General features: G+C 35.5%; 1 protein-coding gene across 1 annotated transcript; it reads right to left on the bottom strand.

The window, feature by feature from the left end:
* Nucleotides 1-16720: 16720 nt before the first annotated feature.
* LOC138698421 (nose resistant to fluoxetine protein 6-like) lies at nucleotides 16721-115851 on the bottom strand. Its single transcript, XM_069824310.1, has 13 exons — nucleotides 115437-115851; nucleotides 87549-87790; nucleotides 56724-56935; nucleotides 49782-49873; nucleotides 47903-48096; nucleotides 45675-45835; nucleotides 43674-43842; nucleotides 41818-42011; nucleotides 40543-40675; nucleotides 25919-26108; nucleotides 25241-25383; nucleotides 20631-20748; nucleotides 16721-17789 (listed from the first exon to the last, which is right to left on the bottom strand). Exons 1-13 carry the CDS (start codon nucleotides 115657-115659, stop codon nucleotides 17581-17583), a joined length of 2280 nt encoding a protein of 759 aa, XP_069680411.1. The 5' UTR covers nucleotides 115660-115851; the 3' UTR covers nucleotides 16721-17580.
* Nucleotides 115852-144179: the final 28328 nt, after the last annotated feature.

Consider the following 144179-nt stretch of genomic DNA (forward strand, 5'->3'; position numbering starts at 1 on the left):
ACTATTAATAATTGTGTTATCTGCATCAGTAAGATAGATACTACAGGTTAACAAGGACGTTGACATCGCGTCTTGAGGGGCGATAGGGCGTCCGAAAATAAGTGACAACAACAACATGTTAAGAAGGCTGTGTTATGTGAAGGTACCGGGAGTTTGGTCGTTGAATGCATACAGCGGAAACAATATAATCAACAGTAATATCATTGGAGGTTTTGATTTATCTAGAGAAAATCAAAACTCGAGTGGGATTTAATTGACTGTTACACGATTAGAAGAAAGTAGGCTATATAAAGATTAGAAGTAACAAAGTGTACAATAAAATATTAATTGGCTTACGAAAATACAACTGTCTTCAAATGTATTATTGTACCATCTCAACATTACGCTAGATGGCAGTAGTGTTTTATGATTATGTTTTCTTGTTACCGGTATCAGTTGTGCCAACTATGGAATCATCATTGAACTCTGTGGCCTGTTACTAGTCAAGAAGGCTTTGTTGATTCAGTTTCATTTTTATTAAGACAGTTGCATTCCACTTCAATTATCCGAATCCCAGTAATCAACGTCACTTGATAGATGATTTTCAATAAATCTTAATATTAAACAATCTCTGATACGTGACTATCCATAATATCATATAGCAGAAGCTATAACATAACCTTACTAATATACACAAGTGTTAGAAAAGTTTTAATTAACAACGATGACATAAAAAATAAACATGAATAATTTTAAAAGGAATAATTATTGAATGTACAATTTTCAAATTTGAATGTGGTTGGTGGTTCAATTGATGTTATATTGGACGTGCGCGTAATAGAAGTGGAACTCGTTGATTTAGGCCTACATGGTGTATTCATCTTATTCAGGATTTCCGAATGGTGCTCTTCATTTATTTGTAAATCGGATTTCAGAAGATGCATAGGTATGATCAGTGATTTTGATTAATTCTTGTTCTTGAATGCCAATGCGAGTCATATTTGAAACTGCTGTGCATCGACTGGAGTGGTTTGTAATTATATATATAGGCCTATTTTTTTTGACGTCCAGACCAGCGCAGTTTCAAATGTTGGCAAACAAAGAAACAAATGCTAGGAAAGCGATAAAATTAAACAAATGCTAGGGACGCGATAAAATTAAACAAATGCTAGGGACGCGATAAAATTGTGCGATAAGCAGCCATGGTTGGTTGAAATACGCCCTTTCGTACCGTTTTATTGGTCAAAAGTAGTATGACGTAGTAAGAGTGTAATAGTCAACATAAAAGGTGAAAGAAGATCAATGCACCAAAATTTAAGAGGTGATTCTACGTGTTAAATACAACAAAACTTTTATTAGAGTTTTCTTTCGATGAAGCACCGTTAAGTAGGAAAAAATATTCTTTGCCCAGTGTTTACAGCGTTCTGTTGCGGTAACGGTTCGATAGAAATGGCTGATTGTTATACAAGTAGATAGGAAAAAAATAATCTGAATAGTGTCTTGAATTTTTTTTTCAAATTAAACCGTCTAGCCATGAATTTAAATTGAATAACTATTACGAACATTGTTAAAATAAATCTTGCAACGTAGTATAATGTCGTGTGCGTGCATAGGCGGAGAGAGAACCATTTCCTTGGGGGGGGGGGCAAAGCAAAACCATAGAATCCCCATATAACGGGGTTATGGGGGGACATAATTTACCTCCTCCCCCCGTTACAGCTTGATCGTGGTGCAGTATATCGGAATATGATCATTTAATAAAGGTATTTTCGGGGGGCATGTTTCTTATAGTTTTACATCCATATTCGCGATGTTTCGGACTGAGTTGTATTGGGTTTGAACTATAGGTCAACTACAAAATGTAATAGGACATGACTTAAAATAATCTCCCTCTTTTTTTTCTCTCATACAAAAAATATGTAGGGGAGACTGTTGTACCTTTAAACACTTTTCACATTTTATTTTTTTAAATTTTGGGAAATGAAATTATTTAAATGAAAAAATGCTTGAAATAATTACTGAAGATTCCTTTACAACTTCCTGTATGTTTTTTCCTGTTTTACAGATCTATTAAGGATGGAAAAAATAAAATGAAGGGATATGTGATGTGTTCAATGGTACAACAGGATCATGTACCTTGGAACATACCCTCTTGTAAGTTGGAACACATGGAATATAGGTGGGAATATAGTTGTAAAAACTGACAATCATATTTAAAATGTATTTTCAATCATAAACCACAGCAGGCTTCTTTGATTGAGATTTTATTTCCTGGAGGAGCAATAACTGCTTCAACAGCTTTCTTCAAGGCATCCGGATCAATTGGGGACCTCTTAATTCCAGACTTACTTCGTGACATGACCTTAAAATAAAAGAAAAACAAAAACCGATAGTATCGTGTAATTTGGAACATGTTCCATGGCACAAGATGTTTTGTGTTCAAAGGTACAAGAGGGTGCACGTCTAAACAAATATGGCTCCGAAAACTAGAGAGTCAAATAAATCATGGAAATTAAAATATGTTATTACTCACCAGATGATAGGGAACACACTGTACTTGAAAGATATTAACAAATGCAATCTGGTTTTGTGTTAGAAAACATACATCAATGAACGAAATGTTTACTTTTTGTACTAAAAAATTCTTTTGTCCACGGAACTCACACTTTGCAATAAATCAAACTGAAACTACGACCAGAGCTACTTAGCGGCTTTCCCTACAATCTACTTTATTTTGAGTCCTCTAGGTAGCAGCAAACATTAAAAAACAAAAAATGTTCAAAGGTACACAATGCTAAAGGTACAACAGTCTCCCCTATGTATCAATAGAACTACGTAACAGTGCTAACAGAAACATTTTTATATGAAGCTTACCTTCCTGAAGATATCATATGAAATGTGAACTCTAATTATTTTATTTAATCTCGTCTTTAAGTTTACACATATTAATACTGGGATCACTTTTCTTTTTCCTGCATTGTTGTGCAGTATGTTATTCCTACATCTCCAAGTGGCGGCCTGAACACCAGAAGACTTCTAACACATGAGTACAGGCTGTTACAAAAGAAAAATTACAGTGCTTCCATTTCTCAAATGAGGTATAGAAATTCTTATACATTCAGAAATTTAAAATAAATATTATAGTCCAGCCACAGTATCTATTCATAAATTTAAGCACAGAAACTTAGTCATAAACAAAAGCAAAATAGATCTTTTGAATTCAATATTTTCTAAAGTTAATAGAAAAAAAAAAGAGTTCAGATAAGTTTGGGGGGGGGCAGTGCCTCCCATACCCCCCCAAATCCGCCTATGTGTGCGTGTGACCGAGTACAGCAGAGGGGGAAGGGAAGGTAAGGGATGGGTGGCCGTGCTTGCTAGAGTTTTTGCAATAGCCATGATGTTGCCAAATGTTTCACAGAAATCCTATAACGAGAAAAAAAAACTTATTTAGATTTTTCAAATCTCTTATGATCTATTACCAGTTTCATTTTGGTGCAGTGGTTACCTTCGATCCTGTATAATGTATAGATTACGCATTCCATTTGATCAATGTTGTAATTTTTTTAGTTGGTTATTTAACGACGCTCTATCAACTACGAGGTTATTTAGCGTCGATGAGATTGGTGATGGCGAGATGAGGCCGAGGATTCGCCATAGATTACCTGGCATTCACCTTACGGTTGGGAGAAACCTCGGAAAAAACCCAAAGAGGTAATCAGCCCAAGCGGGGATCGAACCCGCGCCCGACCGGCAGGCAAGCGCCTTAACCGACTGAGCCACGCCGGTGGCTCAATGTTGTAATAGAAGCATAACATTAGTCATCAACAGGCTTCGAGACTTCGGACCCAATAGAGCAGTTCAGTGGGAAATCCGCATAACGGCGTACTGAGTATAGTGGTAAAGCAAACAGTGGGTGGGGGTACTGTAGAATAAATGCCAACAAATAGGGGAGACTGTTGTAACTTTAAACACTTTTCACATTTTATTTTTTTTTTTTAATTTTGGGAAATGAAATTTTTTTAATGAAAAAATGCTTGCAATAATTATTGAAGATTCCTTTACAACTTCTTGTATGTATTTTCCTGTTTTACAGATCTATTAAGGATGGAAAAAAATAAAATGAAGGGATATGTAATGTGTTCAAAGGTACAACAGGATCATGTACCTTGGAACATACCCTCTTGAAAGTTGGAACACATGGAATATAAGTGGGAATATAGTTGTAAAAACTGAAAATCATATTTAAAATGTATTTTCAATCATAAACCAGAGCAGGCTTCTCTGATTGAGATTTTATTCCCTGAAGGAGCAATAACAGCTTCAACAGCTTTCTTCAAGGCATCCGAATCAATTGGGGGCCTCTTTAATTCCAGACTTACTTCGTGACATGACCTTAAAATAAAAGAAAAACAAAAACCGATAGTATCGTGTAATGTGGAACATGTTCCATGGTACAAGATGTTTTATGTTCAGAGGTACAAGAGGGTGCACTTTTAAACAAATAAGGCTCTGAAAACTAGAGAGTCAAATAAATCATGGAAATTAAAATATGTTATTACTCACCAGATGATAGGTAACACACTGTACTTGAAAGATATTAACAAATACAATCTGGTTTTGTGTTAGAAAACATACATCAATGAACGAAATGTTTACTTTTGGTACTAAAAAAACTTGTTTTGTCCACAGAACTCACACTTTGCAATAAATCAAACTGAAACTACGACCAGAGCTACTTAGCGGCTTTCTCTACAATCTACTTCATTTTGAGCCCTCTAGGTAGCAGCAAAAATTAAAGAACAAAAAATGTTCAAAGGTACACAATGCTAAAGGTACAACAGTCTCCCCTACGTAAAGGAAAACGCTCTGGATTTGAAGGTTCTGACGAATAATTTGGTTTTCATACAAACTGTGTCTGAAACTATTTCACGGTTAGAAGAGTCAGAGCAAGACATGCCGGAAGCCCTCAAATTAATTTAGAAAATGATGCAGAGAATTAATGAGACATCAAGTACACCGGTTACTGAACGTGTAAAACAGAAGTGGAAATCAATTTTAAGTAAAAATAACGGATATGGAACATTGTGTAACATAAACAGCAAATTAGTAGACATAGAGTCACCCGAGAATAAAGGACTGTCTCTTAGAGACTGCAATGATGTTAGGTTTTTTTCTTTTTGCTCCTATCACGTCATGCGACGTAGAGCGCAGCTTTTCACAGTACAAACTGTTTGGCAGATAACCGAAAAAGATTTACGTTTGAGACACTGAAAATGTATCTTGTAGTAGGTACATTGCAATTCAGTAATGTTACTGCACTTCCTAAAGACGACCAATAGGATAAATGAAACAATTAAAATTGCTACATGCTTATTTCCACCACTAACTGTGTATAATTAAACACAAATGCTTATAAAAGACAGGAGAATAAATGCTTTTCACATTCTTTTGACATTATCATTGTTTAATGTACGAAGGGGATCCAGGAAATAACGACCGTTCGCGCATACCCGCCGCGCAGCTGACTCCCCTTCCTTGTTTGAAGGTCAACTGGCTTCCTTAACATGTGTTCTCATAATGTTGTGAGTACTGGTTGCAACAAGTCGCCATTGTGCATTTTGTATTACTTCAAAATGAACGACGTGATTGATAATCCCGCCGACTGTGAGGTGAGGAGTGTGATTCGATTTTTGAATGCCCGACATTTGAAACCTGCAGAAATTTACCGGCAATTGAAAGAAGTGTATGGCGATACTGTAATGAATGAAAGAAATGTGAGAAAATTGTGCGAGTTTCATCGTGGACATTTGTTCGCCCATTGTTGAACACCATTTTCTCACATTTCTTTCATTCATTACAGTATCACCATACACTTCTTTCAATTGCCGGTAAATTTCTGCAGGTTTCAAATGTCGGGCATTCAAAAATCGAATCACACTCCTCACCTCACAGTCGGCGGGATTATCAATCACGTCGTTCACGTGAAGTAACATAAAATGCACAATGGCGACTTGTTGCAACCAGTACTCACAACATTATGAGAACACATGTTAAGGAAGCCAGTTGACCTTCAAACAAGGAAGGGGAGTCAGCTGCGTGGCGGGTATGCGCGAACGGTCGTTATTTCCTGGATCCCCCTCGTATATTTACTTTCAGAATGTACATATGTGTTTCCCCATACTACCGTACTCTACTCTAAATAGCAACGTTGTTACCTCAACACATCTCTATCTACCTGCAGCGAGTCAACAACCTATAGTGCATGCACAGTAAACTTATTGTATCGGGTCCAAAGTCTCGAAACCTGGTCATGAATAAACAAATGAAGTTCTTTAACTAATGTGGGCGGCATCGACGCATATCTCATACGGGGCATTATTGCAATTTTTGTTACTGTTTTTCTCGAGTGGTGCGCTGTAAAACGTTGCACGTCAAAATAATCTTAAAATTGAAGTTATGTTGTTATAGCGACAGGAGCACACGACCTTGATAGATGGCGTGCGAGGTTTCTGTTCTTGTGTTGATTCCCTGCCACGCTGCCTTGATAATTGGAGAGGCCCAGACAGAGGAGTCGGTTGTCAGCTCATAACTCACGAGAGGAATGAGTGGAATTGGTCGGCTGTCTCTTCCGCGCATTACACGGCACGCGAGGATTGTAATGAGGCGCAGGATCCCCCCACACGACTTCCGTCTTCATCTCAGGAAACTCGCGTCGAATCACATTCTTCGTAGGCCAGTTCTTATGCTATAATTATTGGAGCTATAATTATTGGACATAAGCGTTTAGTTAACTCCCTTAATAACAGTAATCTTTCAGTTGTTACCCTTAACAACACGCTAATCTCTTATTCATCTGTCGTAAAAAAATCTTGGCTTCTTTTTTGATAATAATCTAAGTTGGAATTTTCAAGTTAAAGAAATGATAAAAAAAAAATATATATATGTTCCTCCATTCACTGTTTGAGTCGCTTGAGAAACTTCTTGCCCCAGCAACTGAAACTTACCCTAGTACAAACCCTAGTAATGCCGCACTTCGATTATTGTGACGTTTTGTTAAGTGACCTAAGTTCTGAACTGTCAGTCAAGTTACAGCGAGCTCAGAATATGTGCGTCAGATACGTGTGCAACATCCGACGATATGACCACATATCACCGTCCTTCGCAAGTCTTTCATGGCTCCGACTTAACGCAGAACTTTACACTCTTTGTCTTTACTCTTTCGAATTCTGCACACCTCAACACCAAATTACCTTTCGTCTCGTTTCTCTTATCTATACTCTAACCACGACGTAAATACCAGATCACTTATCTGTGGCACGCTAAGTATACCTCTTCATAGAACATCTTGTTATGCATCATCTTTTACAGTATCCACCTCGCGTCAATGGAATTCCTTGTCACAAAGTATTAGGGGCTGCAAGACAATAAACACCTTTAAGAACAGCTTAAAAGATAACCTTATTAGCATTGCACTCCAATCATACTGATTTAAACTATCACTGACTACATTGTTACTTCTTTCTTTTAGACATAATCCTGATTGTGCTGTATTTTCAAAATTGTCTCATAATAATCTCTTTCTATTATGTAATATTATTTGAAATATATTAACATTCTATGTATTTTAGCTTAATTCTGCTACACAGTTTATTTCAGTGTTTAATTAATAGTTCATAGTATTTTGTTGTTTAATTCGTAAATAACTCTTGTATACATGTAACTCTCATCTAAATCAAATTGTTGAATTCTTTGTAAGTTCATGCATATGTATATACTCTTTTTGCTTGTTGAGTGGAAGAGAAGGCCTTACGGCCTTAACTCTGCCAGCTAAAATAAATCATTATTATTATTATTATTATTATTATTATTATTATTATTATTATTATTATTATTATTATTATTATGCAGGCGAAAGCGGGATATAAATGCACTAGTGGCTTGTGCAGCAAATGCTGCAAATTTAGTTGATTAGAAGTTCATATTTATTTTCCAGAAAAATTACCAGACATTTTGAAAGATATTTGCTTCCATCATAATGCAGATGTAACATTTAAAGCAACGTAATATCTCAATGAAGTGTAATCCTGTCAAAAATATCTGTTTTAAAAAGCTTCCCTCTTAATGTTTTCATGCCAAATACTTTTTTTTGAATACATGCATCTTCAGTTCTTTGAGTTCTCTCTACAACAAAATGTATGCTTGGTAGCGATCACAGATCTAATCGATTAAACCAAAGGAATAATATTAAATTAATTTGATGTAGTTTAAAGACGCAACTAAAATAGGAAGCATGACTTAATTACTTATGCATTTTCCATATTACTGCATTAATCCTAGAAAAATGAGAGAATCACACATGTAAGTATCTACACCGCTCGTCATTAAATATCTGAAAAAGATCCACACCACATCATTAATTTAATAACTGTAAAAATATTTCATTTTTAATAACAATACTGTTATCTTATGTAAGTTCTGTAGTTTTCAGTTACATATATACGAGGCGTGTTCTTAAAGTAAGTTCCATTTTCAATTATAGCTGTCGCATCGCTGCAATCGTTATTTTGCGCATGCATGTTTTCTTCTTCAGTCCTCAGGCAAGCTGTGCATGCAGTTTCAGAGCTTCAGTCCGTATGTGTGGTTAGTTGTGATCAGTTGAAATGTTTAAAGTGATAGAGCACCCTGCCGACTGTGAGATGCGGTCTGTTATCCGTTTTTTGAATGCGAGAAACATCAAACCAGCTGACATTCATCATCAACTTTGTGAGGTGTATGGTGATGATGCCATTAGTGATGGAATGGTCAGGAGATGGGTTAGAAAGTTCAACGAGGGCCTCATCTCTGTGCATGACGAGCAGCATACCGGTCGGCCATCTTTGATCAATGACGATTTGGTGCGTGCTGTCGATGAAAAAATTCATGAGGACAGGAGGTTCACAATTTCTTCGCTTTCCTTGAATTTTCCACAAATGTTGCGGAGTGGTTCGCAGGCGGGTGAATTCTACAATGAGGGGATAGAAAGACTTGTGCCACGACTCGATAAATGCCTCAATAATGGCGGAGATTATGGTGAGAAGTAATTGAAGTGTGGGGAATACAATGCTACAAAAATGGTTTGTAAATATTTTCCCGTTTACTTTCTACACCTTTTGGAACTTACTTTAAGAACACGTCTCGTAGTATACTGTACAGCCGTTACTCAGTAAATTATAGAAATTAAGATCTAATTTAAGATATTCTCTACGTCTACTTACATAAAACCCTAAAAGATTTAACTTTCATATCAATATAGCATTAATGTGTGTAATTAGTGACAAATAGCCTACTCACATAATTGCATTAACTATAATAATATTTCATTTTTAATGTGTAATTATGTCATCAAACATTCTTACGTTTTGTAGTTCTTAATATCCAATACACAGGCTGTACTCAGAAAACTACAGACCAGAGAATGAGACCTGTAAGTCTTCAAGTTTTTATACATTATCAAAAAATTACACAAATGAAGATCGACATATTGGCATTGTGTGTCAGAGAATCTGAGCCATCTGAACTCTGAATATGTCAGGTATCCTGTAGGTCATGGCCTTCATGTAATATTGTTTATTGTAGTGTGTATTGTTTTGTTTTATTCTGAAATGTCATTAAGTTAGTTCTCAAAACTGACAACAGATGGATTTTGGAAAATAAGACAATTATGTAGGAAAATTGACATTTCACTGAAAACTACTATTTTTCTGAAAAACTTTGGATGCCAAGCTTCAAAATGACGGGTCACTCATTAACATCCGTTCAGCCGTTTTCCCATAATTTTCATTACCAGTTCAGATTATATATATAGATTTTATTTGGTCGTTCTCAGTGGTACACTGGTTACCGTGTTTTGCCGCTATCTCCATAGCTATTAAACTACGATTTGTTTGCTGCAATCATCGCCGGACCAAAGTCTACTATATACAGTCACGAAGCTTGAGTTGTAAGGGTGCTAGAAACAAAAGACTGTGCCGGTACTATTTCGCATTGTCTGTAATGAGGCGATATTAGCGATCCTAGTGATGAGCAACTATCTATGGATGCATATTTACTACGTATCGAGCTTCATGATTGTATCTACTAGACTGTGGCCGGACGCACATCACCGGCGATTATAAACGCTGGCGATGATCGCCAGGAAGTGGTTTCAATACCTTACTATAGTAATACCGGACAGCTGTATACTAGCAGCATTGACGTGAGTGCGAAATATCGCGGACCTGACATCTAGCGGAGCGGCGTCGAATTACGTTCACAAATACAGGGACATAATTTTATTTTTACTAACATTTTTAATATTAACTTGCCTATACCTCTGCATCAACGCCGTTTGCTACACCCTTCCACGACTGGAGTTCGTTGATACTGGCGTAATATACAAACAAATCACTTTACTAGGTATAGGAGGGAAGAAAAGTTGTTCATCCATTTACGTAAACTAGGAGATATTGTGCTTTTGAGTTTGATCATTTTCATTAGGTTTTTGTTTAATCAAAATACAGTACAGTATTAACAATGAGTGTTTTACTCACGAACTGAGCTGTTCATGTGGACGTATTCATTATGCAGTGTATATTATACTGTCTACAGCACATTAGCGTACAATATAGAGAATGAAGTTAAATTGAAAAAATAATCATAATATGGATATTTAAACACATTTTTTTTAATGGTGGCCTTTCATTTCGATACAGGCTTCAGTTCTAATGTGCATATTATCACACTATAGACTATTGTACGTAATTCCAATTACCAGGTTCGTACTTCGTATCAGTAACTCATGTTGAAATAATTCTGTACCTACTCTATAAAAGAGTACCTTACGTACTGTAAATTCAATCTTCACTTCTGCCCGATCCGAAAAGATAAAATTACTCAGACATGCTATATACTGTCCATCCAAGTGGTTACGTCGCAGCGTCGTAGAAAGGGAGGAAATCACGTGACAGTCAATTACTTAACGAGGCCCTTTTATTTAAGTTATTTTAAACAGTTGTATAATATTACGTAGACGTCCAGTTCCTAACAGAAATTAATGTACTCAGAAAAGAGCTAAGACAGCCCAGCCATTAGCTGGCGAATAAAAGCTGGTGGGGGAAACCGGGATACGAAGTAGGCAAATGGACGACAGTACCTGTGCGAAAATGATTCAATATTGAAAGCTCTTTCGTCACTGGAAAACGCGAACATATTTTTGGAAAGTACTGTTTACTATGACCATGACTGTATATGCGGTCTTGGATCTGTGTGGAGGACGGTTGAACTTTATTAGTAGAAGGGGTGGGAGTGAAGTACATTAAAAAACTCAGGTACAATAAAAATTGAAGTAAAAATAAAATGATGCCCCTGTACAAATATTAACATAGTGGGATTCGGACTATTGTTTAAAACGTGAGTTACTAATGTCGAATAATATATGAAACACTTAAGAAATGTTGAATAATATTTAATGTAAAATTGTTATCTTATATCAAATGACCAATATTGCATACTTCATATTACTTTCCTTAATTGTTACATACTTTTTCTTTGGTTTAATGAGACAAAATCAATTCTGACATTAAGAATGAATTTACAGTAATGCTTTATATACGCATTGCTGACAACTGCAAAGATAAAATTGATAGTAATCTGATGCTTGTAATAATTAGTAAAGTCATGTGGACAACAATAAAACTTAATTTCATAAAACCTTAAAATTTCCAATACATTTTAACTTCTATTCATTTAGTAGGTCTAAATAAAAAAAGCTAATTTGTATTTATTTATCAACACAAAGACGAAGCCATTAGGCCTACTAAAGAATGTTGTTGACTCACATTTTATGATCCCTCGGAAATCGAAAGTACGATTTGGTGCAGTTCGTAATGCTGTAATTGTAGCAATTATAAACAGCACATATACACCCTGAGACTTTAACACAGCACTAATTAATAAAACTAATAACTAGCCCAGCAACAATATACATTGCAGTTGATTGCAGCTTGTTTCGCGAGTATCGCCACACCGGCCGCCTAGGTAGCAGCATCAGCGTCGTTCGCGCGCAGAACTGCTAGCTGTCCGTTATTATTATACTAGGCCTAAGGTATTTGGTGGTTTTTTTATCAGCGTACATCGCTGTCAATTCTCATTTGTTTTGTTTCATCCTTTTCATCTACTACAGATGGTCATGCAAAATAGTTAACATAGGTCAAAACTTTACAGAAAAATTAATAGGAATGGATCCAAGATTCTGAAGATACGATTTATTATAGAAGGGGACGATATCTGTATTCAGCATGCCTATTATAAAGGGAAGAAGCTGTAACGGGACAGTCCTCTTTTTGGCCTAGATGTCCGATATCCCCGTAATTTTTTTTCGGGACTCGCAAAAATATCACATTTTAATCAAACTTTATTTCAGAATGTAAAAATCAATCATTTCTCTAGTTGATGTTTATTTCATGAATTAGTGTTGAAATTATTGGTTTGATATGTATAAATGTTTAAAAAGTGCAGTGCAAAGTACTGTCAAGAGACGTAAATAGTCATGAACAAACATTGTTTAAAGGCAATATAATAGTGTTCATTCTTTTGTTAATTCCCTTGATTCAAACTTTAATAGGCCTACATTTTTCAGTAACTTCTAACTTAAATTTCCTTACAAATCGTCGATAATAAATGTGTCCCGTATTTAACTGCTACAGACTAAAAAAAAAGTCTTGATTTGTTTTGCTGCCGTAACTCGATTCAATATTTCTACATGGCCTTCTCTAAATATCGATTATTGAACATGTTTGCGGCGATGTGCTTTCTGAATTTGCTTCAGAAGCAACCTCCAGTGACCTTCGTCGCGTCCAACGATCTATGTTGGCGATCATCGTTGTAAAGAAACCGTGCGCATTCCTTTTTACTGCTATAAACTCCAGGCGACAATCGCCAGCGATGTGCGCCCGACGATGATCGCCGTAAACAAACTGCAGCTTAATAGACGTGTTTAAAATTGATTCCCGAGCATCATGTTGCCAGTTGGCTAAAACTACACTGTTTGGCTCTTTGATGCGTTTGTAGCCAATGCTTTGCGGTATATACTTGTCACTCACCTGATGCCATAATTTCTTCCGAACTTTTTAGAAATATCTTCGGCAATCCACGTGTCAAAAACCTAACAATAATCCCCCTCCCACAACTTCACACGAATTACCGTGTTTTTGTTCATATTCTCATTTCACCTTAGTGTTCTTACGTCACAAATTTTTGAGTTGATGCTGTGTGTTTTACAGTCGTACGATCTCACTTGCTCCGAGACGTGAAACACACTCAACGTCAAGTATTGGCTACTTGGAAATGACTAGTTTACATGGACCTCACATGAAATGGGGAATTGCATTGCAATAGGATTCATATATGTCCACTTATATATTATAATTATAAATCACATTTTTATTAGGAACTTTCAATTGTACATTAAAATCACATAATAATTAAGGAACTTAAGAAAATGTAGGTTAAGTCTTCTTAGTTTCAGACTCATGCCATTGATAAATATATAATAGGATGCGAAACTGCGGTCAGCACCATCTGACGGCAGGGGGGGTCAAATAAGATGATCAGCACCCGACGTCGTAGGTGGCGAACATTAGAACTACGTGTTGGGTACGTTACCCAGAGGTCTCTATTTATCCGTTCGTTCGAGACGTTGCTCAAGAAGACAACCAAAAACTTGCTAATAAGTGCAGATAAAGTGATACTATGTGTGTGTATAAGCAGTGTATGTTAAACAGTGATGTTTATGGACATTATAAAAATAGTGTTGTTGAATGTATTTTAAAGTAATAGTTATATAATAAATTGTACTATCTAAGTACTTTTCGCAGACTTTTCCATTGCTCTGTACACTAAATACCCAAAGAATGCAATCCCAATTATCTAACCTTTTACTTTATTTTCTGTCCCTGTCTGGTTATATTTTAATTGGGTAGTGTAAAATAGATCGTCTCTTTTATCTTCCTGTTGGCTCCGGTAAGAATTTTCAGTGGAAGATGCTGTGAGGAATAAAAATGTAAATGTCTTCTTTTAAATTGGGTTAGTTGAGAATAGGGACGAGGGTGGGAAGGAGGGAGAGAATGCTTTCTGTATGGCTTAACATTTTCGTCACCAGGTGCGCTGCTAAATGCCTGGAGTAATTAGTTTTTATTTTCGCTACTTGGTGCGCTGCTAGATGTAAGTTCTCCTCCGCCCAACAGGTCGCAGCAAGATCAATTTCTACATTAGCGCCTCTAGCATGTGTTACGTGAAACTCAGTAAGTTTCGCATCCTATTATATATTTATCTATGCTCATGAAAATGACAAACAACGAAAAAATATACAAGTAAAATGCATTTTGAAATAAGAAAATCACATAAACAATTGTCAACATAAAGAAATTTTGGTAAAATAATGTAACAAATAACTTGTAAAAATTTGTCATGCAACCTTAAAATCTGGTGGCTGTTTTCAAAATAGTAGTATCTATGTTATGAGATATACGTATGTATATTCATAGAACACAATTTTAATTATATTAATGTTATACGAAAATCATAAAATTCATTACGCTATCTACCATGATACATTAAGAGCACCTTTATGTTTATGATTAAATTTCATGTAGAATTTGACATAGTATCATATACCTAAGATATTTACGCAACAGACTGCGAATCTTTAAAAAATAGTATATCAAACAAATCTTATGCTTTTCTCATCTAAGTAAAGGTATCCAAAATAAATAAAATATTACATTTTATATTACATACTATATTTAATAAAACATTTTCGGATTAAAGGAAGTTAGAAGCTTCAGGTACTGATCTAAAGTACTTTATACAATGAGCTCCTATGCTGACCGGTCCCAGGTAGTAATGCTCCGTCGGCCTAATGACGGTACTGCCACAGTCTAGTATAATATACAGTCACGAAGCTTGAGTTGTTGAGGTTGTTAGGAACAATAGACTGTGCCGGTACTATTTCGCATTGTCTGTAATGAGACGATAGTAGCGATCCAAGTGGTTAGCAACTATCCATGGATGCATATTTACTACGTATTGAGCTTCGTGACTGTATATACTATACTGTGGTATTGCGGAGTGCCTGTTCCGAAGAAGCTAAGCGGTGTAGTGGGACCGGTCTGCGTAGGGAAGTGTGCACCCACCTGTCCACATGCCGGCATGCAACCGCTCGCCTCCCGACATCAGATTTTGTTAGGCAGAGATTTAAGTGGAACCTCTCTGCATAGGAACTCTCTGTACTTGCATATAATAGACTATTATTACATTACTTTATTTTAAGCTGCAAGTTCTTGGCACTAAACTGAAACTTAATACACGTGACACAGTAGGACAGTTCTGTTCGAAATTAACTCTATTTGATGAACATGTGTATGGAATGATGGAAATCTTAAGGAGTGTACACCAAGCTTGATGAAGAACAATTTTCTACATATAAATTCATTTCCTGCAGAGTTCTTTAGCACCATATTTATTATTAACCACTTCGTGGACTTGGTAATGATTTTACAGGTCTGAAATATCTTCTTTCCTTTGTTCATAATTTATTATTTATGCAATACTAGCATTAAAACAGCTTGTTATGACGCTATAAATCGTACACAATTGACCAAATTCTGGCACTGGTGCCAGAAAAGGTTACCTAGCAACTAGTATTCCATGATGTCATCACCGCCTTCACTACACAATTTTATACAACATACCTGTAAGAAAAAGCTTCAAAACAACAACAAAATAACATTGTCTTAGAAACGGTTACTTAGCAACCATGCCATATATTACATCATGTCCAGTACTCATGTCTCTACTACGTCATAACATTACATTTTGTAAATTTATTTTTAGTTTTCTTTTTTACATATTTTAATGTTAGTAGAGTATAAAACGTTGTAGGTAACACGTGTATAATCTTCATTATAAATAATCGTGAATATTAGAACGCCTGCTTACGTTCACGTGCTAAACATTCACTCATGCCATAATTACCAAGATTATAATACTAGTTACATAAAGTACTATTGTTATGCATAAGCTATTAGTAGATGTGTAATCGTTAGGGCTTAAGTATTCACAAAGGCCGTAGCATCGCAGGTAGAATAGGTCAGACATTAGTTATCATAAGTTGTTCTATACAGAACCCTATGTACATTTCCCGAAGTTCTGAATAAATCTTTGAAACGGTTCTCTAGAATTTCTCCCTATAATACAGAGTGAGTACAAAAAATAGACATTTTCAGTGTTGTATAAAACAAAAATTATGTGTGATCTCGACATGCACTTTGCGCTGTTATGTTGAACTGCCTCAACTGCATAGGGAAGGAGGAACTTCTTCTTCCAACAGGATGACTGGCACTAGGGTGTTATAAATTATCTAGACGAAACACTTCTACAGCGCTGGATTGGCCATGCAACAAACGACAACCACGCTCTCGCACGGTGGCCACCAAGGAGCCCCGATTTCACACCGTGCGACTTTTTTCTTTGGGGATTTATGAAAAACAAGTTGAAGTCTGACTAGTGTAATATGTAGCTAGTAGGCGATGTGTGCAACGGAGGGTGGGAAGAAACTGGCCACCCAACCCCATTATCTCCTGGTCTAGTTGCCTTACTTTCTTGTTATCACTTGTGAGGTTCAGACCTGTCTTCGGTCTGTTCACTAAACAACAATGTTTATATCCCCTAATGATTTAGAGGATTTGAAACAACACAACACGATTGTGGCTAGTGTAGATGCAGGTATGTTACACCGGCTTTGAGATGAACTATACTATCTCCTTGATGTGTGCCGTATGACAGATGGAGCAAAGTTCCCAAAGTAAAGTTGAATAACTTTATAAAACAGAGTAAACTGATTCCTAATAACTTTAATAGTTTTTTATTTATAAAACATTGAAAGTGTCTATTTCTTTTGCGCTAACCCTGTATTTTAATTAAGGCAAATTTATATGCCTGTGAAAGTGACAGTAAAAGTAAATCGTTTTGACACTATAAAATATTACATAATTTAGGTGTACACGCTTTTAAATTTTTAAATTTATTTCGTAGTTGAAATGCGGAATTTTCTTATAAAAACCATATATTTTCTAAAATATTGGGTTGATTTATATTCTGTAAAACTATTTTGTTGTCTCTGTAAACTAATCTACCACCTTACAAATAGTAAATACAAACAATTTAACATAACATCAGGTACACGAATTTCACACAAATTTCTAAAAAAAAAAGCGCAAAACTTTTATGGTAAGCATTCCAATTGCTCTAAAATTGATTCAACAACTTTACAATAATACACATTAGGGAAGACTAATAATTCTACTGTCATGGTAAAATGAACACTTTATGGTGATGTATTTCGTCTTCCTGGCTGACGGTTCAGTTTTTTCTATCCATTGCATTTTATTTGCGATGGACAATACTTGGAAAGACATTATTGCTGCAATCTCGTGGTTGCAGCGTCGTGTTGGCAACGCTTTGCTACAATTGCCGCTAAGTACTATGCAATAGGAACATGCACCGTTGATTCCGTGTAATTACTTCTCACCGCTGATCCTCGAACCCGGCATTTTCGTAGCTCCTCAGCTCCATTCGGACATGAGCGCTTTCTGGCGAGTTGAGCTCCTGGATGTTCTCCGAAATGATGTACACTGTGGCCCGTGTCTCTTCAATGCTGTCGTTCTCGCTGTTGGGAGGAGAAAGAGGTCCCTCCATGGAATATTTCCTACCTCCGTTTTCCTTGGGTTCGATGACTGTAATGTAAACAAATTATTTATCTTTTACAGTAGAAAATACAGAATTTTTTCTAAAAAAAATATATAAATGTAAGTGTTCGTAATTGATCTTTAATTCTCATTCTTGCTGAAAAAATCTTACTGGTTCATATAGGCCTATAGGTAAAAAATTTACCTGAAATAGCAAAGAAATCTATATCCTAGCGTTGTGTACTTTAGTGACAAAAAAAACCGGACCGACCCTTGTAGCTGATTTCAGAGCCTTGTTCACTCCAGAGCACGATAGACTGGTAACTAAGACTTTCGTGGTTCGAATCCTGCCTGGGAAGGAAAATTTTTTTTGTTCCTTATTCAAATTTATTCCCAATACTTTTCGATTGCTGGTAAAATTCATGTTCTGGGAATAATAAGTCAACTAAGTAGTAAAATATTGCTGTTTGTATGTTGTCAATGCGTGTGGCACATATCAAGGTTTTCAACTGTCCCTATAATCAAAACTTCAAAGAATGAGATCAGGTGATCGGGGAGAACATACTACTGGACATCCTCGACCAATTCATCGGTTATTAAATGTCTGGATTAGGTATTGTACGATGAGTCGAAAATGGGCTGGTGGCCCATTGTGCATGAACCATTCTCGTTAGTACAGTAGAGAAGTAAATACACTCAACAGAAAAATGTCAGTTAGCTCAGAGAGGAAAAAAGCCTACACTGTTAGGTTCTATACATAAGATGTCTTGAAAGATAGTGTATTAAATTTAGGGCCCATGTTTACTACACTCTGTTTACTTACGTTGAGGAATACTAATCACTTTCAAAACATAAGAATCTTTGGTATTTTTAAACAACTGACGATAAAGTCCACAATAAAAAAATGACTCATATCTCATCAGGTATTTTTTTCTGGAAATATGTTCACGGGAACTTTTTTTTATCATGTCTTAAGCAATACAATCTACTGTGAAAATATATCATACTTTTTAAACACAAGGTACAGTAGTGGAGTGAAGATCACAGTGATTTTGTGGACGGAGCACTCCGAGCTATATGGGTTCCAGTTTATAATGTTGACTGTGAACGTTTTTTTTTTTTTTTTCACAGTTCTCGTGTGTGCTAACAAATAGAAGAACAAACCTTACAATGACAAACTTAGAACTGTTGTCTGCGTACAACTTTGAATGTTAAATAATGGTAAATTTCCTAGAATTATTGTCAACGTAAAACTTTGAATATATAATTATAATAATCAATTTTAACCTAAGCAATATAATAATTAATATCACTCAATAAAATAATTGTATTCCAATGGATACCATCCCATTGTGGAATCCTGGGAAACGAGAATGTGGATGCTTTAGCAAAGAAGGGCAGCACTGCTACTTACAGACCTGTTACTAAATCTACGTATTACTCTGTGAAGAGATTTATTAAATCTACATACTTAGACTTCAACAAATAAAATTTGATAACTCAATCCCAAGGGAAAAAATGGAACTCTCTGCATCAAAATCCACAGTTAATTCCTGATTCACCACGAAAATCTTCTGTAGCTGCATTTAGATTGGCAACAGGCCATGATTGTTTGGCCAAACACCTGCATAGAATTGGAATATATCAGTCCCCTAACTGCCCATTGTGCAACTAAAACCAAGAAATGGATTCGGAACACCTCAAAATCTGTGCTTCAGTGGCTGGTCTTGATAATATCTTTGGAAAATATTGGAGTGAAGAGGTCAAATGACTTTATTGTCAAACGCCTGGCATTAGAAAATAACAACATAATAATTTAATAAAAAAAAACAGGGTGAAAATTCCAGGTTTACTCAAGAAATTTTCGTTTCCACTCAAGAATTTTTATCCTTTTCAACCAAGAATTTTAGCCCCTTTTATTCAAGAATTTTGACTGTCTCTAGCTATGATATACCTGATAAAAACTGTTAATGCTAACCAAAATTTGAATGCATTCACATTCAAGAAATATATCTTCCTATTTTTAAGATGAAATATTTATAATTTAATAAAAAATATAACTTTGCATAATAATTAAATTAATTAAATAATAAGTTTTTAAATAAATATATTTTAGATACATTTGTAGACAGAATTCGGACTTGAAATTTTGGGAATATACTCTCAACATAAACTAAATTATGAACCTATTTTTGAAAAATCGGTTTTATGACACTTCTCCCTCCCATCTCTTAATGTTCTCGGGAATGTCACTCGAGCTACTAGTCACTCAGAAATAATTGACTGCGGACGCGAAGAAAATACCTCACTGTGTAAGTTAAATGAAATGGAGTCGTGTGAAAGTTCCAAGACACAAAATACTAGCAAAATGGAGACATATGGAATAGTTCGTCTGTAAAGGTTACAAATATTTTCTGAGTTTGAAATAGTGGGAAAATGTTTTCCAATCTAGCATAATAGAGAAAGCAAATGTAACAGTTTTCTGCAGCTGTCCGTCAACTTCGTTTATTCGCTCTTTCCTAAAAATCTCATTACTGCATTTATTAAAATAATAGTTAAGCTTAAAAGCTAAGGTTGTCCCCCTTTTACACAAGCAAGATGGTAGATAAAGTACTGTAGTTAGCATCACACTCCGATCGCTTTTTCCTTCGGGAAAGATCCTGTACCCCATAATGAGGAGAATGAGTGGATCCAGGGCCGTTCTGAAGTTTAGTAACGGGAAAATTTTCGCTACCCCCGGGATTTAATCAAGGACTTGCCAGTCTGAAGCCAGTTACTCTACGAACTGAGCTATTCGACCATCGGAGTCAAATTTATAGGAGAACAAAATAATTTAATGAGCTGTCCATATGTTTGCGTGCCACTTGGTGACATACTATTTTTTCTTACCTTTCCTTGTGCGCTTGACGAAGAGATTGTTCAGATTCAGAAAAGGCATCTCATAGGCGAGACAAAGAACTGTAGACAACACCATGACGATCAGCAAATTGCCAGCGAATTCATGGATCTACGAAAAACAGTACACATGTAAATTAAAATGAGTTCTCTTAATGTCATCTTAGAAAAGTGGATAATGTAGGATGGGTGGGGTGGAGAAAAATTCTCTTCGGTACCGGGGCTCGAACCCGGGTTTTCAGCTCTATCTAGAGAAAATCAAAACTCGACTGGGATTTGACTATTACACGATTAGAAGAAAGTATATAGAGATTAGAAGTAACAAAGTACTCCAATACAATAAAATATTAATTGACTTACGAAAATACAAGTGTCTTCAAATGTATTATTGTACCAACTCAACATTGCAAATATTACGCTAGATGGCAGTAGTTTGTTATGATTAACTGTTTTTTATTATCAGTTGTGCCAACTATGGAATCTTCATTGAACTCTGTGGACGGTTGCTAATCAAGAAGGCTTTGTTGATTCAGTTTCATTTTTATTAAAACAGTTGCATTCCACGTCAATTATCCGGATCCCAGTAATCAACGCCACTTGACAGATGATCTTCAATAAATCTTAGAACTAAGCAATCTCTGATACGTGACTATCCATAATATCATATAACAGAAGCTATAACATAACCTAAATAATATAAACATGTGTTACAAAAGTTTTAATTAGGGATGATGAAATAAACAAGAAAAGTTTTAATTAACGATGATGAAATAAAAAATAAATATGAATAATTTTATAAGGAACAATTTGTTGAAAGTACAATTTTCAAATTTGAATGTTTTAGTGGTTGGTGTTTCAGTTGATGTTATACTGGACGTGTGCGTAAAAGAAGTGGAACTCGTTGAGGTACATGGTGTATTCCTCAACTTATTCAGGACTTCCGAATGGTGTTCTTCATTTATTTGTAAACTAGCCGTACCCGTGCGCTCCGCTGCACCCGTTAGAAATAAATATAAAGTAATTACGTAATTAAAATAGGACATTTAATCCAGGGAACATTCGTGTTTGATAGAAGGATAAATCGTTTAATATGTTTCTTAATTTAAATTGCATCCAAATAATTAAAATGCGATCATTTTGGTCCAGAGACACTCATTTGGTGCAATGACAATTCCTTTAACATGTTTCTTAATTTTTATTACATGCAACCATAGTTTAATGAAGATTGACATCATTTAGATTTAATGTGTATATTTTATTTTACTTGTTATAGGTTTCCATTGAATTATGGTAATAACTTAATTTTAACCCTTGTTTTCTACGTATTCAGTAAATGGCGCTTGGCCCACTATGGTTCTGAACCCTTCAAATAACTTAAATTATATTATATTATATTATATTATATTATATTATATTATATTATATTATATTATATTATATTATATCATATCAGAAGTTACTGTAATAACATTATAGCATTATGTCCATCTAGAGAAACTTACACTTTCCAATGGTGAAATAATAATTAATTATACAAATCGATTAATTTAGCTTTCGATATTACTTCATACAAACACAAAAACATTCTCTGTAGGCTATCTTTCATAGCTTTCGATTGTTGCTGTCCAAGGCCCCTTATAGACGAAGTCATTTGTTTTTTAATTCATTACACGGCCTTAGATGGCAGTTATTTTAATTTTAAAACTCATTTATCCCATTAAATATCAGTCCTATCAAAATTGTTCAAGGAATAAAACTTATCGCAAATTATTTTTAAAGAAACCTTTGTTATGTAACATTTTTCACAAAAATCAATAATAAGCGAGATATTTCGATTTATTTAATTCAGGCCCCCTTATAACCCCCCTTTTAAATAATGTATTTTGAATGCCATATAGCCTAAAATCTAAGTTACAACGAACTTAATTTATATTCCAATTTTCATCGAAATCGGTTCAGCCATTATCGCGTGAAAAGGTAACAAACATACATACAGACAGACAGACATACAAACAAAAATGTCAAAAAAGCTATTTTCGGTTTCAGGGTGGTTAATTATATATGTTAGGACCAATTATTTTTGGAAAATCGAAAATTACCAGACAAATTTCGGCTACAGATTTATTATTAGTATAGATATGATTTCAGGGAAGATGCATAGCTATGACCAGTGATCTTTATTAATTCTTGTTCTTGAATGCCAATGCGAGTCATATTTGAAACTGCTGTGCATCGACTGGAGTGGTTTGTAATTTTCTGCTTTTTTTTATGTCCAGACCAGTGCAGTTTGAAATGTTGTAAAATTAAACAAATGCTAGGAACGCGATAAAATTGTGCGATAAGCAACTTTCGTACCGTTTTGTTGGTCAAAGTAGCCTAGTATGACGTTGTAAAAGTGTAATAGTCAGAGGAAAACGCCTGTCCAGTGTAGCTATACTAACCCGCAGTACACAAGTGAAAGAGAAGTTGCCGTATAGAGCCGGCGAATATCTCAGCAAATTCAACTGTACGAACAGTAACAAACTTTATCGCTGCGAAACACGTAGAATGTACCTATAATGAGAAATAAAGTGTTGTCTTCTTGGCATTCGTTTTTGTATTTCTGAACCGTTCGTTCTATGATGTATACAATCGTTTCCAGTATTTCAAGTTAAAATTTAGTACTCTGATATTAATGCCACGGTAGTCTAGTGGACTTATAATGCTGTGGATTCGGGTTCGATCCCCGGCGTACCCCCGATTTATAACTTGTGTTGGGCAAGCTGTGATTTAGATAACACAGATGTTTTCTCCTGGAGCTCCAGTTCTCCTGTGACAACAGAACAAATCTCCATCATCATCTCAGCTCCTCGCTCGTGTAGCGTAGACCATTCTCCTATGGCGCACCTGGGCAACGATTCTGTCGATAAATTGGTCTACACAACTGGCTTCATATCAGTGAATGACGAAAAGTCAAGTACCGGCTATTATTTAAAAAAAAGTTCTATTCAAGAAATCCAATTGTTAAAAATACTTCAATTTTTTTATTAGTAGTTATAATGAGAGTTTGTAGAAAGAAACTGACAGTAATACTGCTGAGGAGTCATATAGCCTTTGCGCGCACCATTCCTTCTGAGAGAGGAGGATGTATTAAGAGATATTTAACGAATATATTATTTCCGACCCCATAGACACCATTAGGATGATACAGTTCTCCAACTGTCACAGATCTACAGACCAACCTTCGGAGAAATGACTGATTATACATATAGGCGTTCGAAACGTGGTTCTAAGGCTATAATGACATTGCGATGGCATGATATTTGTACTAAGGTTTACATTTGCTATTCTGATAAGTTAAGGCTAAAATCCACAATTTTTTAACTCGAAAGTTGACATTTTTACGGAATATGCAAATCATTGTCATAATCACACATATAAATTTAAATATTTTCTCATAAACACTAAAAAAAATTAAACGTTTTTTGTTTTCTGCTTTTTGTGTGTTTTTTTAATTTCCTTAGTGAAAGTCCTGTTTCTAAAAAAAAATATCTTTTTAAACGTCTAAATTTTTCTTAAAGTAACACTGCATGTTGCGTAATGGAGCATTAGTAATGCACTACTCTAATTTATTCATGTGCAAAAAAAAATTCTTCAATGTTGAAACATTAATATAAAAATAATACTACTTTACGTATAATTCTCTAGCAATGAAACAATGATGAATATAACCAATCAAATGCTGCATTTAACAACAGAGATAAATAAATAAGTATGCCACGTCTTATCTCACTAGCTTCAATCACTGAGAATTAAAATGAATAGACCTACTTATCGTTGAAAACGTAGAAAATTTATTTTTTGAAATACCATTAAATTTAAACTTACTAATGGAAAAAAATTCGTTCCGGCACCGGGAATCGAACCCAAGACCCTCACCTTGAAACGCGCTGAATTCTCTTAACATCTGAGTTACACCGAGATATGATCCATATTGCCGCCCGAATTCCCCTCCTTTGTATCGTCAATGGAGGAAAGTTTGGCCGGCACTGTGGATCGGGTCTCGGCATAGCTCAGATGGTAAGAGCAGTCAACGTGGCAAGTTAGGGTCCTGGGTTCGATTTCCGGTGTTGGAACGAATTTTTCTCCATTAATAAGTATTTACGTGATGACTACTTGAAGTCATTGATGACACAATATTCAATAGAGAACGGAGAGGTCTTTTAATAAGAATATATAAAATTTTAAGTTTTGGTTACACGTAACTCGTGCATTAACACATCGTCTACCAAATTATATAAAAATACACATTAAGATATTGAGATAAAATATTCACGAAAATACTTCCAATGAAACAGTACATTTTTAGCGCTAAAATAAAAAAAATAATAAAATGTGTCAAAATTCAACTATTTTGAGTGGCGCATCGTTTTAATATATTTAGCTTGAAAAGTATTTAAGGATTTTTACCTTTGTCATTAAATTATTTATTTACTTATTTACTTGTTTGTTTTAGGAATTAGAATTCATTAATTTTTATTATTAATTAAGGTGTAACAATTTAAGTATGAAGTTAATACAAGACTTGAACTTCTTTGTAAGCAAGAGATATTGGGTCTACTTACCACAGAGTACTGCGTGAGGTAGGCAGGCGCCCTCGTACTTCCAATGTTGACCAACAGAACGATGTAGTGGCATAGATACGCGCTGTAAGTAAGGCGGCTCAGGGGCGTAAACAGCTTCCACGACAGAAGCGAATCTACGAAACCTGTACAAACAAGATTGCATTCATTGTAATAATGACTATAGTTACTACAGAAGCTGTCGTTGTATATATATGTACATGAATACTACTTGTCAAATGGGTTTATCACAAGTAACTAAGTAACACCATATGGAAAGGACATTTTTCTTATTCTTTTCGATTCAATATTGTGAATTTAATTAATCTACGCAATATAGTGCCACAAGAACCAAGTGTAAATGTGCCGACATTTGCGTGGCTATCAGGTTTCTTAAAATGGCGGCTGATATAATTTACAGTGTACAGAAGTAGATTTCAACACTTACTTGATGAGAGAGATCTCAAATTAGGAGAGGGTCTAATATTACGGTCCCTTACCCTACTGTACTATATACTGTAGTTTTTTTATATTGTGTAGTATGATCCTAAGCTTTTCTGAATAGCTCACACTTCTTAATAGCAGACATTTTAACGTTTCCCATAGTTATAGAGAACTTTTATTGTAAGAGAATAGACTCGTCATATTTGGCTGGATTGTACTCCCACTCAGCACACTTACCACCGTAGCCCTTGATGCAAGCGAAGGCGATCCATCCGATACCAATAGCCCATACGGACCGATGTAGACCGGCGTACAGGCTGGATTCAACGGCATTGTAAGAATGTCCATCGTCGTAGAATATAGCGGCGCTCAACACAACCGTCACACAAGAGCCCACGGCAACTATCCAGCCTAGAGTCACCCAAACCTATGGGAAAAGAAAAGAAACCATTCTTCTCATCATCAACATTAACAACAGTTACAGCTACTACCATCACCATCACTACAATTTATTTCAAACTATCTTTGTTTGTTTTTTTTTATTAATGGAGAAAAATTTGCTCCACCGGCGAGAATCGAACCCGGAACCTCAAGTTCTACGCACTGGGTGCTCTAACCCACTGAGCTGCGCCTAAGTCCAACCCACTACATCGTATCGAATCTTTCTCTTTTGGTTCTTTTTCCATTACATAGATTCTTGATCTTACTTACACTTTCTTGCGTATAGCCAGCCGAAAGACTACTGTTCTCCAATTAGGAGATTAACCGTGAAACGAATGTGTTTACTATTGCGTCATCTATTGGAACGAAGTAGATAAATAATATTACCGTTATAACGTCAGTTTAAAAAACATGCGCTCCCCTGCATATGTTATTTGCTGTATGGAGGGATTAAAATATCAGGAGATTAACCGTGATCTAATTTTGTAACTAGGGTAGTATAAGTATGTGTGTATCAATGTTATCGCTTGTGCTTTGAGAGCTAGCCAATGGATATGCGTGTACCCACATGTGTGACCTTATGATATCTTATGACATCAACATTCATTCATAGCATTACTCCGCTGCGTCTCATTCCCCTGAGACTTTCTCCTGGTGGAGTACAGTAGAGCGTCGGTTTTCCACGCGAATAATCCGGGTTCGAATTCCGGTGAATCCAAGGGGAATTTGTGGTGGACAAAAATGGTGCATGATGGGAGGATTTCGCGGTGTACTCCTGTTTCCTTTACAGTAATTTTACAATCGTTTAATTAATAATAGGCCTATAAGTAAACACTTTCTGTGGTGCACCAAGAGCAATACTTCGGCGGAAATTCTGGAGGATGAAGCTTGAGTGTATGACGCAAAGTTATGTACCAACCATTGAAAAAAAATTGACAGGGAATTTAATGAAATCTCAATGATTGCGTCTGGGTGCCGCTGTAGGTGTTGTCTTCGGTGCACATTCAACATAGAATTTTGTCTTCATCCACCTTTATATTTAAAAAAGGTATCATTAATATGCATCGGCTGGGAAATTATAATGATTATTATGATGATAATATGTTCCAAGTTTTATTATCTGTTATTCTGTTTGAGTTACATACCAAGTATAGAAAATAATAAAACGGACATCAAAATCTCAAAAATATCTTATTCGAATAATTTCAAGGGAAAAATTGTTCCGGGCCGGGTATCGATCCCGGGACCTCTGGTTGAACGTACCAGCGCTCTTTCCAACTGAGCTACTCGGGAACTCCACCCGACACTCCCGGGTAGCTCAGTTGGAAAGAGCGCTGGTACGTTCAACCAGAGGTCCCGGGATCGATACCCGGCCCCGGAACAATTTTTCCCTTAAAATTATTCAAATCTGCTTTGCAGGGAACCTTACCTGAAAGACTAGATTTGCATAATATCTTATTCATTAAATTTTTGTAGATACAGTCTATTCGTCGCCCATCATCAAAATCACAATATCACTGTCATTCTTATCACCATCAATTCATCCTATTTCTTCCTTTAAGCCTTTCGACTAATGTGCGCTTTTTACTAGTATTTTTCTATAAACCTTTTAAAGTGAGGATTGTCCAATGTTTTGAATGGAATATTGCAACTTATCATCATTAGACTCAAATCCTGGCAAAAGTCATATTTCATATTTGAGGCGGAATTGGAACTTGAATCCTTATTTTCTTCTAACATACGAGCCACATTTTTCATTTGTTCCTGTGTATCACATTGATGTTCTATCGATTGTTTTGTTATCTTTTTTAATGCACACATACATGACCGACATTTAATTGTTTCACTAACATCACTACTAAAAATGTTAACATCATATTTTTGTATTAAAGAATACACCCTATGTTTTTAACATCTGTCTCCGGCATTATGATCACTTCACTGAACACAAATGAACAATATGTTACGTATCTCAGTGTTCTCTGTTCACGTACGGACGAGGACTGACTGAAAACAGAGTGGCAGTTGTTTTCGGTGTTCGCGTGGTGCTCTCTGCGGACGGTACCGTGTTGTAGCTACCTACTTGGGAAGCGTGCACACCTCATGCCATACTGGGTGTTCATTTCAAAGTGTGTCATGACGTCATTGTTATGAGTCAGCTATTTGAAGCGAGTTTCAGCTTTTATGTCAGAGAAGTTGCCTATATTCAAGGCGTTCAATCTGAACTTGAGAACGTGTATGGTATAACTTGAACGTCGTAGCAACAGATGGCGGTCTGTACGGTCTGTGAGCTACCATAACCTCTTTCGAACTGTGTTTTGCGCGGGCAAGTCGTACGCAGGGTATTTGTTATCATCGGTTGCGTACGGCAACATTCCACAACACAAATCAAATGCTCCGTGTCCATGTTGACCTCGAAGTTAATGTCAGTGAATACGTAAGTAATCGTCTTGACTCTCTCCCCATATCCCGACAGTAAGAAAAAAAACTCACCTCAGTAGACCACGTGTTTCTAAACAGTTCACATTCCTGCCACTACCGGCGTTACCGCACGTATCGGTAAGTACTCTTCGGAATGAACGCCGTACTTGATAGGCAACTTCTCTGCCACATAGGTAATTCGCCTTTGCGGAAGTGTAGGAAGATTGAATTCTCTAGGCTCATCGGCTAGCCACATGACGGCATACAGCGAGCCATGACACACTTTGAACTGAACACCCAGTGGTCTATGCGTACAGTACTTGTAAATCGTAAACATGACTTTTATTTGACTTTCTTTCCGCTGTCTAATCACAACCTTATTTCTTTGCTGTGGTCGTACCAAAGAAGCAGTCCTATTCCGAGCGTATGTTGGGGTTTCGTCTAAGTCATTAAATTTGCAAAGCTGTGTGGTTATGGCTGCAGCATGTATCTGCATCTTGTTCCCAATTTTCAAAGGCCTGAGTCCGGTCTAGATGACCTAATTCTCTATTTACTTTGATAGCACAGAAACAAAAACAAACGTTTCTATAAAGGCTTCCACTCTCTCGTGGGCACCACCACACCACTCGTTCGATGTCACGTGGTGCCCAGTCACCGACTTTTCCTACAGACTAAGAACGCCGATGGCTGTGCGGGCCCCGCAATTTAACGGGATCGCTGCTAAATTAAGTTGTAGACGTTTCACCGACACTGTTAGCCAACAAACAAAACTAGCAAGGCTTGTTCCATTAACCACATATTCATTTTATATTTTTTAACACTCGTGTTGCGAAATCTCGGGTGGGCCATCGCCTGAAGAGGCTGCTTGTTTTGCAATTAGAGCCGCTTGCAGGCAAACACTAGTGCCACTTGTCTCCCAGACGTGTCAGACGCAGAGCGACTTAAGTTCAGAGATATTGCTCAGGGACCAAGTGATGTAGTCTAAGAAACAGCAACTATCTTCTTAGCTACTTTTTTACTACCTCTGTTCCCTATTCTGTCTTTCCCTGCCTCTTTCTTCCATCTTTTATTCCTCCATTCCCTTTTTCCTTTCCTACTTTTTATTCTTTGCCCCGTCTCTTTCCTATTTTCTCTCTTTCGTTTCGTTTCATTTGTTTCTTTCATCAATAAATCAAACTAATAAACAAAAAATTAATTTAAAAATTGCAACAAAATAACATAATCTATAGCCTATCTATACTAATAACAAATCTGTAGCCGAAATTTTTCTGGTAATTTTCGATTTTCCAAAAATAATTGGTGTTAACATGTATAATTAACCATCCTGAAACCGAAAATCGCTTTTTTGACATTTTTGTTTGTATGTCTGTCTGTCTTTCTGGATGTTTGTTATCCTTTCACGCGATAATGGCTGAACCGATTTATATGAAAATTGGAATGTAAATTAAGTTCGTTGTAACTTAAATTTTAGGCTATATGGCATTCACAATACGTTATTTAAAAGGAGGGTTATAAGGGGGCTTGAATTAAATAAATCGAAATATCTCCCTTATTATTAATATTCATGAAAAATGTTGCATAAGAAAAGTTTCTTTAAAAATAATTTCCGATAAGTTTTATTCTATACAAAATTTAATGATATTTAACGAGATAAATGAGTTTTAAAATTACAACGCCTTTTTTTTTAAATATAAATCCCTAATTTACAAAATAAATGCTTTTTTTGCCTTTATTTGATTATTTATCTATTATTTATTAATTTATTTCTATAACCGCTACAATGAAAGTGACTTCACCGAATGTATATTATTGTCTTTCAGTCAGTTCATATTCTCTTTGCAACAATGAGTGCCGCCGTGCAAAAAAGTATGACAGTAAGCGTTTTAATTATCGCTTGTGTTTATTTGACAAGGCAACAATGAATGCGGGTCTATCGTTATTTTTAACGGTTATTTTTCAATGGTTTGCTGAATTTAGGCATTCTAGGTAACCGATCTTATACCTTCTGTCACCCGACAATAACTGACTGTTCCTCACTCAAATTTCTTTCTCCTACAATAATAAACACGTGTAGCACAAAATTGTAACAGTAAAATTTGAAAATATGAAAGCAAACAATTGGAAATGCTACGTGACAACTTCTATGAGAACGAGCTTAATATTTAAAATTATAAAGCTGATTGTTGGTACCGTGAAGGCATGACATTATACTTGTAACTGAGGATTATCGATCATTATTCATAATTATTACTCCAATAGTATTAAAGCAGTATTATTAGCAGATTAAGCACCGAAATAAATTACTTTTATTTACTATTGTTAATAAAGTAAGTCATTTTTTCATTTCATACACATTACATTACAATTAATTAGAAAATTCAAATAAACAAGAAATATTGCTTTAAAACGACAAAAAAGGCATTTATTATTGAATTAGTAAGAAATACCGTAAAAAAGGCAAAATAAAAATCGGCCCTATCACTTTGATTTACCCCAAATCACGTTTATATCAATGAAAATAATGATTTACTTCCACCCAGTAAAAAAGACATTTTGCCAAACATCCGGGCTCTAGTAATGACTTTGCAACTATTTATCACGTGAGCCTCTTACGTGTTTCAAGGTCCTTACGGGCTACGCAAAGAATTATACTACCAATTGTAATTAAAGCCACAAATATTGTAGTCGATGAGCAGACTTCCGTAGTTTGAAGTGCCGTATTTAATTTAAAAATTAGCTGTGAGTCAGGAGCTAGGTGCATGTCAATAAGCAAATGTGTTTTAGTTCTTATGGTTATAAACCAGATGTCATAAGAGCGAAATTCGTCTTAAACATCTACTTTGATGAACAGGGTATTTGCCACATTAATAAATGAATTTCTATTACTTATATATACTCAGCAATTGGATGTAGGCCTACTGTTATGCAACAGCTACATTTGTTTTAAATTTGCTGTTTTCAGAAACTGGGTTTTACATTTTTATTTTTAGAAAGTAGGTGTAGATCTATTAATAGTTAAAATTATTTTGAAATTGTTCCTTTTAAAAACCAGGCGTTACATTTTTATTTTCAGAAGATGTATTAAAAGATAAATTCATGTTTAAATTTGTTCATTTTATTTTCTGTGTGTAACACTGTTATTTTTAGAAACTAGTTTTATTGAAAGTCTTTATTTATATGAATTTTTATTCTTAATTAATAATGTACAGGATTAGTAGCTAAATTTATTTAAAATTTGATCTCTTTAGAAACTATGTTAATTGTGTAAGTGTATATACAATTAAGTTCGTTTGTTTGTTTGAGTTTTTAGAAACTAGGTAGCCTATTACAATTTTTATTTTTATACAGAATATGTAGTAAGAGCTATATTTATGCACAATTTTCTTTACAAACGAGCTCTGTGTTTACATCTAAATTTCTTTCAAACTTCTATTTCTATGGACTAGATGTATGTTAACAACCCAAATTCTCTAAGGAACTATTTGTATATTTATAGTTATATTTATTTGAAATGTTTGTTTGTGATCTAGATGTGTATTGATAGCTAAATTTCCCTAAATATTTATTTTAGGAACGAGATGAATGCACTAACAGCTTCTATAATAACTATAGGCCTACTTTTATTTTTATTTTGGGAACTAGATGTGTGTTAATAGAACTCGGTGTTATGACTTTATTCTTAGAAACTATACGTTAAGCGTTAAAAGCACAATATCATAGGCTCAGAAAGACAGATGGATTTCTGGCGGAGGTCTGCAAGAGTATCAAGAAAGGACAGATTTAGAAATACTGTTATAAGAGAAAAAATGAAAGTGCAAAGATCACTGTCTTGTAGACTATATCAAAACAAAATAATTAGATGGTGGTTGTTTAGTCAACTGTCCGAAGACAGATCTAAACCTCGCAAGTGATACCAAGAAGGCATCACTTATGAGGCAACTAGACCAGGAGATAATGGGTAGGATGGCCAGTTTCCCTCTCTATTGCATACATCGCCGACTAGCTACATATTACACTAGTCTGACTTTAGATGCATACAAACAATTATTGTTCTTCCTCTGACACATATCGTCAAGTGAAATGTACTGCCTTTTAGTAGATATGCATATCACACAGAACCTCAATCAGAGGTTAAATTAGATGATTTGATCATATAAAGGAGATGGCAGAAGATAAATTATCAAAGAAGGTGTATGAATGCAAATGAATTCCAACGGGAAAAAGGAAGAGAGGAAGATCAAAACTGACATGAACACAAGGAATAATTAGAACTAGGAGAGAAAGTGTATTGGAAGGTGGGCATGGGAGGATAGAGAAGAATGGACAAAGGCTATAGAATCCTGAAAATGGCTAGAGGAAGATGTCTTACGACATTGTGTGTGTCTAATGCCTGCCACTTCACTTTGCGTGATTCAGGTTCCGCATACTGCGGATAGATGGCAGAATTGTGACCTATTTTCCTGCCATTTTCAAGTTACACACCATTTCGGCGGGCCACGTTATGCATGATTTGTGTATGTGAAGAGTTAATGTCGTGTACTAGGGTGAGTGTATGTTAAGTGTTCGTGTAAGTGTATTATAGGGAATGGGTGAGAATGAGGATGGTGAGGAAGGGAGAAGGGGAAATCCGGTGCCGGCACGTAGCCTACTCCTGTCGAATAGCACCAAGGGGGCCGCCAGGCTTAACGTCCCCATCCGACGAACCAATCACTATCAACAGTGACATATGCCTTCCCTTCATATGCACTGCGAAAAGATTTGGGATTTAACCCAGGCATATTGGTGCACAATTTAGTGATTAGAAGTTGTGCACCGTCATCTCTCCTAGTACTGATTTCTGACCCCGCCAGGAATAGAACCCGGGCCGGCTAATCTGAAGGCAGACACGCTACCACAGAGCTAACTCGGTGGACTTCTTACGACATTGTAAAACCTGATAATAATAAAAAAAAAGTCTACATGCTAAATGACACAAGTTGTATAGTGAATGTGTGTTTCGTTTTATATTAACAAAATAATAATTATGTCTGTCATATTTATATATATAATTTGAACTGGTAATGGAAATTACGGGAAAACGGCTGAACGGATTTTAATAAATGGCCCCTCATTTTGAAGCTTGGAACTCAAAGTTTTTCGGAAAATAGTAGTTTTCAGTGAAATGTGAATTTTCCTACATAATTTTCCTATTTTCCAAAATCCATCTGTCGTCAGTTTTGAAAAACTAGCTAATTGCATTCAGGAGAAGCGAAGCGAGCATCAAGTCGGCCGTGTTGCATTTCAGAATAAAACAAAACACACACTACAGTAAACAATATTACACGAAGGTCATGATCTGCAAGAATGCTGACATATTTAGAGCTCAAATTAAATTGGTTATTAAAAACTTAACTTACTAAAAATAATTTAGAGGTTCGATTCTGTAGTGTATAATTTTCTGGGTACAGCTGTGTATTGGATATTAAAAACTACAAAAGTTGAGGTGATTTGATGACATTATTACTATTAGAAATGAAATATTATTGTAATTAATGCCGTGATGTGACTATTTTTCATTAATTATACATATTAATGCTATACTGATGTTATGAAAGTGAAACGTTTTGGGGTTATATAAGTAGATGTAGAGAATAACTTAAATTAGATTTTGATTTCTATATTTTACTGAGTGGCGGTTATATAGTATATGTTACTGAAAGCTATAAATCTTACGTAAGATAATATTATTAAAAATAAAATATTTTTATAGTTATTAATCAAGTGGGGTTGGGTATTTTTCATATATTTAATGGCGATGTGGTGTAGATATTTATATGCGTGGTTCTCTTCAGTATTGGCTCGAGAGAAAGTATCTTTCATTATTATGGAAGCGAATAACTTTCCGAATGTCTGGTATTCTTCATTGAAAATGAATCTGAAAAATGTTTATTTGAACGTCTAATGAACTTAATTTGCAACATTTGCTGCACAAGCCAATAGTTCTTATATAAAACGAAATGTACTATCCGTGAAAACCAAATAACTCATGAGGTGAATTCGGACTGCCACTCCAACTTCCTCACCTTCTATATAAAAAGGAAGAAGATCATGTCTTCGACCACCAGAAATGTCATAGAAATTTTCCAAAATTTGATACGGTCTACGGCGTGAAAGGACAGCGTTATTAGGATGAATTTCACTGAATGTATCTGTTAAGACATTAGATAACGTGAGAATAAAACAAGTGAAGTTACTAAAGAAATAAAAATGTTATGACGCAGTAAAATTTGTAATACGTGTAACTAAATCAAACAAAATCCATCCCATTCTATCCAGCGAAAATGATATTCAGTTCATTAAGTTGTGATATGAAAAATGTTTCTGAAAACCAGGCAAAACATTCCCACCGGACATGTTGTACAGGGACATCATTTTATTTTTACTTCAATTTTTATTGTACCTGAGTTTTTGAATGTACTTCACTCCCACCCCTTCTACTAAGGAAGTTCCAACTCCACACAGAACCAAGACCGCAGATAGTAAGCACTACTGAGTTACTGAGTATAGTACGTTCCAGAAATATGTTCGCGTTTTCCAGTGAAGAAAGAGCTTTCAATATTGAATCATATTTTCGCACAGGTACTGTCCGTTTGCCTACGTCGCATCCCGATTTCCCCCACCTGCTTCTGCTCGCCCCTCTGTAATAGCTGGGCTGTCTTAGCTCTTTTCTGAAAACATTAATTTCTCTTAGGAATTGGAAGTTTACGTAATATTATACAGCTGTTTAATTTAACTTAAATAAAAGGGCCTCGTTAAGTAATTAACTGTCACGTGATTTCCTCCCTTTCTACAATCCTGCGGCATAACCACTTGGACGGACAGTAGATAGCATGTCTGAGTAATTTTATATTTTCGGGTCGGGCAGAAGAGAAGATTGAATTTACAGTACGTAGAGTAGGTACAGAATTATTTCAACATGAGTTACTAGTACGAAGGACGAAACTGGCAATTGGAATTAGATGCAATAGTCTACAGTGCGATAATATGTACAAAAGAACTGAAGCCTGTATCGAAATGAACGGCCACCATTTTCAAAATTGTGTTTAAATATTCATAATATTATGATTATTTTTCAATTTAACTTCTTTCTCTATATTGTACGCTAATGTGCTGTAGACAGTATAATATACACTGCATAATGAATGCGTTCGCATGGATAACTCACTTCGTGAGTAAAAACACTTATTCTTAATACAGAACTGTAAAGAAAAACCTAATGAAAATTATCAAATTAAAAATCGCGATATTTCCTACTTTACGTAAATGGATGAACTACTTTTCTTCCTTCTTATACCTAGTAGAGTGATTTGTGTTTTACGCCAGTATCATCGAACTCCAGTCTTGGAGGGGGGAGCAAGCGGTGTTTCCGGTTCTCTAAAGGTATAGACAGGTTAATATTAAAAATGTTAGTAAAAATAAAATGATGTCCCTGTATAACGAATAAGGTCAACAGAACAGGGTAGAGATGTGTTCCAGGAACTGTTCTCTTCTTGAAACGGGATTTTCTTTTCCAGTCTCGGACACTTGTGTCAGTCTTCCTCTAAGACAATCTTGTTTACATATTAGTGTAGTGATGGCACTCTCACTTTTACGTACTACTCACTGTACGTTTCCTATACGATTCTGAACTTGAATGACAATCATTTTACAGACGGAGATTCTTTCTGTCGACCGTGGAACAGCAAGTAGGCCTAGCCGTTTTACATATAAACTTAATCCTTTTTTTTTTAAGATGGAACTTCAAAACAATGAATTGGGCACGTTAACTGTACAGTCCATGCCCGATACACCAAATGGAATTCGCTGAAAATAACATACGAGAGTGGGTTTCCTGGAAGTATTATTCTTTCCATGTCATCACTCTATCCATTCATCATCATCATAATCATCGTCGTCGTCTTCGTCGTCGTATTAATTTTGATCATAATAGCAAACACCTCGTCATTATGTGTAGGCTAAGGTTGCCTAATTCCGTGACATATTTAATAAAGTCTATATTTATGCCAAATTTGTACTAAAATTTTTCAAATAACACCTAAATGACGTTATTTGGACCTTTAGCTACAGTTTTTACAACATTCAGTGTCAACAATTTCACAAGTTTGATGTATAATATATGATTCTTCATTGTTATACAGTGGCTCCTAAATCCGTGACAGGGATCCAAATTCCGTGATAGTGATATCCTAATTCCGTGATATTAAAATAATCCTCATTAACTGCTCAGAAAACAAGCGTGTATTTGGAAAAACGCTTTAAAGTCATGGTATATTGTTTTAATATGTATTAAGCAAGAAATTACAACATAAAAAAGGGTCTAAGTGACAGATTTCATAGAAAATACTTATATAACTACAGGAATACATATTACATATTAATATATTATAAACAAAATAAACTGAAAGTTAAATTCAATACAAGATTGAATTTGAATAAATTGAATTATAACAATTATTTCTCATTATTTATATTCCTAACAACAGCAGTAATTAAGTTAAATATATACCTTATTATTTTATTATAATTATAATTGATGTTTTCTATAACTTATTTCTATTATTATTTCCAAGAACTATTTTCTTTCATAGACATTAATTTTCACAATTTAGCGTTGACACCACTGGTCGAGTGAGTCAGGAAGGAGAAATATGAAAATAAATCCGAAAATGGGAAAGCTCCTTTAGCATTGTTATTGTCTCATAATGTTTAAATAATCATACACATTGATTCAGCTTACTATAATCTACAGTAATATATCATTTTTATAACACTATATTAATTCTTACCTCAAATATAAAATGTTTCTTCAAGAGCGGTCACAAGAGAAAGAAGAAACACTTACTGGTCAATCACCTTTCACTGAACAAAAGCTTCTGCAGTCGACTGTTTCTATTCAAAAGGCGGGTAGTCAATAGAATTGAAAAGAAGACAACTCCATGGCAGCCAATTGAAATCTTATCACTTTGATTAGGGGTATCACGGAATTAGGCATCTTTACCCTACAACAACTATCACAACTAGTACAATACATTCAAATAAAATTATTTAAAGCAAAATAATTTGTAGGTTGGCTTCGATTGGCTTTTCCAGGATCTGATTAGAGACGGATGCACTAGATTTTCTTTGACATATAATACCCTTTAAAAATTCCAACTTTCAGTTTTTTTTTTTTTTAACCAAAGTGGATGGCAAAAGCTTCTCAATCGAATAATAGCAGGCATTTCCCACATTTATTTTGCGTTTAATTTCCTCTCAAAATCTGGATAACAATATTCACTGTTGAAGAGCTGAAAGCTTTGAAATTAACTCAAGTGCTGCATGCTCCAGCGAATTCCAAAACAGAAGGCGATGTAAGGGAGTTATTCCAATTTCTCGATGATAGACCCTACAGTGTTTCATGGACTGAAGATACTGTATCTTTGATTAAAGTCATGAGGGTGTTGATTAGAAAACTAAGTAACGATGATTGGTACATTATTTAGTGATCCATAAAGTAATATTGTTGCGCTGCTGTGTCAACGTCACATATTCATTGCCATTTATCACTTTTAATAAGTAAATGATTTACTAAATTGCCTGTTTTTTAATATACAGGGACATCATTTTATTTTTACTAACATTTTTAATATTAACCTGTCTATACCTTTAGAGAACCGGAAACACCGCTTGCTCCCCCCTCCAAGACTGGAGTTCGATGATACTGGCGTAAAACACAAATCACTCTACTAGGTATAGGAAGGAAGAAAAGTAGTTCATCCATTTACGTAAAGTAGGAAATATCGCGATTTTTAATTTGATAATTTTCATTAGGTTTTTCTTTACAGTACTGTATTAAGAATACGTGTTTTTACTCACGAAGTGAGTTATCCATGCGAACGTATTCATTATGCAGTGTATATTATACTGTCTACAGCACATTAGCGTACAATATAGAGAAAGAAGTTAAATTGAAAAATAATCATAATATTATGAATATTTAAACACAATTTTGAAAATGGTGGCCGTTCATTTCGATACAGGCTTCAGTTCTTTTGTGCATATTATCGCACTATAGACTATTGCATCTAATTCCAATTGCCAGTTTCGTCCTTCGTACTAGTAACTCATGTTGAAATAATTCTGTACCTACTCTACGTACTGTAAATTCAATCTTCACTTCTGCCCGACCCGAAAATATAAAATTACTCAGACATGCTATCTACTGTCCGTCCAAGTGGTTATGCCGCAGGATTGTAGAAAGGGAGGAAATCACGTGACAGTTAATTACTTAACGAGGCCCTTTTATTTAAGTTAAATTAAACAGCTGTATAATATTACGTAAACTTCCAATTCCTAAGGGAAATTAATGTTTTCAGAAAAGAGCTAAGACAGCCTAGATATTACAGAGGAGCGAGCAGAAGCAGGTGGGGGAAATCGGGATGCGACGTAGGCAAACGGACAGTACCTGTGCGAAAATATGATTCAATATTGAAAGCTCTTTCGTCACTGGAAAACGCGAACATATTTCTGGAACGTACTATACTCAGTAACTCAGTAGTGCTTACTATCTGCGGTCTTGGTTCTGTGTGGAGTTGGAACTTCCTTAGTAGAAGGGGTGGGAGTGAAGTACATTCAAAAACTCAGGTACAATAAAAATTGAAGTAAAAATAAAATTATGTCCCTGTATATGAACACCCAGAGCCCAAGGACCCTTCCTGTGAACATGTACAAGACGAAGCCTGGCTGGTTACCGAGCTCGTCGCTCAGCTGGTCTCTGGGTAGAAAGTCAGGGTGATCAAAATGAAGCTTGTTTGTATTTGTCAGCCAATGTAGCTGAACTCACTCTGCTCTTCAAAATTGTTTTTAAAAACAATAACAATTTGTAAAAGTGCCAGAAAGAACTGTATTTATCTCCAAGATCTTCTGAATGTACTTTAGATATATTCTTTTCTGGAAAGCGTCTTCTATCATAATAAAACTCTTTCATTAAATTCCATATAGTTCATTCTAATGCAAATATAACATTGTTAAAATAATATATATTAATTACCAAAAGGTCAGTACCGATAATCATCTCAAGTTTCTAAAATCGTCACTTATTGCAAACATTAATTTTCTATTTAGAAATTTACTTGTCATCGGTATCCATTTCACACCTCCTCATTCTAGTGCAGAGGTCAAGAAAGCATGGGACTATCTCTATGCTCCCAAGAGCCTTTATGATATGTGCAGGGTTACCTTTATCTTTATTGGTATCCATTTCAACTCCTACTTCATCTCACAATTTCACAATAAGATAATAGGCTTTGGTGGTTGGAATGAGTCTGATTCCAAATATTGTAAATATTTGAAATTAATCTTTCACAGTTCATTATACGTGTCGAAATGAACAGCAGTAGGCGTTTAGCACGTGGGGTAGTGTGTACAGACTCTCAGAACGCATGCGCTGTAAAGGCATTTAGGTCACTGGTAGCTGAAGGGTTCCATTCTACCAGCTACAAGCGAGCTAACAGGCTAGGTAGCAATCGACCGAACAATCTTCGTCTTGCACGACTCCATTGTGTAACGTTTAGGAATTCCTTCCAGCAAGGTAACCAACTAGTCAAGCTACCAGCAAGGCTTCGTATTTTACGTACCCTATATCAGCAACGGAAACCCGTAGGCTACTATCCTCAAAAAATCACTCCAGCCTTATCTTAACTACTGCAGATGATAGATGAAATGAGGACAATATGGAGGGTGCTGGTGAAATGATAGAGAGAAGCAGGAATACCCCGAGAAAGACCCTCTGCAACGTGTGCTTTGTCCACCAAAATTCCATCATGACTCGGCCGGGTATCGAACCCAGGCTGTCTGGGTTGAAGACCGGTGCGCTAGAGTTTGAGCCACAGACGCGACAAATTTTATGTTAGAGGTCCACGTCTAAATAAAGAAATGGTTATTTTATTTTGAACTTTATGAGCAGTATACTGATAACTTACCGCGTGTATCTTGATGGACTTGTTCTTCAGCTTGTACAGCAGATATCCCAGCGCTATGCCGATCAAGTAGGGACCTGCTCTGGCGTAAGTCCTTGTATACACTTGGACATACACAACGCCCACAATTATCGGGCTGAAAGAAAGGACGATGATTACAGTTTAAGTAAATTTTATGGCAAGTGAAATAACAATTAATTAAATAAGTAACTAGCTTGAGACAGATAGTATTATAGGCATCCGACAAGGAAAACTCAGTGCGCAGACACCAACGAGCGTGATTGTCTCGCGCAGATGACGTATGCTCCCGTTTCCAGCATGCTCTCGAGCCTACTGCAGGGGAGTAAGAGGGGTATAGCATGCGCGCCGCGAAGAGTCCCAGCTGAGTTTTGCTTGTAGGATACCTATAGTGAGAAAGACGGTGTATGTGATATTTATACAGGTTAGATGGTAACCTCTGCACCAAAATGAAACTGGCAACAGATCATGAGGAGAGATTTGAAAATCTAAATAAGTTTTTTCTCTAACATTCACCGTTTTAGAGGAAATAGTTACGTTCCTGTGAAAACATCACAGCTGCTGCAATAACTCTACCAAGTGCGACCTGCACTCCTTAGCTTCCCCTCCCTTCTGTTGTACTCAGTCAGTGACGCGCAACAGTGCGATGCGTTGCAAATTTTTTGTTAACGATTTTCGCAATTATTGGAAGGAAGGAGAGGAGAAGATGTAGGGGGATGGAAGAAAGGGAAGGAGGGAGATAGAGAGAAGTAAGTCCCATTCGCTCTGTGGATTGCGAATATACTTCCCATTAAAGGGATCTGTGGTTCGATTCCAGTGTGAGCAGTGGAAGAGATTTGTCTTCCGTCCATGGGACTGAGGGTTTGTCCCTTGTCATGTGTTGTCTCAGCGGTGGCCCTGTGCCTTACTGATCACACAACCAGAAACGCCCGCAATGTGTGCTTGTCTAGTGTTGGTCCATAGATGTATACTCTTCACTACATCGCGTAAACAGTCAAATAGATTAGATATGCAGCCAGTCATTGATGGGCGGAATGGCAAGGCTGCAATATGGATGGATGGATGACTGGATGGATGGATGGATGGATGGATGGATGGATGGATGGATGGATGGATGGATGGATGGATGGATGGATGGATGGATGGATGGATTGATTGATTGATTTGGTCGGTAGGTGGAAAGTGCGTGGGCAGTGTACAAATGGATAGATGCTCATTAACGGAATTAACTGAAAATCAAGGTACATATAAATAACTTACTCTTTAGTGTACAACATCGCCGCTGTTAGGTTTTGTGCGAAAGTGATGGCGAACGGGATGACCACCGAAACGAATGTGAGCGTTGCTAGGAGACCTTTTCCAAAGCGTGGCCATCTAGCCAAGGGATACAGGATCAATGGTGACACCCAGAAGAGTTGCATGTCCACCGCCAGGTACCACGTCTGATTCAAACACTGTAACAGTAAATCTGCAATGTTACAAATGACTAGGAGGCGGATGTTGATAAAAAGTCATTTTTTTTTATTTTTTACATTAGCACGATGCCTATTAATATAGAAATCCTTTCTGTGTTAATATCAACGTAAAAAAGTAATTTCTTATATTGCATTTGTTTACGTTTCTGAACTAATAAGTCATTTTTATATTTTTTTTCGGTATTTTTTGGTCATTTTTAATACTTTTTGAAGAACTTTTAGGTCATTTAGAATGCTTTTTACTTTCTTCTTTACCGATAGGTCTGTTAAATCATTTTCTAACCAAATAGGTCAGTAGTAATTACCTACTGAATAAGTGAATAACAGTGAAGTTTGAGTTTTATAGTTTGGAACAGACTCTAAAGTCCATCCCTCATTCCACTGAAGGCTTCACTTCACACAACGGAAGTAATATAAAATGCTTGACAGCAGCTTAGTCCTCACTTTGACCGCTACTGTTCTTTTGTCGGTACGAGGATGTCTTTAGAATTTATGTTTGGAAGGGGAAAAACTTTCACCGTGATCTGGACAGAACGTTGTGTCCTCAACATGGTTCGGAAGAGATATCTATTGTATTAAAGAGAATTGCAAGAATGCACGCTGCGCCCACAATTTGTTTTGTCATTCACACTCCCTCATCTGGAAGATCTGGTAACAAAAGTGAAGCGCGGAAGGAGGAGGAGACGGAGAATGGAGGCACTGACATGGACCACCCCTGATTGAAACACATTGTAAACCCTCATTAAAATCTATAGTTTTCCCTTTAAATCTTCATCTTTTTGCATGTTCTTTTCCTTTATCTTAGTCAAATTCCAGGAAGTTGCCTCCTCTCTACGAGATTTGCAGGGCAGTCACTGAAACAAGGTGACTAATTTTTAAGAAGTTGTGGTGCGAGTACGGTAAATAATATTTAAATGTCATTTTCTTTTAATCTCATGTCATTTTTCCATTAGTTTAAGGACATTTTAATGATCATTTTAAGTAGATTTTTAGGTCTTCAACATCCGCCCCTACAAATGACTATTTACGCCCTCTAGGCAAAGAACTTTTTAACTCTTTCAATGAACTTTAAATTCGTAGATCGATGATTGGAACTATGAATTACATTTCAAATTAAAAATAGTAAAGAGGTCAGTTTACCAACCGACCAGAGTATGTAGCCTACCTGACAACTTTATGATTACCTATAGATCATTCGTTATCTCGTGAAACCGTAGCTTATAGTAAGAATCTTCTGGTGGGGGTAAGCGAGCTAGCTAGCTACAAGTAGAAGCGTAGCGTGGAAGGGAAATTCCTTTGTACACTTTTCCTTCCCCTGACGCACAGATAGGTTTCACGAGATAACAAATGGCCTATACAGGCGTAAGTCCTTAACTTCTTTCCAACTTAAATGAGCGGAACGATGTCATTTATAAAACTCTAGGCAACAATTTACTGATAAATAGCTTTAATTTTAACACATTGCCAAATTTCCACAAAGACTATATCAGACTGCATTAAAAGTATCTGCCAATGTCTCACAAAACAACAATCAGACCCATATGTGTGATCTAACAAAAGATACCACAGTGCTAAGTAATTCAAGAAGGGAGGTCATGCAAGAAATCAAGAACTTGGCCAATTTCTTGTAGCGGTCCTTACCATTTCCCCCACGTTGACGTAGTTGTTGATGTAGAGCAGGTTTGTCCACCAGTTGGCCAAACAGTAGTCTCGGTTCACGCCCACCCATTGGTTCCACATGGGGCCGGATCCCAGGTGATACATCAGCGAGGCGTAGAAGAAGATGACGAAGGCGTACGGTGGTGTCAGTCTGATAACATTAAACATAATAATTGCGAATGTGTCATTACTAAGCAACAGATTTCTAATTCCGTACCTGTTTTGTTTCTTACGTCCTATGCGTATAATGTTCAGATATCTCTACGTTTCATGTACAAAGGATCTCCCTATTAAAATTCTATAGGACCTAAAACGTCTAAAATGAACCATAAACTCCTACAAATGCCTAAAAGCCATGTTTGTGCCTGAAAAGCTTCTTTTTATTATTTTGTGTATATTTAAGAAAAAATACCGGTACTGAAACTTAAAAATACCCTAAAAATTCTACAACAATAATTTTCCAATTCATTTTGAATAATTTTTCAGAAAAGTCTATGATATACGATACAAAGATTTATTTTCAGGCAATGACTTTACTTTATATATGTGTAAGGTACAAGTCCTCATATTACATAATTTAATACTGTATTAACGTTTTCGTCAGTCATGCCGACATCATCAGATACAACTTTTTATGCTGCAATATCATCCCTTAAATAAATACATGTGCCTCTGTGATCAAAAATACAATATACATTGATAAACATAAAACATATTAAAATCAACATGGTCTGGGAACATCAATATTTTTTTTTCTCATGTAAATGTGCCCTTATTGTCGATTTGTTAAAAACACAAATGTGTAATTACAATACATATACTCGTATATAAAATTTTGCAGGTCTTCACTAAATAGAAATCTAAAACTGAAGAAATTCATGTAAAATACTATGTGAAGAGATATTTACAATTGTAGTATTTTACATGACTTTCTTCAGTTTTAGGTTTTTATATAGTGAAGACCTGCACAATTTTATATATTTTCTACTTTATTTTATGGATGATAATGCTTTAAGAAATGCGGCATGATGGAAAGCAGAAAGAGAAATTCTGAGAAACTCTTTACTTACTTACTTACTGGCTTTTAAGGAACCTGGAAGTTCATTGCCGCCCTCACATAAACCCGCCATTGGTCCCTATACTGAGCAAGATTAATCCAGTCCCTATCATCATATCCCACCTCCCTCAAATCCATTTTAATATTATCTTCCCATCTACGTCTCGGCCTCCCAACTAACACTCTATATGCATTTCAGGATTCGCCCATACGTGCTACATACCCTCCCCATCTCAAACGTCTGGATTTAATGTTCCTAATTATGTCAGGTGAAGAATACAATGTGTGCAGTTCTGTGTTGTGTAACTTTTTCCATTCTCCTGTAACTTCATCTCAAATATTTTCCTAAGCACCTTATCCTCAAACACCCTTAACCTATGTTGCCCTCTCAAAGTGAGAGTCCACGTTTCACAACTATAAAGAACAACCGGTAATATAACTGTTTTATAAATTCTAATTTTCAGATTTTTGACAGCAGACTGGATAATAAAAGATTCTCAACCGAATAATAACAGGCATTTCCCATATTTATTGTGTGTTTAATTTCCTCCCGAGTGTCATTTATATTTGTTACTGTTGCTCCCAGGTATTTGAATTTTTCCACCTCTTCGAAGGATAAATTTCCAGTTTTTATATTTCCATTTCGTACAATATTCTGGTCACGAGACATAATCATATACTTTGTCTTTTCGGGATTTACTTCCAAACCTATCTCTTTACTTTCTTCAAGTAAAATTCTTCTCAGAAACTCTTTATTCACATAAATTTAATTTCAATCGAATTATCCACAATGTGATTTAGGTTTCTGGCATCAAAAGCTAGGAATCTAGCCGTTTAGCTGAAGATGTGCATTTTGATAACAGCTAAAACTAAAAATTATAGCATATCCATTTACTTCATATTGAAGGCAGCAGAGCGGAACTCACCTGATGTATCTCTGGAGGTAGAATGAGATGGCATTGAATGAAGGGTTCTTCTCCCAGTAACGCATAAAAGTGTAGCACAGTAACAATCCTCCGAGTAGAAAGAACGTGTCAGTTGTCAACGTGCCGTTCATGATCAGCATCATGCTCACGTTCTGGTCGTACTGCAAGATTAGTTCAAAATACATTCTTGGGGTTATCTTGTTACCATTTACAATGTAAATATTCAAATCACATGGTTAAATATTGAACAAATTAATTTTTGGTAAAGCACACAGATAAATTAAACAATTAATATATACTGCATTATAAAGAAGAAGTTATATCTCTGAACTAACAGCTCCCATACACTCTAGAATAAACGTGCTCACGGCGGGCATTTCGCCCAGTGGGCGCCCAGAACAGTAGCGGGCGGGCGCATGAAACCTGTTGTAAATGTAAACAGGCAATGTCGTGCACTCAAATCTATCGTAATCAAGCAGTAACATTGCTGGCGGTTTGTAACATGGATACTTCTCTGATATTTTGGAATAAAATATTGTAAATACTGCGGATAGGTACTGATATGGTAGAGAACAGAACAAGTACCGGCACTACGTTTAAAGTGACTCAAAATTCCTAATGGGAGAGACAGTTCCTTATTGTTCGAACTGGCGAACGTGCCAAAAGCTTAATATGTGGACACACTGTTATAGATAAAAATACAACGTTGATCGAGATTGCAAGCTCAAACATATAGATCCCCTAATGGAGATGAGCGCATGCAACTAATAGAACATTAAAAGCAATCCGTCGTCAATGAGGTAAGTTTTTTTTTTTTTTTTTTTTTTTTTTTTTTTTTTTTTTTTTTTTTTTTTAGAAAAGTGAAGTATTTACTGATCACACACGTTGCCGTTTTCTCCTTTTTTTTTTCTTACCGCGTCATCTAAATTTACGAAACCGCCCACAGTCGCCACTATCGTTTGGAGATCCATCACGAGGTGAGAAACGTGAGGAAGAGATTCAAACGAATGTGGTCTGGACGTGCATGAGGACCGAGCTTGCTTGGTTTAATATTGGGTTCGAGATACAGTCAACTCTGGATATAGTGAACTCGGGTATAGTGAACATTCGGCTACACTGAACCTAAATCGTTGGTCTCGACCCGCATACATTAAAAGTACATTAATATTTCCGTTTATAGTGAACCCTCGCTTCGATTATAGTGAACCTTAAAAATTGAAGTTACAGGAGTTGTTATCCTGACAAATTCTTATTTGAAGTCATACCCTCTTGTATAAACTTGAAAGAATGTGTTGAGAACAACATTCTAAGTTTCTTACTCCTTTAGTCAAAGGACAAAAGTAGGATTAATGATTCCTAGACAATGAACTGTACTGTAAATCCAGGCAACGCGTGACACTTTCCTCACTCCACCGTCGAAGGGTTGCCATTCTGTTCTCAGGCACACTACTCTACTGTTATTTCTAATCCTCCACCATCAAAGGATTGCCTTTTGTTCTCAGAAACATTTCTATTATGAAGGATAGCATCGAAACAACGAAAAATGAAATTGTCTTCTTCTATTAAAAGGGGATGGCCATTATGTCCAGAGCATAAATGAAGGTAAGATTCCGATTACTTTCAAACTCCATCAACCCCCTCCAGTTTCCATTAAGTGACACGGGAAATTCCAAGGCTGAGTATGCTGTCACACTATAACAGCGTTTGTCATTTTTACTTGATCAGTCTGTTTTTAGTGTTCGAACAGTGAATGTACTGTATAAAAATGTCGAAGCGTAAAGTGTTTTCTTTGGAAGATAAGGCGAATATTATAAGTGACATTGAATGTGATCTTTCGCAAGCGGATGTGGATCGACATCATAGTTTAAGTAAATCAACTATGAGTAACAGTATACAGCATACAGTGTAATCCATTAAAAAAATAAATAGTTTAATCACTGTATAGTATTTTATTTTCTTCATTCCTGTCGTTTAAGGTTAGGAGAGAGAGACTTCGGATTCAGTGAACCTCGGATATAGTGAACAAAATATGCAAAGTCCGCAGAGGTTCACTATAACCAGAGTTGACAGTACTTTCTCCCGAGGCGAGTATACTCGAGCGTGTATGGTGGCTCTAAGTAGCCTATCGAACTACTTGCAACTTCCGCCAACAGGACCAGCTCCAATAATGCAACTGACTACCGTTCTAGGTAGGTACGTTAATATAAACACCGTGTCTGTGTACTTACGTCCTTCACGGCGATCTGGTTGACGGAGGGGCTGATAGACTTCATGTAGAAGGTGTGTCCGAGCATGATCCAGAAGATGGAGAGGAAGCGCAGTCCGTTCAGGCAATGCATCGTGTCTCCTCCAGACGCAGTGCTGAACAGTTTCCTGCAGTTCTCACGCACAGAGAAGCTCATCAGCACCTCGTGCCTCGTACCTGTTCAGAAGCACTCGCTCAATGAAGGGTAGTAAAACAACTTTCTTTGTCCTATCATCAGTTTTGTTGTCTTCTGATGCCCCCAGAAATAGTTAACCAAGATCTTTCTGTAATTTTACTGATCTGACATAATTAAATGCTGAAGAACGAGGAAATTCTAATTCGTAATTCGTTATTCCAAATGGTTACTCTATTTGTTTTTGTTTTCTGTTGCCTTCATAAATGATTAACTAAGATATTTCTGGGATTTTCCTACCCAGACACTGCTAAAATGTTGAAGAGGGGGAAATTATAATAATGCATTTAGAGCCCGGATGTTAGGCAAAATGCCTTTTTTAATCTGAGTGTATGTATGAAAGATCTATTAGAAATAAACACGTTTCCACACATTTGGGGTTGACAGGCCCAATTTTTATTTTGCCTTCATTGCCTATTTTATCTCCCGTTGCCTATTTTAAGGTTAAATGCCTTTCTTAACCTTTTTACGTTGATACTGTACATTTTCTATATTTTTAATGCATTTAAAATAAACCACACATAAATTATATCAAAAAACAAAAAAGAACGGTTGTACAAATTAAAAAAATATATTTCACCTCACACAAATATTTGCTGAGAATCTTATTTTCCAGCAATACATATGTTTCCAAAAAGTTGTAAACTTTTCTCCCCTACCGATTCCATCTTTTATGTCACTTAACAAAGATGTTTGAACAGTATAACCCTCAGTGCTCAGGTCACTTCGGGGTTTACCAGCGAAAGAATAGGGTTGAGGGAAGTATGTATATAAGTATATGTAATACGCTTTGTCAAACATGGCAACCTTTTCATAAGGGAAGCTTAATTTATTATTATATAATCTAGTCTCCAGGTCCCGTTACTGTTGTCGCTTGCACGCACAAGTCATGCGTACTTTAAAGTCTCTAATTCCTTCTCATACCCCTCTTTTTGAGACAATACACAGTCGGTTTTTCCCGATCTCTGAAAGAAAGTAGAGACAGTCCTTCTGAAATAAGTTGTTTTAAGTTTCCTCCAATCGCTTCAGTAGAAGTAGAAAGTTCTTTTCCACCATGAAGAACGTTCTCTCTGACAGACGGCTCACTATGACAGTTGACAACTTAAAAAAGCATCTTGTGACATGTAACCAAGGAAAGTGAGTTCCGTAATGGATAGTTTATTAAGTACAATATTTGTTTATTTTTTTTGTCTGTTTCCATGAATAATAAATGCCTATTTCACTGCCTATTTCTACTATTTTAGTGCCTATATGCCTACCTATTTTAACCAAAATAAATGCCTAAACATCCGGGCTCTATTCATTACCTTTTACTCAGATTATTATATTACTCATTCTGTTCTGCAATGCTTCCATAGTCAACTAAAATCTTTCTGAAATTTTATTATTCTGGAAGAGTTACATTATGAGAAGAACGCTGTAAGACATATTCATTAGGCCTACTATTAACTCTAGTGATTACTCTCACCTCTTTTGTAATCCCTCCGTAAAGTAGTAGAGGGCTTCAGGCAAATGTTACCGGCAAGTTTTCGCCCAAGCACAAATTTGAAGGTATAACAACTCAGACTCGTATCAGTGCTTAAATACACATTGTCTTGTTTCACCCACCATTGCTAATGTAAACATACAATACCGTACTAAAGAACATAGTTTCATGTGCCGAACTTACTTTTTTTCTTGGTTTCCGGCTTGTTCCAGTGTACGATTATATCGTAACACGTGCTACCTATGAGCAGTACAGCGGTCACAGCTAGCAGAATTCTGAAAAAACGAAAGTGAAACAAAGTTAGATTTACACACTTCGTATTTTATACTTGCATAATAGTTAAAAATAATTTATTAACTTCGAAATACTGTATGTCTTGTACTTTCCGCGGTCAAAAATTTAAATAGGATCGTTTCAGTAATTATCATTTTCACAATCTATGAATTAAATAATTTGAAGTAAAATTATTTTATATTAAATCTTAAACTGATCTCGTAACATTTCTAAGCTCCCAATAGGATTCGAGGAAATCCCTCCGATTGAGTGTAATGTCTACATAGGAATTACTGTAATGGAATTGATAAATACAATATTCTACAAAATTTAAGTGTGTCTAATGAAGTGAATACATCTACATGGGATTAGGCCTATTACAAGCTTATACTTATTAACTTTCTATAATTACGTATAAAAAAGGTAAAGGTAAAGGTATCCCCGTAACATGCCATGAAGGCACTTGGGGGAGCATGGAGGTAGAGCCCCATGCTTTTCATGACCTCGGCACTAGAATGAGGTGGTGTGGTCGGCACTACGCTCTGACCGCCTTTTACCTCCAGGAAAGACCCGGTAGAGCCCGGACGAGAAGTTATGGCACCAGCGCGAGGGACGAATTTTAGTTCGTATGCTTGGACTCTCCCTCACACTCAACTGAAGGGGTGTTGGGTTAGTTGGTTACTAGCATTCCGAGTGTTCAGATCGTTCTGCTACTACCGCTATTGCTAATACTGAAAACATTGTCCTTCTGAGCGCCCTCATTATGGCATTGTCTAAGGTGTGAAATCATAGAGTAGTTCATAGTCAAGGACATGAAATAGCAAACAATGTATGGAAATTCATGTCAGAAGAGGTTATAAATGGAATATCAATTCCATTGAAAAGCGTGTGGTGTATGCAAGAATACTGGCTGCCACTGGTATTTCAAAGCGAACCTTGGAAAGAATCAGGAAATAAGGGAAAAATATTGATGCTGGAACAGCAGGTTTTTTCTCCAGTCCGGAAAAATCACAGCCGAAGAAGAAGATTGTTGCAGCTGTAGACAGTTTTGATGAGGAAGTCATAAGACTCATTTATAATTTCTACGCTACGCATAAGCGGAGGCCAACTCTGCAATCGCTTCTTCCAAGAATGGAATATTAGTAGGTTATTTTACGACGCTTTATCAACAGCTTTGGTTATTTAGCGTCTGAATGAGATGAAGGTGATAATGCCGGTGAAATGAGTCCGGGGTCCAACACCGAAAGTTACCCAGCATTTGCTCATATTGGGTTGAGGGAAAACCCCGGAAAAAACCTCAACCAGGTAACTTGCCCCGACCGGGAATCGAACCCGGGCCACCTGGTTTCGCGGCTAGACGTGATAACCGTTACTCCACAGGTGTGGACCCAAGAATGGATATCAGTGTATGATTATGTGAAGAAAGTAGAGAACAATTACATTGAAAGTGAGCACATGATGGACAGTATTTTGGAGAACATCTCCATAAACTGAGGGATATCGGATTCCAGCACAGATCAAGCGTCTGATTCAGACTGAGAATAAGAATATAAAAATGGAATAGCGGGCGTAATTCCATTAGGTATCTTCGGACTCTTGAGTAGGAAAGTGGTGATACTAAGGTAATACGAATGTTTTTAGAAAGAGATTAAACGGATATGCCTGCCGTTCTGAGCTTGATAACCATAACCCAAACAACCCCCACTCCTCTTCCCTGCTGGGCGGCAATTTAAAACTTGGCGCAGGTTGATGCCATAACATCTCGTCTCAGCTCTACTCAATTTTATAGGAGGCTGAGTGAACCTCGGGGCCGTTCTCAAAGTTTGGCAACGAGAAAAAATCCTGTCACCACCTGGGATCGAACCCCAGACCTTCCAGTCCGTGGCCATCTGCTCTACCAACTGAGCTACTCGGCCGCCTCTATAGTTACGTATACCGGGTGGAAGTGAAATAATCCTGCAGATTGAAAGGGACGATAGAGTACACTTAAATGAATAGAAAACCTATATTACGTTTTGTGATTAAATGCAGGGTTAATTAGTAAATTAAATTGAATTTTCAGCAGTCCGGCAACATCGCCGCTAATACACTCTACTCGTGAGACAGATGTAAGAGGTCAACGAACTCTGTAACTCGGTGTTTCTCGCTAGATAAGCTGTTCTCTGGCGCTGTGTTGCAACCAAATCGCTTCGTTTCCATACCTGTGGAGTAACGGCTAGCGCGTCTGGCCTCGAAACGAGGTGGCCCGGGTTCGATTTCCGGTTGGGACAAGTTACCGGGTTGAGGTTTTTTCCGGGGTTTTCCCTCAACCCAATATGAGCAAATGCTGGGCAATTTTTGGTGCTGGACCCCGGACTCATTTCACCGTCATTATCACCTTCATATCATTCAGACGCTAAATAACCTGAGATGTTGATACAGCGTCGTAAAATAACTCAATAAAATCCATTATAAAATAGCCATGTCTACAGTGTGTTCAAGTGAGAGCGTAACTACCTTCTTCTCTTTCTAAAATCTGGTAATTCGATTACAATAGGGGCCAGTCTTCTGTTTCGACCGCTATACTTTTGCAGTTGCAGTTTCTGCCCTGAGTTTATACACGTATATGAACGTTGTGTGTTTAGTTTGATAAAGAAAAAAAAATCAGTTTTCTGTGGTTTGTGGAAACTTCATTATGTCACATGAGAATTTGAGAGGTAAACTCGGTGAAACGTTTGGATTCAAATTGAACGATCGTGGAGAAGCACTTGACAGAAAAAACGTTTTTTCGTGCTTAGTGATGCAAGAAAAATTGTTACTAAACGTAGAGCGGCACCTAATTCGGAGCATGTAAATGCACTCACATGTTTAAAATCGTGGATGAAGCAGTATTAACTAGGTGAGTCTTCATTCTTTTCGTTATTAATGTTTGTCTCAAAAATCCCCGGAAAAATTGACACAATAAATTATAAGCCTCATAATAAATATGTTATTAGGTAATTAAAATAGTTGTTTTGTAATATAAGGATACAATATGTACAGATATACAACACGTAATACTTATGCTTATCACCGAACACAAGTTAAATTTAAAAATAATTGTGTATTACAGTATATTAAAACCTTTTTTTAACTCTATCAAAACTCGATTAATCTATCGATTAATCGATTAATTATTTTGATCGGTCAACAAAATAACTTATTTATCTTTTAATTCTTTTGTTTGGCAGTAAGATACGTGAAGACCTAAATATTTTAGATTTGATATCTGTTGTGATATCTTGCTGTTTAACATTATAATAAGCTGAAGCGATGTTTTGCTGTAAAGGCCATTGCCTTTGTTTTTATTCGATTTTTTAGGTTATCTTTCATTATTTTCTTGAGATAAAAAGTCATCTACCTGAACCTTATCTTTTGAGTGATAAAGACAGCCGGTTTATCCACAATATTATTGTAGTCAGCTTAACTTATTATTGTGTCGATGAAGACGTTTCAGAGGGTCTTTCTCTGGGTACTCCCGTTTCCTTCCATCATTACACCAACGCTCTCCGCCTTCTCCTTATTTTATCTCTCATCCGCACTAGTCAAAATAGGCAGGAAGACAGTCTTGGAGGTAGTACGGGTTTCCGATGCTCATAAAGGAAGAGCTTGGGGCTCCGGGCTCGTGGGGCTCATCAGGTTATTCGTATGCGAACAGGATCCGATTGAAAAATCGAACTGAAACCCTGACCGAGTTACTACGTGAGCGCTGGCTGTCTTGGGGAGGAGCAAGTGAGAAAGCGCGGGGGGGGGGGATAGAGCATTATGCACTATGTACTTGCAGGTCCACTCACAGTTTGTCAAACCTGCTAACAAAAGCATTAAAAGGTTGACTAGTTGCCTGCAATGCTAGCATAATGGAACCTTCCCAGCCGACAGTCGAGGCAAAAATGAAGAATCCGTTATTGTGGTAATACTGGAGAGTGGTTCTTCTATTGGTCGCGATGCCCACACACACCCTCTCAGATATTTACGTGGTGATTGGTGACTGAATGACGAGGAACGAGGGAGAGAGAAGGAAGAAAGAGAGAGATTGCAGAAGTTGTCAAACTATAGCTGTATCAGGGGCTGAGGCAGGATGGCCCACCTGTCACCGGATTCACGAATGCTACCCAGGTCACCTGTCGGATTTGGACAATCATCGCATGTAAGATGCACAATGGGCTAAAAGCATGGCTACAGACCCGTCCCGGATCCAGTCCACGTAAAAATCAGGCCAAGTGAAGCCAACGGTAGTGATGACACGCTATTAGCTCGGACTCACTGGAGGAGCTCGACCTTGATGACGTGCGCATAGCGTATGCAGTACATAGCGTCCCAACGTAGTCATCAGAGATGTACGTATACAGGGTGTTAAAAAAAGTATTCAATATTTTAAGTGGTGATAGTATGCATAAAAACAAAAAAAAAATGTCTAATAAAAATGGATCCTATAACGCATACTTTCTGAGATCTGAACACTTGTTCACAGGAGGCCAGGTGGCCCGGGTTCGAATCCCGGTCGGGACGAGTTACCTGGTTGAGGTTTTTTCCGGGGTTTTCCCTCAACCCAGTACGAGCAAATGCTGGGTAACTTTCGGTCCTGGACTCCGGACTCATTTCACCGGCATTATCACCTTCATTTCATTCAGACGCTAAATAACCTAGATGTTGATGCAGCGTCGTAAAATAACCCAATAAAATAAAAATCATAGGAGGTGCTCAATGTGACGTCCATTCATGGCAATGCATTTCTCTGCCTTACAATACAGCGCACTCCAGATAATCATACTGTAGCTGACACCCCTGGCATGGAATAATGATACGTCGCAAGGAATACTGAAAACAAAAGTTTGGTAGCGGATACGAGCGGGGGTTAAGCAGAGATGGTGTTGTGAATTTCGTAATCAGCATGTGTAGGCTGATGAAAATTGCCATGCAGTCGAAGAAACAAGGCATCAGCACCGATTTTCAATCAACGTATGGGCAGGCGTTCTTGGCGATAGATTAATAGGGCCATACGTGCTACACAGAGATTAACTGGGGCTCGTAATCAGGACTTTCTTATTAACGTATTAACAACAAATTTCAAAGAGTGCGTGATTCCTTACTGCCAAAGGGCAGAGGAATGCATTGCCAAGAATGGACGTGAAATTGAGCACCTCCTATGAACAAGTGTTCAGATCTCAGAAGGTATGTATTGTAGAACCCATGTTTATTAGGCATTATTTTCTTGTTTTGATACATATTAGCACCTCTTAAAACATTAGATACTTTTTCTTAACTCTCTGTATACAACATATTAGCACCTCTTAAAACATTAGATACCTTTTCTTAACTCTCTGTGTACATACATACATCGAATAAAGGCAGTAATAAATTACTATTATTGTTATTGTTATACAATAATTTTAGTTATTAAATTTCTGAATATATATACTAACTCTTTAATATGCAAATACATGTAAACAGATAGCAAATATAACATAATAGTTATAATATAAAAGTTAATTATGTGTAAACTAATTATTTTTTCATTAAAAATAAACTTTCTTTTCATATACTGTAGATACAATAAGCATAAAATTAATATCTATTACATCACAACTTTGATACTTTCACGTATCCCTCCAAGAAAACTCAGAACACCTAATGCAAAAAAGAAAATCTTTAAATTGAAAGGTCCAGAGCCATAGTGGGCCAAGCGCCATTTATTAAAAACGGGGAAATCAAGGGTTAAAGTTAAGTGAATACCATAGTTTAATGAAGATTGACATATCATTTAGTTTTAATGTATACTTTATATTATTACTTGCTATATATTTCCATTGAATTATGGTAATAACTTCATTTTAACCCTGGTTTTCTATGGTTTTAGTAAATGGCGCTTGGCCCACTATGGTTCTGAACCCTTCAATAGTGTGCCGCAAATGATCAGTTGATGTGCCGCTGGAAAATGAAAATATTAAAGGTTGTCGTAGCAAAAATTTGGAAAATAAAGGTGAAAAAAATAGTAACGTAAGTCAACATTCAGCGAACGGAGAACAAGTCAACATTCCCTCCTAAAACCCTAAAAACCCTAAAAATTCCCCACTAGTTGGGAAACACTAGTTTAGACTATATGAATGTGCCGCGCTATTTTAAATTACACCTTTAGTGTGCCACGTGTTGATAAAGGTTGAAAAACGCTGCTTTAGAAACACCATCGCCAGAATTTTTTTTTATTTTCGTCGAAACTATTTTTTCAATATTCGGAATTATTGCATTCGTATTCAAGTCTCAAAACTGAAGTCAAATTGCCATCCGACAGTCATTTTCTCGGCCTGTACCAACGAAGAAATTTTCGAAACTGTATGAGCTGCTAAACATTGAAACTTAAACTTCATTAAATGTGGATAATTCGACAGATATAATATATTATAGAATGATACTATATCTACTTTATTATACACTTGTTTTAGTCACCAGTTACTCGTATTTTATGTTAAAGTTGAAAATGTACTGATCTCAAATTCTGAACTGTACCTACCATTTTAAATATAAGTTTAAATTATAAATTATTGAAAAGAAGAAATATAATTCATACAGTAATTTAAATTGTACCTGGGAAGTCTAGTTTGAGATGAATTGATTTCCCCTCCTTCCCGAATAATATATACAGGGTGTCTCAGAAGGAATGCAAAATACGTCAGAATAATGTAGTTTGGATTAATCTGCATCGATTTAACCTGATATACCTATGTCCGAAATGTAACGGTTGGGAAGTTATTGATGAGCGAACTTTTAAATGGAGAGAGGCATTATAGACGTATTTCTACGTTTTTATGATACATTATTTGCCTAACGAATACTCACATCATACCAATGTCGACGCCTGTGATCTCTGCCGAGGTCTCGCCGTGGCAGTCTGCGTCCCCCACGTTCACCATGACTTCGATGCGATCCGGCTGGTTGAGCGGTGCGAGGGCGTTGTTCAGGGCGCTCTCTACGTCAGACGCCGAGCAGCTGGATGGTACGCAAAATGCCCAGGTGTAGAGGGCGCTGCGAGGACTGGTCCACGACACTCCCTGGAGAACAAACCAGGCTTGAGTCACAAGTGCAATATAAATCCACGTCGCGAAACTGGGCATGAGTAGAACTCTTCAGACCGCCCAATTTCAAGTTAAGTGTGGAATGAGACCTCTGCCATTGGTTGAATAGCAATTATACTGCTCTCCTCTTCTGTCGGTAATATTTACAGTACATCTTCTGTCAGACATTACAGACATTATGGAACGAAGTATAGTAGCTGGTACCACGTCTTTAAATACGGCGACTAAAGATATAAAAGTCTACAAAGAATGAGTAAGGGCAGGTTTAAATAATTCGCATGCATTTATAGATCTCGGGATGGGGCATATTCTGGAAGGCAAAAAACTGATTGTCAAACAGGAGCAGGAAAATAAATTTACTGTGCCAAGTTGATATTTTATTATTAAACGGCCCCGAGGTTCACTCAGCCTCCTATAAAATTGAGTACCGGGGGTAAAGGCGGTCAGAGCGTGGTGCCGACCACACCACCTCATTCTAGTGCCGAGGTCATGGAAAGCGTGGAGCTCTACCTCCATGTCCCCCCAAGTGCCTTCATGGCATGTTACGGGGATACCTTTACCTTACCTTTTTTTCTATTATTATTATTATTATTATTATTATTATTATTATTATTATTATTATTATTATTATTATTATTATTATTATTAAGGGGGCGGTTTCTATGACATGCCATATTTTTTCCTATGGGATTGTTAGGGTTTTGAGACTGATTTAAACTTAATTCCAAGCATTCTGAAGAAAATGGAAGGGTTTTTATTGGACATACATGCTCCAAATGCATATTTTTGGACTGTTTTTAATTTTGTAGCATATTTTGTACCAAACTGCATATTAAGGTTTTATTTTGGGAATAACTGTATATATATTTAGTAGTGTTGTGGGGTTTGATCGATTAATTTTTGTTGTAAGATTAATCGATCAAAAATATTTAATCGAATAATCGAGTCGATTAAAATTAATCGGTTGTAGTTGATATTAATTATTATTTTGTTAATACAAACTCATACTAAAAATTCCGACAATATTTCTCTCTCGGAAATTGCTTACCTAAAAGCACAATAGTACTGTTATTTTCTAACTGTAAACTAGGTAGAGTAGGGAAAATCTTTGCACAAACACTTCAGAAAGAGATGGAGATATGAGGACAGTGACCTCGTCTACCTCTATTGAAAGTTGAAACACAATGCGAAATCCTTATTAAGCTTTATGGTTTTCCAAGAAAACTTCCACCTTGTTGTCAACTCACCTTCCTAGCATATGAAATACATACTTTTCTGGGATTCGTCCCCCTCATCCAATATAAAATAGCCATGTCTACACTGTGTGCAAGTGATCGTAACAAGTGATCTCTTTCTTAAATCTGGTAATTCGATTACAATAGGGGCCAGTCTTCTGTTTCGACCGCTGTACTTTGCAGTTGCAGTTTCTGTACTGAATTTGTAGTTGTGTCTTTAGTTTGATAAAGAAAAAGAATCAGTTTTCTGTGGTTTGTGAAAAGTGTAAACTTCATTATGTCGTATGAGAATTTGAGAGGTAAACTCGGTGAAACGTTTGAATTTAAATTGAACGATCGTGGAGAAGTGCCTGACAGAAAAAAAGTTTTTCGTGTTTAGTAATGCAGGAAACATTATTACTAAACGTAGAGCGGCACTTAATTCGGAGCATGTGAATGCACATTAACTTGGTGAGTCTTCATACTTTTTGTTATTTATGTTTGTCTCAAAATTTCCGAAGAAATTGACACAAATTATAAACCTCACAATAAATATGTTGGTAAGTAATTAAAATAATTGTTTTGTAATATAACGATACAATATAATAAATATACAACATTTAATACTTATGCTTATCACCGAACACAAGTTAAATTTAACTCTAATTTTGTGTTACAGTATATTAAAACATTTTTTCAAATCAATCAAAACTCGATTACTGTATCGATTAATCGATTAAATTCAAATAGTTAATCGATTAAATATTTTGATCGATCGACAAAACTAATATTTAGACATGTTTTAAGTTTTATAGCATATTTAGTAAAAATTCGCGTCATAATGTTATATTTTGTGCATTTCTCATATTTAATGCATTCATTCAAACCATAACGAGCCGTGGTAAAATGTAATACTATGAAAGTTTTTCAGAATAGCTCTAAAATACCTACATATATTTTCGGAGAAATGTAAAACTAAGAAAGTTGATGTGGAAAGAAGTTTCTCTCGCTATAAGACAATATTCAGTGTCAACAGGAGAGGGTTTTCATTTGACAACCTTAAAATGCATGTTGCCATCAATTGCAACAATCCAGCTGGTTATGCACAATGTCGTATAATTTTGAAAATACTTTCGTATGCTTAATGTAAATTAATTCTTAAATGTCTGCGAGGCCGTGTTTTCAGCAAATGGAATAATTAAAATGTCCCCCTTTTACAGGGTCCATGCTATTTTGCAGAATCCTGTTGAAGAAACTGAAAGTTGTATTGTGTTCCTATTCTATAGACAGGGGACATTTGAAGTAATTTGCTTAAATATAACATCCAATTGGTTGGAAATTGTATTTTAATCAATGTATAATGCAGAGAATTAAAAAAAATCTAACATACGGGCTATTCCAAATGAAATCGATCAGTAAAAAACCTCGCATTTTTTAATACCCTAATTTTTTCCCTATTTGCACATGGTGATGAGGAGAGTGCATTTGCAAAAATATACTATCGAAAGTCAAACGGTTTTCGTATTGTTGAGCGGCAAATTTAGCGTATTTTATAAAAACAAGCCTCTTTCAGCGCTCAGAACTCTGGAACCATTTACTGCAGAACATTGAACGAGAGCTCATTTTGAAGCTGACATTTGGTAGGTTATGATAAGAAGTAATCCTTATTTTTATTGTATACAGAGAGAGAGATAATCTGATTTTACTTACTTTTAGATTTTTTGCCCATTTGTAAAAATGTAAAAAAATATTGAGAAAAAAACCTTGCATTATTAAGAGGGATTCGGCATTGTTTGCTTAGTGGCTCGGCAATAAGTTTCGAAGGTATTGAATAAATTATTTTCACACGCCTGGACTTTAACGACTCAGTACCGCACGCACTGGCCGAGAGTGAAGATAAGCGAGCATTGGGCGTCATTTTACTCCTGTGTTTATGAAAACATGTGATAAAGCTAGCCTAGCTATGCGCTACTAGACGCAACATCACGTGTTTATGTCTCCTGGGCTTGCATCCCTCGGCTAGCTCCCGCCTCACAGTCAGCTGGTTAGCTCACGCGCGTACTATTTATTTTCTTTATTTGATATTTTCAATACTTTCTTATCAACGTTGCACCAGTAAAAAATATGTGTTTATTTGTACTTTCAATGCGGAATCTAACCATATATTTTAAAAATATTTTTTTCGTGGGCAAAGACGTCTAAGTGAAGAAAAATATAAATTTCTTCATTTCCATAAAAAGTAAGAAAAACTGTTTATATGTCAATATAAACTTTAACTTTTCAGCATCAAAATAAACCATGATTTTGGTCATTGTGTGAAAGGGTTTCGGAGCCACAACAGTTTAAAGTTGCTAATTTTATGAAAATACGATACATTTAAATATTTTAAATTTAAACACTATGAAGTTCTGATGCCTCAAACTTTGCACAAAGCATTGTATCACAGTTGTCTACAGACAGAAAAAGTTTCATTGTATTTAAAAATTGCAAGGTCAATTTTCTCTATATTTTGGTCGATTTGAGATGGAACAGCCCATACATGTATTACTGATAAAGTCATATTTCGAATTTTATTGGTCATATTTTTATGTTTTTAGGTCATAAATCCATGCATATATCTTATTATTTTAGGTCATAGAAATCTGCCACCTAATTATCATCATCATCACCAACATAATAATAGAATAACCTTCTCAATTATCTGTAAGGTAACTGTACCGTACGTTTTTTAAATTATGTACACATAATTTAAATATACAGCTTAGTACAGAAAGACTTGCCGATGAGCCATTCCACGTAAAATCGCACAAAATTATACAAATTTTGACCTTCATATTTCTGATTGCGTTTATATATTTTTTTTACCAACTCTAGGGTCTAATAAACCAACAAGTGTATTTTTATTTCCTCCTAAGTCCACATGTTTTTAAAATATTGCATGTTAAAATTCGTTAAAAATGTCGCACAATGCAACATTTAAAGCGTCATATTTCTGAGGATATTGATGTTCGAATTTTTTTGAAAAAATGCATTTAAAAGCTTAAAGTACCGTCTTTTGTTAAATATTTACTAACTAATTTTAATATAATTATTACACATATTATTTTATGATTCAGTTCTTAAAAGTCAGATATCAATGTGAAATAGCCCTATTAAAAATCTAAAAAAATGCATACTAGGTGCACTGAAGTATTCTTAATAATTCCAGAAAAAATCAGAATGGGATCTCCAATAGTTTAATGGAAATTTAATTACTTACGACGCAATGTGTAGCGGTCGGTGCAGCAGCAGTGGACGGGAAGCGTTGAAGCGCGCTGGGAGGTTTATCGGCGCTGGATGATCGAGTGAACGTTGCAACATTTACATCCAGTACGGATCAGGTCACTCGAGGAAACACTGCTAATTTACTTATTATGATATCTTCAAATATTTGTACATTATGCTTTTTAAACGTTTGTTATCATTCACACTACACTTTAAATTTTCATTCTTTCTCGAAAGAAAACTGTTTTACTAAATCTTCAGTTTTTGACAACGGAATGAAAGAATGTAATTTTAATGTACCACTTATTGGTTTTCGATTGTGGTATCTGGCCTGCAAATTTTCTGTGTGGTTTTTGTGCTTATTCAATGGACAAAATATAATTGACACGTTAGAAATGTTTTTTGTGACCAATTAAACAGTTTTTTTTTTGTGTGTGGTTGTAGGATTTTGTATCGATGGAACAAATTTTATCTTGTAATCGGAATATTTCTGCTAGGTAAGCATGATTCACATTATAGGTACCCTACAAGGAAAACTCAACTCGGTCTCCTCGCGCATGCTATACCCCCTCTTACCCGCCTGCAGTAAGCGTGAGATCATGCTGGAAACGGCAGCATACGTCATCTGCGCGAGACAGTCACGCTCGCTGGTTTCTGCATACTGAGTTTTCCTTGTCGGATGCATATAGTCATCTGCTTTTACCGTACCGGAATACATAATGTATGTCTAACGAGAACAGATAAAATGTACTCGTGACAGCAATTTTACAACTATTCACATGGCGCAAGTGATTAGAAAACCGATGTGATAGTTAACATGAAACAAAACGTGAAGTGTTCGAATCTCAGCAGCTCCTCTCTGTCCCTCCTTCTCTCTCATCTCCTTAATAAAAACGGCAAATATGACCTTGTTTTAAATAATTTTTAAAATATCGTGAAAATACTTCGTGACTATCTTGGGGTTTATATCTTTATTTAAAAACGGGAAATATTACCCTATTTTAATTTGTTTCTAATACACAAATTGGATGGTAACCTATGCACCAAAATGAAACTTGTAATAGATCATGACGTGAGATTTGTAAAATCTAAATAAGTTTATGCTCGACCATGCCGAAATGTAGTAATTATACACCTGGTAGTAGCCCTTTAATGCACCTCATTAAAGTACACCTATTCATTATAATTCAGTTGTTCAGCCAATGAGAAATAATCATTGTACCATTATGAAACCGCAAGTATCGATTATTCTCGGATATGCAATCGAAAGACAATTAGCGAAAAGTCACGGAGGCTGGAAATCCAATACTGTCGCAGAAGGTTATGTTCTGTTACTATAATAATTAGCGTTAATTGTAAATAATATTCAAAAAAATTCAATTTGTCATCTCGTTTTTCAATTCTAAATCAATTTCCAGGTTATATCAAGCCTAATGTTCATGTTATTCTCTATATTATATCAAGGTCAATGACATTCGTGCCTCGGAAAAAATCAAGACTTTCGCGTCTGCGCACATCTCACAATTCAGGTCAGTTCCGCTCCTCACTTACATAACCATAACATGAGTACTTATGAATAATTTCAAGTTAGAAATATGGTCGAGCATAAAAAGTCGTATGAAACTTGCCTATAATGGTAATTAAGACGCTCTTAATTACTACCATTATAGGCTCGTTACATAATATACTATTTTTCTCTACCATTCACCGTTTTAGAGGAAATCGTTATGTTTCTATGAAGCATTTGGCAATATCACGGCTACAGCAAATAACTATAACAAACGCGGCCTGCATTCCATACCTTCCCCTTCCCCTCTGCTGTAATCGGTCGATGACGCGGAACAATGCACTGCGTTGTAAGATTAAATTTATTTAAATGATTTTCGCCATTATTCAATTTAAATTTATGGCTAAACGGTTTGATATGCAAAAAAAAAAAAAAAAAATATTCGAGACATTAACGGCCAGATTATTTTTCCCTATCAGCTTGTATAGCAATCAGTCATTTCTCTCGGACCATTACCGCAATAGAGCGCTGCAAACATTGGCCAAAGACTATTTTTTTTTTTTCCTGCCTAACGGTGCTTCATTGAAGAAAAAGTGTAATAAAAGTTTTGTTAGGTATACTGAACATGTAGAATCACCTATTAAATGTAGGTGCATCGGTCCCATTCCACTCTGTATCTTCTTATAAATGTATGGTGTCTACTCTTTTCACGAAATCAATACATCGAAGTATTAAATCGCCTGCTTTATGGGACAAAATACGACGAGATAAGGACATAATGTCTTGTTTTTGCAAGTTACAGTACGATAATGTTATAATATTGAGTTATGCGTATTACTCGTATATTTCAGAAATGAATGACCAAAGGCTACATAATTAACGTATTAGAAAAGAAGAGTAAACCTTAAATAAATAAATAAATAAATAAATAAATAATGAATAATACATGAATGAATAGCCTAAATAAATAAATTAATTAATTCATTAATTAATTTTATAAATGAATGAATGAATGAATAAATAAATAAATTAATTAATTAATTAATTAATTAATTAATACCAATAGCTTTTAGAGAACCCGGAGATTCAATGCCTCCCTCACATAAGCCCACCATCGATTCCTATCCTGAGCAAGATTAATCCAGACCCTACCATCATATCACACATCCTTCAAAACTATTTTAATTCAATTATTATCCTCCCATCTAAGTCTCGGCCTTCCCCAAAGCCTTTTTTCCTTCCGGCCTCCCAATTAACACTCTATATGCCTTTCTGGATTCACCCATACGTGCTACATGTCCTGCCCATCTTAAACATCTGCATTTAATGTTCCTAACGGAGAATAAAATGCTTGCAGTTCTACGTTGAGTAACTTACTCCATTCTCCTGTAACTTCATTCCTCTTAGCCCCAAATATTTTCCTAAGCATCTTATTCCCAAACACCCTTAACCTATAAATAAACAAATAAATAAATAAGTAAGTAAATATATAAATAAATAGTGGTTAGTCATTAGGATTCGAACCATTATCAGTAGCCTATTACCTTGAACGTTGAAAGCTTTCAACTTCCATGTTTAGCTTTTTTGTTATGAGCTACGGCAATGTTTATGGCAACTGCCTCATTGAGTGATACAGTACTAAAAAAAAAAAAAAGGTAACGGTAAGAGTAACATATTAGTCCAAGAGATGAGACCAATTTTCCCACGGAAACGCTCACATGTAAACCCGCTGGAAACGAAGTGAGCAGAAGTTGGTGATTGACAACTTTCTCAAGTACAAGACAGCAGCAAGTTTTTTTTTTTTGTCCTAAGCTGTACAATCAATTAGAATGACATGGCTAAGGTTTGAGCGTATTCCGAACCTCAGCGCTGAGCAATCTGATGGCATCACAGTGTTCCGAATTTCAACGATGACGTCACTGATGCTCCACCGGTGTCGCACCGGTTTCATCAGCTTGCAGAGGTGGTGGAAATCTGAATCAGCCGCCATCAGTGAATCTGATTGGTTCTTATATAGGGCGGGAATTAGCAGACGAATGACATCGTTCATTGTTGTGTCATGGCGGTGTGTTCTGCTTTGGTTCTGCTGTAGCCTATTATTTGTAATGAGCACAACGTAAAAACAATATGTTAATGGCTCATGAGCGAACATGTCAACGGACCAGTTACTGTCTTCCTCCGACGAGTTTAGTGCTGGGACCTGAGGTATTCTTGCCATCGGTGCGGGGTTGGATTGCAGGTAGATTCTTTTGTTGCTACAGCCAAGCCGAGCCGAGCGGAGTGGGAAGTATTAATCGTCCAAAAATATGCAGTCTTCACTTTGTAGTAGTGTGTGAATATTTCATATACCGGTACATATTGTTTACCTAGGCCTATGTGATCTTGTTATAAATATATTAAATATATTTGCAATTTTTGCTCAAACATCTCCCTGATGTTAGCTATGTTAATATTATATGAATGACTCATATTAAATATTTCACCGTTACAAGTCATTTTTAAGGAAACATGCTGTGAAAAATGGGTCAACGAGACGAGTAGATATTTTAGCGTACAATGCTGACACTAAACAGGGCATCATTGTGGACCCCACGATACGTTTTGAAGTAGAATGTCATCAGTTAGTCGAGGTCCACCTTGAGAAGAAGTCAATCTATGAGCCTACAATCAACTATTTCAAGCTGAAATATGCCTTAATTCACGTTGAGGTATGCGGCTTGCTCATAGGTGCTCGAGGGACTACACCAGCTTTTTTCGAAGAATTTCGACGGCAGTTTGCTCTGCCAACATCTCTGAGGGATGACATTATGATAATTGTGTTAAAAAAATCCTGCCAAATCCTAATTAATCACATGGTGCCACAATAATAGTAATTGTAATTTTTCACGCCCTTTTCTTTGTTTCCCTTTTTTTTAAACTTAATATCTATGTTTACATATGTATAATAATTTTTTGAGGATATAGGCCTACTGTGTCCGTAAGGGTTACCATCAATGGGGTGCAGTTTAATATTATTATTATTTTTTTTTAAATTGATTACTTTACAAATTTAATTCAATTCTACTAATCACTAAATTTTATAGTATGATTCTTCTTTTAATTTATATTATTGTAGTTTTATTATGATTTTTATGTTTATTTATTTTATTGTATTTGTATTTCTGATGGTGTGATGGCCTTAACTTCACCATAATAAATAAATAATAGACTAAATAAATAAATAAGTAAATAAATAAATAAAATATTCTACAATACTTTCCTTCTCTGAACACGTAAGTACGAATGGTTGTATCTCTATCTCGCCAAAAATACGTTAGAAAACTAATAGGCATACTGCTCTCGTAAATTGGGCGAATGTTTTCAGTACGATTGTACTTTCTTCCAGACTGCCGCTGTCACTGTTCCCTCCCACTCCAGTACCGCGCTAGACTAGTCGGAACCGCATTCCTCTCAGCACTAAACTCCTCAGAGGATGACAGTATTACTACTGGTTCGAGAAATAAATTGTTTATGCTCTCTTTTCTTTGAACGAGAGTACGGAAATTTCGCAAAATCTTGCTAGCGTAGAACAGACAACAACCGTGCATCGGAAACTGCACACCAAAATTTTCTACCTGGATTTCGGTCATATAGGAACTGCACACCAACATTTTCTACCTGGATTACGGCCATATAGAAACTGCACTCCAAAATATTTTCTACCTGCTTTGCCAATACTGTAGATAGTTTTAATTTACCAAACTGTTTAAATTTTGTTCGAAATGGAGCGTCTGTTTACATCTGAAAGTGAACGGGGTAATTTAGTACTGGTATATGACGACTGTAAATTTGATAAAACCAAGGAATTGAAAAACTATGAAGTAATGTGGAGGTGTTGTGTTAGAAAACGCAATGCGAAAATTTATAGCTTGCTGAAAAATGTGGAAGTTATTAGATAACGCGGTAGGCATAACATGTGGTGGGCATTAGTATATTAAATCGCCAAATAATTAATGCAGCTATGAAAAGAAAAGCCATCGATATTGTTGAAGTCACCAAAAATATTTCACGCTGTTTGTCAAATCTTGCCTACAGAAAACCTAAAAGTGCGTGACATATCTCGAATAAAAGATAACATGAAAATCGTGGAGGGACCTTCAACCTATTCTACCTAAATCGCAACCCGAAGTTCATGACAGACTGAGTCATTTAAACTTTATTACTCAACGAAGCGAAGATTTCGTTCTTTTCAATAACAAGAAGTGGGGATTTCTTCGCTGTGGAACTGGTTGAGGTAAAACCGATAGGTACTAGACTTGAGAAATTTGCAGATTGTTTAGCCTACTAGAAACGTACATCTCCGAAGATAAAATTTTCTCTCCTACTGTATGTGTAGCCCTGACTGCATCGACCTCTCGCACAACAAATGGCTGTGAATCATTTCACAAGCATTTTAATTTCTGTTTTTACAGTAGTAATCTTTCATTGTATAAATTCGTGAATCAACTTTTGGACATACAAACTGAGACTTATATTATTAAACTGGAAAGCACTGAAGGAAGTAACTGAAGTTTAAATGTAAAGTCAGCCAAATGCAAAAGAAACATATTTTGTAAATTGTGCAGTTTCCGGGTAAGATTAGTAAAACCCTCGTGAATCAGTGTGCAGTATCCGGGTAGGATTAGTGGGTCCCTCGAAAAGCGGTGTGCAGTTTCCACTTACCCGACAACAACTTGTACAGCCGCCATGTGACCTATTGAACCTTCCAGCAGTTTTGTTCCTATTTTGCTGCAGCATGACGTCATTGTTGTCCACCGGTCCGGTGAGATTCGGAATACGCCGTAAGGCTTACAATGCAACAGTCTGACGCTCTTACAGACAAAGCACATTATCTGTTTTCTTAATATGGAACAGGTACCGATAAATCATCATTCCTCGGTTATAAGTATATTATCGTTTGACATCACATGCCTGTTGTAATTAATATTTTGTAAACATACTGAATTCCTTGGTTCGGGTTACGTTAGACCTTTAAATAGTTCTTAATGTTTTTATGCACGTTTTATTTGAACCCGGATGTGGTCATACTTGTGTTTCGGTATTTATACGTCATTCACTCCGCATATCGAAAATAGACATTAATGAAATGCATTACAAATACATGTAATAATAATAATAATAATAATAATAATAATAATAATAATAATAATAATAATAATAATAATATACATTTTCGCTATTTTTCGCGTAACTTTCCTCACAAAAACGAAATTACAAGGCTAACCTAACCTAGTTATGTTTCAGTTTGATGAGAAAGTGCGCCCTTTTTCTTGAAAATTAACCTAATGTTATTGTTGGTAGGCTTTTTGATATTTCGTTAGTCCTCAGTACTGACACATTTTAAAAATAAAGTCGCCGGATTATTATGTTTATTGTTAGAACAGTTTTACATGAATTGTTTTGAACTACACAATGAAATGAGATTAGCCGTCACGTTAACAATATAATATTTATAAGAAGAGTAATAATTTTACGTTTGAACAAACAGATATTTTATGGTTTATCGGTAAGTAATTACAGTGTGATTTTTCTTTATTTATGTTATTTTTTTAAACACATTTCTTTCAGTTATTTTTGGAAATATAACATAATGTTTCTACATGTTTATATACAGTATTACTTAACATGACAATACAGACAATATTCGTTAGTACTTACTTGTATGGACAATCAAAATATTTCAAATAGAAACGCACTGTAAATTTAAAATACAGTACGGGTAACTCTGTATCGCGAAGCTGGCAGCAACAGCAGTCAATCGTGATCTTTCTTATCAGAGACTTCCTAAAGAAACACCAACACTGTTACAGTGATAAAGAACAAATGCCTACTGTGGCAGTGGTTCGTGTACTGGGCACTAGGTTTTTCTTCGTAGGTTAATGACTCTGCCACGCATGAGGTATGAATGATCATGAACAGGTTTTGAGCAAATCGTGGTATGAGGAAAGTGCACCATGCATTTCTTGAAGTCATGGCCGTGGGTTGAATTTCCTCCTATGACAAATTATCATATTTTATACATCTGCAGACCGGAGAGAGAGATTTAGAATTTCTATTGTAAAACATTTTATAAAATCTTAAACCCTTAGAAGGAATACGAAGACTGATATTGCTTAGGAAAGATTCACAATCAATATCACCCTTAAGGCTTTACAAAAAAATAAATAATCAAGATCTTGACGTCTGGCAAATAAACTACAGCAATTAAAATATTTGCAGTTAACCTTATATTTATAATCATCAGAATTAGGTAAAAATCTATAAGAACACAAGGAAATAAATTTTCTTTGAATATTCTCCGTCCCGCGCCGTGGCGTCGCGGTCTAAGGCATCCTGCCTAGGACTCGCGTTACGGAATGCGCGCTGGTTCGAGTCCTCATGGGGGAAGAAATTTTCTCATGAAATTTCGGCCAGTGTATGGGACCGGTGCCCACCCAGTATCGTGATGCACTTGGGGAGCTACGATAGGTAGCAAAATCCGGTTGCGAATACCAGCTATAACGGCTGGGGGGATCATCGTGCTAACCACACGATACCTCCATTCTGGTTGGATGATCGTCCACCTCTGCTTCGACATGTGGGCGTGAGGCCAGCAGGAGTTCCATACAACAGATGCATATTCAAGCTTGGATCTGACCAATGTATAGTGAAAAAATTAATAAACACATAGGAAAAGAAATAGAATAAGTTATAGATCTAATTAGACCAAGCATTCTTAATGAATGGGTATAAATATATTGCACATGATCATGGAAATATAATTTAGAATCAAGTAAGACACCAAGATCTCTAATACTATCTTTCCTAGTAATTATGACATTACTAAGAGAATAATTAAATTTTTGGGAGGTAGTTTTTCGTGAGAAGAAAATAGCTAAAGTTTTGGACTGATTAATTTTCATTCCATTTTCAATTGAATTAATGTCATTTTGAAGAATTTGACAATCAGCCAAACTACTACAGCACTACGCAATATATAAAATAACTACTGTGTATTAATATTAATATTGATTTTAATTAATTATTAGTATCTTCAATTTTCACTAACTTCCAGTAATCGGCTAATAAATCTAGAACAACTAGGCAACTATGGTATCAACTAGACGGTGCTTCAGCATATTTCAGACTTCCAGTACGCCAATGGTTAGATCATAATTTTCCAGGTAGATGAATTGGAAGGGGCGGTCCCATTGCCTGGCCAGCCTGGTCCCCAGACCTAACACCATTTAACTTCTTTCTCTGGGGCTGCATGAAGGAGAAAGTATATCAAACGGAGATAGCAAGGGGAGAAGAGCTCGTTGCAAAGATTAACACGGCTGCAATGGAGATACACCAGCACGGATTGGATAATGTGCAGCGAGAGGTCAGACGGCGTGCTGAAGCGGGTGTTCGTGCGAGAGGGGGACATTTTGAACATCTGCTCTAGGCAACTGACAATTAGCCTACCTTCTCTCAAGCAGACAGGTCCATTAGGTGTGGAATCAAACGGGGATAGATACGGTACGTGATTTTCGTGTATGAATGATGAATATTGAAAAAGTGTATTAGGACTTTTTGTTGCAAATAAGGTCCTGAATCACCTCCTTAAGGTTTGACCTGATCTTTTGATGCACCCCGTATATAGTATACAGAGTGTCCCATTTATCTTGTGCACCTATTATAACTTTTTTGTTTGGATAGGTATTGGAATTTTTGTTTTTGAGCGTTATGTTAGAACGAGGGGCTAATATGAGTGTGGAAAATTGGTGTGTGTAACTACATTATGGTACAAGATACACGTGACGTCATCAATTTTAAAATAGCACTACATACTTTAATCATGTTACATTGATTACACACATTAAGACGAGTTCAAAAATGTATCACAATGTCACCATCCTAATCAATAACAGCAACAAAACGAAAAAAAATGTACTTCCAATGTGATAATGTTATGCTTTGAGAGTCACAGAACATGTTCCAAATGGTGATCGTTCACATTAATGCACATTCGAAGGCGTTCCCCGAAAGACCGTATGACTGCCCGGGATGTTGCTAGCTGAATGGACACACAAGCTTGTCGAATTCGTTGCTGAATGTCATCTGGTGTTGTCAGAATGTTCTGGTACACACTGTCCTTTACATTTCCCCACAGGAAGAAGTCGAGTGGCGACAGGTCCGGAGAACATGCAGGCCACTGTAAGTGGATTGTCGCGTCGACAGTCGTTGTGGTTTGTTTACATGTTAGACAGCAAACACACAACACACAACGTGTACGGACGTCAGTTGTCTTTAGTTTTGTGTAAGTTAATGCACAAGTTGAATGAGGCACCACAACAAACGGCACATTCTGATGGCATTCATTTTGCATTTTGTTGTTGTTATTGGGAAGGCGACATTGTGATACATTTTTGAACCCGTCTTAATGTGTGTAATCAATGTAACATGATTAAAGTAGTCCACACCTGTGGAGTAGCGGTCAGCGCGTCTGGCCGCGAAACCAGGTGGCCCGGGTTCGAATCCCTGTCGGGGCAAGTTACCTGGTCGAGGTTTTTTCCGGGGTTTTCCCTCAACCCAATACGAGCAAATGCTGGGTAACTTTCGGTGCTGGATGCCGGACTCATATCATCGGCGTTATCACCTTCATGTCATTCAGACGCTAAATAACCTAGATGTTGATACAGCGTCGTAAAATAACCCAATAAAAAAATTAAAGTATGTAGTGCTATTGAAAAAATTGATGACGTCACGTGTATCTTGTACCATAATGTAGTTACATGCACCAAATCTCTACACTCATGTTAGCCCCTCGTTCTAACATAACTCTCAAAAACAAAAATTCCAATACCTATCCAAACAAGAAAGTTATAATAGGTGCAGAAGATAAATGGAACATTCTGGATATTTAACATTTTGAATAGCATTTTTGTAGTTTTCTTGGCTTTTTTTTTTTTTTTTTTTTTTTTTTTTCAGCGCCGGTATTTTTATTATAAATATACACAAAATACTAAAACGGCACTTTTCAGGCACAGACATAGGCTTTAGGCATCTATATTCGTTTATGGTTCATTTAGGCGTTTTTATTATTCTGAATTTTATTCAGCTTCCTCCAAGTGAAGGCTGCCTAGAAGACAACGCTTACCAAAAAATTGTTGTTTTTTTTAGTAAATGGTAGGTACACAATTATAATGAAAAAAAAAAAACAATGGAGAAGGAAAAGAAAAAGAAATAACACAATTATAAATAATTGAAGACGACTAAACAAAAGATCATTAATTCCAGAAGAAACATAAAATTTCCTAGTACGGTAAATTTTAATAGGGGGATACTTTTTTTTTTAATATCAGCATGCTCCATTACATTGGAGTAATACTACATGCTTTACATAAAATATTACAATAATTAGTTACATAATTTATGACATGAGAACAAGATATTTACAATTTTGATTGAGATCTTGAAATTCTGATAGATACAAGTGTTGCCTAATTGTAATACTATGTACATGAAACACAGTTATCTGAATAATATATCTCTAGGACGCAGGGTTGCCAGATGAGTGAAACACAATCGTCGTACCAACTTATGAAAAATGTCGTACTTTAGCATAAAATTGTCGTACATTCATCATTTTACTATTTTATAGACAGTGCGCACAAATATATTTCATGTAACACCCAAAAAAGTAGTTCCTAGGCCAATAAATTTATATTCATTCATTCATAGTGCTCTATCTAAGGGCAGATCTTTCACTGCAAACCCAGAATTCTCCAGTCTTTCCTATTCCAGCATCCATTTCTTCATCCAGTCAAGAATTTTAGTAATTATAGTTGATATCCACAATGACATTTAGCATTCAAATTACCATTTCTTCATCAAAACTGCCATTTTCGGTAAAGCATGCACGATGACGCTTGGTCGGAAACAAATTGAAAGCCAGCAGAAACTTTATCTTTGATCGGCGCAACGGCAGATATTTAATATCAACATTGCGGCAGCTGATGATTACATCAAATTAATCCACCTGCAGTCGACTCAAATCCGACACCGCTAAAATGTCAGCGCGTCTAGATTTCTTATTCCTAGTGCGGTACTATTTCATTCATAAAAAAACTTCCATTGCTGAACATACAATGAAGTTAGCAGATCTCTGATCTCGTGTTACTTTGATATAACCGCACCGTATATGAAACCTGGAGCTCAAGATGACGAATTTATGATTTGCATGGCAAGTGTAGTCACAATATTGATTTTCAAAGCATCTTTTATCCTTAGGGATCATGTGTGATCATGGATATTAGTCAATGACATACTGAATGAAGAAAAGTTGTCTAGAAAAGGGGCAAATTACCTTTTTCTTTAATTATAGTCCGACATTGTGAGTTCCAAAATAATTTTGTCCCTTCAGTAAAATAGTCGTACAAAATTGCGTACGACTTAGAGTTCGGTCATACCTTGTACAATTAGTCAAAATAGTCGTAAGCGTACGACTATAGTCGTAAGTATGGCAACCCTGCTAGGACGTAGCAAGCAAAATATGTGCGTAACTAGAAATCCGTTCCCTAATCATCACATCTCATATCATTCCACCTTATTTCCACAATCGACATTCATCCTTATGGCCCCAGCAACCACGCGGAATTGCTGTACTGAACCATCTTCTCAAGACAGAAATTCCATGAAACCCTTTGGAAATCCCTGCATTTGGCAGCAGGACCAGACAAGAAACATCGCATATTTGCCGCTCTTTAACGGTAGACACATTAACTTGACACTGGTATTCTATACTTTCACGTTTCTATAATCTTAAATAGCTTTGTATCTCGAAAGTTGGACATTCCTTTTGTCATTAGCTGGAAAGGTTCCCAGCTTGATTTCTGTGGTTGCTATTAGCTTTTGTTCGAAATTACTCCTACCTGTGGGATTACCATGTACTCATGAGTGCTGTGAAGGTCAGTGAACTCATCTAATTTGAGAAAGAAGAGTGTATATGAAGTTTTTCGCTTAATTTGAGAATTACATTCTCTAATGGATATTTTTACCTGAGACGAACAGGATCCATGAACACCTTCTAATTCTGATGGAATACTGTTAATGAGTTTACGTTGCCTAGTCCAGTGTTCGTCGTCGTCGTCATCGTCATCGTCATCATCATCATCATCATCATCATCATCGTGTGTTTTACGGGTTTAGGTCTTTGGCCTATTCTGTCTTCAGGCGAATCTTGCCACCTTATTCTATGTCGTCCATTATCTCGGTATCCTTGCGGTTTCTAATTTAGTACTGTGTTCGGTAGCAAAATTGTATTACACTTTTTGGGTTGAAATATCTCAAAGAATAACCCCCTGAAATTAATGACATTACTTACGGTTCAACGACAAACAATTGAACAAGAAACAGTTGGTAGTTCTGTTAATGAGCTATAGTCTGAGACAACAATTTTCCACAACAACAAACAGCGATTTAACTATCATCATAGTCTAGCAAGGCAACACAGCGGTTACTATGGATATACGATTTACTTACTTACTTACTTAATTACTGGCTTTTAAGGAACCCGGAGATTCATTGCCGCCCTCACATAAGCCCGCCATTGGTCCCTATCCTGAGCAAGTTAATCCAGTCTCTACCATCATATCCACATCCCTCAAATCCATTTTAATATTATCTTCCCATCTACATCTCGGCCTCCCCAAAGGTCTTTTTTCCTCTGGCCTCCCAACTAACACTCTAGATGCATTTCTAGATTCGCCCATACGTGCTACATGCCCTGCCCAGCTCAAACGTCTGGATTTAATGTTCCTAATTATGTCGGGTGAAGAATACAAAGCGTGCAGTTCTGCGTTGTGTAACTTCCTCCATTCTCTTGTAACTTCAACCCTCTTAGCCCCAAATATTTTCCTAAGAACCTTATTCTCAAACACCCTTAATCTCTGTTTCTCTCTCAACGTGAGAGTCAAGTTTCACAACCGTACAGAACAACCGGTAATATAACTGTTTTATAAATTCTAACTTTCAGATTTTTTGACAGCAGACTAGATGACAAAAGCCTCTCAACCGAATAATAACAGGCATTTCGCATATTTATTCTGCGTTTAATTTCCTCCCGAGTGTCATTTATATTTGTTACTGTTGCTCCAAGATATCTGAATTTTTCTACCTCTTCGAAGGATAAATCTCCAATTTTTATATTTCCCGTTTCGTACAATATTCTGGTCACGAGACATAATCATATACTTAGTCTTTTCGGGATTTACTTCCAACCCTATCGTTTTACTTGCTTCAAGTAGAGGATATACGATTTATAAGTGAAAAAAGAAACAATTACTTTTAGTGAACAATGTTCAATTATTTCGACATATAACCAAATCTAATATTTGTACGTGGCGTTGTGTATAGAAAACATCTCGAGCTAAAGTTTATACATAAGATGAAACATTAAAAATATGTGATTTGAACAAGGTGAGTTTAACCATAAACACAAAGAAGAAAGCACAATCAATCGACAAATACAGTCGAAACCTCGATGTCTGGAATCGTTAGGGGATGTCAAAATAAATTCGTCTTATCGAAAATTTGAGTTATCGAGATACGTAGGGAAAATGTTAAATTTGTGAAAAAAGTGCCTACTGGTCGCAAAATACTGTATGTAAGCTTACAACATTTAGTTATCTAAATTTATGTAATAAAATGGATGTTCATAATGATGAAAGAGTTATTACATTATCTAAGTTAAATTTAACAATACAAAATGCAAACGGGACTTTGTCTACCTTTTCACGACTTGAAGAAATCCATCATGTTCTTCTACTTCATTTTCTCCGCTCTGACTTTCGGCAATGGTAAACTTTAGCGGTCCCCGCACGGATGCCAGTACAACGGGATTCAAAAGCACTACCATAATAAAAGAAGGCTAACGGTTTTATGTATGTACTTGACGGCGTAGTTTACAAAGCCGACACTAGAGTCGCATAAAAACCATAATTATATTTATTTGTCTATGATTATAATACACAATGAACGTCTCATCTCACGTCAACCTCTCCTTTAAATCTCAGTCGATGGTTCAAACCCCGAAATTTAATTATTCTGTATTATTGGTATGATACAATTGCTCGAAAATTCTAAAAACATGTATACACAATGAACCTCTCCTTTTAAATCTCACTTTACAGTTTGAACCCAGTGACGACTATATTTCTCGAGTTCGGGCCCCGAAAATTAATTACTTTTATTGGGAGTATAATACAATGGCTGTAAAAATCTAAAAACTTGTATACACAATGAACTTCTCCCTTTTAAATCTCGGTTTACAGTTTGAACCCAGTGACGGCTATATTTCCTGAGTTCGGGCCCCGAAAATTAATTACTTTTATTGGGGGTATAATGCAATTGCTGTAAAAATCTAAAAACTTGTATACACAATGAACCTCGCCCTTTAAATCTCACGGTCTTATTAATAAAAACTCTATATACAGACGTTTAACTGTCTTATACTTATACAATGAGTAGTTCGTTTATAAGTCATGTGTAAATTCCTTACTAATAATCACAACATACATCGTGTATAACAGTATAACTGTTAACGCACCTACGTCATAGTTTCGTCATTACTTCATTACAAAAGGTAATAGAATATCTGAGATTCTCTATTGCATCCGGTAGAGCGCTCTAGTGTGTCGAGTGAAGTATCGATAGTGCAACTGGCTCTGATCGATTACACACTATATTTTGGTCAAAGAGTACAAGTTACAGCAATATTATTCTATTTATTCTGTGCTCTTTGGTGTGTTCTTCTGTGGTTACAAGGCATCTATCATCATAAAATGACAGTCGATACGAACAGCTGTTAGAGAGGCGACCATTTTTTTTCTCTATATACAACGTTTAAACAAGGGGTTTCGTGTATATAACTACTGCAAAGCAATTCCCATTGTATAGTTGCAGACTGTTTATACATCCATCGCTTCTGCATGGTTTATTAGTAACGTTTTCTGTCTCAACTCCGCATAAGTCTCGTATAAAAACTGTACACTGTTTATTAGTAAGACCGTGAGTCTACAATTTGTACCCAGTGACGGCATTATTTCCTGAGTTGGAGCCCCGAAATTTGAAGTTGTAATCTATTAATAGCAGTATGAACGATTTGCAAGAGAAATGTCAAAAATAGCATACACAACGAGTCTGTAACACAATATCATTACACACTTCTCATCCTCTGCTCTTTAATATTATATGTTGTTAGAAATTTGGAATTTGATCCAGTTCTGGTGATTTTGGAAGTGAAAACCGTTTAATTTATTTTTTGAGGAGATGCATTTTATCCTATAAGCAAGGCATAATAAAAGCCTAAACTAATCAAACTAATTCGTATATGCAAGGAGTATGAGCGCTAGTTTAGCGCTAGCAACATATTAAACTAATAAGACTTCAGATTGGAGTACTGTATGAAAAGAATAAATGCAATTGAAGTATAGACAAATTGCCTTTATATACAAGTTGTCATACGTAACGTTATGCATAATTATATTGTATAATTACGAATGTAGAAATAAAGTAAGTAGTGATGCAGTAAACATAACCTATAATTTTAACACATTAATATATGCCTGCGATGCAACTGAAAATTATTGAATTGTGGATAAATGAATAATAATAATAATAACAATAATAATAATAGTGATAATAATAATAGTGATTTATTTAACCTGGCAGAGTTAAAGCCATACGGCCTTCTCTAACACTCAACCAGGAGTAAAACTGCGTTACAAAAAACACTACAAATTTACAAAGTACACTACAATTTTACACGCAAAACTGAATGTGCAAGAATTTCGTAATGAAGCATGCTCTATTTCAATTAATTACAATATTAGGTACTGTAACAGTAATGAAAACTGTACGGTATAATTTTTGGTAATATACTACCATATCTCGTTTTTAGTTCTAATTGTGTATATTATCAAACATGCATTATTTTCAATGCGAATGAAACTCTGGTGTAGCCAAAAAATGATAATAATTAAATGTCGGGGATCGAACTCGGTAAATATTGCCCTGACTGGGTTCAAACTGAAGACATATTCCGCGAATGCGACTCTGGTGTAGCCTTTGTGAACTACGCCCATAATTCCATACATGAAATCGTAAGCCTTCTGTTATTCCCGTCATCCTTTTGAGTCACGTAGTACTTGTCTGCCAAAGATAGTAAATTACATTGTTTAAGAAATGCATGCAAGAACGACCTAAGCAGGGACCGCTTTAGTGATGTAAACAGACTCACTCACTGATGATTGTCCCTGAATAAACATTCTTATAGTATACAGTACTGTACATTACATAACAAGACTGGCGCGAGAACATAGGAGGAGTTATGGTGGGGGGGCATGGAGGGGCCAAACTTGTCTGACCTCTTTTTTTTCTATTCTATTGTATTCAAAAGATAGTTTTTGCTTTTGTTTATGATTAAGTTTCTGTGCTTAAATTGATGAATTAATGTCTTCATATCATGTGTCTGAACTATAATACTGTATTTATTTTAAATTTCTGAATGTATAAGAATTCCTATACCTCATTTGAGGAATGGAAGCACTGTAATGTTTCTTTTGTAACAGCCTGTACTCATGTGTTAGAAGTCTGCAGGTGTTCAGGCCGCCATACTGCACAACAATGCAGAAAAAAGAAAAGTTATCCCAATATAGGCTAATGTGTAAACTTAAAAGATGAGATTAAATAAAATAATTAGAATTTACATTTCATATATCTTCGTAAGGTAAGCTTCATATATTTTTTTAAATTTATTTTAGTTGGTTATTTAACGACGCTGTATCAACTAATAGGTTATTTAGCGTCGATGAGATAGGGAGATGATATTTGGCGAGATGAGGCCGAGGATTCGACATAAATTACCTTGCATTCACATTACGGTTGGGGATTGGGGAAAACCTCGGAAAAACCCAACTAGGTAATCAGCCCAAGCGGGGATCGAACCCGCGCCCGAATAACTTCAGACCGGCAGGCAAGCGCCTTAACCGACTGAGCCACGTCGGTGGCTAGCTTCATATAAAAAAGTTTTTGTTAGCACTGCTACCAAACTACCTTACTATAATAATACTGGACAGCTGTATACTAGCAGCATTGAAGTGAGTGCGAAATATCGCGGACTTGACATCTAGCGGTGCGGCGTGGAATTACGTCCACAAATAAAAATATTAATTGAATAGTACCGTGTATGTTATATCAAAGCTGCATATTATGAGAAATATTGCATGCTTCATGTTATTTTCCGTAATTAATTGTTGTATGTTTTTTCTTTGCTTTAGTGAGACAATAGTACATTATGCAACGAGCCTATAATGATAGTAATTAAGAAGCGAGAATGGATGTTTATGAAACGAGCGCAAGCGAGTTTCATAATTTTCATACGAGCTTCTTAATTACCATTATAGGCGAGTTTCATACGACTTTTTATGCTCGACCATATTTCTAACTTGAAATTACCGGTATTCAGATGTATACATTTTATTTGTATCTGACAAGATCGGAAGTGGCCTTGTTCTAGGTCGTGAATTGTGAGATGTGCGCAGTCGCGAAAGTATTGATTTTTTCCGAGGAACAATAATGTCATTGACCTTGTGTAATCCCGTTAAACTTGATAATATTATACTATTACGACCTTGATTATTGAATTCGACATTGAAAAACGAGATGACAAATTGAATTTATTTGAATATTATTTACAATTAACGTTAATTATTATAGTAACAGAACATAACCTTCTGCGACAGTATTGGATTTCCAGCCTCCGCAAATTTTCGCTAATTCTCTTTCGATTGCATATCCGAGAATAATCGATACTTGCGGTTTTATAACGGTACAAAGCTGACTTGTCATTGGCTGAACACATGTAAGCTGTGTTATCATTGGCTGAAGACCTGTACTTTAATGAGTAGGTGTACTTTAATGACATGCATTAAAGGACTGCTATCAGGTGTATAATTACTACATTTCGGCATGGTCGAGCATAAAATTAATTCTGACATTAAGAATGAATTTACAATATTGCTTTATATACCCATTGCTGACAACTGCAGAGATAAAAATGGTAGTAATCTGATGCTTGTAATAATTAGTAAAGGCATGTGGACAACAATAAAACTTAATTTGCTAAAACCTTAAAATTTTCCATATATTTTAACTTCTATTCGTTTATTAGGCCTAAATAAAAAAGCTGACTTTTATTGTTTTATCAACACAGAGACAAAGGCATTAGGCCTAATAAAGAATTTTGTTGACTCACGTTTTATGAACTCTCGGAAATCTAAAGTACCAATTGGAGCAGTTTGTAATGCTGTAATTGTAGTAGTTATAAACGGCACATATACACCCTGACATTTTAACACAGCACCAATTAATAAAACTATTAACTAGCCCAGCAACAATATACATTGGAGTTGATTACAGTTTGTTTCCCGAGTATCTCCACATCGGCCGCCTAGGTAGCAGCACCAGCGTCGTTCGCGCGCAGAACTGCTATACTAAAAGCCAGGTTATGAACCGACGAAACAGGAAGTAGTTGGATGGGCGAGAGGAAAGTGCGGGTTAGAGGGGTAGCCTGTGCAGTGATGACACGTTGAGTGTGGGGGTTGGAGGGGAGACCGAGAACTGAGCTTTTCATTGGACCTCGCGTGAAAATGTCGTCTGCTAACGAAAATCTGGCAACGGAATCACGGAGACAGTGTAGCCAGTTCATTTGCAGTACCACGTGCATTACGAGTCGTATTTCGTACCAGCGTCATTAGCTCGTGCTTTCTTAAAAACTGTAATTTTAATTACTAATATTGTGGATAGTGTTATCGAGAACTATATACAGTAGTTATTTTAAACATATCGGTGACAAACGCTGAACACGCTTTGAATCTCGCGCCACTATGTGGCAACAGAGCTCAGAAAGAGAGCAACAGAACGTTGCTTCCGGTTTAGTCGGTTCATAACCTGGCTTTTAGTAATAGCTGTCCGGTATTATTATAGTAAGGTAGTTGCTGCTACTTAGTTTTATTGATGTATGCATGTGTTTCTGTACGAGAGAGAAAAAGAGGGAGATTGTTTTAAGTTATGCCCTATTATAACTTGTAGTAACCTACAGTTCAAGCCCTATACAACTCGGTCCGAAACATCGCGGATATGGATGTAACACTGTAGGAAACATCCCCCCCCCCGAAAATATCTTTATTAAATGATCATACTCCGATATACTGTACCACGGTCAAGCTATAACGGAAGGAGGAGGTAAATGATGTCCCCCATTACCCCATTATATGGGGATTCTATGGTTTTTCTCCCCCCCCCCCCAAGGAAATGGTTCTCTCTCCGCCTATGCTCGAAAATGTGCTGTCTGCAATTAAACTGACGCGACTTTTAAACGCGACAATGTGCTCTCTGTAATGAAACTGGCGGTTAGACAGATAGCGGCAATATTTGGAAGAAAGTGCTGTGAACTCAACTACAGTAATCGATGGAAAATTAGAATTGAAACCGACTGAGACAAGTTGCATTGTATATAGAAATTCGACTTAAAAAGAGAAAAAAAAGACATGTTATAAATAATTATAGGAAGTTTGTTCGGGAAATGTAAATTGTTACGAGTTATCGAAAATGCGAGTAACAGAAGTTCGAGATATCGAAGTTCAACTGTAGTAAGTAATGCATGCAAACGAAAAACTGTGGAAAATTTATGTGAACGGCCTTAAAAAATCTTACGTTTGGAGGTTAGCAAATACGAAAATGAAAATGAAATTACAGCGATGGACATTGCATTGCACGCATTAGACGTAGTGCACAAATTGGAATTCAGCCCAGAGGAGACAGACACTCACAAAATAAACTGAAACACATCTAGAAATGTATAGACTACACAGAGGGCTGAATATTCCGATTTTATTATGTAAAAGCAATTTCATATAAGAACATAATTCTTCATTGAAAGACGACGTTGACACAAATGAACGAATGCAAATGCATGAAATCACTTCATGACAAAATTTGTAACTACACCAAACAGATTATTTTGTTGGCAGTTCCCAGTCTGCATAAAGTGGGAGGTAAAATTTTGTCTGTCGATTTTTCTTGTCGTGGAAGAACTTACGCATCATCTTTTAGGTCAATCCTGTCCTAGGAATTTGCACATCCGAGAAGAGTTAGACACTGACCGTGTAGGAACTTACAAACTTATTTGGCGAGATGAGGCCGAGGATTCGCCATAGATTACCTTGCATTCACATTACGGTTGGGGAAAACCTCGGAAAAAACCCAACCAGGTAATCAGCCCAAGCGGAGATCGAACCCGCACCCGAATGTAACTTCAGACCTGCAGGCAAGCGCCTTAACCGACTGAGCCACGAACATTCCATAAATTTTTGTTATAATTCCTTAGACTTTATCATGTCTAAATCTCAGCTGCCCATCAGTCAAGTGGGTTTAACCATTTGTACACTAATGGCGTTATACCAGTGTCTCTTTCCGACCTTTATTCTTGGAATTCGTGACAGTTGACATTTGTACACCAGTCAAAATCGTCAATTTAATGTCTCCTGGAAGTTTGTCAGCACAAGTTTGTTTGTGGATTGTAATTTTTGCACACCACAAATATGTTTTAACTATGTAGTGAGCTTTTATGGGCAAATAGCTTAAATTGTTAACCTGAACTTTGGTATTTGATTTTGTATACACTTATACAAAAGCATTACGTCTTTATTTAAGATCAAATATAACTATCAATTTTTTAATTTGACGGTGGTTAAATCTACTTTAGCAGAATATAAATTATTCATTATCAACAGTAATCTCACTAGAGGTTTTGATTTTTCTAGAGAAAATCAAAACTCGAGTGGGATTTAATTGACTATTACACGATTAGAAGAAAGCATATAAAGATTAGAAGTAACGAAGTATTCCAATACAATAAAATATTGACTTACGAAAATACAACTGTCATCAAATGTATTATTGTACCGTCTAAACATAACAAATATTACTCTAGATGCATGCTAGATGGCACTAGTGTGTTATGATTAGCTGTTTTCTTGTTATCAGTTGTATCAACTATGGAATCTTCATTGAACTCTGTAGACGGTTACTAGTCAAGAAGGCTTTGTTGATTCAGTTTCATTTTTATTAAAACAGTTGCATTCTACTTCAATTATCCGGATTCCAGTAATCAGGTCACTTGACAGATGATTTTCAATAAATCTTAGTATTAAACAATCTCTGATACGTGACTATCCATAATATCATACAGCAGAAGCTATAACATAACCTAAATAATATAAACAAATGTTAGAAAAGTTTTAATTTGGGATGATGGAATAAACAAGAAAAGTTTTAATTAACGATGATGACATAAAAAATAAGCATGAATAATTTTAAAAGGAATAATTATTGAAAGTACAAATTTCAAATTTGAATATTTTAGTGGTTGGTGGTTCAGTTGATGTTATATTGGACTTGTGCGTAAAAGAAGTGGAACTCGTTGATGTACATGGTGTATTCCTCAACTTATTCAGGATTTCCGAATGATGCTCTTCATTTATTTGTAAATAGGGATTCAGGGAAGATGCATAGCTGTAACGAGTGATCTTTATTAATTCTTGTTCTTGAATGCCAATGCGAGTCATATTTGAAACTGCTGTGCATCGACTGGAGTGGTTCGTAATTTTTTTTTTTTTTTTTTTTTTTTTTTACGTTCAGACCAGTGTAGTTTGAAATGTTGGCGAACAAAGAAACAAATGCTAGGGTAGTGATAAAAATAAAAAAAAAAACTTCTAGGGAAGTGATGAAGTTAAACAAATGCTAGGGACGCGATAAAATCGTGCGATAAACAGCCATGATTGGTTGAAAGACATCTTTCGTACTGTTTTATTGGTCAAAAGTATTATGATGTAGTAAAAGTGTAATAGTCAAAATAAAAAGAATAAAATAGCCTATACGTTCAAGTAAAATTTTAAGTGGTTTATTTTAATTTCATGTCGACAGAGGAAGGTCTGAATTAATATTTCACGTGTAATGTCATTTGTGTGGATGTTGATGTCCAATATCCTCAACGATCTGTTTTCATTCAGGTGAAGCCTTTCTAGATTTAAAGGCTACTGTTCGTTTACACTAATGAAAATAAAACTTGACAAAATTCTAGATTATACAACTAACACACAAGAACACAGAACACGAATTAACTTCTCACCAAGACAGAAAGTGAATTTCAAAACATTATATTTACATAATTACCCAGCCCCGGAAAAAAAAATTCTCTTGAAATTATTTAACTTTACCTGAAAGCTATATTTGAATTGTATATACGTTACTGTAGGTACTTTAACAAAAAACCACAATTTCAAGTCATACAGAATTTGTGCGTGCACTCGATGTGGGCTTCTGGCGTCTTATCAGCCCACTCGAATTATGTGAACATAAAGGGTAAAGATGAGACGGTGTCGGGTGAAGTTCCTGGGTAGCTCAGTTGGTAAGAGCGTTGGTGCTTTCAGCCAAAAGTCCCGCGATCAATACCGGGCTCCGGTACAATTTTTCCCTTCAAATTATTCAAGTCTGCTTCACAGGGAGCTTTACCTGATAGCTAGATTTGTATAATATATATTTACAGTTGAACTTGCTTTATACATAACTCTATTCTGCGTAATTCGTATTTATACGTAAATTTTTTTTAGGTTCCTGCAAGAAAACGTGTTAATTAAAGTTATTTATACGTAATTCTCTGTTATACGTAATAATTTTCAGTAAAATACAATTGAGTTCTGTGAGATTGTAATAAGCTTATGCTGTTTTAAAAGAAACTCTGGGCGATTTTTAAGCTCCAATTAGAAGATAATTCTAACAGCTCTCTTTTTATCAGCTTGCTGGAGTATTTTTTCCTTATCTGAGACGTCTGCGACAAAGAGCTTAATAGGAATCAGTCGCTTAAGGAATTTCTCTTGGCTTTTAAATCTTGCGCACCTACCAGATATTTAACAGGATTATTACACTTTTACTACGTCATACTACTTTTGACCAATAAAATGGTACAAAAGGACGTCTTTCAACCAATTATGGCTGCTTATCGTACAATTTTATCGCTTCCCTAGCATTTGTTTAATTTTATCGCTTCCCTAGCATTTGTTTGTTTTTATCAGTACTTTAACATTTGAAGAGTTAGCGGGAAAAACGATGAATGTCACAATTTTGTTACGGTTGATGTCATTATCTAATTCAACGGATCACTACGAAATTTAATGTTGTTCTTATGAAAAACGGTAAAAAGGAGAATTATCACCACTAATACAGTAATCCTTTCCTTTATTTTCTATAGGAACAGCACTGCATCTTGCAGTTATAGACTCAATTAGATCATTATCTACAGTAATCCTTAACAGAAATGTGACATTCATCGTTTTTCCCGCGAACTCTTCATTTGTTTCTTTGTTTGGCAACATTTCAAACTGAAAACTCTTTACGGTACCATAAAACATGCTTTGCGATTGTAATTTGTTTCCCGCATAGATAATCGATTGAAAATGGCGGCTCCGTTCAAACATTTTGGTGAAGGTAACATTAGTGAAGTAGAGTTTCAGTAAGTCACTTAATATGTATTTTAGTGTATTAGAGTACTTTATTTCTTCTAATCTTTATATACTTTCTTCTGTTTTTATTACCTCATTACCATTTGTTTCTTTATTTGCCAACATTTCAAACTGCAAATTCTTTATGGTAGTATAAAACATGCTTTGCGACCGTCATTTGTTTACAACACTGACAGTCAACTGAAAATGGCGACTCCGTTCAAACGTTTTGGTGCAGCTAACATCAGTGAAATAGAAATTCAGTAAGTTAATTAATATTTTATGGTATTAGAGTAATTTATTTCTTCTAATCTTTATGTACTACTTTCTTCTAATCGTGTAATAGTCAATTAAACTCCACTCGAGTTTTGATTTTCTCTAGATAAATCAAAACCTCTAGGGAGATTAGGGCCTACTGTTGGTAACATCGAAGCAACGGCAAAAAATTAAACTTGTGGTCTCGTTGAGTTATCAATCGAGAATCTGTTTCTTTTTCACTCTCAATGATTTTCTAGCAATAGGCCTATATGATTAATTCTCGTGCGATATTTTTGGAAACATTAGTTGGTGTTAAAATTAAAGGATCATTACCATTTCTACTATGAAAAAAACTTTCGTATGAAAAATCTCTTCTTGGTTACAAGCAATAGTTTTTCCATCAAGAAAGAGGAGGCCCGTTAGAATTAGCATCTGATTCGATCTTAAAAATCGTGTTTCATACATAGTCCGTGTTCAAATCTTGGTTGTTTTCTCCATCCATATATTCCGATGTTACTCTATACATCATTTAACGACATTCGTATGATCATATTTGTATGGCTATATTTCTTGCTCTGGTCTTCTTGATGAACAAATCTGTGGCAATTGAGTCAGACTTTACAAAGCGACATGAATCATCCCACTGCTAAACTTATGTCAAGTCTAAAAAAAACTGGTTTAATATTTCACAGCAAAGATATCAACCATCCCATTGATAACCTTATGCTAAGTGCAAAAAGCTGTCTTCATTTATCACAGCAAAAACATGATATAAAATAAAATAACTTTGTAGTTATAGGGGAAACTCGGCTAATTCCGCAGTACGGGTAATTCCACAGTAGTGCATATATGATTTTAATACGGCTTTACAATAGCGTGAACGTAAGTTTTGAGAGGCTGTCAACAGAAGGCATGTCTTCTGCAGTGCTATAGAAATCAAGGGTATTGGTCGACACCTCTATCGGCAATACAGTGAAACATCGAAAGTTGACTATTTTTCGTGTTTTGCTACACAACTGTGAAGACAGTGAGCATTGTTACATATAAATTGTTCCTTTTATGTTACTTTCATAATGTATTTCATTTATTATTTACTATTGCGGAATTAGCCAAGTCCTATTGCGGATTTTTCCGCACTGTTGCGGAATTACCCGAGTTCTTTTTCAACTGTAATGTATGTACAACTAAATATATTTGCATTCTAATAGGTCTCTTTATCTTATTTGGTAATTAAAGGTTTCGTCCATGTCTACATATCTTGATAATATTTTTCAATAAACATTTTGATAAAAATGTGATAGATTTACTTCTTAATATTGCGGAATTAGCCGAATCTCCCCTATATTTTCAGATTATAAACCTATCCAAACCTTAAAACTGAAATTTAACATTGTTGTTAGTTTATTAAAGATGTTTAATTCGCTACATTATGCACAAGTTTAAGGAATAGAGCATGACTACCAGCCTAAATCATTTAAGAGTAGGTCTATACCATAATTAAATAAGAGCTTCTAGGTGTTCGTTATTGGAAAGGCTGGAAAATTTGCCTGAGAGAACATCTGAGAACTCCACAAAAGTATTCGAATACTGAAAAGGTTATCATTCGAGATTTCGATAGCGATAAGAATCGAATTCTTCGAAAATGTACACTCTATTATTCCTATCACCATTATGACATTGAATGTGAACTCTAAAATTTCAGTAAGGCCTAATGACATACTTACCGCAGCGTCGGCTACTGCATAGAACAGATCGCTCATGCCGAGTTGCTTCTGTACATCGTTGGTCAAGAGATTTGTATACTTGGAGAACTTGGAGAAGCCCCCTATGGCGAACTGGAAGGTGGCTCTGCACTGTTTACCCCTGAAGAAAGCCGTCTCGATACCGAGACATTGGTCGAAGTTTCCCAACTGCTGGATATTGCCCATCACCATTGAGGATGGAATGTGCGTCGACGAGTCATACACTGAAACAAAGAGATAACAAATTATGAGCTACAAACAATAAATACGTTCTTGAAATCCGGCATATGTATGCTTGAGTCTTCTCTTCTAACTCTACAGTTTTGTGTGAATTACATTAAATTATCCCGTTTGGTTGCCATGAGTTCTTCTTTTTTTAGTTTACGATTCTTTATCAATTATACAAATCTGGCTTTCAGGTAGTAGCTCCCTGTAAAGCAGGTTTGAATAATTTCAAGGAAAAATTGTTTCGGAGCCGGGTATCGATCCCGGGACCCTTCGTTTAGCGCGCGAACGCTCTACCGACTGAGCTATCCCAGGAACTCTACTACCGTACCTGAAAGCCAGATTTGTATAATACATTCGTTACTGGAGGTACGTTAACAGAAAGCCACAAATCAAGTCACACAGTATTGTGTGCACTCATAGTTGAGTTCTGGCGTCTTGTCAGATCATTTGAGTTGTGTGGATATAAAAGGAAAAATTGTGACGGTGTCGTGTAGAGTTCCTGGGGTAGCTCAGTCTTTATCAATTACTAGGCCTATGGTTGAAAGATGAATGGAACAGAGAAACATTTTCTCCAGCACCGAGATTTGAACCCCTGTTTTCAACTCTACGTACTGATGCTCTATGCACTAAGCCACATCGGATTCCCATCCCGATGTCGGATCGAATCCTCTCAGATTAAGTTCCACCTCTTGGGTTCCCTCACGCACTGCGTCAGAGATGTATGACAGTGGCACAATGTCCACATATGTGCAGAGATGCACTCGTTATGAGTGACAAATGACAAGTTCATGAGTTGTGAGGGAAACGCTTCATCACTGCACAGCGAACTGCCACCGTTTTGAATAAAAAAAAAAAAATAAATAAATCGTAAAGATATTTCATATAGCAGAAGAACAGTGTTTTACACATACCAATTTTCATCATTGTACAAGATACAGAAATGGAGAAAAAAAATGTTCAATATTTCCAAAAAATTTACTGCTGTAAGCTGTACCAACCCCTAAAGCTGAAATTAATGATGGCGAAATAAGTACTAGGTCCAACGCCGAAAGTTACCCAACAATTCTGCTTCAAGTTGTAGAAGGGGAAAACCTCGGAAAATGTCAGAAAGGTAACTTATCCCAACCAGGATTTGAATCACGACCCGCTCATTTCACGGTTGGACATGTTAACCGTTACGCCACAGCGGTGGACCTTTCCAAGAGTTAAAGAAGTAGCTCTTTATAGAAATATTATAATGTAACATACATCATCACTGCATACATAATTCTATGACTTCCCATAGAAATTATCTGCAAAAAGAAATGTAACACTTTCGACTTAATTATTTTTAATGTCTAGGCCACTCTAGGCTGTGAACTATTCAGCCAACCCTCATATTATTGTTTTTATAAGAGATGTCCCTACCACTTTCTCAATGTTTCACATCTTTAACGGATCGGCCTACTGTTGACACTTAAGATAACCAGAGCCTTGAACAATAGTGAAAATTTTCATTTTTGATTTCTTACTGAATTATATACTCTGAAATTTCCTCTTTCCAACGGTAGGATTATATGAAATTTATACACAAAACTTATACTACGCTAAAAAAATATGTTGTAACAATCTGTCATATGCAGCTGGAATGCGCTAAAAAATGTTCAAGGTCACCTTGAAAATAGTAAAAATCTTCACTTTTCATTTATTATTGCATCATATTCACTGAAATTTCCTCTTTCCAACGGTATATCAATCATATACAGTACTCACTTATTAAGACTAAAAATTTTGTTTTGTACAGTCTTACTGATGCAGCTGGAATGTAATAAAATTTTGGAAATCTTTTTCCGTAAATGTACTGTAAATATTCTGCACTAAATGTATCTTTTCTCAGTTTCTACTCGTCAGAATTACTTCAGACTTTCATGGAACATTCATTATAGCTTAGTGCAGTGATAACTGATGCCCATAGGATCAAGCGCGCGCTTTAGAGCCCAGGAGAGCCTGAACGCTTTACAGCGGAAAGGAAAGAGACAGACGAAAGAGATAGTATATGCCGCTTGGTCGAGCTATATACAGGGATGGCCAGCACTGATTCAGTGGATAAAGGGAAGAGAACTTATTAAAACTGTATCCATGTTAATTTTTAGATTTGTCTGAGAACTATAAGTGCATTATAAGAATGTAGGCTAAGTTTTAATTTTAATGCTCATTTTTCACAAGTTTGCTTTTTTATTCAAAAGGAATATATTCTCAACTTTTTTTTACAGAAAAGTGAAATTTTCAGATATGTTTGTTTAGTAGCCTTACAGGTACTTAAACAATGTTTTCATAAATCTAATATATCGTAAATACATATTACTGAAGATAGTGTATTAAAACGTTTGAAAATATTCGCATGGAAAATGTTTGTAAGGAAATTAATTAACAAAGCAAATACTGTTACATCACAAACAAAAGATATGTACCTATGTGTTGGTAAAACGTCAGCTCTGTAGCTTCAGCAGATTTCAAGATAATTTAATATTCTGATAACAGAAAGTTTCGCACCAATACCACCTAAAAGCGTAATGCGATAAGAGTTTTATAATGTAATATTAGTTACAGTTAAAACATATAGGCTACCTAGACAACTTTGCTTTGTACTATAATATTGTTTTGATTACTTTTATAAGGCTAAAGATATCATCAATATCAATTTCAACTTATCATGTCATACTCAGTGTCTTTCTTTGGGATAACACTTTCTTTATGTTTAATTCACTTAGTACATTATAGTTGTAGTTATGGAATTTGTGTGAATATTCCTTCTTTACTCTTTACTATGTTATTAACGTTTAAAATACAACTGCAATATTAGGCTAAGAAATTAGTGTTAGTACTTTTGTTTTACAGACAATATAGAAAATAACAAACAGAAAGAAGCCATATAAAAATAACGACATAAAATGTCACGTTCCGTTTGAAGTTTGTGCACCACTGTTTTCTTAATCCAACAGACTGCTTATTCCTCCTAGCATACCTAGCGCTTAATGCCCGCGCACGACGTCAAGGTCAGAAAAATGCGCTTGCTTTGACATCACTGGCTTAGTGCATGAGTTAACACAGGTATTTTATGAAATTTAAATTTACAAAGTAGGCCAATTAACCTTAAATTGTAGAAAAAATATTCAAATTTTAATTATCTGAAAAAATTCATAACTTGGGGTTAAATTACATTCCAAAAATTCCTTCTAAATTAACTCTTAAAAGTGCCAGGAATAATCTGTACAAATTTCTTTACTATAATTTCTGAAAAAAGCCATTAATTTAACATGGGTTAAGATAGGAGAGTCCGGTTCCCTTAGCCTTAACAAATAACGAAGCAATGATGCTACTTTCTTAATAAGGAGATCTCAGGGTCTGTGTTGAGACGTACCAAGGAAGTGCATCGTAGCCTTGACCTGCTGCACTGCACAAATGCATGAAGACTTGAACTACTTTCAACTGCATATCAATAATAATGCACACGCATGATAATGACCTTTGAGCTGCGTTCTCTTTCAACGCTGGGTTTATAGCTCTCACGTTCCGCTACTGAACTGTGAAGCTGTGCTAGGAAGAATGATGCTGAAACTGATCAGGAAGAGAAAAAGGAATTGGCTGGGCCACTGGCAGAAAGAAACTGCCTACTGAAGGATGCACTGGAAGGAATGGTGAACGGGAGAAGAGTTCGGGGCAGAAGAAGATATCAGATGACAGACGACATTAAGATATATAGATCATATGAGGAGACAAAGAGGAAGGCAGAAAATAGGGAAGACTGGAGAATGCTGGGTTTGCAATGAAAGATCTGCCCTTGGCCAGAACACTATGAATGAATGAACAATTAATAAAACTGCCAAAAATCATACACCTGCAAATAAAATGTAACATTCTGGCTGTTTTTTTTCAACATTTTGTATGAACTGGCCAAGGAATCGTTTGGAAATGGATATCTCATTTGCGGCATTCATGGAGAAATTGATTTGGGTCTGTCGACAGAGCGAAGGAAATGATCTCTTGTAGAATCTCGGGTGGACACAAGATTTCTCATTGTGCCATAACTTTTAGAAGGACTTAGTCTCTTCTCGAACTCTAAGAAATTTATCACCTTGTCGTTACGGGAGTAGAAAACGAATTGGGAATGGAATTTCGGAAGGTGGGCACTATGACCCAGCACTACGACCTTTCAAGATCTAACTTTCAAGCTAGACTCATTACCAAACCCACATCGGCTGACTTAGACTAAGTTCCCTTACGTATCCAGGTTTCGAGCAAGCCATCCCACTCGTCCCTAGGCCAGCCCCCTCCGTGCGTCGCCAGCCGGCGTTCGGGAATGCTATGGAATGATGACGAAATGTTGACGGATTTATGTAAATGCTTAATATGGGGCAAGAGGAGAATCTTGAGAAAAAGCACAACTGCCACCTTGTCTGCCACAAGTGCATCTATGGATTTTTCCCAGGCCTGACGGGGCTCGAACTCGGAACCCTGTGTGACAGCCACAGCCTGGGTAAACAAATGAGGACTAAGTAATGTTGACATTATATCACCTCCCATTCATGTTTAAGCTACCGTACTTTCCTGTTATCATGAATCGATAACCGAATAGCGTTATCGATACAGTTAAATTTTGTTGTTGTAAATGAGCTTGTATAATGGCAAATGATAACATTGTGCGCTGTCATCAGCCAGAAACAGCTGACATGCATATGCCATCTAGTGTAAGAATTTGGAATTAAGTACAAACAGTAATTTAATTAATTATTGTAAGGTGTGTTGTTACTTGGGAAGCCGGAGGGGAAAATACCTTTGGGGAGGCCGAGACATAGAGGGAAGATAATATTAAAATGAATTTGAGGAAGGTGGGATATAATGGTAGAAACTTGATTAATCTTGCTCAGGATAGGGACCGATGACGGGCTTGTGTGAAGGCGGCAATGAACTTCCGGGTTCTCTTAAAGCCGTAAGTACTGTGCTCCAACCACGAGAAAGTCTCTGCCGGATGAGACGAAGGGGGATAATGCTGTGAATGAATGTTGATGTCATAAGATGTCATAAGGTCACACACGTGGGTACTCTTATCTCTATTGGCTAGCTCTCACAGCACAAACCATAACACTGATACAGACATATTACACTAGTTACAAAATTAGATCACAGTTAATCTCCTGGTCTTTTAATCTCTTCATACAGGAAATGACATATGCAGGAGAGCGCATGGTTTTTAAACTGGCGTTATAACGGTATTATTATTTATCTACTTCGTTCCAATAGATGAGGCAATAGTAAGCACATTCTTTTCACGGTTGATCTCCTGGTTGGAGAACAGTAAGTATATTATAAGGCGTCTTCATGATAGTTCTCCACAGACGACTAAGCACGTGCTTCTGTTTGTAGAAATGAGACAACGCTGTGGCGTAGCCATGGCAACGTAAACAAAACCTAGTAACGGGATAGGCAGGTCAAGTTCTGAAACCCTCTCCCTTCAACCCGCAAAGGTGTTATCAAAATCGTTCTCTTACCGACGCAGGTATAGTACAACCTTCAAATTCATGGAATCCTATGACGGAGAAAATGACTGAACTGTTTAGCTTAGAGATGTTCACGTTAAGAAGATTTGTTTTTCTTTTGTAACCCAAACTAATCCTACCCTCCTTTTTCTGGACTCTTTAGGAAGCAATGTTGTAGCGGTATTGTCCGCGCTATGTTATGACATGACGACCTCTCCCCATACCATCGGTTTCTGCAGCATGACACAATTACATTCTTCACTTGTTCCGAAAATCTGAACTGACAATGGAAGAAGGATAAGGATAGTCACGTGCGTTTACCGATGTTGCCGCTTCCTCACCCATTGTATTCTTATTGTGTGCACTTTTAAAACTGGAACTAAAAGATGCAATTATTCCAAATGTTTTCAAAGTAATGAATCAGTTTGACCAGAGCCCTTGTTTAAAATATTACGCTCTTTCTTTTTTATAGCTTCAGGTACAGTAACTGACCTGTCTTTACTCGTGAAATATACTATAACAGTAAAGTTATTTATTCCACACATACACACATATTAAATTGTTTCATTTTTATACATTTCCTCATTCTCAAAACGTTAAGTCGTAGAAAATACGTCTTTTTTTTTTTTTTAATATTGTGGAGAATGTATAAATAACAACGTAATATGTAGATGTCGGATTTTAGGCTAAGGGTCGAATTCATAGTCGTCACTTATAAAATGAGGAAACACTTAAGTAATGAGCGTTTCCTTACCACTTATTTCAGATCGTATTGCAGAGACGCTACTCTTTCATATGCCCTGAGCATTCCCTTGACATCGAAAGAAATATGGCAACATGGCTAGACGTGAGCGCTTTCCTACATTCAATTGTTTTCCAGCGCCTTCAAATTGTTAAATCGGCGTTATTGATATACACAAACACAGAAGTAAATATTATAGAGCTAAAAATTATACAAGATGTCCAGAAAGCATTTTACAGAAAAGAAAGAAGTGCGCTAAGATAACTAGTTATGAAATATGGAGATATCGTCGAAAGTAAAAAAATGATAATTGTTCTCTCCAAAAGAAGAAATTGATATGGAATAAATCTGCAGTTGAGTTTAATGCAAACTCCGGAAATATTCCTGTAAGTAAATCATTTTAATTTATTTTCCAGTTATTTTTATGCTAAACAAAGTGGAAGTGGTATAATTACGCAAATTTTAACAGCTTATTCCTTGGGTAGAATACAAACAAAAATGCAAATGACACTTTGTTGGGACGTGAATACTTTCGAAAAATAAATGCCACTTAAAATCTACCTGAAATGCTGCTGTATCATAAAATCTCAAAGCAACCAGTACTTTCAGCAGTGGCGAAATCGGTAAGCCTCATGGTTGTATTGTGAATTGAAATGAGAGACACCAGAATATTCACAACAGTGTTCTTGTCGAAACGGTATCTCCTCTTAAATTGTTGATCATTATACATCTCTAAAGGGTTTTCCATATCTCTGATATATCTTTTGCTTGCCAAAACTCATTTTCATTTTAATTACAGAACTCAACAAATTAAATTAAATCATAATCATCATCTATTGTATACTGAATCAGCTGATCACAATGCATATGAGGAAACACTTGAGTAAGCTGACAAGCTACCTTATTTGAATAAGTGTTCACTTCAGTGGGATTTATGAATTGGAAATTATTATAAGCAACTGCTTAAGTGTTTCCTTACGATAAGTGTTGGCTATGAATTCGGCCCTTAATGTCTATTTTTGCGATACGGGTGAACTAAAACTAATTAAATATCTTCACGTTTTATATACCGTAAAATATGAACTTTTGGAATATGGTGCCTAAAATGCCTATTTTGCATATTGTGGCATATTTCACGGTATTTGAGCCTAAAAATACATACCCTGTTTTGATGTGTTTTATTTATTTATTTATTTATTTATTTACTTAGTTGCTTATTTACTTATTTATTTGTTTATTTATTTATGTATTTATTTATTTACTTACTTATTTATTTATTTATTTATTTATGTATTTACTTACTTACTTAGTTACTTACTTATTTACTTACTTATTTACTTATTTATTTATTTATTTATATATATATTAATTTATTTATTTATTTATTTTCGTGTAGCAATGAAATAGAAAGTGGAGTGAGTTTCGTTCATAGTTTGGTTGTAGGGATGAAGAAATTCCTGGAAAGTGACTGGTTTTGTTGACCACTTGCGCAGGCAGTAGGAATGTGATGAATCGGGAGGATATACTTCTCCCTAAAAAAATCAGCTAGATTTATATATGCACATATATATTCCTTATCATTGGAACGATTTTTTCCGTTTATAAAATGGTTCTGTCTAAGAAAAGGCGAAGTTTCACAACAGCAAATTTAGAGAAAACCCTTGTTATGTATTGCAATGCCAATTTATTGTTAATAATGTGTTAAATGTAAATTCATTGGCCAATTAATTGTTTTAACTTTAATATTAACACTTACGTATCAGCAGCCATAGAGCAATGTGGTCGATGAATTCATTAATAATTATTCATAATTTAAGACATAAGGAAAATAAACTTTTTGTCACTGTATACCATAATACTTTATTCATTCAAAGTTCTGCCCAAGGGCAGGTCTTTCACTGCAAATCCAGCTTTCTCCAATCTTTCCTATTTTCTGCCTTTCTCTTTGTCTCCACATATAATCCACATATCTTAACGTCTTCTATAATCTGATATCTTCTCCCGTTCACCATTCTTTCCAGTGCATCCTTCAGTATGCAGTTTCTTCTCAGCCAGTGACCCAACCAATTCCTTACTTTTCCCCTTCCTGATCAGTTTCAGCATCATTCTTCCTTCATCCACTCTTTCCAACACAGCTTCATGTTTTATTCTGTCTGTCTACTTCACACGTTCCATTCTTCTCCATATCCACATTCGTAATACTTAATACTAAATAATCCTCTGATTGAGGTACTGGCTGGTATGTACATCTCACTTCACAATATGTGTCAAAGGAAGAACAATTGTTTGTATGCATCTGAAATCTGAATAGTGGAATATGTAGCTAGTCGGCGATGTATGCTATGGAGGGGAAAACAAACTAGCCACCCTACCCCATTATCTTCTGGCCTAGTTGCCTCATAATTGGGTCTTCTTGCTATCACTTGTGAGGTTCAGACCTGTCTTCGGACTGTTGACTAAACAACAACACTAATTAATTTCATTTATATTGTTATTGTACTTTGAGTGTAAACAAACGCATTTTAGGTGCATAAATCATATTTTAGATACCTAAATATTATGGTTTATTCAACGACGCTTCGAAACTGCCGAGGTTATATCAGCGTCACCGGTGAGCCGGAATTTTGTCCCGCAGAAGTTCTTTTACATGCCAGTAAATCTACTGACATGAGCTGTCGCATTTAACCACACTTAAATGCCATCGACCGGGGCCGGGATCGAACCCGTAACTTCGAGCACAGAAGGCCAGCTTTATACCGACTACGCTACCCAGGTCTTAGGTGCCTGAAATTGTATTTTAATGCCTATTTTAGTGCCAAATTTAGATGACTGAAAGTGGTTTTAAGGGCTTAAAAATCCGAGATCTAGTAATCTGGATGAGTGAGACAATAGATAGTCCTATGGGAATGCTCACACCATTGTGTTGGTTGAAGACATTGTTGAAAATGTCATCTCAAATTTCATTGAGAGCTATGAAAATATTCTTACTCTCTTCACACAACGTAACGTCATGATTGTATCAGATTAGCCACAATGATCACGTGAGCAATTGTTTACTCTTCAGTACACGATCCAACCTCTCAGTTAACATGGGCGATAAGGTGTTAGTCAGGTACGTTTCGTTACATAACACCGTTATATCAAATAACTCGACTATCTGCTTTCCTCGATCTGACCTAGCTATGAGTACGTACTCAACTCTGTTGTGAATTATTATTAATATGTCTGAACTTGACCCAGTTCCAAGGAAAACAAAGATAATGTAATTGTAGTAGCTAACTTCTGTATCGGCGATGGTAAACATTCATGACGTATTATTTCGAGTATATGTAGCGAATTTATCACCTGGCTTATCAACAAAAAACAAACAGTAGATATATTCATTTCCTTATACTTTTTACGACTGCTAGGTTTAATGATAACGCGAATTTAAAATTAACAACACCAACTGCAAACAGGTTTTTTCTACGCAGTACGTAAAGTTGCAATTTATCCACTGTTATAAGTGCCTGAAGTGAGCCTTTAAAACACTAGTGCGTAAAAAAAGCAAATAGGTCTAATCACTTTAGGCACTGTTATTCATTTTACGCACTGCCAAAGAAAATGTAATATTCCATGTACAGACTTCATTTAGTTAAGAAATTAATGCATTACCTCCATCTTTTATTACTTAAATATTACACGTAACACAAATAAGTAACAAATTTAATATTCATATCTACATTTTAGCCCTTATTATTCTGAAGTTACATGTAGTAGGCCTATTGAACGTAACAAGATTTTATCATTCAACTGTTCCTGACTGCTTTGTTGATTATATGGCCAGTTCATAAGGCCATGGAATAGTGAACATGAGTAAAACAAGCTACCATTTCATGGGTACTTATTTTTTATTTATTCTGAGTTTAGACGGCCATGACATTGTGATTTTATAACCTCTCCAATTTGAAATATTTATTTAATGTAAATTTGTGCTATTGTAGAAAAAACGTTGTATGGCACTCGTGCCAAAAAGGGAACCTTTACGAACTTGTCCCATAAATAAGCATTTTTTATGCATTGAATTGTTGTGAAATAAAGGAATATGGAGTGCATTAAATGTTTGTTTCTGGCCGCTGTCTCCTTGGATTCAAAGAGCAGTTAATGACGACAGCGAACAAAATAATAATAATAATAATAATAATAATAATAATAATGATAATGATAATGATGATAATAATAATACTAATAATAAAGGTAAAGGTATCCCCGTAACATACCATGAAGGCACTTGGGCATGGAGGTAGAGCCCCATGCTTTCCATGACCTCGGCACTAGAATGAGGTGGTGTGGTCGGCACCACGCTCTGACCACCTTTTGCCCCCGGGAAAGACCCGGTACTCAATTTTACAGAGGCTGAGTGAACTTCGGGGCTGTTCTGAAAGTTTGGCAACGAGAAAAAACTCTGTCACCACCTGGGATCGAACCTCAGACCTTCTAGTCCGTAGCCAGCTGCTCTACCAACTGAGCTACCCGGCCGTCAATAATAATAATAATAATAATAATAATAATAATAATAATAATAATTTAGATTCAAGTTCAAACATCCAACATTGCAACCACGCACTGATAGACATGTTTAAATAATTCAGAAGTAATTACAGGTATCACCACAGCCTAGTCTATACAGTCACGAAGCTTGAGTTGTGAAGGTGCTAGGGACAATAGACTGTGCAGATACTATTTCGCGTTGTCTGTGATGAGGCGTTAGAAGCGATCCTAGTGGTTAGCAACTATCTATGGATGCATTTACTACGTATTGAGTGACTGTATATACTAGACTATGATATCACACTGAATACATTTTTGAAATCACGTTTTCTTATTGCCTATATTCCCTAATAAGTATTATGATTGTGTTAGCATGTAAATGGTCATTAACCTAGAGTCCTAGACTAATTTAATATTGTTTAATTATTTGTATGATTAACGATTTAAAATAGATTAGAAATTATTTCAGATCTGCATTCATTACCAGTATTCTCCTAATCAGGGTGCGAATTAAGATTTCTGATGTGGGGGGGGGGGGTAGAATCTTACATAGAGAATACCATACATAAAATTAATATTATCCTCATTCGATACAGCTCAACGCTTGGTCGCACTGAGTTGCTTGTCTTGCATCTTTATCATAATAATAATTTTATCCATGAGCAGGCTTAAAGTAAGATGTGTAATTCCTAAGTTATTGATTGTTGTCAGCTTGCCGGTTATGATAATACATCAATATATTTTCTTTGCTTACTTTATACTTTATAAAGTATATATACTTGTAATAAAACAATTATAGTTTGTGAGGGGGGATAGAAGTCATCCCTGGCAGGGGCGTTAATATGAATTTACGAGAGGGGGATAACTTTCCAACAGGGGGGGGAAATCCCCCATCCCCGTCGCTATTTCGCACCCTGCTCCTAATGATCTATGTCTAATCCGTTTAGATAATTGTAATATTTTTAAATATACCAAATGTCTTATTACTGTGTTCTACATTCTACATCTTAAGCCAGGGGCCGCACTGAAATAATGTGACGGAAAGAGCGATATCAACATCAAAAAGGTTGCGAAAATCTGTTCTAGATTGTCAACTATTTCATTAATATGTGCTGAATTTATGTCCAAGTTGATCTTGTTCCGTAATAAGATATTTTGATAGTATTTTGTTATTTTTAGTTGGATTATAACCAACCCCGGGCCATAAGCTTGAAACGGTGGAACCAAAAAGGTGTACTAGTATGGCCGTCAAATTACCCATAGTTCATCTCTTTTTCCGGTGTGTTTATCAGCTGTTTTGTTCATATTATTACGATTACAAATTGTTTCGTGTTGTTATGAATATTTCAAAAGTGTAGTCAAGTTCAGAAGGAGTTTTTTTTATAAATAAGCTAATATTCTGTAGAATATGTCCGCTGATATGTCCCCCTATGCTTATATATATATATATATAATATATTATTATTATTATTATTATTATTATTATTTATTAATAGTTCAAAAGTACATAGACTTAATCTTAAAACTGATACATTCAAAAATAATGATAATACAAAATATTTACACAATTTAATAACAAATTTTCTATCATATAATTATTCAACTTATGTTGGTTTAACTTACACTTACTTCTGGTTTTAGTGCAAGTTTTCACCCTATCGCATTTATTTTTTACACATTCAAAACTTGTTTACATGCTAAGATAGAAGTTCTCTTTTTTTTTTTCTATAATAAACAAGTGTATATAAATCGTCCTTGCTGCTATATTCATCTAATTATCTTTTACCACAGTCATATTTATTATATATATAATATAGTGAAACATACATTGATTGATATAATAATCTGCTAGTAGTCCTGTTATCTCCAGACCCATTCCAATCCGTTTACATATGACCAAAACCGATAGTAGCAATTTAATATTTGGCAATTGGCGGTATTTCGCGGTGGATTATGGGGCGTAAAAGGTATAGTTTGACATTATATCCGTCGCACCGATTTCAAGCATATCTGGCTTGAAGTACTCCCTCCTTTCCTTTTATCCTCTCAGATTATAACTTAATTTCTTGTATTATGTTACTATTATTGTGATTGTTATTTTGATAATATTTTGTTGTTCTTAGTCGGATTATAATTTAATTTCACTTTTTATGTTATTTTTACTGTTGTAAGATTGTATTTTGTTTGCCCAATTTTTATGTCTAATTTTTACTGCTTTCGAGGCCGTACAATTCGTATGAGTTTGATTTTAAAAAGAGAGGAAAAACCATAGTGCTAGAGAATCGAAATTAGCAGTATAGTGACGTCACTACATGGAATTCCCCCACAGTATTAAAACAATGTCATGGCTGTGGATGTTGCAGCAAGTTCAGTTTAAACAACTAGAATGAGCTTGTGTAATGTAAACAACCAGTTCTGGGAAGGTGTAATGACTCCCACATACCTTTAAATGCTATCGCTATTAATAAGCATGCAACCTGGTAATCTGTTTCTTAACTATTTCTCAAAAACTTTAACTACAACCAGGAGTTCATCGTGCACAGTTGTGCAATACCGGTAGTTATCAACTTACTATGCTTGCCATTTCACGAGATGTACCCAGAATCGATGAGCAGTTCGTTTTGTCGAGGAACTCTTAGCTGAATGAATTTCGGCAGAAACCTAGCTATATCTTAATACGTTGGAAAGTTATTTCCTTAGGTAAGCGACGATAGTCATATAGAAACTTCACAGAGAATATGAATTATTGAACTGAAATTTATTACATTACCTTAAAGCTTAAGGGAATTATTATCTCTAGGGACCGTATTTTGTCCCAGGAGGATACAAGAATAAGTATTACTGGAGTTTTTACTGCAGCATGCATCCAGCAAGGGAAGTACTTCTGTCTGCTCACGCGACACTTGTTGGTAAAATTGTGCGAAACAAAACCTAAACCACTTTAACAATTACACTGATATTTACAATAATTTATGTCAGCGTTTCTCAAACTATTTTGAAGTGGGGACCATTTTTTTCAAGTCAGAACTGTTCCGCGGACCACCTTACTCTTGTTCCCTTCGGAAGAAAATTTAACATTTTTTAAAAATAGAATTAATTAATAATATTTTTGTAATTATATTTTTTGTAGCCGATCACAAGTAACTTATAACAAATTCTGTGCATTGTTGAATCATCGCTTGCTTGTTAGCAGTTAGTTGTTTGAAATCCTTCTTATGTGGTACACGCTAGTAGTTGTCCATGTCTCTGTTAAATAATGCCCATTATAAATTATGGAAAACTGGCTTCGATCCGGATCTTTGAAAAGAAAGGAACATGATGATACGCTTCATTTAAGCAGTGCTAATAGTTCAGAAGCTGTGTGTGAAGAAATATATTAATTATAGTGCCATTAAAGAAATAACTAGTCCTAGTGGTAGCTATTAAAAAAAATACTTTCGTAAATATTACAAGAGTTATTTGGAACTTGGATTTACTTGGTGTGGCAATGAGAGTGAACCAAAACCTTGGTGCGTTGTTTTTCACGAAGTGCTTTCAAACGAGTGTATGAAATTGAAACGGCACTTACAGACGACACACGCAAGTGTAAAAAGTGAATCTCTCAGATTTTAAAATAGGCGGAGTCGAAAATTTCTTATATCGTCATCTGGAAAAACAAATGAAAAAATTAATACAGAAACATGCCCGATTTTCAACAAGTAAAGATGCAATTTGACACGTTCTATTATTGGTGTACGACGTACTGTACGTGACCATTTCAATGTGCAGACTGGGTGTCGGCAAAACTATTAAGAAAATCATAAATACATGAAAAGGTTCGGTACTTTGGTCCTCTGTTATGAATTCGGGTGGTCCCTGGCTGGGTTATAGACTCGGCACTAGATATGCAGAAAAAAGATGGCGAAAAACACCACGTTCATAGTGCTTTAAATCTCTCTTTTGTTGTAGACGGGTAGGGTAAGAAATTTCATAAAATATTAGTACTAGGAGAAAAATTGAAAGGCGATTGCCATGTGTCATTTCCAAAGTCTGAGATTTTCAGCTATAGTGTGATAGGCAATTCGTTTGAATTTTATTTTTTCTTCTGTCTTTTTTGAAGGACCACAGGACAGAACTCGAGGACCACAAGTGGTCCGCGGACCATAGTTTGAGAAACGCTGATTTATGTTATTTATATTATGTATACTAGAATACGTAATTTTTACTGTTTACACTATGATAAAGAATGAAGCCTACATTGATCTAACATTATTTACACTATTATGTACAGTGTTGTTTATTGTAATGCATGGTATTTTATTTCATAATGTTCAAATACTTGGGGTGTACTATAAGCAGTAACATGAGCTGCTGCCAGGAAGTCAAAAGGAGATAGCAATGGCCAAGGAAGCTTTTAATAGAAAAAGGAGCATCTTCTGCGGACCTCTGGAAAAAGAACTAAGGAAGAGACTAGTGCAGTGTTTTGTATGGAGTGTAGTATTGTATAGAAACATGGAGATTACGACGAAGTGAAGAGAAACGACTGGGAGCATTTGAAATGTGGATATGGAGAAGAATGGAACGTGTGAAGTGGACAGACAGACTAAGAAATAAAGCTGTGTTGGAAAGAGTGGGTAAAGAAAGAATGATGCTGAAACTGATGAGGAAAAGGAAAAGGATTTGGTTGGGTCACTGACTGAGAAGAAACTGCCTACTGAAGAATGCACTGAAAGGAATGGTGAAAGGGAGAAGAGTTCGGGGCAGAAGAAGATATCAGATGATAGACGACATATTAAGATATATGGATCATATGAGGAAACAAAGAGGAAGGCAGAAAATAGGAAAGATTGGAGAAAGGTGGGTTTGCAGTGAAAGACCTGCCCTTGGACAGAACACTAAATGAATGTATTAATTTATGTTATAGCCTACTTATTTTGTAAATAGTGTATAATAATGTATAAAGGGGCTGTCAGACAACGGCTACTTTCAAAAGTCGTTTGTTAAGAAGACTGCTTTTCGTCTCTATAATAAGATCTTTCAATGATTAACTCTTAAGTTATTTAAATTAATAATAACTTTTTAAATAGTGATATTATTGTATCTGATTGTCTAGTTTCGATGTTATTTTCATCATCTGCTGAATCTGAATTGACTCTCATCCCGTCGGATCCCGGCCACTTAGTCACTCGTAATGAGTGCACCTCTGCACATAGTGTGTTGGACATTGTGCCACTGTCACACATCTGTGACACAGTGCATGAGGGTTGGCCACTAAAGAGAAACTAAGAGGTGGAATTTAAATTGAAAGGATTTAATCCGGCATTGAAACTGGAATCCGGTGTGGCTTAGTGGATAAAGTGTCAGCACGTAGAGCTGAAAACCCGGGTTCGAGTCCCGGTGCCAGAGAGAATTTTTCTCCCCTCCAACCATCCTTCATCATATTATAATGCAGAATTCTTGGACGGAAATAATATCATATGTACTTCGGTACATCACAATAACATCAAAATGTATTTACATCTATTTAACTTTACATTATGTCAGTCCAGTAATAAAATGAATTTTATGCTCGACCATGCCGAAATGTAGTAATTATACACCTGGTAGCAGACCTTTAATGCATGTCATTAAAGTACACCTACTCATTAAAGGTCAGGTCTTTCAGCCAATGACGACTCAGGTTACAACTCTTCAGCCAATGACAGGTCAGCTTTCTACCGTTATAAAACCGCAAGTATCGATTTTTCTCGGATATGCAATCGAAAGAGAATTAGCGAAAAGTCACGGAGGCTGGAAATCCAATACTGTCGCAGAAGGTTATGTTCTGTTACTATAATAATTAGCGTTAATTGTAAATAATATTCAAATAAATTCAATTTTTCATCTCGTTTTTCAATGTCGAATTCAATAATCAAGGTTATAATATTATAATATTATCAAGTTTAACGGGACTACGTCAAGGTCAATGACATTATTGTTCCTCGGAAAAAATCAATATTTTCGCGTCTGCGCACATCTCACAATTCACGACCTAGAACAAGGTCACTTCCGATCTTGTCAGTTACAAATAAAATGTATACATCTAATTTCAAGTTAGAAATATGGTCGAGCATAAAAAGTCGTATGAAACTCGCCTATAATGGTAATTAAGAAGCTCGTATGAAAATTATGAAACTCGCTTGCGCTCGTTTCATAAATATCCATACTCGATTCTTAATTACCATCATTATAGGCTCGTTGCATAATGTACTATTACCAAACTAATAACATACTGCTAAACTTATAAAATGGAATGAAATGGACTTTTCGGGAGGGGGCACTATGATCCAGCACTGCGACATTTTACGATCTATTGCGTTAACCCTCAATCTAGGTGCATTCTCAAAAACCTTTGCTAACTAAGCTAAGGCTCGTTGCATATCCAAGTTTCGAGCAGGCAACCCCCCCCTCGTACCTAGGCCAGCCCCCTCCTTGCGTCGTCAGCCGGGGTTCGAGGAATGCTGTGGAATGATGACGTAATGGAGAGATGTTGCTTGATGGAATAATATAGACGCCTAATAGGCTATGGGGAAACGGGATAACCCCGATAAAAACTTTAACTGCGACCTTGTCCATCATATTGACTGTGTGTTTTTCAACAATAACCTCACTAGAGGTTTTGATTTATCTAGAGAAAATCAAAACTCGAGTGGAATTTAATTGACTATTACACGATTAGAAAAAAGTATATGAAGATTAGAAGAAATAAAGTACTCTAATACAATAAAATATTAATTGGTCTACTAAAATTATATTTCACTATTGTTACAGCACCAAAACGTTCGAATGGAGCCGCCATTTTCAGTTGATTATCTATGCGGTAAACAAATGACGATCGCAAAGCATGTTTTATAGTGCCGTAAAGAATTTGCAGTTTGAAATGTTGGCAAACAAAGAAACAAATGTTAGGGAAGAAAGTATATACAGATTAGAAGAAATAAAGTACTCTAATACTATTAAATAGGTATTAATTGACTGACTAAAATTATATTTCACTAATGTTAGCTTCACCAAAACGTTTTCAGTTGACTATCTATGCGGAAAACAAATGACGATCGCAAAACATATTTTATAGTATCGTAAAGAATTTGCAGTTTGAGATGTTGGCAAACAAAGAAACAAATGCTAGGGAGGTGATAAAAACAACAAATGCCATGGAAGTGATAAAATTGTGCACTAAATAGCCATGATTGGTTGAAAGACGTTCTTTCGTACCGTTTTATTGGCCAAAAGTAGTATGACGTCGCAAAAGTGTAATAGTCAATGAAAAATCCCAGGCCTGACCGGGACTCGAACCTGGATCGCCTGCGTGACAAGCTGAATGTTTGACCACTCAGCCACTGGAGGGGAGCTAAACTTATAAAATTTTGCTTCTTCTGTCTCCTGAGGTGCCAACAGCACAATTTGATTTTCGTCCTTTACCTGTTTGTCACTCTCTTTTAGTATGCTAAAAACTGTATGAGGTTACCTTTGGTTCCGGGTAATAGTCAGTACTCAATTTGATAATACTTATGAATGACAAAGTTTTGCCTCTATCTTGTCTTGAACTCTGACTCCTTCAGCTCGTAATCTGCAACTCTATCAACAGAGCCGAGTCAGCTTAAGAGAGATGAAACGATTCTGTATTTTTCTTTTATGAAGAACAAAGTTTAAATTGCATACCCTTGAACAAGATATTTCGAGCGAATGTCTGTTTGATAACAAAGCAGAAAGTTGCTGAATTTTTCTGACGAGTGCCCTATTCCCCTCGACCGTAGCATTCACGCTCTGTTTATCCAATCGCCTGTAATTAAAGCTCATAATCACAAAGTATTCAGGGATTCTTCGAATGATATTACATTTCTACTAGCTGCTGTAATGTTTTCAACATTTCCTTGACATGTACAGAAAACAAGTCTACAAACCAATGTAGTGTTATTTTTAGAGAATTATTGACGTCATTCAAATAATTTTTTCCGCACCGTAGCTGCGTGGTCTAAGGCTCCATATCTTAGACTGGCGATACGGAATGAGAGCTGCTCCGAATCCTCATGGAGAAAACATTTTTCTCATAAAATTTCGTCCAATGTATGGGGCCGGTGCGCACCCAACATCGTGATGAATTTAGAGAGCTACAGCGAACACAGAGGAAACGGCTTTTCGTAAGCTGCTATAACGACAAGGGATATCACACGTTAACCCTTGCATTATTTGGATGATCGTTCACCTCTGCTCAGACATGTAGATGTGAGGTCAGCAGTAAACTGGCAATCCTTGGCTCTCCATGGGATATAACACCATGGATTTAATTTATTATTTGCTTATATTTTAAAGCAGTATTTAAAATAGCGCACTCTTATCCGAGAGACTGAAGCATCGGCACATGAACTCTCTCCTAACGAGCATGACATCTCATTGTGTAACCATGAGTTCTGTCCCGTGTTGTTCGTGAACTCACTACCGCAGAAAGTTATTTACCTGCTTTGATCTGTATCGTGATGTTTGCTTTGTCAGGGTCCGCAGTTCGAGTTCACATACCAGTAGTAGATGAGTGTGATAAACATAACTTAAGGGAAATTGGGACTAATTTTTCAAACTTATAAAGTTTCTGATTAATTTATTTCAAATTCGACGGGTTTGTTGTGTCTGTACATTTAAATAACAGTACCTAATTTCATCAAGTTTCATTCATTAGTTCCTTAGATATTAATTTTCATTTATTTTAATGATATTAAATTATGCGTAAATTCAAAATATCCCTGAATTGTTTTTGCTTTTAAAATTTTTCTGTGAAGGACTTACATTTCATGTTTAAGAAAACTGCGCATGGATTATTAAATTTGAGAAATGGTTCTTGAGATAAAATTTTTCTTACGAATCATAAATTTTGCTTGATAATTTTCTTTAATTTTTAAAAGTAAAAAAATTCATATAATAAAAAGTTTTCAGTGAAGAGCCGATTCCATGTACTGCTTTATGTATTGAAGTATGCTGAGTATTTTTGCAAAGTTTCATGTAAATCGGAGCAAATGGAAACCGCTGGGAACTCTATTGACGAAAAGCGTAGTTTTGAGAAAACGCAATTTTTAGTAGGTGTGGTAGGTTTAAAATTTATCCTTCCAAGGGGTGGAAAAATTCAAATATCATGGAGTAACAGTAACAAATATAAATGACACTCGAGAGGAAATTAAACGCAGAATAAATATGGGAAATGCGTGTTATTATTCGGTTGAGAAGCTTTTGTCATCTAGTCTGCTGTCAAAAAATCTGAAAGTTAGAATTTATAAAACAGTTATATTACCGGTTGTTCTGTATGGTTGTGAAACTTGGACTCTTACATTGAGAGAGCAACAGAGATTAAGGATGTTTGAGAATAAGGTTCTTAGGAAAATATTTGGGGCTAAGAGGATTGAAGTTACAGGAAAATGGAGAAAGTTACACAACGCAGAACTTCACGCATTGCATTCTTCACCTGACATAATTAGGAACATTAAATCCAGACGTTTGAGATGGGCAGGGCATGTAGCACGTATGGGTGAATCCAGAAATGCATATAGAGTGTTTGTTGGGAGGCCGGAGGGAAAAAGACCTTTGGGGAGGCCGAGACGTAGATGGTAGGGTAATATTAAAATTGATTTGAGGAAGGTGGGATATGATGATAGGGAGTGGATTAATCTTGCACAGGATAGGGATCGATGGCGGGCTTATGTGAGGGCGGCAATGAACCTTCGGGTTCCTTAAAAGCCATTTGTAAGTAAGTAAGTAAGTAAGTAAGTAAGTAAGTAAGTAAGTAAGTAAGTAAGGTAGGTTTAAAAGAGCTGTGCGTAGCATTTTACAAATGGTCACCAGACCTTTAAAAGTAGTAGTTGGGGGCTAAATATAGGATAGAATGTTAAGCAAATGTATAAGATAATTATTTATGTAATATATATGCCATTTTCTCCAAAAATTCAGGCCTAGTGTCCTTTAAAGCTATTGTGCATTTTGTGACTCTGAACAAACCATCCATGTTCGAGATTGCAATGTTTTTCTTTCCATTATTATTATTAAAAGATGTCATTTTCATTTATCCCAGAACTGTTGGAAAAATTTCAGGATCATAACCAATGAATACAAAGATAATCAATCACAAATCGACAATTTCCTAAAGTGCTTCCTTGGGCTACCACTGTTGAAACTGGAAAAAGTTGGTGAGTCATTTGCAGAAGACTTCGTTTCTGTGGTGCCAAGTGATATTCTTGTTGAAGTTTTCTGCGATTATATGCTCGAAAACTACAGGGACATCATTTTATTTTTACTAACATTTTTAATATTAACCTGATTATACCTTTAGAGAACCGGAAACACAGTTTGCTACCCCCTTCCACGACTGTAGTTCGATGATACTGGCGTAAAACACGAACGAAATCACTTTACTAGGTGTAGGAGGGAAGAAAAGTACTTCATCCATTTACGTAAACTAGGAAACATCGCGATTTTGAATTCGATAATTTTCATTAGGTTTTTGTTTAATCAAAATACAGTACGGTATTAAGAATAAGTGCTTTTACTCACGAACTGAGTTATCCATGCGAAGATATTCATTATGCAGTGTATATTATACTGTCTATAGCACATTAGCGTACAATACACAGAAAGAAGTTAAATTGAAAAATAATCATAATATGAATATTTAAACACATTTTTGAAAATGGTGGCCGTTTATTTCGATAGAGGTTTCAATTCTTTTGTGCATATTATAGCACTATAGACTATTGCGTCCAATTCAAATTGCCAGTTTCGTCCTTCGTACTAGTAACTCATGTTGAAATAATTCTGTACCTACTCTATACAAGAGTACCTTACGTACTGTAAATTTAATCTTCACCTCTGCCCGACCCGCACAGATAAAATTACTCAGACATACTATCTACTGTCCGTCCAAGTGGTTATGCCGCAGGATCGTAGAGAGGGGGGAAATCACGTGACAATTAATTACTTAACGAGGCCCTTTTATTTAAGTTATTTTAAACAGTTGTATAATATTACGTAAACGTCCAATTCCTAACAGAAATTAATGTTTTCAGAAAAGAGCTAAGACAGCCCAGCTTTTACAGAGTGGCGAGCAGAAGCAGGTGGGGGAAATCGGGATGCGACGTAGGCAAACGGACGACAGTACCTGTGCGAAAATATGACTCAATATTGGAAGCTCTTTCGTCACTGGAAAACGCGAACATATTTCTGGAACGTACTATACTCACTAACTCAGTACTGCTTACTATATGCGGCCTTGGTTCTGTGTGGAGGACAGTTGGAACTTCATTAGTAGAAGGGGTGGGAGTGAAGTACATTCAAAAACTCAAGTACAATAAAAATTGAAGTAAAAATAAAATGATGTCCCTGTACATATGAAAGAGGAGCAGCCCTTTTTCACCTACATTGTGGGCCGATATCACAGAAACCTCCGTTCGAACTACCAACAACTGCGATTCTTTCTATTCAAAATTAAATGTATTGTTTTACTCACTCCATTCTCACATATTCGAACTGAATCCAAACCTGCTTCCACTGTGAAATTATATCTTGACGGAGTAATTTAGATGCCTAATATGAGAAAACGGAAGAACTTGGAGAAAAAACCTTAATTACGATCTTGTTCACGAACAGTGTCACTATGGATTTTTCAATGAAAAGTTCCAGACCTAACCTAGACTCGAACCGGAATCGCCTACGTAAAAAGACTCACCACTCAGTCACTTCAGGGGTCCGAGATAGGGGGAAATACGAACTATAGTTCCTGCGGTAAGAGTAAGTAAGCCTGTCTGACGTTTAACACGTGCGCTGAGAACAGCGTTGCCATTTTCGTCTGCATCTTCCTCACACTCATTTCTGTAACCGATAAATACGCGTTTCCACGTAAACCTAAAAGAATGCAGTGAGGATATTGATTCTAAGGAATGTAACACTTGCATTTGCTGTTGTTGACCTTGAAAAAGTGTGCAGCAAGACAGAGTGGGGTGGAATTAGTGTTAAGCAGCTGTCGGGCGCATTCTTTCCCTGCATGAACTGTAAACGCCTGCCTGGGGGATTGGTCATATGAATGGTCGTAGTCTGAGCCATACTCCCCAGTAACAAAACAATAAGTTGTAGAATAAACTTAAACTTTCTGGAACTGGAAGAGTCCATATTTTAGCGATGTAAGTATAGTAGTGTCTGTATTATGAAATCGTCTCTATTCAGTGAGGTTTTCCGTGATGTTCTACAGTATTTCTCTCCATACAAGTTGGGACTCCGGAACGCCCTGCCTCGAAAATGTCGAATTTGATCATTTCTGGGGAAACATTTTAATGAAATTCTGAGTAAAATCAGCTATTACTTCAGTAACGTTTTCAGCATTTTAGCATAAGAGCTATTAGTAAAAGCATTGTTTTAATTTTAACAGTGTTTTGAAGCTTAAACATTAACTTTACATATATCCCTATTCTTTCTGTCACATCTTTCAAAACGTTTCCTGGCAGAAAAACTAGGCTACATAATACTTTTATTTAAAAGACTATGTTGAACATACATAAGTGTTTTGCCCATGGACAAATCTTTCACTGCAAACCCAGTATTCTCTAAAATGTGTAATAGCCTACATATTATGATTTTTTTTTCTTTAATTTGGAACTATTATCTTCCTTAGAAATTTAAAAAACGTTTCTTATGTTGAGGGTTATGATCCGAAATTCTTAAAAAATTTGAATTTTTATAAATTTTGTAGTTTTATAATCTGGGTTTAAAAATAACATATAACATGTCATGTTTTTAATGTTATAAATACTCATAAAATTAAATTAAATGTTATGCTGTCAGCCAACATTTCCTAAAATATGAGAATGTAAGGAATTTTTAATGCATTTTTTTTTTCAAAACTTTTTTTTTTTTTGCAGTAATGTGCCTTTTTCTTTAAAACTTATGGGCATCATTTTATGATACTTTTACCATATATTTTACTAGCCAGTTTCTAAAGTTTTATAATATGAATTTTTTGAACAGTAAATTATACTTTAGAAGAAAAATAAAAATTAGAAAAAAAATTAAGCAAATTTAGGGTATTTAGGCCTATATAAAAAATTGTGTCTTCAAAGCTATTATTGCCATTAAATATTTGAGCTATAAATATGCACAACGAATAACGATATACCACTCATAACATTTTCAGAACTCTTTTTTGACCGGTTGGTGAGAAAAAGGAAGACGAAATCTGTTAATTTAGCATTTCCTGTATATTTAATTGAGACTTCCCTTAACTAATGGCAAAGTGTCATGGTAACCATTGGTTCGCCGTATCAGGATACAAAGCGATTAGGAATTTTTTTTAGATATGTCATTCTTGCAGCACTGGCACGATAGAATCCCTTGATGTTGATAAAATGGCAAGAATGAAGCTTAAAGAAGAAGTAAATTACTATACCAGATAGAAAGGAACGAATTCCAATCAGGCATACCTTCATTATCCAGAATTTAAGCTATTTTCACATACTTAGAAGCTGAAGCACTATACTACTGTAAATATATAGCTGAAACTAATCTTTTACAAAATTCGAAGGGTTAATGTGAAACTAACGTAACTACAATCGATGTTTTGTTCACAACAAAATTATTAACAGACAATACGCTTATTTTACATGAACTATACTATCATGTTTTGTAGTTACGAATTTTATTATATGCAAGACTGTTCGGAACTGAGTTACGATTTTCTGGGACCAAGTAGAAGAACGAATTTGGTATCGATTTCTGTAAAAACCTAAACATGTCAATTTTTGTACTTGCGTTAGTTTCACACTAAGCCCTCGAATTGTTCAAAGTCATTTTTGGTTAAATACTATGAGATGCGAAGAAAAATTAGACCAAAATATTCGTTGAATTCTCATAGCATTGATAAATAATTGTGTAACTTTACATAGAAAAGTTTTTAGTGAAGTATTTTCCTAAATACGTTGGACATGTTTGGAATATGAAATGACGTGTTTACAAAAAAAAAGCTCTTTATTTCATCTTATAGTGTCATAAAATCAGAGGCATTAAAAATATTGAGCTTATCACGAGATCTAACATTAAGACAGTGACCGAAGAAATTCCAATACGAATATCATTAGGACATCCGAAATTACAATTTTTTTCTTACAATTTGAAAAGAGGTTTAATAGTTCTTCATACAAGTAGAAGCCGTTCCATTGAAGATGAAGCTTGGCCTAGTCACCTCACTCAGATTATGAGGGCGGCAAAACGTAGAAATCTTCGTCCACAGTTCATCCAAGGTCATGCTCCAACCACCGTGGAATGGCTTCTATATAAAGTTACTAATTTTTGCTCGAGTGACACTTTTTTAAACGAGCCGTCAATCGAGTTAAAATAAATCTTACAAGTTGTATATATGATTTTTCACTGCTAAGCATTATGAATAAAAATTAGATCTGATTTTACAAATACTGAAGTATGAATAAACAACAATAATTTTGTTGCTGAGATTGACGTTCCTAATCTAAGTAGACCTTAATAACAAATAATAAGCAGTCGCCATTGCCTATTGGAAGAAAGAGTTCACAAATAAGTCTATGGAGATATTTATTATCGTACATTACGCTAGTATTTGTGTTTTACCTTCAACGTTATACTGTGCGGGTATAAATATCAATAACGTCACCGACATAACAAATATATCACTTAAAATTGAATCTGCTTTTACTTTTTTTTAAATCAGTGCGCAAAAAAATAATACATTTTTGTACGTCGCCGCAGTGCAGAAATGGTACACTTTGGATATACTAAAAATATTAAAAATGACATATTTGGAGGTTGGTATTGTAAATTATTTTCTTTAAAGTGAAAATTAATATACTTATTGCTTAAATAGACAAAACTGGTCTAACATGCTTTGCTTCTTTAGAAAAAGAGAAAACTCACAAAAAAACCTGAGAAAGACATAAATTATGTTAAGAAGTAAAGCATATTTCCTGTTACCGAAATGCTAAATATATTTCTACAGTTCCTGGAAAAAGTGACATAAGTCAGTTTCCACAAACCTTTTTTGATAATTTATTGACAACTTACACTGGTTTATGTCGATTTGATTTTTTTTCTGTATGAATTATTGTAATGGGAGAAATACTTATGTCTCTTTATCCAAGCGCGCAGATGTTCCGTAAGTTGTCAATAAATTATCAAAAAAGGGTTGTGGAAACTGACTTGTGTCACTTTTCCCAGGCACTGCAGATTTTTAAAAACTAAAAGAACTAAACAATTAGACAATAGTAAAACTTCAAATTCTATGATTCAGACGAGCGTAGGACTAACATAAAATTTTATATTAATACCGTACCGTAAACTGGGGTTACTTTGAACACAGAGGAAACGTTGAACATTTTTTCAGAAAATCATATTTAGGTTTCTACATGCTACACTTGTTCGATGGAGGTAAATTTGGTATGAGAATGATTTTTATGATAATTTACCTCCATCTATAACAAGTGCAACATGTAGAAACCTAAATATGATTTTCTGAAAAAAAAAAAAAAAAAGTTCAAAGTTTCCTCTATGTTCAAAGTTACCCCAGTTTACGGTAACAAGAATTTTAGGTATCCTATACCCAATTTAATAGGAGACGTCGTTACACATAGATCCGTTTTAGGATAAACTCCAGAATATGGATTGCACCCTTTCCCTCTTACTTCAAAATTCCAACCTTGTGCACACAAAATAAATTATTGGCACTGAAAAGTGCCTTTTCGTAAAGATAATGATGTGCATTCTATATCAGAAGATTTTTTTAGTTTCTAGCTTATGTATAATTATTAATTTGTTGTTATTTTGATTATTTTATTTTGCATTTTATACTTTAAGTAGTTGTAGTTTTCTCGTATTATCGGAGTGTTTGTTTTTCAGGTCGTTTAAGAATCAATGCTTTGTTAAGAATCAATCGAAAATGTATAATATTTGCGACACAAATTAAAACAATAACTTATGTTCATTGCGTTCAAATAAATTCCCTGACCAATGACTTCAGAAGTATCTTCGATTAATTAAATAACTACTCCAGGTTTAAGGGGTTAGGTACAGCAGTAAAATTTTGGAAATATTCAACATTTTTTACTCCAATACTGTATCTTGTACAATAATGAAAAGTAGTATGTGTAAAAAAACACTGTCCTTCTGCTATATGAAAAAAAAAATATTTTTATGATTTAAAAAATTATTTACATTTCTTTTTTTCAAAATTCAGTTCACTGTGCAGTGATGAAGCTTTTCCCACATAACTCAAAAACTATCCAACATTCTATGATGAAATTTTTGTGTGTATTTATGCATGTCATATCTACAATATGGTGCAAGATCACTTCTCTAACTTTGATGAATTGTCTGATAAGAAATAAATTCATTTTAAAAAATGGCCAAATATCAGTATTTTCTAGTACACAAAAAAATTGTTTATTAAGGAATGTAGTTGAAAGAGCATGATGTTGTAAATATGAGTTTCAGCAATAAAATAAAAGAGAGAGAACATGAAAAAGTTAACAAGTTTTACTTATCAGGGAAAAGCTTCATCACTGCACAGTGAACTGCCAACATTTTGAATTTTGAAAAAAAAAAAAAAAAATGGAAATATTTTTTTTTTAATCGTAAAAATGTTTTTTTCATATAGAAAAAGAACAGTGTTTTACACATACTAATTTTCATTATTGTACAAGATATAGTAATGGATGGAAAAATGTTGAATATTTCCAAAAATTTTACTGCTGTAAGCTGTACCTAACCCCTTAATGTAATACTGCGCTATGTGCGACAACGTTTCCTAGAAAATTTATTATCTAGAACATAATTATATTGACTTACTGTTGATGGCCCATGCTGTGAAATTTGATAGCGACTGCAGATACATTGTACTATGTTGACGGCAGAGTGGAGATATTTCATCTTCCGGCGAAACGGCAGCAAACGGTCCTCCAAAAGCTCTCAAAAGAACTTCTCCCACATTAGACGATTCCTTTTCGAAATTCATAAAAGTCCCGATAACCGGGTTGCAAAATAAAACAAAAAATAAAATTTGTTTCAACATTACCCCCAGAATATTCTGCAATAGCAGCTTAAAATGGTAAAAATCGGTTGATAAAATTTTAACCAGAATAGTAGCCTATATGAACATCTATATACACCGATGGCAAAGCCCCCTATGCGCGTTACTGACTGCAATTAATAGAGTCGGTCACTAAGAGCAACACCCGCTGTCCGCTGCCTGACTGGCGTTTGTCACTACTGAGGAAATAATACGACTGTACCCTTCACTAGTTATCGCCAGAATAGACTTGCCCCGTGCTTAGCGGTTTGCGACAATGACAGCTCTTGGGATGGCTCGTCTCAAATGCATCAACCCGACACTTCACCCGTCATTAATATAGCGGTCACTCAAGGTAACTTTCACTATAGGCCTATACACATATTCGCGAACAATATCAGTCTTACGAAACCGAGTTCAATGAACTGCAAATCACGTTTATGCAAGGTGACTCGACTTGCCTGATGTCATACCTTGAACTTTGAGAAATCTGTATTACTAGGTAAGTAGGTTTTTTATTTCTGTTATCGCTTAAGATTTTTATAGTATCTCGGCCTTCAGAGCGGTTGTTTGCCTTTGCTCGGATAAGGTAATGACTTGCTAATGCGAATTGTGCCGGCAGGTTAAGTACCGCGTTTTGTAAACGAAGATGGATTTAAGTGCTTCCGTAATAGTGCACAGCACGTTGAGTCTTCCGTATATCCAGTGGTCCCGGGTTCGATTTCCAGCACAAATGTGGAAATTTGTCTCAAACAGAAACTGGGTGTGTTTTTGTCTCACGATCTTCCTCTTTGTTTTGTTTTGCTCCATGCTAACCACATACACAGGGAGTCTCGCTTTTAAATTCTGAAACATGTTATACATGGAAAGTCTCCAAACTTTGTGAAAGCTAAATAATGGCACAGCGTGAAGAAAATCTCTCCGAATTATGAAATTTATTTTGGCAGAATATAAAAATAAGAAAAAAATATTTCAGTACACAAATATCTTCGTTCCTAAATCATTTAGAGCAGATTTACATCTTTATTTACAAAATTAGCCTTTAGAGATAGTTTTGTCTGTATTTAAAGTTTAATTTATTTAACTATCTACCTAGCAAGTGAGTAAAAATTAAAATTATAAAACAAAAATGTTTCTAGTCATTACTGTAAGAGCCAGGCTCGTGTGCGGTGTGGTCTGAGCCAGTAATATAACATAAAATTTACAAGGACAGTTTACTAAATACACTAAGTAACTTCAAACCAATAAATAACATACAAGAGAAAAAAAAAGAAGAAGAAGAAGAAAGAGAGAAAAACACATTTAATATAAACTGTCAATCAGACAGAAGCCAGTGATATTCAATAAAACATGAATATAGTCGACAGAATTAAAAGGTAAAAAAAATACACACATTTGTTAATATTATATATCATGAATAATTTTATAAATTTCTTTTTTAAAAGCTTCAATTTTTAAATATTTTAAATTTGTAAAATGGTTTCTAATTTTATTATAAAGTCTTGGGCCGAAACTAGCACCATATTTAAGAGCTGCACTTGTATGACATTTAGGCTCAATTGATGGGAAAGTAGATTTTTGTCTCCGAGTACGATATTCATGTCGATTAGATTTGTTTTATTTGATTTCTGTGATAGTAAGTTGGTAAACTATATTTATAAATTTCTTCAATAGTTAATACTTTAAAATCTGTATAAATTAAATTTGTTGGGTAATCCATATTTTTGGTTAAACAAATTTTTATTACTCTTCTGTGTAATAAAATTAATGGATTAAGTACAGATGATGCTACTCCACACCAATTTATTATACCATATTGTATTAATGATTGTATTAAAGCTAAAAATATTATTGTCAATGCCTCCTTAGTGATAAAAATTTCGAAGTATTAAGTATTTCGAAGTGATACCAAATATTTAATCACAATTACATCAGTCGAAGAAAATCGGTGACCACAGGGATCCTGAATTACAGCAAACAATTTACAGAGTAAGTGATTTAAAAAAATTAAACATAAATTTGTACTAAATAATTTTCACTGGGATTATAAAGTCTGAAAAAAGAGAATTATTAATAATTCAATTATTGTTACGTTAGTTGAAATATAAATGATGGTGAAGAATCTTCAAAGAGGCCTTAATTTAATGAAACTGAAGTTTCACACAACCGGTTGAGAGGAACTTTATGATTTTTTAGAAATGTCCATGATAGTTTAGAAATTCCTCCTCTACAATCAAATAATAAGCCTATAACTGACCAATTGTCTTCTGCAAGATAATACTTCAATGCCAGATACGGGATGCAGGGCTCATAGATTGACTTCTTTTCTTTATCCATTTCATCAGCCTGTTGTAAATCTCTCTCAAATCTGATAGATCGATAATGATTGCTTTCTGTGTACATCTGTTTATTGCAAATTATATCGGCTCTACGATGTGAACAGTCAGTAGAGAATTTTAGGGTAGAGGCCAATGCGGTTTTAACTTTTTGATGTCTTGCATTAATGAGAAGTTCGCCTTTTGGACAAGATCCCAGCAATGTCCAAGTGTTTCAATCTCGCCGCATGAGCGGGTTGTGCTGAAACTTCTACTCGGTATGGCACGAACAGCGGAGATGTTACACGACATTTTTAGGACGTTAGTTCATTCTGAAAAACACAGTTGTTTCTTGTTAGAGACCAATGAGTTTTTTTTTAGGAATCTCAGAATAGAGAATTGCACCTTTACCCCTTAAGGAATGGCTAGTCCATGTCTTGTGAGCTTCTAATCTTAATTCGTTTCGAATACGTCGACCAGTCCATTGAGCGGCATCAGCACAAGTTATTGCTAGTTTGGATAATGCAGAAACTTTTTCATCATGCAGACGACGAACAAAATGGAGATGATCGTCATTTATGATGTGGGTATTCCTGGTGGTCTGAAGGAGAGGGCCCGGTGGCCTAAACTAAACCAGATAAATAAATAAATAAATAAATAAATAAATAAATAAATAAATAAATATTAAATAAATAAGTAAATAAGTAAAAAAATGAATAAGTAAATAACCGAATGAATAAATGAATGCATGAATGAATGAATAAATAAATAAATAAATAAATAAATAAATAAATAAATAAATAAATAAATAAATAAATAAATAAATGTTTCAATCTAATTCAAATTGTTTTCACTCTAACAACAATGTATCACTAAGCCTCAAGGCATTTACTCTATTTACAGTATTGTATCGTGGTACTCTTTGTCAATGGCAACCTGTAGTGGTTACAGGAAGAAATAAATAAAAATAAATATACTAGGCCCAATGGCCTAAACTACATCATACTAAGTTAACAAATGAAATAAATAAATAGGTAAATAAATAAACAAATAAATAAACGAATAAATAAATAAACGAATGAATAAATAAATAAATAAACGCATGAATAAATAAATAAATAAATGAATAAATAAATAAAAATGAATAAATAAAAAATAAATAAATAAACGAATGAATAAATGAATAAATAAATAAATAAAGCTTGATGACCTGAACTACACACAAAAAAATAAATAAATAAACGAATGAATAAATAAATGAATAAACGAATGAATAAATAAATGAATAAATAAATAAAACATAAAAAATAAACGAATGAATAAATAAATAAATAAAAAATAAAAAAATAAACGAATGAATAAATAAATGAATAAACGAATGAATAAATGAATAAATAAATAAATAAATAAATAAAAAATAAAAAAATAAACGAATGAATAAATAAATAAATAAAGCCTGACGACCTGAACTACACATAAATAAATAAATAAATAAATAAATAAATAAAGCCTGACGACCTGAACTACACATAAATAAATAAATAAATAAATAAGACGTGATGGCCTAAACTACACTATAATAAGTAAGTAAATAAATAAATAAAGCCTGATAGCCTAAACAATACAGAAATGAATGAATGAATAAATAAATAAATAAATAAATTGACTGAGCATATTGGGAATTCAATCAATGGCTTTCCCAAAACACGCTATGAAATGTTTCATATAAAACAGTTCTTTTATCTCGAAAAGGAAGGAAAAACGAGCATTTATTGAATAAAACTTTTTTGTTTCAAATATCTTAAAGAATAATCCCACAGAAATTAATGACATTACTTGCGGTTCTCTCTGTATATAGGCTATCTTAAAATCTCAATGTTTTAATTACCATAAAATGTGATTCTTTAGATCTGTAAACATTGTGGTTAAAATAATTTAATTCCTACCACCAATAAATAAGTTTTATTGGAAAATGTTTAAAAACAATGAAAACCGCTTTTTTTTGGGTTTCACACGAAAGGCAAATTAATCTACTATAATAATAATAATAATAATAATAATAATAATAATAATAATAATAATAATAATAATAATAATGATAATACTAATGTTAGAAAAATTATTATTTAAAGGTATAACTCCTTAATATTTATGTTTTTTTTAGCATTTTTTGAGTAAATCAATTCTGGACTCTATTTCAGAATTAAACGGCAAGACTATTTTGGGAGGGTGCACCCTCTGGACTCATCTTTACCTGGGAAAGATTTCGGGCCACAGGTACCTTAAATTTCACAAATTAACGGAACGGAACATTTTCCGCACAGGACACTTGGTGTGTAACGGTAACAGTAAGAGAATAAAGGGGCTTTCTTTTCACTACCAAAACCCAGTTGCATATACAATAGAATCAAGAACAATTTCCATAGTCCGAAACAATTCAAATGAATGTGGCAAATAAAAGCACAAGTAAGGGTCAGTCGCCGGGCTGAGCACCTGTTGGGTTTATCCTATGATCGAATCCTCCGCCATTTTCCACCCCCATGAACAAAACAGTAGTTGACCAGTGTCGAAGCTAGTCTGCTAACAAGGTACGGTTTTTAAAATGCCTTCTATTCTCCTCTGTCTTGTCTTCCGATGTGACTGTTTGCTATTGTAACTACCAAAACTATTGATTCCCAGCGATAAGAGTTCATATTTCTTTCCCTTTACGTTAGCAGCAAAATCATATTGTAATTTTCTGCTAAATTATATGATTAATTCAGTACAAGGGAACAGATTTCTAGTTCCGTACCTCAGGGGCGTACGCAAGGGGAGATTACCGGGTTTGAACCCACCCCTCTTCAACTTCTTGAAAAAATGACATATTTAGATACGAGTACTTTTTTTATACACAATCTCTAATCTCTAATTTTTCATTGTCAGAGCAACAAAAATCTACATCGACATAATGCATAGTCCTTCAATATAATCCCTGTGCTGCGGCACATTGCTATCTTTATTTTAGAGAGATCTACCGCCTAGTACCGACCTTGTAATAAAATGAAGCCGACGCAATACGAAATGTAACTGTTCTGAAACGTATTGAAAAGGTTGTTTTGAAACTGCAGATGCTAAATGTATGTACATCGTGCCTTTAAGAAGCAAATGACTGAATCAGATCATGTACATCAATTCTTTGGGCCTTTCCACATTTAATGCTTAAGCACTACTTACAGAGGAAGATTTGATCCGGTGCTGTGGATTGAATTCGGCGTAGCTCAGTGGTCAGAGCGCTTGGTACGTAGAACCAAGGACCCGGGTTTGATCCCCGGCGCCGGAGCGAATTTTTCTCCTCAAATATTAATTGTCAACATTACAGAGATTATTCTGTAGGACAAATTAATAACAAAAAAAAATCCGTAATATATTTCATTAGGTCTATATTTACTATCACAACCATTTCACTAAACAAGGACTGAAGTTTATTCAGCCATTGAACATAATTACTTATTGTTATAAATTGCTTTAAAATTACTTTTGTGCGAGATCGTGCGTATTTGCTTGCTTTCCGCACACAACCAATACGCGGTAAGTGTGAAATAACACATTCAGTGTTCCCAACGTAACACAATAACAATTTCCCTATTCTTACCGCTTAAGCGTCATATTCATTTTACTGCTTTAGGCTTTTAACATATTATTTTTAAAGACTTTCAATATAGTAATAATTATAAATTGGAAACTTACCACTGCAATTTCACCTAAATAGCACTGTTAATTATTGTTTTTAAATATTTGGAAAAATTAAGTAAACTCTACACCACAATAGTAATATGCGTTACAAGAGCGGTATGTTGATGTTTTCATGTTCGAAGAAAAGATTGAAAAAGCGAAACGTAGTTGAGCTTTTTTAATTTCCGAGAACATGAAAACAAACATACCGCTCGTGTATCGTACATTATTTTGTGCGAAGATCGTTTATTACATACCTGAAAGACGAATTTCTAATTAGTTGCAATGAAATCTCCATCTTGGTTTCTGTTCAATGACGGCAACTTTTAAAAACAAAAATATCTATCTTCAAATTGTTGCTATAAAACGTTTGGTTTGTTTACTATATTCCAGCATGCCGTGATATACGTCTGTCTTTTTTTTTCCCCAGTCTATAAATGCGAACTTAAACATACGGTAAGGTTATGTAATGATTTATTTTTCATTTTAATATTTTAACAATATTATTTATATAACATATTGCAGTAATAACATCGGCATCTGGAATCTTGTTGATTTTTTCACGGTTTCCTTAATGTTACTTGCATTACAAATGCAGTAACTTTTGTGGTGTTGTAGAGTTTACTTAATTTTTGCAAATATTTAAAAACTATAATTAACAGTGAAATTTAGATGAAATTGCAGTGGTAAGTTTCCAATTTATAATTATTACTATGTTAAACGTCTCTAAAAATAATATGTTAAAAGCCTAAAGCAGTAAAATGAATATGGCGCTTAAGCGGTAAGAAGAGGGAAATTGTTATTTGTGTTACGTTGGGAATACTGAATGTGGTATTTCACACTTACCACGTATTTGTTTTGTGCGGAAAGGAAGCAAATACGCACGATCTCGTACAAAAGTTACTGCATTTGTAATGCAAGTAACATTAAGGAAGCCGTGAAAAAATCAACAAGATTCCAGACTCATCATAGACTGGGGGGGGGGGGAAGACAGACGTATATCGCGGCCTGCTGGAGTATAGTAAACACAGAAAACATTTTATAGGAGTCCACACCTGTGGAGTAACGGTCAGTGCGTCTGGCTGTGAAACCAGGTGACCCGGGTTCGAATCCCGGTCGGGGCAAGTTACCTGGTTGAGGTTTTTTCCGGGGTTTTCCCTCAACCCAATACGAGCAAATGCTGGGTAACTTTCGGTGCTGGACCCCGGGCTCATTTCACCGGCATTATCACCTTCATATCATTCAGACGCTAAATAACCTAGATGTTGATACAGCGTCGTAAAATAACCCAATTTAAAAAAAAAACAATTTTATAGGAACAATGTTGAAGATAGATATATTTGTTTTCCAAAATTGCCGTCATTGAACAGAAACCAAGATGGAGATTTCATTGCAACTAATTAGAAATTCCTCTTTCAGGTATGTAATAAGCGATCTTCGCACAAAATAATGTACGATACGCGAGCGGTATGTTTGTTTTCATGTTCTCGGAAATTAAAAAAGCTCAACTACGTTTCGCTTTTTCAATCTTTTCCTCGAACATGAAAACGTCAACATACCGCTCTTGTAACGCATATTACTATTTCCACCTACAGCACATATTTCAAGAAACTGATATTACATTCTTTTTCGGGCAGATCTTCATTTATAAATGGCAAAGACAAAGGCTGTATTTACTAATTTTTCTTCAAATGCCGTGTTTAGTTAATGACATTGAACCTATAATAAATGATGACTGAAACGAATCGCACAAATTACATAAATGTTCACGAACTGTCGAGTATTTGCAGTCGGCTTTCAGAGATTGTGGCTTTTTGTAGTGCCGCGCTTAAGGTGTTAACGCTACAAAGGCGGAAAGTTGAGGTTTCATATTAACTACTTATGTCTTAAATTACGTAAAACTCTATACAAATTTGTTCAACTGCGTCGCTTTATGCCAGTAAAACTGTTGAGAATAATATTTTTAGCCCTAGTTCAGTCTATAATACAGTATGGAATTATAGGATGGGGTGGATTATCACAGAGCACCATTCGCCTATTAATATTACTACATAAAAGAATTATTAAAATATGTTTAAAAAGAAAACTTGATCACCCAACTCATCTCATATATAAAGAATTTAATGTTTTAAATATCAAGCAAATTTATATGTACACTATTTTGAATCACTACCATAAATATCAAGATAAATTCATATCATCCGATCATGGCCACAACACAAGAAGATACAATATTTCGCTCCCCCTCATTGAACCAAAATGTAAGACTGAAGCAGGTCTAAGGCACAGTTCTAATTACGATCCAAGATTATATAATGATTTTATAAAGAGGAATCCTAAACTGAAATTATTAAACAATACATTATTAAAAAACAAGTGCTTGAACTATTTTTAAAATTATAATCATGTAAATTCTTATTCTTTATATATTTTTTTTCTGTCACCATAACAATATTGTATTCTTAACTTTGTATGTTTATGTATAGGCTATGGTACCGTTTCGTTTGTTTGTTTTTGTTTTTTTTCTTATTCTTTTTAAACTTTATGTGTAATTACATTTAACAGTTTTAATCAGAGTTGTGATTATTATTATTATTATTATTATTATTATTATTATTATTATTATTATTATATTTATTATTATTTTATTATTATTTTTTCTTCTATCCAGTTTTCATTATTGGTCGCACCCGACCTCAAGCATCTTGCTTTTTCGGGTGTGACCCAGTTACATTGTATTTATACAATAATTTGTAATATGTAGGCTATTTGACTATGAGATTGGTAATCAATTTCGAATTTTGAAGAATATTCATATAAGAGTATTACAATAGTATTGCAAAATCTTTGTTATTGTATGTAATTATGTGCGAGATCGTGCGTATTTGCTTGGTTTCCACACAAAACCAATCCGCGGAAAGTCTAAAATTCCACATTCAGTATTCCCAACCTAACACACATAACAATTTCCCTCTTCTTACCGTTTAAGTGACATATTGATTTTACTGCTTTAGGCTTTTAACATATTATTTTTAGAGACGTTCAATATAGTAATAATTATAAATTGGAAACTTACCACTGCAATTTCACCTAAATAGCACTGTTAATTATTGTTTTTAAATATTTGCAAAAATTAAGTAAACTCTACAACTCCACTAAAGTTACTGCATTCGTGATGCAAGTAACATTAAGGAAGCCGTGAAAAAATCAACAAGATTTCAGACTCATCATAGACTGGGGGGAAAAAAAAAGACAGACGTATATCACGGCCTGCTGGAGTATAGTAAACACAGAAAACATTTTAAAGCAACAATGTTGAAGATAGATATTTTTGTCTTGCAAATTTGCCGTCTTTGAACAGAAACCAAGATGGAGATTTCATTGCAACTAATTAGAAATTACTCTTTCAGGTATGTAATAAACGATCTTCGCACAAAATAATGTACGATACACGAGCGGTATGTTTTCTTTCAATTCTCGGAAATTAAAAAAGCTCAACTACGTTTCGCTTTTTCAAACTTTTCCTCGAACATGAAAACTTCAACATACCGCTCTTGTAACGCATATTACTATTTGCTTGCAATAAATCTTTGTAAATCTTTGTAAAAAAAAATTCCGATGGGACTATGAATTTTCTGCATTCATTTAATTCTTACTCAGTCTCTGACAGAAATGTATGGACAGCTATCTGAGATTGTTCCATCATCCGCCGCTGTATAGCATGGTCAGTAGGCTACTGTTGGCAGAGCAGTGAAGTAAAGCCTGGGTTTTTCTGAACCGACGCATGCGTCGTGCGAGGCACGAGGCCCGCCTCGCACAAATCCGGACTACACGAGAGATAGTGAGAAACTATAGTCTGGTTCACCTTACTTAATACCATAAGGGTGAATCCTAACCATTCTTCCCCTATTACTACACATGCTAGAGTCGACACCAATTCGGAAGGCGGTTGTCTGCTAGCGTTTGCGTCGAGAGAGACAGACAGAGAGAGCAAGGCAGCGTACAACATTGCCACATCGTACTTCACGAGTACGTGCGATACAAATAGTGCAGGAGAGAATTTAAGTTATCAAAAGACAATAATGACCTTAGCCGTTGATTACTGTAAGCATGACACCAAACAAACCCTCTTTCCTTCACTAACAATATTATTTGCACGGTTCTCAATCCCATCCCACATGCTTCTGCAGTCGTTTCTTGCATGTTGGCAACGTTGCTGCCAGCATCAAGATGGCCGGCAGCGTTCTGCTCGTTAACGTTTTTAAAATAATTATACACCTTAAACACTATTTTCCGCGCCTGCTTGTGTAATACTTGTCTTTTACACGCTCTTCTTCCATTTATCTTACACACACAGTAAATGTTAGTTTTACTTATTCAATGTATTGAAACACTCGCACGTGAACAAACGAACTCGGGAATTACTTGTTATAGACTGATTCTGATTGGTTCTACTGTACAAGCTTGTGACGTCACATGCCAGAAATGCTACGGCGCATATAGAAGCTAACCGCCTTCCGAAATGCCGTCTAGTCTAGTGGATTATAGTGATTTTCTAGCTTTCACGTTGAACTTTCTTTTACCAACTTCGTTTCTAATTTCTGGTACTGACAAATACTACAACTGACAGTTATTTTCTAACTGTTATGTTGGCAGCAACAATTTCGGTTTGCAGTAAAGGAAACTGATGAAAATGCAAGCCAGTAAATATATTTTTAGGTTAGGTCTCATGAATCGTAAACTGTTTAGTCAAAGCAATGAATTTCATGTTGCCAGATAAAATAGATTTTAATATTAGGTCATACTAATCCTAATTACCAACATAATATGCAAAAAGTTCAGGAGAAAAATATACTGTATCATAAATTATAATTGAACTATTTAGGAAACACCTCACAAGAAAGATGAGATGTGGTAAATAAGCAAGATATTGTTATTGTTAATACATTATTATTATTATTATTATCATTATTAATATTATTATTATTATTATTATTATTATTATTATTATTATTATTATTATTATTATTATTATTTCAGTACGTAGAATTGTGATTTTATCCTCTTTTGTGATATCTGATATTAGTTGGCAACACTGAAGAGATGGCCAAATTAGATTTTTAGGAACCACATTTATGTTATCCTCACTATAACTGCCGCTCTCGCTCGCTGTATTCGCTGCATTTGTCTTTCGAGTCTCGGCTCGTCATTCCCACTGCGCTTCGAGTCTCGCTCGTCATTCTCGAAATACTCGTAGCATTTGGTCGGCGTGGAAAGATTTCTTAACTTTGAATAACATACATTATTGAAATAAATAACATTAATGTTTAAATGAGACATGGAGATGCTGGATATCACTAACACATTTCTTTGTTCACGGCTCTTCTCCTCCGAACAAAACACAAGGAAAACAGAACAAAGATTTTCTTCTTTCACAGCCACATAACCGCTGAAACTTCTCGTACGCGTCAGAATTGAATTTTCTATTGAATGACCTGTTTTTTGTTTTCAGGCACTGCGAAATTTCAAAGTACTGAGCCGGCTACCAAGACGCTCAGGCCCGATTGCATAAACCATTTAATCTTAGATCAGAGGTTAAATTGATCCTTGTTTCAGCTGAACTTGGAATTTTGTGTTGTATAAAGTCTAATCTGAGATTAATTTGTCTCAAACTAAAGTCAACTTTGACTGAAGAAATTTCTCCGATTAAGTTAGATGATCCAAGTTCAGTTATTTCTTTTCTGTTTGAAATATACGAGTGACAGATTGTGCAAATAAAATACCGGTATCCATTATTATTATTAATATTAATAGATATGTTAGGTACATTTATATATATTTCTTTCAATTTCTTGCCTTAATACACAAACATTCTTATATTTTATAAGGCTCTATCGTGTTCAGAAGTATCAAATAACATAACCTATAATTATATTATGTTTATAACAACCATTAATTATTAATGGATATGATAGGTACATTCATAAATGTTCAATTAACTGTATTACTAAACGAAAATTGTCGTTTTATAAAGCTTTATTATGTTTAGCATTATCAAACACCATAAAATGATAACAACTTGGAGAACAGTCAACCTTCTTCTTATTGTCCGCCATTATTTCTTACAGTGTAAGAAGAGACAGAAATCCATCGCAGCTTATAGTAAAGACAAGTAATGTTTCTTACCCCATACACGGTGTGTGCGCATTTCAACTTATTATTATTATTATTATTATTATTATTATTATTATTATTATTATTATTATTATTAATATTATTATTATTATTATTATTATTATTATTATTATTATTATTTACATTGCACAAAAAAAAATAGTGTCTCCAACAGAGTGTAATACGGAAAGTCGCCAAAAAGTAGTTGTAAAGTCGCTAAATTTCTCATTATCAACAAAGAAAGATTAAATTTTGTCACTATGGGGTGCTAAAAAGGTCACTAAATCCCTATTTAAGCAATATATCAGTTAAAAGAAATTGTTGTTGAAAAAGAGTTAAAGTCGCTAGATTGGCAACACTGAACAAACCTCTGTAACATGGTCTGCGCATCACGTATTTCACCTGTTTATGCGATGTTGCCAAATCCTTTTCACGTGAACTTAGATTGCATTTGATCCAAGGTAATTTGATCGCAGAAAAGTTTTATACAATAGAAGAACTGTCTGAACTCGGTTCACTTTTCGATCTTCGATCAAAGTTGATCTTTAGTCAGGGAGTTTTATACAATTGGGCCTTAATCTCACACTTCTCTTCTAAGCTGCGCGATGAAAATGATTGTTCCATTAAAGACTGAATTGTATTCATCTTACTGGGGTCTATTTAATATAGTAAAACAACGCATATACTGGCACAAATAAGTGATAACATGTTTATTAAAACAACTTCTTACGCACCACCACGTGCTCTCAACCAAATGCAGTGGAAACGGAAATAAAAAGGCAAATAATATGATACAAAACGCAAAATCCATGATTTTTTAAAATCCATTTCAACTCTTGAACTTAACTTTATCGTAGTAAACAAATTTCAATAGTTGTTGTTCAAATTATAGCACTAAATGAGGTATAAGATTGGTATCTCCATTACCTTGAATTTTACTAGTTTTTTTGGTTATACGAGTGTTGAGTGACTTCTTTTCCTATTGCAGATATATGCATCTTCACCATCTTCAGCCGTCTTACACGTCGTACCAACATAACTTACGAGACATTACGAATGTTTCACGCTAGACTAGACGCCAGTTCGGAAGGCGGTTAGCTGCTATATGCGCCGTAGCATTTCTGGCATGTGACGTCACAAGCTTGTACAGCAGAACCAATCGGAATCAGTGTGTAACAAGTACTTCCCAAGTTCATTTGTTCACGTGTGAGTGTTTCAATACATTGAATAAGTAAAACTAGCATTTACTGTGTGCGTGTGTACGATAAATAAATGGAAGAAGAGACTGTAAAAAGACAAGTATTGCACAGGCAGGTGCGGAAAATATTGTTTAAGGTGTATAATTATTTTAAAAACGTTGACGAGCACAACGCTGCCGGCCATCTTGATGTTGACTGCAACGTTGCCAACGCGCAAGAAACGACTGCAGAAGCATGTGGTGTGGATTGAGAACCGTGCAAAGAATATTGTTAGTGAAGGAAAGAGGGTTTGTTTGGTGTCACGCTTACAGTAATCAACGGCTAAGGTCATTATTGTCTTTTGATAATTTAAATTCTCTCCTGCGCTATTTGTATTACACGTGCTCGTGAAGTACGATGTGGCAATGTTGTACGCTGCCTTCCTCTCTCTATCTGTCTCTCTCGACGCAAACGCTAGCAGACTACCGCCTTCCGAATTGCCGTCGACTCTAGTTTGCAATGTTCCAGCGGGATAGAAATTCGGCCATTTTCATACCTCAGGAAAGTGTGTAGGGGTTAGAAAATGGAGTGTTATGACAGGTTAGGTTAGATTAGGTTAGGTTAGTTTAGATTTTTATTATGTCTTACGTACTTATCTGTGACAGGTTAGGTTACGATAGTTTAGGGTTTTGTTATGTCTTGTATAGGAAAATTTGTGACAGGTTAGGTTAGTTTAGGATTTTAGTGAAAGGTTAGGTTAGGTTAGTTTAGGTTAGGTTAGGTTAGTTTAGGTTAGGTTAGGTTAGGTTAGGCTTTTATTCTTCTTTGCATATACGAAACTGTGACAGGTTAGGTTACGATAGTTTAGGGTTTTGTTATGTCTTGTATAGGAAAATTTGTGACAGGTTAGGTTAGTTTAGGATTTTAGTGACAGGTTAGGTTATGTTAGTTTAGGCTTTTATTATTCTTTGCATATACGAAACTGTGACAGGTTAGGTTACGGTAGTTTAGGGTTTTGTTATGCCTTGTATAGGAAAATTTGTGACAAGTTAGTTTAGGATTTTAGTGACAGGTTAGGTTGGGTTAGTTTAGGCTTTTATTATGCTTTGCATATACGAAAATGTGACAGGTTAGGTTACGATAGTTCAGGGTTTTTTTATGTCTTGTATAGGAAAATTTATGACAGGTTAAGATAGTTTAGGATTTTAGTGACAGGTTAGGTTAGGTTAGTTTAGGCTTTTATTATTATTTGCATATACGAAACTGTGACAGGTTAGGTTACGGTAGTTTAGGGTTTTGTTATGCCTTGTATAGGAAAATTTGTGACAGGTTAGGTTAGTTTAGGATTTTAGTGACAGGTTAGGTTAGGTTAGGTTAGTTTAGGCTTTTATTATGCTTTGCATATACGAAACTGTGATAGGTTAGATTAGGATAGTTTAGGCTTTTGTTATGCCTTGTATAGGCGAATCTGTGACAAGTTAGGTTAGTTTAGGATTTTAGTGACAGATTAGGTTAGGTTAGTTTAGGCTTTTAGTATGCTTTGCATATACGAAACTGTGACAGGTTAGGTTAGGATAGTTTAGGCTTTTATTATGCCTTGTATAGGCGAATCTGTGACAAGTTAGGTTAGGTTAGGTTAGTTTAAGATTTTAGTGACAGGTTAGGTTAGGTTAGTTTAAGATTTTAGTGACAGGTTAGGTTAGGTTAGTTTAGGCTTTTATTATCGTCAAGATGAAGGTAATTTTTAAAATCATCCTTAGGTATAATTAGTAATCATTTGTACCCAACAAAATTTTTATTGTAAATGATTTCCTACGTTTTTTTATCTTAATGTTTTTTCTTTTTCTTTCCAAATGTCACAAAATTGTTTTGTTTACTTATTATTCTTTATGAATTGATTAGTAGGCCGATCTATCGAACCCTTATTTAGGGCGGCTTTTGTTTAAACAAATTTCTTTCATTTCATTAAGTTGTGATACTGAATACAAATTCTGCTTTTTGTACCTACTGAAGTTGAATGTAATTGAAAGTTATGTTGCAGTGACGTTTCTGAATAGGTTCCTAAGTGTTAATATTGAACTTTAATATAAACCATTTAGTCTAAATTGCGACCCGTGGTAAACATAGTTGAACATATTAGTAATCAATGGACAATGCGAAGGAGGTATAAATTGCTAGCTTGCGCTATATTAAATACAAAACTTTTACAAAAAAGTTGACCTTCATTTACAATTTTTTACTTACACCACTTTGCTTTCAGGGATTCGTTTTTCCGTATTTATACTTTTTAATATTAGAGTGAGGGAGGTGATTGTCGGATAGGTCTGGTAATGTCGGATAATCTCGGATAACATATTTCTTTTCCATCGAATGGTGCAATCTGATGTGAAAATAATGCATTACGTTCTCTACAAGTAGACGAACATCTGCATGAATAGCCATTACTGTTGAGTGCTTCACTGTGTGTGAATAGCGTGTTTTCAACGTGTCTGCAAAAAAAAAAAAAAACTTTTTGAGGGTAAGTAATGTGATTTATTCGTTACAAGTTATTCTTATATTTACACAACATGGTATGCACTGTTTGATATACCATAGATAAGGCTTCTTAATTCTCTAATTGCAGAAATGCTATCGACAACATGTTTCATGCAGCTGGCTTGTTTTGCTGTTTGTGAAGAGTCGGCCAATGTCGGATACTAGCTGGGGGCAATGTCGGATACTAGCCGAGGGCAATGTCGGATACTAGCCGAGGGCATTGTCGGATGTCTTTCAATGCTGCTCGCTACATAAAAGCTGCCTTAAACCTATTTATATGTTTTCTATAACAAACCACTACATTTTTACTCATGGGTATTTTTAATTAATGTAAGTAATTAATTTTCTAATTAATCGAATATTATGAAATAACGAATTGTTTCTTCTTCTGATATTTTTAGATGCCTAAAGTAAAAGAAAAAAGAGATTCAGTGTAAAAAAAATGGAAGTCTGAAGATATGGTAAATGCCATTGTCGCAGTACGGGAGAAAAGAATGGGCTATCTTGCTGCTTCCAAAAGATTCAATGTACCTCGATCAACATTATTTGATTATGTACGGTCCAACTCTGAGCCCACCAAAGCCGTTAAATCGAAACTTGGACGAAAACCAATACTCCCAGCTTCACTTGAAGAGAAGCTAGTTGACTATGTGTTAATAATGGAGAGAAAATATTTTGGATGAACCAGAAATGATGTTAAAAGGCTTGCATATCAGTTGGCTAAACAGAACACAATTGTAATAGTTTCTGATATGCAATATATTATTTTAAATGCATTATCATACCTCCTACATAATAATGTCTAATGTTTCCGACATTAGCTTCCCATTCTGTTAGTGATGATATTATTTCTGTTTTGTCTTTGCAAGTTATACAGCAAATACATATTATGTAAATTACCTAATACTTATGTACAATCTGCAGGAACACCAATAGGTTATTATAATACTAAGTAATTCCAGTTCCAACTTTTTTCAATTACCTTTATTTTGAAACATCAAAATGGTATCCGACAATACCCTCCCTTACTCTATCATTGAAAAAACTGCCTACTGAAGGATGTACTGGATGGAATGGTGAACGGCATAAAAGTCCGGGGAAGAAGTTGCAGTGAAAGACCTGACCTATCCTTGGGTATAAAACTTTGTGGGCGTAAGTCGGAGTACGATAAAGAAAGACGAAAGAACTAATCCGTACAATGAGGTAGTAAAATGAAAATAAATTGTAGGAAAATAGGACATTGTCCTTCCTTATCAAGAATCGGCTGACTGACGTGTCAATTCATACAGCATGTCAAATAATAACAAGAGTATTAACAAATTAGATATCGAACATTCATTGTGACAAATCGAATATTTTGTCTCTATGCTTTCTTATCGCCATCCGCCATAAGTGTTTGTGGCGTCAAGAAGGATCAAATCGCGGCATCAGACGAGATACGATGTGCAAGCCAGGTTAAGTAACAACCGAGATTAGAGAGTAAGAGGACAATGCCTGATACAGTAATGTGTTCGTCACAAAAGATATCTGCTTGGAAAGTTTTGTTTATGTGAATTAAAAAGTGAAGGTTATTGATATGTCAGCCCACGCGCTACTGATGCTTACGAGAGTCGGAGCTATCAAACATTTTCAACCTGCTGATGTGGTCAGCATCACGTTAAGGTATATGTACACCTTTACATACAAAAAATTTTGTTTTGTATAATTTTGCTCTGTAAAATTTTTATACAATTGAGAATGGTACCAGAAAGAGAATGAAGTGAACAGATCCCTTGAAATTATGTCTAAATAGTTTTTAAAAATTATTTTGTTTATAATTTTGACATGCAACTAGAAACATGATAGCTCATGCAGTTTTTAAGATAGAGCCACAGCTATGTCACTGTTTTATAGCTAAAACTATTCTTTAATGCCTGACATAGAGCTATTTTTTATTTTTATTTACATTAATTAATTATTACCATATCTGTAACTTACAATAATATTTTATGCTCGACCATGACGAAATGTAGTAATTACACACCTGGTAGCAGTCCTTTAATGCATGTCATTAAAGTACACCTACTCATTAAAGTTCAGGTGTTCAGCCAATGACAAGTCGGCTTTGTACCGTTATATCGATTATTCTCGGATATGCAATCGAAAGGCAATTCGCGAAAAGTCACAGAGGCTGGAAATCCAATACTGTCGCAGAAGGTTATGTTCTGTTACTATAATAATTAGCGTTAATTGTAAACAATATTCAAATAAATTCAATTTGTCATCTCGTTTTTCAATTCTAAATCAATTTCCAGGTTATATCAGAGTAATCTTCATCTTATTCTCTGCCAAGGTCAATGACATTCGGCCTCGGAAAAAATCAATACTTTCGCATCTGCGCACATCTCACAATTCAGGTCAGTTCGCACATAACCATAAGAAGACCTAATTTTAAATAATTTCAAGTTAGAAATATGGTCGAGCATAAAAAGTCGTATGAAACTTGCCTATAATGGTAATTAAGACGCTCGTATGAAAATTATGAAACTCGCTTGCGCTCGTTTCATAAACAATCATACTCGCGTCTTAATTACTACCATTATAGGCTCGTTGCATAATGTACTATTATGTTGCATAAATCATGTAAAAATCCATAGATAATTATTAATTATGTTAATGTAATTTTACTCATTGTTTGGCACTGGGGGACATTTCAAGCTTCAAAATGACACCAATATCTTCTTGGTATCACACATATTTGACTGAGATATCATGTTTGAAAGAATTAAATATTCTAAAATTACTATTTACAGGAAATGAGCCACAAACTTTCAGAGCCTAGAAGACTCCATCATCATATGTCACCCCTTAAGCAGCTTCATGTCGGTCCAGTTTCAGCTTCTTTCTGCCTCTCAAATACCCCCGCCTTGTTTTAACTTCAGGTGTTGAATGTTTTTTTTTTTTTGGCATTTTTGGCCCTATTTCCATTGATGCAACAAATCCTGCGATAGTGTTTGTACCAGGGTTTATGCCCATCCTCCTCAGAATTGTAATTTCTACTTTTGGACTCTTATTAAAATGACGTACAACATCATTGACACACAAATTTACAGTTTTATGACTAACAGTAAAAGATTATAAGTTACTTCATTATCTAAAAAAGTTTTTTCAATCTAATGATCATGCCCAGATATCTATGCATCTATTTAGGGACTAGAAAGAAGTTTATTTTACAAGCAATGCTGGACGAGGGGTTTGACTGCTACGAAGATCACTCCAAAAGTAATGCACTCCAAAAGTAAGTAACCGTGGCTGATGACGCAGAATTTTGGAAAATGGGACTTATCTGAAAAACCATAAGGCATAAATCGAAAATTTTTATATCAAATTAAAGAGGAGAAAATTCTCTATTAAAATAGTTATATTTTGAAAATTCTAATTTTTCATCATTTTTTTGCGTTTTGTGGGTGTACATATACCTTAAGGCCAATTTTTACTGCAAGAAATAAGCGGTACACGATTTCTTGGAAAGCTCTGTAAATTCTGGAGCTGTTGTAAATTTAAAACTAATAGAAATAATCCTGTTTTACTTATTCTTGAAGCAGAGCACTTTTAATCCACAGTCTGCTGCTGTACTGAATGAGGTCCCTCGGCTATTTCGGACAGACAGAGGTTGCAGATGGCTAGTTTGTCCTTATTTTATTTAGTTTTGGTTATTCTTTGAGTTCTTCTTTTTATTTATCCTGTTGTTGTTATGTTTCTTAATTATTTTCCCAGTCACCCTTTATTTCTACATTCGCTTCTTCCTCTCTTTTTAATTGAGACTGTCTATCCGTCCGCCTGTCTGTCTGTCTGTCGATCGGTCGGTCTGTCGAACAGTGTGCAAAAACGCAAATTCAGCTGGACAAAATTAATAAAGTCTTTGCATTCTAACGGATTGTTATGAAACTTTGTACAGACTTTATAGACGGCACATATTTTTTATTACAGACTTTGATTGCGTTTGTGCAGGAGGAATTACCCCTTTATAGGGAGTGGTATTAGTCAAAATTAATAACTCCTCTCCTCTCAAACAGATTTTTATGAAACATTGTACGGAAGTTAAGGTAACATATAGTTTTTGTATACAAACTATATTTACGGTTCCATAAGAGGAACTACTTCTTTATAGGAGGAGCATTTACACAAAATTAACTTCTCTCCTACATAACAAATTTTTATGAAACTTTGTACAGAAGTTAAATATTTTTTTCTGTACAAACTCTGATTACGTCTGTATGCTACATGTAGGCCTAATTGTTTTACATAGTTTTATAAACGTAACTTATATTATATAGGAGAGAAGTTATTAGTTTTGTCTAACTGCAACACTACATAGGGACAGTTTCTCTTATACAGGGACATCATTTTACTTGTACTAACATTTTTAATATTAACCTGGCTGTACCTTTGGATTAACGGTTGAGAACCGGAAACACCATTTGCTACCTCTTTCCGCGAATGGAGTTCGATGATACTGGCGTAAAATACAAACAAGTCACTCTACTAGATATAGGAGGGAAGAAAAGTAGTTCATCCATTTACGTAAGTAGGAAATATCGCGATTTTGAGTTTGATAATTTTCATTAGGATTTTCTTTAATCAAAATACAGCACTGTATTAACAATTTAACAGTATATAAATAAATATTCAATATACAGTTCGTAATAATGAACTTACCTGAAAGTCTGTCTGTTCCATAATTCTTAATATGGGCTTTGTTGAAATGTTGATTAATATTGAAATGACGAGTGGAAATAAATTGGATGAGACACAGTAAATAAGCAATTCTTTCATCTTATTCAGCAAAAAAAGTAATAATATTCCCATTTTCTTTGGAAGTAGGCCTAGTAATTTTTTCACGGGTTTAGATCTTGCCATGTTCCAGTTCTCTTCAAACTACAGTAAATTTATTTATTTATCTATTTATTTTATTTATTTATTTACTTATTTCTTTCTTTATTTATTTTATTTATTTATGTATTTTATTTATTTAATTTAATTTATGTATTTAATTATTTATTTAATTAACTTATTTAATTTAATTTAATTTAATTTAATTATTTATTTATTTAACTTATTTATTTATTTTATTTAATCAATTAATTGGTTAATTTATTTATTTAATTCAATTAATTAATTTTTAAATTTATTTCATTCGTTTATTTATGTATTTGTATATTTATTTATTACTTATTTGTTTATTTATTTGTTTATTTGTTTCTTTATTTGTTTATTTGCTTGTTTATTTAATTTATTCATATATTTAATTTATTTTATTTATTTATTTTATATTTATTTATTTACTTATTTACTTATTTATTTATTAATTTATTTATTTATTTATTTATTTATTTATTTATTTATTTATTTATTTATTTATCTGTAGCACGTTACAATGTTGAATGACAGCATTGACCTCCGGTCATATAGCTATCACTCACTTACCAACATACAATTTATACAGGATGTTTAAAAAAACGGGGCATAATTTCAGGTATGTATTTCCCACATGTAGACAATCAAGATAGTTCATTACAACATGTGTCTGGAAATGCTTCATTTCCGAGTTATGCCCTTCACAACATTGAAATTCACCGGAACGTTTTTCTTTCCGCAGGTCGTTGTCATTACAGACGATGTTCAAAATGTCCACCTCCTGCTTGAATACAGACCTCACATCGATGTCTCATTGACCTGCGTACACGATCCCAAACTCCAGGACTATTGCGTATGTCCTCAGAACATGCCACAATTCGATTCCGAAGGGATTCCAAATCAGGCACAGGAGACGAATAAACCAATGATTTTAAATGGCCCCACAAGTAGAAATCGAGAGGGTTCAGATCAGGTGAGCGTGGAGGCCAAGCAATTGGGCCACCTCTGCCTATCCATTGATCAGGAAATCTTCGATTCAAGTACCGGCGAGCCGTACGACTGAAGTGTGCAGGAGCGCCATCATGCAAGAAGTGAAGTGAATGTGTTGACGATTGATCAGTGGAGTGTCTTCTAAAACATGAGGTATGGTGTTTTCCAGGAAGTTTGTGTACGCCTGCCCCGTAAGTCTGTTTACAAGTACGTGGGGTCCAACTAATCGATCACTAATGATACCGGCCCACATGTTGAGGGAGAACAGCACCTGGTGATGAGATGGAACAGTTGCACGTGGGTTTTCATACGCCCATACATGCTGATTGTGGAAATTTGTTATGCCATCTCGTGTGAACTGTGCTTCATCTGTAAATAATACTAAGGCATGAAAGTTCGAATTTACACCACACTGCTGCAAGAACCACTGACAGAACCTAACTCGTGCAGGGTAATCTGCTGGTGACAGGGCCTGTACACGTTGTAAATGATAAGGATACAATTGATACTCTTTCAACAGTCTTCAGACAGTCGTATGAGGAACATTGACTTGCAACGCTACCCTTCGTGTTCTGATAGAAGGAGTCATGTTCACAGCCTCCAGAATCTCCTCCTGTACTTCTGGAGTTGTAGATCTTGGTCGTCCCCTTCCCAAACCAGGAGAGTTACATTTTCCATACTCGCACAAACGGGAATGGAGACGTACAAATGTCTTCCGATCTGGACATTGTTGCTGTGGGTACCTCTCTTGGTACAAACGACGAGCCAGCGCAGCATTGCCGTCCGCCTTACCGTACATGAAGTGTACAGTATCTTTGCCAGCTCTTGATTTGAATACATGTCGCACAGTCTAACGCCTACACAACACTGAATGTAACCTTCGCCTCGGAATGAACTGTCAGAGTGCCCTCTTAATGTCTCCTTTGACGGCAACGACCTGCGGAAAGAAAAACGTTCCGTTGAATTTCAATGTTGTGAAGGCCATAACTCGGAAATAAAGCATTTCCGGACACATGTTGTAATGAACTATTTTGATTGTCTACATGTGGGAAATACATACCTGAAATTATGCCCCGTATTTTTGAAACAACCTGTATATATACACATAGGTAGACCTTACATTATACTATGCACACATGCATTTTAAAATTTATTTTACATGTTTTTTAACTTATTTATTTCCCTCATTCATTTTTCTCTGACTTTCTAAAGGTATGTCTTTAAGGATTTTATTATCTGTTCATTTGTAATTCTTGATAGCATATTCTGCACCTGCCACCGCTAGAATGAATGTTGATATAGCCGAGCGCATTAGAACGCTATGACCATACTGATAGAAAAGGTGGATAGGGTAGAAAGGGTACGAAGGCAGTCGCTCTGAGGAGTTAAGGCTGGTTCACAATAAATCGAGAATGGAAACGATAACGAGAACGGAAACGGAAATAATGTTAAAATAAATGCATTTAAATATGAATATTCACAATAGTTAGTTGTGAATACTCACATTTAAATACATTTATTTTAACAATATTTCCGTTCTCCTTTTCGTTGTCGTTTCCGTTTCCGGTTTATTGTGAACCAGCCTTACAGTTCTTCAGGCCTGCTCTCGGTACTGGGGTTGGACATTCGCGTTACGACAGCATATTGATAACGGACAGCTATCCGTGCTCGATATAGGATTCGAACCCATTCTTTGAAAGTGGAGCACAGAGTGGACTGTGAACGATCGCGCAGTCCGTGCGCACGTATGCCGCTCTCACGGGAAGGCAGGGAGCGCGATAACAAACTGGGTGAAGGTCGCTGGGCAAGGCGAGTCAGGTGAGCTCACACATCTTATATAACACAGGGCGTTGATCCCAGGGCCTTTGCTACGGAGATTAAGCGCGGGAAATCACACGTAATTGTAATTATCTCGGTGCATCGACCGATTGAGTTGGCGTCGGTCGCTGCACTACTCGATTCCGCACTTTCAGTTCTTCTTATTAAATTTACTTTAATCTCTTCGGGAAAAACCCTGACAATATTCTTCGGAATTTCTGCTCATCAGTCTGTAACACAATAATCCCTCTTAATGCCAAACGACGTGTTATTGAAATATGCCAATCTGGCTTTCAGGTAGTAGCTCCCTGTAAAGCAGGTTTGAATAATTGCAAGGAAAAATTGTTCCGGGGCTGAGTATCGATCCCGGAACCTTTCGCTTAGTGCACGAATGCTCTCTCGACTGAGCTACACCAGGAACTATACACGACACCGTCACTATTATTGAAATAGTTGTTGAATTTACCATATTTAAGTACAAGGTAATTTTCCCGTTGAGTAATTCCCCCCCCCCCAATTTTAGGACTTTTTATCTTTTTTTTTTTTTTTTTTTCCAGAATTTTATTTTTCTCGCGTATTTTCTCCTCTTGCATTACACGAAATAAATTAAACACTCCTTTTGACTTGAAGAGAGCCTTTCGTGAAAATTCCAAGAATCACTCGGTGTTCAAGATTTGAAAGAAAATTAATAAGGAAATAAAATGTGAGAACTACACTTTTAAAATTAAAGTAGGTCTATTTCACATTTATAGACAATTAAGAAATAAAAGACGAGCTACTTAATGACTTTGCAAAAACGAAACCAAAGCGTAACCTTTTACTACATTAGTGATTCTTGCTTATTGCAAATAATAGTACATTATGCAACGAGCCTATGATGATAGTAATTAAGAATCGAGTATGGATATTTATGAAACGAGCGCAAGCGAGTTTCATAATTTTCATACGAGCTTCTTAATTACCATTATAGGCGAGTTTCATACGACTTTTTATGCTCGACCATATTTCTAACTTGAAATTACCGGTATTCAGATGTATACATTTTATTTGTAACTGACAAGATTGGAAGTGACCTTGTTCTAGGTCGTGAATTGTGAGATGTGCGCAGACGCGAAAGTATTGATTTTTTTCCGAGGAACAATAATGTCATTGACCTTGACATAGTCCCGTTAAACTTGATAATATTATAATATTATAACCTTGGTTATTGAATTCGACATTGAAAAACGAGATGACAAATTGAATTTATTTGAATATTATTTACAATTAACGCTAATTATTATAGTAACAGAACATAACCTTCTGCGACAGTATTGGATTTCCAGCCTCCGTGACTTTTCGCTAATTTTCTTTCGATTGCATATCCGAGAATAATCGATACTTGCGGTTTTATAACGGTACAAAGCTGACCTGTCATTGGCTGAACAGTTGTAACCTGAGTCGTCATTGGCTGAAAGACCTGACCTTTAATGAGTAGGTGTACTTTAATGAGGTCCATTAAAGTTCTGCTACCAGGTGTATAATTAGTCCATTTCGGCATGGTCGAGCATAAAAGTATATATACATTTTTTTTGTGAATTGAAGTTACAATTTCTTTCATTTGCTCCCATCTACTTCATGTGAAAGTGCATGTAAATTACGTATCGTATATATATATATATATATATATATATATATATATATATATATATATATATATAGGATAAGAAATTAAAAGTTGGCCTATGTGTGGAAACTGTACTGTAAAGTGGGGTAAACTTGATCACAAAATAAAATAAATAAATAACCATGATATGAGCCGTATTCGTGACTTAAAACAAAAAAATATATTTAAGAAATGAAGAAAAAATGAAATTCATTTGTATCTGATATCATGTATTAAATGCCCCCTTTTTGTGTTCTAGTCAAGTTTACCCCGCTGAGCAAGTTTGTCCCAATTTAGTATGTAAAATAGTTCATTTGAGAGGAAATAGGAGGAAATACGCCACAAGTTATTCCCTATAAAGACTTATCTAAAAACGTTTGCCTCCTAAAGCAAAAACTAACACGACACCAATACGTTTAATGACGTCATTCTCTCTGTCACTCACACACATACACGGATGAATTAAATAATGAATGAATGAGGGGAAGAAAATTGGAGGAGAAATAATTAAAATACACGTGATCGCGCGTCCTTACAAGAGAATTTTGGAACTGAGAGGAAGTATCTATGTGAGCTCCAAGCTGGTTTCACATTTGTCTCACTTTGTTTTCACCTTCGAGAAATATGAAATAAGCAAAAAAGCCTACAAAAGACGTAGCCTAATAAGAACCACATAAGGAGAAAGAATGTCGCACAGCACATTTTTAAGAAGATAGTGAGCTGAAAAAAGCAATGAATTGTCTTTCGAGATACCTTGGGAGACTTTGAACATCGTAGGGTAATTTAGGCGTCTGCGTTACTTAAAAGGTAACAATAATTGTATTGCTTCACAGAAAGAGGCAAGTCTTTAGGCAGGTTACACGAATGTCGTTAGAGTTAAAGAAACCCACAGAGAAAATTGTTTTAATTTTATTTTTAGCTTAAGACTTAATGTCAGGTGATCAAAATAGTAACCATTAACTTACTGTTAACCGTTTACTGTTAATATTAAAGCCGCTTTAAAGATCTCTTATTTGCCTTTTACGAGCCACTAATGTTAAATTATACAACACTTGAGCACATTTGTGAAAATATGGTGCTGTTCTTTGAAACTGAAAAGCTAATATGCGTTTATACGCACAATAAAATTAATATAAGAGATTAGAAACAGATAGTATAGGCTATAACTTGACTAAGCTGCATGATTTTACGTAGAACTGCATTTTCTCGTTGCATTCCCATTGTTCTCCTTGTCGTCCCCTTGTTCTCCCTGTCTTTCCCTTGTTCTTCTTGCATTTCCTTTGTTCAACTTGACTTCCCCTTTTTTTCCATGAGTTTCCTTTGTTCTCATTATCTTTATCTTGAATTACCCTTGCTCTTCTTCTATTTCATATGTACTCCCTATCTTTCCCTTGTTCTCCTTGTAGTCCCTTATTCTCTCTATCGTTTCCTTTCTCTGTATTCCCCTCGTTCTCCTTCTCTTTCTCTGCCACCTTTCCTCATTGTATTTTCTCTGTTATCCTTGTATTTACCCTTCTTCTCTTTGTATTACCCTTGTTCTCCTTATCTTCTCCTTGTTTTCCTTGTATTTCTCTTGTTCGTCTTGACTTACCATTATTCTCCTTGTCTTCCCCTTGTTCTCCTTGCATTCTCCTTGTTCTTCTTGTCTTCCATTTGTTCTCCTTGTCTTCCTCTTGTTCCCCTTGTCTTCTCCTTGTTCTCCTTGTCTTCCCCTTGTTCTCCTTGTCTTCCCCTTGTTCTCCTTGTCTTCCCCTTGTTCTCCTTGTCTTCCCCTTGTTCTCCTTGTCTTCCCCTTGTTCTCCTTGTCTTCCCCTTGTTCTCCTTGCATTCTCCTTGTTCTTCTTGTCTTCCGTTTGTTCTCCTTGTCTTCCTCTTGTTCTCCTTGTCTTCCTCTTGTTCTCCTTGTCTTCCCCTTGTTCTCCTTGTCTTCCCCTTGTTCTCCTTGTCTTCCCCTTGTTCTCCTTGTCTTCCTCTTGTTCTCCTTGCATTATCCTTGTTCTTCTTGTCTTCCCTTTGTTCTCCTTGTCTTCCCCTTGTTCTCCTTGTCTTCCCCTTGTTCTCCTTGTCTTCCCCTTGTTCTCCTTGTCTTCCCCTTGTTCTCCTTGTCTTCCCTTTGTTCACCTAGTTTTCCCCTTGTTCTCTTTACATTCTCCTTGTATTCTTCTTCTTCTTCTTCTTCTCGTATTCCCCTTGTTCTCCTTGTCTTCCCTTAGTTCGCCTTGTTTGGGTGAAAGAGGATTGCGTTTTTCCGTGATGGTAAATTCCCTAGAGAAGAGAAAGATACAGTTCTGTATCAGAAAACGTATGATTCGTACAGATAATTAATCAGCATATTAAGAACAATCTTTGAAAATATATGAAAATGCATGGAATTCCTAACTTTGTTTATCCCTAACCAGAACCATCATTTTCTTCAGGTTATATTATAGTAGGCCTATAACCATCCGCATGGCTGACTTGTTATGTTGGATGCATTTTGAAGGAATATCAAGGATGTTGAAATTTGTATTCAGTTAAGGTTTATTTTCTTTTAGTCCTAAAAATCGTTATACCAGCTTATTTTATCCAACCCTAATGAAGTGGCTTGCGTTGAATATTCGAATAATGTGGACAGCGTTTCTGCGACATTGTATAACTACCCGCATGGCTTACGTGTTATGTTGGATGCATTTTGAAGGAGTATCAGTGATGTTGAAAGTTATATACAGTTAAGATTTATTTTCTTTTAGTCCTAAAAATCGTTATACCAGCTTATTTTATCCAATCCTAATGGAGTGGCTTGCGTTGAATATTCGAATAATCTGGACAGCGTTTCTGCGACGTTGTATATTCGGAGTGGAATACTCAACGTTTCTGTAATCTTTCACTCAAGTCTTAATTTTGCAACCTTACAGTTGATATGAACAGTTTTTTTATCTGATATGGAAATACTTGTATTACTGCAAATTGTATCAGCTTCTTTTGTTTCTCGCTGAGTGGAAGAGAAGGCCTATTGGCCTTAACTTCGCCAGAATGGATGAATAAATAAATAAATAAGTAAATAAATAAATAAGTCAATAAGTTAATAAGTAAATAATAAATAATTAAGTCAATAAATAAATAATTAAGTAAATAAATAATTAAGTAAGTAAATAAATAAATAAATAAATAAGTCAATAAGTTAATAAGTAAATAAATAAATAATTAAATCAATAAATAAATAATTAAGTCAAAAAATAATTAAGTAAGTAAATAAATAAATAAGTCCATAAGTTAATAAGT

This window comes from Periplaneta americana, chromosome 4 (assembly GCF_040183065.1).
Source record: "Periplaneta americana isolate PAMFEO1 chromosome 4, P.americana_PAMFEO1_priV1, whole genome shotgun sequence".
Lineage (NCBI taxonomy): Eukaryota > Metazoa > Arthropoda > Insecta > Blattodea > Blattidae > Periplaneta > Periplaneta americana.

Coding starts and splice junctions, on each gene's coding strand:
- LOC138698421 (XM_069824310.1), bottom strand. CDS start 115,659: ATGTTGAAACAAATTTTATTTTTTGTTTTATTTTGCAACCCGGTTATC. Junction 48,097..49,781: donor GCCGGAAACCAAGAAAAAAA/GTAAGTTCGGCA, acceptor GCTTCTGAACAG/GTACGAGGCACGAGGTGCTG. Junction 17,790..20,630: donor CGTCAAGCGCACAAGGAAAG/GTAAGAAAAAAT, acceptor TTTACATTACAG/TCATCGAACCCAAGGAAAAC.